Source organism: Lampris incognitus, chromosome 20 (genome assembly GCF_029633865.1).
Source record: "Lampris incognitus isolate fLamInc1 chromosome 20, fLamInc1.hap2, whole genome shotgun sequence".
In the NCBI taxonomy this organism is placed as follows: Eukaryota; Metazoa; Chordata; class Actinopteri; order Lampriformes; family Lampridae; genus Lampris; species Lampris incognitus.
In genome coordinates this window covers 13,193,426-13,336,558 of record NC_079230.1, presented here as the reverse complement: position 1 = coordinate 13,336,558, position 143,133 = coordinate 13,193,426, and the positions used below count along the sequence as shown (strand labels likewise).

The following is a 143,133-nucleotide window of genomic DNA, read 5'->3' as shown; positions in this document are numbered from 1 at the left end:
GGATGGGTTAAATGCAAAGAATGAATTTCATTTTATGTATGTACAATGACAAATAAAGTGTATTCTATAGGTGAGGGGAGTCAATTCTCACCCCACACGGTCATATATTGATGCTGTTGATGAAGTATTGATGTATGATGCACAAGGTATCCTTCGGTGTATCCTGAACCTAACCAGAGGTGTAAAACTAGGTCCAGAAAGTTAACATCCTAACCGTGTATTTGCTCCACCCATTCACTAAACCAGCGAGGTAGAGGCAACTAGTTAGGGAAATCAGCTGGTTTAGTACATGGCCGGGGCAAATACAAATTTAGGACTTTTACTTGTTGGACGTGGTTTTTATACTCCTGAACTTTACCGATACCTAACCCAACCACTACATAACTTTAATCCTAACCGATATTTAACTTTAACCCCAAACTTACCCCCCCTTTTTCTCCCAAATTATACTTGGCCAATTACCCCACTCTTCCGAGCCTTCCTGGTCGCTGATCCACCCCCTCTGCCGATCCAGGAAGGGCTGCAGACTACCACATGCTTTCTCCAACACATGTGGAGTTACCAGCCGCTTTTCATCTGACAGTGAGGAGTTTAGCCAGGGGGACGTAGCGCGTGGGAGGATCACACTATTCCCCCCAGTTCCCCCTCCCCCCTGAACAGGTGCCCCAACTGATCAGAGGAAGCACTGGTGCAGCAACCAGGACACATACCCACATCCAGCTTCCCACCCACAGACACGGCCAACTGTGTCTGTAGGGACGCCCAACCAAGCCGGAGGTAACACGGGGATTCGAACCAGAGATCCCCGTGTTGACAGGCAACGGAATAGACCGCTCTCTACCCGGGTGCCCTTTAACCCCAAACTTAACCATTACCTAACCCAGGGGTGGGCAATCTTATCTAGAAAGTGCCGGTGTGGGCGCAGGTTTTTGTTCCAACCAAGCAGTTACACACCTGATCTCACTAGTCAACCAGAAGAGTCTTTGCTCTTTGAACAAAAACCTGCACCCACACCAGCACTTTCTGGATAAGATTGCCCACCCCTGACCTAACCTGTATATTATTAACATTCAAAAATCAGGGTGGAAGTTTAATATTGGAGTCTGCGGAACTTCCCTGTGTATCATACAGACGTAGGAGGGTAGCGTGACCTATATCAGTGCTTTGTCACTAGCTCCAGTATATGATACCATAGGATGAGAATGCGTTGTAGAGGGAGTTGGATTCATGGGAAGAGCAGTCAGAGGAGCATTGGAAAGCACACACACACACACACAAACACCCATCTCCCCCCGTTACACACATACTGACTCTTTCTTTTTGTGGGCCCCACAGAGCCTCTGGGAGATGGGGGGCCGAACTACCTTGGCTCAAAACAGGAAGTAAGGCTCAAAGTGGAGGATACCATTTTGCCCCGCCTGGGGGTTAGAGTGGTTTTAAACTTCACATTTCACATACTGTGGATGCGGAAAGTGGTCGTTGGCCTTGCTGGTGCTTGGACGTAAGCATTTGTCTGTAGATGGAGGACCTGAGTCATTAATGCTTGACATGAGGTCATGACCTCTCCGCCATGATAGAGAGAGAGGGGAACGAACATGGCGTTCACAGGTGGGAGTGGGGGGGAGGGGAGTTTAGTTGCGACATCACGTTACGATGCGGGAAGATGGGGAGAGATAACCGGTCGGAGTAACAGAGAAGGGAGGAGAGAGAAAGAGACGTATAGAGATTGCTGGAAACGGTAAGGCAAAAACGAATCCCTCCCTGTCTGGTTCATTTTGAACCTTGTCGCAAGTTTATAAATCCTCCCACGTGGTCGATTTTGCCTGATGACGAGGCTTATTTTAGCTTCTTAAAAACAAAACATGGACTTTGTATACTATGCTCTTATGAGTGACTCGGCAGTTGTTTGTCAAAGAGAGGTGTGGTCAGCAGGATGAGCTATATCGAGGGTATACACACACACATTGAGAATGCGTTGTTGCGAGAGCAGTCATTAGGTCAACACAGTCACATTCCAGGACACAGCCCATGGACTGGTCCCCTCCCTGTGTAATCTCTAGTAAACTACTGGAGCCTTAAAACGGAAGAAAAAAAATGCATCATCCATACAGTCGGTCTGCTTTAGTCATTCATTTACTCTGTTTCTCTCGGTCCCCCTCCCCCCCTTCTGTCTGTTACTGTCCTTCTGACTAACGGTATCCTCCTTTCCAGCCTCCGCCTCCCTTCCCCATTCTCTCTCTCTCTCTCTCTCTCTCTCTCTTACTCTCTCTATCCCCGTCTCTGTCGCTCTCTCTCTCTCTGTGTCCCTCTCTCTCTCTTGCGCTCTCTCTGTCGATATGTGAATCAGTTCTGTGACGTAAAAGTCTTTATTGGACAGGCTATTTTGAAGGAGTGACTTTGTTCCCATTGTTAAAAAGATGTCATGTTAAAACTAAACTTGTTTTACAATTTAAAAAATGGAAGATGACCTCTTTTTTGGATGTGTTAAGGTAAAGGAGTGACTTGATATTGTCAAAAGATGTGTCATTGTTAGTTTGTTTTCCTGTTTAATTAAGAGCTGTTTTAAATTCAAAATCTCCCTCTCCCACACACCCGCTTTCTCTCCCTGTTCCCATTCCATCCATCCATCCATTATCTGAACCACTTATCCTGCTCTCAGGGTGGCGGGGATGCTGAAGCCTATCCCAGCAGTCATTGGGCGGCAGGCGGGGAGACACCCTGGACAGGCCGCCAGGCCATCACAGGGCTGACACACACACACACACACACACACACACACACACACACACACACACACACACACACACACACACACACACACACACATCTAGGGACAATTTAGTACGGCCAATTCACCTGACTTGCATGTCTTTGGACTGTGGGAGGAAACCAGAGCCCCTGGAGGAAACCCACGCAGACACGGGGAGAACATGCAAACTCCACACAGAGGATGACCCGGGATGACCCACCAAGGTTGGACTACCCCAGGGCTCGAACCCAGGACCTTGCTGTGAGGCGACCACGTTAACCACTGCGCCACCGTGTTGCCCCTGTTCCGAATTCTCTCAACCCAGATCTTATCAGTGGCAGCTACGGACTATTTTCATGCACTTTTCTGATGAGGGTTACTTGGGTCTAGCGCAGAGGGGATGTGTCTACATGGGGTTTCATTCTGTATCTATCCTGGTACTCGGTGCTCATGATGTGCAGAGAGTGATGTGGACTTTATTATGTGGATCGACCATTTATGGCGTCACCTCTAATATCTCTTGTGCAATTCAAATTCAATTTGCTTTATTGGCATAATAACAAAATACAGTATTGCCAAAGCATTGTAAAGATAACAAATGTTAAGAAATACTATATACTAGGGGTGCAACAGTCCAGTTAGCCCACGGTTCGGTTCGTATCTCGGTTTTGGTACATGTGCCATGTCCTTCTTGTTGACAGTCCTCAGACTTTGGTCCAGTAAGGCAGAGTAGATGGCAGCCTGCTGCTCTACATATCGTTCTAACATATCATATATTGTATTCCACCTAGTTGTGACATTGTGGATTAACTTGTGTTTAGGTAAGTCTAACATCTCTTGTTTCTTAGTCAGTGTAGTGGTGGCTGTGGGGCTTTTGTGGAAAAAAGTGACAACTCTCCTGACTTTCCCAAGGAGGCGGGACACCCTGGTTTACAGTGTGAGCAAAGCAGCCTATCTGTGGTCCCAGTCCCTCAGTTTCTTTGATCGCGTTGACAATATTTGATGCGTTATCTGTGGTGACTGGAATGCTGCTCACATTTGGCCTCTCCAACTTCCATTCAGTCACTGCATCTCTCAATTTGTCTGCCAAGTGAGCGCTTGTATGACTTTCATACAGGGGACGAGTTTGCAGGACTGCGCTCTTCATTTCCCAATTCAACATATAGTGGACCGTCACGGTGAGGAAACTCGTTGTTGCGCGAGACGTCCAACTATCGGTGGTCAGTGCGAGGCATCAGGTGTTTTAGCCAAATCGTCTTCAATGCCTTCATAGATGGCAGGAATTATATTGTTGGTGAAATAAGTTCGGGAGGCGCAGACCAAGCGTATGCATTAGCTGACGAAAGCCCACATCTCCAACCACCGAAAAGGGCTGCATGTCTTTAGCAATGAACACCCCCACTGCACGGGTTATTTTTTTGTGTTTCTCTAAGTTGGTGCTATAGGTTTGTTGGAAAGCATCTCCGATAGACAGTTGTTTTTTCACTGGTGCGGTTACCTGTGCGTCTGTCCTGCTTCCAGAGAGCGAGACATCTGGGTGGTGACGGCGGAGATGCTGGTTCATATTGGAAGGGTTTCCACTTGCGTACGGGACATGGGTCAAGCAATGCTTCCAGCACACAGTGTTATTTCTGTCCACTGTTTTGTCTCCTTCATCGTTGTATTAAACAGCAAACCCGAAATGTCCCCACACCACAGATTTGTATGAAGACGGTGCTTCGTCAAACTTTTCTCTCTCTACTCCTCCACTCGCCATGACTTTTTTTTCTGCTTCTGTGAGCTACCGTCGTTACAAGGGGGGGGTGGGGGGCTAACAGTGATTGGATATTTACTCGTGGGGCGGGGTTTTCTGCAGCAGGCCGTCTCAGCCTGCCTGCACACAGGCACACAGTGAAAAATCCATTCTCCGGCAGTAAGAAACACCTGTCAACTATTCACGCACATTTTAACTGCAAAACCGAAAACCCACGGTCCATAAGGGCGGATTGAACCGTACAGGGCGGAGTACGGTTCGGTTTTAAACCAAAAACCGTTGCAAGCCTACTATATACAGACAGTTATACATGAAAGTGTAAATATATACATACAGGAAGAAGACAATGATGTATACATATAAAAAAACATAAGTAAAAAGGATATAACTTAAAACTGAGGCCTGATGTAGCTCAGCAGGTCATTCTGGTTCCCTCATGTGGTGTCAGGCAGAGATAAACTGTCCTGCGAGATCACAACTTTCTTTCATTTCCCCCAGTATCATTTTTAGTTTTTCGTTATCTGATTTAATAAAATGTAGGTGTTTATTGCTGAATGAAATTTTGTTTCCTGATAAGTTGAAATTTTAGGCACTGGGTGGGGAAGTGCTGCTCTGTCTCTACAGCATTTCCTCCACTCTGTTGGCAGAGTCGCTCCTCTTTTGGCAGCCATGTTTTCTTAAATCTGGCTGTTTCTATGGCCAGGCTAAGGGCACTCAGTCTGTACTGTGTTAACATGTGTCTGTGTTTAACATCAGTCACTGTGGTCAGGTAGGTTGCCACAGTGTACTGTCTTTTTAGGGCCAGATAGCATTGCGTTTTACTTTATTAAAATCATCTGTAAGAACACATTGCTAACACAACACTGCATCAGGGCACCACTGATGATGTCAGTGTTTGGCCCCCGGTAAAGGGAGAGCGGGTGGTAAGACCAGACATGATAGGAGGGGAAAAAAGTCTTGCGAAAAATGAGATGACCTAATATTAAATGGAACAAGCGGAAGGAGTGGGTTAAGAGGCAGCCTTTAGGGTGTCTTTTTTCTTGTTCTGTCTGGAATTGTCAGTCTTGCTGTTGCTTGCAGTGTAGCCTCGAACTAGACTTCTGCACAGCTGTTTGGCAGATTAAGTATTCCTGTTGCAACATGAGGGTCTGCCTGGTTAAAGGAACGATTGGGTGCAATACATGTACTGAATTGCAACATCAACCTGAAATTTATATGGTCACCTTTTCAGTGGAAGCCACTTTTTTTGTTTTCTCGCTTTTTGTTCATCTCGTTTTTGTTTTCTCAGTAGCGTGTCTTGTTCCACTACTTTTGAAACCATTTGACATAATTCAAAATAACTTGTTTCAGATAGGAACTGTATATCAAACTTGGTAAACATTTTTATTAAATGCCCGTTCATGAAAGATCACATAAACATATGCACAAACAAGAGAAGGGGAGAATCAACAGGGAGTGGTCAGTATAAAAAGCAAATATTCTTATAAAAATTTTTTAAAAAAAACGTACCCAACATGTTTTCATTACATCTTTGTACAAATCAGTGCTTAAAGTGTAAAAAAGATAAGTGCAGATACTCTCCTTGTTGACATTTTAGAGTTCATACAGGGGCACCCTGGAGTATTCAGTCTGGATAAAAGATACAAAGAAGAAACTCACCTTCGCTGATGTTAGTAGCATGTACTTTTTAGATAAAATATGATGAATTTTAATTGTATATATCATCAATAAGTTGTAAGTAATGACCAAAATATTAATTTGCCATGGTACAGTTTCTCAGGTTTGTAAGTGTATTAATGTCTAATGCTTGATCCAAAAAAACTTTTTTTTTTGGATGAGTTCTTCATCTCTGAGGTTTAATCCAGCCACTGGGAATGAACCCAGCCACTGGGAATGTACAAGCCAGTGCATTAGTGCCAGTCCCAAGCCCAGATAAATGGCGAGAGTTGCATCAGGAAGGGCATCCAGCATAAAATCTTAGCCAAATGAGATATACGGATCATAAATCAGATTTTCATACCGGATCAGTCAAGTCCTGGGTTACCAATGACCACAACCAGTACTGTTGCCCAGCGGGGTGCTGGTGGAAACTATACAACTGTTGGGCAAAGGAGAAGGAGAGGGAGGGCATGCCCAGAGGCAGTGGGAGAGGAGGAAGGGTAGGAGTGTGGAGGTGAGAGTCGGAACTTTGAATGTTGGCACTATGACTGGTAAAGGGACAGAGCTGGCTGATATGATGGAGAGAAAGGTAGATGGCTTTGGCATTCAATAAGAGCAAGCGAGTGAAGACAGAGCCAAGGATCAAATGGTGAAAGATGAAGAAGGAAGACTGCAGTGTGGCATTCAGGGAGTAGCTAAGACAGGCACTGGGTGGTAGTGAAGTGTTGCCAGATGGCAGGGCAACTATTGCAGAACTAGTGAGGGAGACAGCTAGGAAGGTACTTGGTGTGCCATCTGGACAGAGGAAGGAAGACAAGAAGACCTGGTGGTGGAATGAGGAAGTACAGGAAAGTATACAGAGGAAGAGGTTGGCGAAGAAGAAGTGGGATAGTCAGAGAGATGAAGAAAGTAGACAAGTATACAAGAAGATGTGACATAAGGCGAAGGGAGAAGCGACGAAGACAAAGGAAAAGGCATATGGCAAGTTGTATGTGAGGTTGGACACTAAGGAAGGAGAAAAGGACTTGTACCAATTGGCTAGACAGGGGCCAAGCTGGGAAGGATGCAGCAGGTTAAGGTGATGAAGGATAGAGATGGAAATGTGCTGACAAATGAGAAACGTGTGTTGAGAAGGTAGAAGGAGTACTTTCAGTGGCTGATGAATGAAGAAAATGAGAGAGAGAAGGTTTGATGATGTGGGGATGGTGAATCAAGAAGTGTGCTGACTTAGCGAGGATGAAGTGAGGACAGCTATGAAGAGGTTGAAGAAAGGAAAGCTAATTGGTCCTGATAACATACCTGTAGAGGCATGGAGGTGTTTGTGTCAGATGGCAGTGGAGTTTTTAAGAAGAGAGGTGATGATTAGTGAGCAGCCGTATGGTTTCATGCCAGGAAAGAGCACTACAGATGCAATGTTAGCTATGAGAGGGTTGATGGAGAAGTATTGTTATGGACTAGTCGGGTCTAGGGGTTAAACTCGCAACACTAGTCCTAACCTGGAGCGTGTAGAAAAGATGGAAACGAGGAAAAAAAACAAGAAGGGGGACTGATTTCCAAGACGAGAGAAATAGCGGAGGTGGGCTAGCTTACCAAGGTAGCAGGCTAGCAGTTAACAGGTCCCTCCGACAAGGCCTCGGCCGCTTGGGTCTCAGCTTCCATAAGAGGTGGACACCGTCTTGGTAGTTTAGTTCAGTTAGGCTGATGGTGGATGGATCCTCAAAAATAATAAACGAGACTTGGTTTTCTTCAAAGTCCTTCAAAGCTGGAATGGTGTGAACCTGCACCGCGTTCTCAAAGTGGCGCACCCTGAGGCAACCTCCCGCCATTAACAAACTCCAGGAGATGCAAGCACCTCATGGTGACGTCCTCTTATATACCCTGCTTAACTACACCTCCAATCATTTCTCGAAGAAAACCAGTCCAAATAAGTAGGAAAAGAAGAGGGAAAAAGGCAGCTATAACCCCTATCACTTCTAACATTCACTCCCCCCCCCTTACAATAACAAAAAAACCATCTGGTTTCAACCTAAACTGTTTTTTTTTCTTTTGTTTTATCCTTTTTATATTATTTTCTCATTTCCTAAAACAACAACAAGACTATGTACAGCTAATGGAAATTGGCCGATCCGCTGACCGGTTGACTAGGTGATGAGGAGCACCCGGCGGATACCCGAATGCAGAGCCAAAGCAAGGGCTAGACACAGGAGGCAACAAAACAAAACCACACGGACACAGCCGTGGCCGTAACACCCCCACCCATAAAAACAAGCCCCTACAGGCTTGCTAACAAAAACCCCACACGAACCAAAAAAAACTGACAATGTGCTACATAACATGACAGTAACATGTGACCAAACAAAACGGTGGACCACCTCAGCAACAACAATGGATCACCACAAGTAGCTCCGCTGAATCCAAAAGGCCACCCAAAAATGGCCAGCACCTTCCCACCAACACCTACAAAGTGGCCCTCAACCACAACAAGTTACTGACAAGACAACACAAAGTAGCACACACAACATGGTCACTGTGGCGACCCACGCCAAATAACGTACCTGCGCTCGACCCGCAGGTGAACCAGCTACAACTCGTGACCACACAAAACACAAAGCACACAGTCACAACACAAGGTGTGCTAGCATGGACCAGCTGGTGGAGGAGGCATGGTGGAGGTTGAGAGCGCAGCGCCCCCCGCACTCACAGCTCTAGAGGTCTACCGTCCGCAACTTCCTTCCCGTCTCTCTGCCACTCTGCTCGTTCATGTACGTGATCTTTTAGGTGTAACACTGAAATCGGGGTCTCCACAATCGCTGGCTTTTTCGTCTCTGGAGTGACGTCTACCTCACAATACTGAGCTACTGAAGGCAAATCTTCCTTTTTTAAGCTTACGCAACTCCTTGCGCCCAAAAATCACTCCCACAAAACTCATCAACATTGAACGTTGCCACGGTTATCGTTATCAAACTCTCTCGAAAGGTAGGCTAACCAAAAGAGACAAGACTCACAAAATTACCTCTAAGGTATCTATTACCAAATAGCCTTACCGACAAAGCATATAACCTTCAACAAGAGGTAGCTCATAAATCGAAATATTCCCAGAAATAGAACAGATCGCACACGGAGCGCTCACGACGTTACTCGAAAACCCAAACCCGATACGCTGCAGTACACACCAGCAAAACACCCGCCACCATTAGCCCAGTAGCCATCAGCTAACAAGCCAAGCCAACCCTTTATCAAACCGTAGACATATATACCCCCGTTTCTAACCTCAACACACACGACAAATGCATTCACTAACTTCCCTCCTAGCTAGCTTAGTTTTACATACATACGCAACCATCTGTTTTAAGTGAGGAGTTAGCACCGTGCAGCTATTCTGCACGTAGCTGTATGCTCGTGGCCTACTTCTAAGCCCAGCAACACGCGGCTTTTCCCGAGCGGAATCCTCCTCAGTTGTGCCTCTTCTCTCAAACAGAAGGCTTGGCTGTAACTCGCTACTGCCGTCTAATCGCTAACCGGTTTTATCAAACATTAATATGCATTTAATCTCGAAATAAATCGCGGACGAGCGCCCCAAATTATGTTACGGACTAGTCGGGTCTAGGGGTCAAGGGTTAAACTCGCAACACTAGTCCTAACCTGGAGTGTGTAGAAAAGATGGAAACGAGGGGGGATTGGGAACAAGAAGGAGGACTGATTTCCAAGACGAGAGAAATGGCGGAGGTGGGCTAGTTTACCGAGGTAGCAGGCTAGCAGTTAGCAGGTCCCTCCGACAAGGCCTCGGCCGCGTGGGTCTCAGCTTCCATAAGCGGCGGACTCCGTGTTGGTAGTTTAGTTCAGTTCAGTTGATGGTGGATGGATCCTCAAAAATACTAAACGAGACTTGGTTTTCTTCAAAGGTAGAACGATGCGAACCTGCGCATCCTGAGACGGGTAGGCGACCTCCCGCCATTAACGAACTCCAGGGGACGCACGCGCCTCACGGTGACGTCCTTTTATATACGCCGCTTAACCACACCTCCAATCATTTCTCGAAGAAAACCAGTCCGAATAAGTAAGAAAAGAAGAGGGCAGCTATAACCCCTATCGCCTCTAACCAGGCGCGGATATACGGGGTGGCAAGGGGTGGCAGATGCCACCTCTGGGACACAGTCTTGCCACCCCTGTTGCCACCCCATTTATAAATCAGATAATGTGTTTTTAAAGTATATTTTATGTACATGCATGGTGAAGGTCAATGAGACCCGCACCAAATTCATCTCAAACAGAAGTCGCCGATTTAGAATGCCCCTCCCCCTCACAGGCGCGGATCTACAGGGTGGCAAAGGGGTGGCAGCTGCCACCTCTGGGACACAGTCTTGCCACCCCTTTGCCACCCTAGGAAAAAAAATCTCTAGATCCACCACTGCTTCTAACAGTCTAGAGAAGGCCAGAAGGTGTTGTGTCCCTGGGGATTTAGAGAAAGCATATGACAGGGTGAACATGTTTTTGAAATAATAATGTAGAAGATGTGCCACTATTCATTTTCTTAAAGGAGGATGCAGACTTGGAAAGACAATAATTCTCAAGAGAGAACTACTGACAAGGAAGGAAGCACTGAGCAGTGCTGCTCGTGACTTTTTCCATATGGACAGGACCGAGGTGTGTGTGTGCGTGTGTGTGTGTGTGGGGGGGGGGGCCCTGTGATGGCCTGGTGGCCTGCCCAGGGTGTCTCCCCGCGTGCCGCCCAATTACTCCTGGGATAGGCTCCAGCATCCGGCAACCCTGCAAGCTGGATAAGCGGTTTGGATAATGGATGGATGGATGGATGACAGGGTGCCAAGAGAGGTGCATGGTGTGGTATTGTATGAGGAAGTCGGGAGTGGCAGTGAAGTATGTAAGAGTGGTGCAGGATATGTATAAGAGTAGTGTGATGGTAGTGATGTGTGCGGTAGGAAAGACAGATGGGTTCAAGGTGCAGGGGGGATTATATCTATGATCAGCTCTGAGCCCGTTCTTGTTTGCAATAGTGACAGACAGGTTGACAGACGAGATCAGGCAGGAGTCTTTGTGGACTATGACATCCGCGGATGACATTGTGATCTGTAGCGAGAGTAGCGAGCAGGTTGAGGAGATCCTGGAGAGGTGGAGGTATGCACTGGCAAGAAGAGGAATGAAAGTCAGTAGGAGCTTCTTTTAAATCTCGTCTTAAAGCTTTTCTTTTTAAGAAAGCTTTTACAAATGTTTGATATTTGTTTTTATTTCTTTATACCGTTTTTATTTTTAATCTTACTTTTGTAATTGTTTTAATTAATTAACAATTTGCTCTCTTCCCTTTTGCTCTTATTCTATGGTGTTATCTATTAGGGCTTAATATTTTAAATCGCTTACGATGTTGTTGTTTTTGTATGTCATTTTTAACTTTTTTTTTATCCTGTTCTGTGAAGCACTTCATAACCCTGTTTCAAAAAAAATCTATACAACTAAAGTTTATTATTGTGAAGAGTGTCAGAGGTGATTTTCGGCAGAAGGGCACCAGCAAGAGTGGAAGGGAAGAAACCTTCCCCCAAGATGGCAGTGAGACCAGCTATGTTGTATGGTTTGGAGATGGTAGCACTGACAAAAAGACAGGAGGTGGAGCTGGAGGTGGCAGCGTTGAAGATGCTAAGATTTTCGTTGGGAGTGACGAAGAAATGGTATATGAGGAATGAGTATATTAGAGGGACCGCTCAGGTCAGACGGTTTGGAGACAAAGCAAGAGAGGCAAGATTGAGATGGTTTGGACATGTGCAGAGGAGCGATGCTGGGTATACTGAGAGAAGGATGCCGAAACTGGAGCTGCCAGGCAAGAGGGAAAGAGGAAGACAAAAGAGGATGTTTATAGATGTGGTGAGGGAGGCCATGCAGGTGGCTGGCATGACAGAGTAAGATGCAGAGGACAGGAAGAGATGGAAACGGATGATCTGCTGTCGCGACCTCTAATGGGAGCAGCCAAAAGAAGAGGAAGAATAAGGAAAAGAAGAACTTCATCTCTGACGTACCATGATATTTCCTGTTCAGTGCATGTTGATGAAAATGTTTTAATACAGTTTGTAGAAACATTTGGACAAAGCGAAGCAAAAACAAAGGTACATTGACTTAAATGTAGTAAAAATGACAATATTCAAGCTAGATACTGTCTTGGGCAATGCCCGATGATTGCCCACATACGAGACAGTTCAGAGCAAAAGGTTAGTGGCCCATTTGACCAATACCTCTTTAAGTATTCAGCATTGACCATAGGATAGTTCAGGCAGTAAACTCTTTTAAGATCAATGATCAATTTACACAGTCTCATCAGCAGCTTAAGCCCATTTCAGTTTCCAAGATTTAAAACACTGCATCTCAGAGACTGATGTATGATCAAGTCCTCTGATCCCATTCTCGGCCAAAAGAAGGTTCAAGTGTGGAGCGGTTGATTTTGGGCAGGACTGCACAGCTCACAGCTTTTTCAAATGACAGTAATGGTGGGTCGAGTCCATTTTTGCTTTGCGTGTGACTCTTATTTCAAATCTTAGAAGTGAATGTGTTCCAGTTGTGAAAAATCACTGGCAAACTTGGAGCTGGGGTACACAGGCGTAGCCCCCTGGAGTTTAACCTCGTGAGCGACAAACCTGCTCGGTCTGCTGTCCTTTATTATTTAAGGTTACCGTTCTTTACGTTCAAGTTGGTGCTAGTGTTAGTGGCAGAGTCTGGATCTCTCTCCTTCAGCATTAAGCCGTCTGTGTTTTTGTCTTTGTCTCGACTGTTCTGGCTGCTCTGACGTCCCTTCTTTGTCCCGGAGTCCAACGCCGTGCCCTCGAACAGCCGGGCCATAAACGCCAGCCCATCCTGACGGATGTAAGACCTCCCGGCAAAGACGTAGAGGACCGGATTGGCGGAGCTGCTGATGAAGGCCAGGGAGGAGGTGATAGCACGCCATGTCTGCCAGACGAGTTCCAGACTGGTGGAGGAAAAATGTATGTAATTTATCTATGTATTTCTGAGATTTATCATTATGCATTTTACTCATTTCAGAACACTGTGCAAGTAAAATGGGTTTTTTTTGCTTATTTTATTTTTAAATGTATGAAAGTTCACATTGAAGGAGTTCTGCACTTTAATGGGTGCTATAAACCTCAAGTGTGGGGAAAGCATATTGTAATTGCAAACAAGTGAACAATAACTACAAACTTCAAACAAGATTCTAAAATGTGTATGGTAGTAAATTCCCGGCGTTCTTTTGAGTGCAGCAAACTTTTATCAAGATTAGTGGACTGGTACCACTTGAATCTACAGAAGAGACTTTAGGAAACAAAACAACAACATAAAAAATTGCTTTTCTTTTCAAAATGTTTCTTATCTAAAAGGGGAATAATGTGGATATCTGACATGATATGTAAAATATGTATGTGGCAGATCACTTAACCTACCTTGCTTTTATTTTGGAACCTTCTGGGCACAAGGCTGCTGCAACCTATATACAATCAATTGTAGATTAAAATGATGGTAATAATAATAATGATAATAATGACAATAATAATAGCAAAAAAAACCTCATAAAGCACCATGTAATGTGTTTTCTATGAGAGCTAATTAAAAGTGAGGGGAAAGTTAATGATCAATTGGAAAACATTGTGTGTGTGTGTGTGTGTGTGTGTGTGTGTGTGTGCGCGTGTGTGTGTGTGTAAAAAGGGGAATATGAACCCCGGTAAGAGCCAAGAGCATGTAGGTTCTGTATGCATATTTGAGTGTGCTGGTGGAAGGTGAGGGCAGGATACAGACCCGGTTTAGGGTGAGGAAGGTGGGCTTAGTGTGTATGAAAAGAAACATAATAGGTGTCTTTTCATACACATGTACTACAAACGTCATCAATACAGGGACAAGGGGAATACCCAAAAGACTACACCTATAGCCTTTTGAGCAGTCACATGTTTTTGCTGATGCAGTTATTCCTCTTTTCTTTTCTTTTGTTCATTTTGATTGTTCCATAGCTTGTTCAGTGTGTTGTTGGTGAAAACATAGGATATGGCATGCCTCTTACCTTCACCATGTTGATGATATGGTAGGGCAACCAAAAGAGGCAGAAAGTCACCACGATGGCAAGGATGAGTTTCTCGCTGAAGATCCGACGGCGGAACTTAGTCTGTCGGATGCGGCGCCAGATGCAGATGTAGCTGCCGACGATCACCCCGTAGGGAATCACAAATCCTAACACCAGCTCCAGCGTGTAGCACACTACCACCTTTGCAAAATGTAAGAAGCAGTGCCTTTACTGTGATGACAAAAGGCTGTTAAATCGTCAAGGCAGCAACAGACGCCGAGATGCGTTATCTATTATTGGTGGTTTTGAAGCAAAGAGTGTGGTCAAGAATGAACAACCCTGATCATTGTTAGTGAACAGTGGCCTACAGGCTGAATATGAATCTAACCAACTTTATAATCACTTTTTCAAGCATTTATCGTTGACAAATGTCTGTTTGAAAGGTAGTATCCCTAGTAGCATGTAGGGCTAAATGGCTATTTTGCTCTCAGAGATATCGGACATTTCACTCTCCAAGTGACTGATGGAGCAAAGTTATTAACAAATTGGATTCCTCGACCGACAAAACATTCGGGTAAAGCCCCTCCAGAGATATTGAATGATGAGCACAACAATGGTACATAATTGACAGGACAGTCAGGGCACTCCCCATCACTGACAATATAATCAGGTCTGTTTACAACACACTGATAAATACCGGTAGTAAGACATTCACTCACATGGCTCCACAGCTTGTGGAAGGGCTCGCACACCAGGCGGCTTCTGTCATTCGGAAAAGGTAACAGTCTCTCCTCCCTAAAGATGACTGCAGGCACAGAAGCGGCGAGCACCAGAACCCACACGCCCAGCAGCACCCGCAACACAATCCTCCGGCCAGTGATGGCGCTGACACGCTGCGGCCACATCACCGCCACCAGCCTGTGGAGGCTCATCAACATGATGAGCTGTATGGAGGCATACATGTTGGCCAGGCAAAGGTAGAACAGGACCTTGCACATTACATTCCCAAACACCCATGCCTTCCGCACCAAGTAGATGATGAAGAATGGAGTCAGAGCCATCAGAAAGCCATCGGCACAGGCAAGGTTTAGGATGAGAAGGGTGGTGACGGACCGCTTGCGAGCACGTGTCAGAATGGTCCAAATGATGAAGAAGTTGCCAGGGACGCCTAGGAGGAATACAAGACTCAGGATGAGAGCCCCCACTGCTGTGGAGGCCGTGTTAGTCATAATGCTCTCGAGAGGCATGGAGGTGCTTAATAAGCCAGGGGAGGAGATGATGGATGGAGGCAGGGAGGTGACTTGGGCTACAGAGCAGTTGCAGAGGGGTTGGAGACCTTTGTTGAGTGGCGTATTTGGCATAAAGGAAGCGCTTCCATTTTTCTGGGCCATTATAGTTACCTGCCAAAGAGAGAATATTCATTTTGATCAGTGATGTCAATGATTGTGTTTTTGTGTGTGTTTTAGAAGTGGGTCTATTTTCCATCTCTATTATCAAGTCATCTGTCTTCATTTGACATACTTTTTTTTCAAACTGTTTATTTGGGAAGGGACAACGCACATTAATCAATATTCGAACAAATGTAAATGTACCTGAGTTAGCTAAGAGGCTAGTGTCCAGCGGCAGTCCCTTTGCCTGATGTTTGTTAATGTGTTATATTAATGTCACAGTGTACTGCAGAGGAAGATTCTGTTTGACCCCTCTGTTTGGGCTGTAGTGTTCGCAGGCTAGTGTGGCACCCATGAAGCTAATAGGGGTTAGGGCTCAAGTACTGTCTCTCAAAAAAAGACTGTTTGATATGTATGGCAACAGAAGGTGTCTGGGCCTTTCAGCTGGGGGGGGGGGGCAGCGGTGTTCTGCAGAATCAGGATCTATTCAACAAGTAAATCCTCACATTACCAGGACTTTGCTCAATAAAACCCTTAAACATAGTGCTTTGGCAATAACTCAATGCATTAATTTTGATATCTCACACATCAAGGAATTGTGTATAGCCTAGGCGGGCTGTAACATGAATAATAAAAGGCAGACCAGAGGAGAAAAAAATTAAGCAAAAAATTAAAAAATAAAACAAAAAATTCTCCGAGCTGAGAAAATGCAGTAAATTTATATATATATAGCGTTTTTTTCCTTTTTCTGAAACCGTCAATGATGTTGATAAATGTGCTCAACTAATGAGTTGAATATCAATATATATATATATATATCCATCCATTGTCTTAACTTCTTATCCTGCTCTCAGGGTTGCGGGGATGGTGGAATCTAGTCCAGCAGTCATTGGGCGGCAGGTGGGGAGACACCCTGGACAGGCCACCAGGCCATCACAGGGCCGACACACACACACACACCCATTCATTCCAAGGAACAATTTAGTACCGCCAGTTCACCTGACCTACATGTCTTTGAACTGTGGGAGGAAACCGGAACCCCCATATATATATATAGAGAGAGAGAGAGAGAGAGAGAGAGAGAGAGAGAGAGAGAGAGAGAGAGAGAGAGAGAGAGAGACATTAAAGGTCCGTATGGACTAGAGGGGGTCATAGGACTGGGACTTAGGTAGATAATTCAGGTGTTGCTATCCCAAGTGGCGATACAAGGCCAGAAGACCTGAGTCTGCTGATCATCAGGCGTTCTTCAAAGACTCAGTGCCAAGGAGGAAGGAAGAGTTCTGCAGGCTACAAAAAGTTGTTCTTTGTACTGAATGGCGGCCTGTCCAGGGTGTCTCCCCGTCTGCCACCCGATGACTGCTGGAATAGGCTCCAGCATCCCCGCAATCCTGAGAGCAGGGTAAGCAGTTCAGATGATGGATGGATGGAGATATATATATATAGATGTAAGAAAAAATTATATAACATAATATAATAAATTTATATAATATAATATTCCGCTCCTTATTTGTTTAGCACTTTTATCAACACCATTGACGGTTTCCGGAGAAAAAAACGCTATATATATATATAAACTTAGCACAAAAAGTAAGGAAATGTGTGTTTGGTAGATTATTTCTTTGTTGTAACAAGGCTTTTTGGCAATAAATCTTATATCAGGCAGCTGATTGTCAGCACCTGGGGCACCAGAAGCTCAAAACAAGAGTCAATAGCAACAGCAAAATAAGCTGTTTGGCATTGGCAGAGAAGATTTGGCAAATTTTTCATGGGCGCAACCCACATACTCAGCTCTGCTGCTCATCCCACAAATGCACGTTCCTTACAAATGTGGCGCCATTTAAAAGGGAAATAAACAGGCTTTCCAATAGCTTGAGCCTCCCATGCGCTACATCCCCCTGGCGAAACTCCTCACTGTCAGGTGAAAAGAAGTGGCTGGCGACTCCACATGTATCGGAGGAAGCATGTGATAGTCTGCAGCCCTCCCCGGATTGACAGAGGGGGTGGAGCAGCGACCGGGACGGCTTGGAAAACAGGGTAATTGGCCAAGTACAATTGGGGAGAAAAGGGGAAAAAGATCCCCCCCCCCCAAAAAAAAAGAAGATGGGATTGGGACTAATTTGAGTTCAAATTGTGCATGTTGTTTTGGATTCTTTAAGAATATATCTATGACTAAATATCTGAATGCATTTACTTACTGGGTATACATGTGTTGTAAAGTTTGTATCATGAGAAATTATTTTTTGGGAATGAGGTGTTTAGCTTCTGACTTCTAGACTACGTATGAAATAACAAATTCACCTTTTATAGCCATCCTAACATGTAATCGTATAGATTGTTTATTTGAACTACAAGCATATTTTATGGGAACCGGTAGTCTACACTACAAGGCTGTTATTTTGGGTGCCATATTTAAACGTTTGTGCACTGCGTTGGTACTCAGCTAACAGCCTATCACGGACCAGTTTTCCCTCAGAACAATGGTGTGAGTGGGCTGTATGGTGCAAGTGTAACAGGTTTAAACTGAGACTCTTAATTCCTCAACAACGAGACCAGACATGAGTAGAGGGGAACGGCGAGGGTGCTGACATTTGATTTAAAAGTTGAGAAATCCTTGACAAGGTCATATTCCTTCTCTCTGCCTGTCTGTCTATCTATCTCCGCACTAGGTTATCGTCACTTAATGGTTAAAAAGGAGGCTGTCAGCTATCAATAACACATTAACGGCCGAACGGCTGAACTGAAAAGAGAATTTAGGCTCATGCTCTTTTTCAGACTACAGACTTTTTTCATAATGCCAAATCATGTCAGTTGTCAGTTTTCATATTGTTTATCAGCGATTGGTTCAAAAATGGGACACAGCGTGCCATTACTAGCGCAACATAACTAAACTCCTACTCAGCCAAACACACCTTGAAGCCTTCAGACACAAAATATGCAATGTACACACCCACACGCATGAAAACATTTGCTTCTGTTACTCTCTCTCTCTCTCTCTCTCTCTCTCTCTCTCTGCCTTTCTGCTGTGCCAACCAAACCTGTTTGATCTTCCATGTTTTTCACCCACTTTCATAGATTCATAGAGACTGTGCTATGATTTAGTGGCGTGATAAGTCAGGTAAGTCAGCAGCCGTGATTGGGATGAGACAGACGGAGAGAGAGCGAGAAAATGAAAGCTGTGGCTACATGGGCATTGTTTACAGAAAGCCAGTCCCACCAAATTGGGTCTCGTCAAACCAGCGCACCAGCGCTGTCATGTGTTGAGCAGCGGCCTCACAATGAGAAACAAACATCTGCTGCGCTCAATGGAGCAAGCACGGAGCCCAAGGTGATTTCTTTTTTCTTTTGCCCACAACTGGTTATACAATAGCTGACTACAGAGGATGCCATTCGTGTCACCCTGTCGTTGTCACCTTGATTTTTTCCTCTTCTCCTTTTGAGGTGAGATACTTTTTTAAGCACCTTTATGTTTTAATTTATCCTAGCCTGGGACTCTTTCACCAATTTGACTTTTGTTTTATGGTTTTTTTTTCTTATCACACATTAACTCTCTTGTTTATGCAAATCAAATCAAATCAATACAACAGACTACAGCAATCTTGCTCACTCACGTCTGTCAAGCGATCCCACTGGCCTAACTGACCCTGTCATGTAAAGCATTATTTATCAGGATTAATTACGATTGCAGAGGAGTAAACTGTGAAATAGGGCTTCCTTGAGAATAACAAACAAACAGAATGACAGAATGTGTCACAGAGTTGTCAGTGAGGACAGGAAACTCACCAAATCATCCAAATAATATGGGGGGAGAAACAACAAGGACACCGAGAGTATGACAGGAGAACTGGATGAAAAGACGGTGTTGATGTTATCCTTTCTTGCCCCAGGTTTCAGTCTTTGGTCTCTCCACGTGTCTCCTGTCTCCCTGTCTGAACCACCACCACCTCGCTGGTTTGTCACTCCTGCTGAGACATGGAGCACTGACGCGCATGGAGGGCGTGTCCATGTCATGTGACTTGATCTGGCTCTGCCCTGTCAGTCAACATCCCCACGCCTTGACCATACCTGAGTAATTACACGCGCTGGATGGCCCACACGTACTAATTAACTTATGTTCATCATGTAAACAAACACCACAGCTTCGCCCACTCCTATGTAGAGAAAGGACCCATAGATCTGTGAAGCCACTCCCTCATGCCCTGTAGTGGAACGGGGGGGGGGGGGGGGTTCCCCGAGCCGGATCTCTCCAGTTACAAAGGGGAGGGGGGGCACCTTGCCTCCAATCTGCCTGACTAAACATGGACTTTTGTGGTTTAATTGAAAATTTTCAATAAAGTTTGTGTGTCTTGATTGTGGCAAAAAACAAAAAGTCGGAGTCAGACTCAGACCACGTCTGTGTCCTCTGCAGAGCACAGACAAGCCCCCAGCACTGCCAAGGGGTTCTCAGCTTACGCAACAAACAGCACCAGTGGGAGCACTGTGGCCTTGTTGTGAATAAAACGGTGAATAAGTTAATATTAATAAGTTAGTTAAAATATGCTTATGTTTAACAAACATATATGAGAAATCCCTGCTGTATCATTTCATGATAGACTTTTATTTTGAAGTGCACCTCTGCCTACTACTTCCTGTTTGATTAGCGCCTTGAGTGATTTCTGACGATGCGGCCTGGTGGCCTGTCCAGGGTGTCTCCCCGCCTGCCGCCCAATGACTGCTGGGATAGGATCCAGCATCCCCCGACCCGAATTTGGATAATGGATGGATGGACAGTTAGAGGAGAAAAAAATTAAGAAGTTAAAATAGTTTAGTTAAGGTTTGTAGAACGAACCCAATAGCGACAACACAAGACAAAGTAAAGCACCAACCTGGCAGGACTCGTAGAGGAGAGCCGGCCGGGCCTGGACAGAAGGGGGAGGCGCTTCAGGCGGAACTTGAGAATAGCTTCTTAAAAATGGGAAAACGTAAACTGCCCCCTTAATCCGAAAAGGAAAAAACGTAAACTGCTCCTTTAAAGTCCGAAAGGGAAAAAACGTAAACTGCTCCTTTAAAGTCCGAAAGGGAAAAAAACACAAACTGCTCCTTTAAAGTCCGAAAGGGAAAAAAAACACAAACTGCTCCTTTAAGGTAGAAGTCCAACCGAGTAATAAGATCCACAGTGAGAGAGGAGAAATTAGAATATCAAAAACTTGATCTCAACTAGAAAATCACGATGGGAAAATCCAATGGGGAAAACACAAAGAGAGTTCTTCTCCGAACAAGCTCTCAAGGAGAACTGACACAAGGGAATAATCAAACAAGCAAAAACACGGAGAATACTACAATCTGTACTCCACCGGGAGACACAGAAATGTCACAAAACTCGAGACGAAGAATTTACTCACGGGACTGTTCAGGACGAACTCGCGACGAGTTCTGGAAAGCAAACAAACTTATACTAGAGTGGTTAACGAGTAGGTAGGCTGCAGGTGTTTCAGACGCGCCCTTCCCCCGCTCTCATTGCTGGTTGCCAGGTTGGTCAACAGACCGAGCCCTAACAGTACCCCCCCCTCTACGGGAGCCACCAGGCGACCTGCCAGGCTTGTCAGGGTGACGGCGATAGAACTCAGCGAGCAGACCAGGGTCCATGATGAGCTGGCGGGATACCCAGCTTCGTTCCTCCACCCCATAGCCCTCCCAGTCAACCAAATACTGGAACCCCCGTCCCCTGCGTCGGACGTCCATCAGCCGACGGACCTTCCACTGTGGATGCCCATCCACAATCTCAGGGGGAGGCGGAGCTGGGGCCGGAGGCATAAGGGGGCTCTCGGAGACAGGCTTTACTCGGGACACATGAAAAACCGGATGGATCTTCATGGAGGCCGGGAGCTTAAGACGCACAACTGCAGGACTGGGTACTTCCTGGATCTCGAAGGGTCCAACGAACTGGGGATTCAGCTTCTTGGCAGAGGACTGAAGGGGGAGATCCTTGGTGGACAGCCAGACTCTCTGTCCGGGTTGGTAAGCTGGTGCTGTGGATCGGCGACGGTTAGCTCCTCGTCTGGCACGTTCCGTAGCACGGAGCAGCGCAGCCCTGGTGATCTCCCAGACACGACGACAGCGGTCCAGATGAGTCTGCACGGAGGGAACCTCCACTTCGGACTCCTGTGCAGAGAAGACGGGCGGCTGGTAACCCAGGGATGCCTCAAAGGGCGAGAGGCCGGTGGCGGAGCTGACCAGGGAGTTGACCGCATACTCGACCCAGGGGAGAAACTGACTCCAGGAGGTTGGCTTCTTGGCAGCGACGCAACGGAGAGCAGATTCCACACTCTGGTTCATCCTCTCAGTCTGTCCGTTAGTCTGCGGATGATATCCCGACGAAAGGCTGACCGAGGCGCCCAACCCCTTGCAGAAAGCACGCCACACACGGGAAACAAACTGGGGCCCTCTGTCTGACACAATGTCCTTGGGAAGTCCATGCAAACGGAAGACGTGGCTCATCAGGAGGTCAGCGGTTTCTGAAGCAGAAGGAAGCTTAGGCAAAGCCACCAGGTGAACACCCTTGCTGAAGCGATCCACCACCGTCAGGATCACTGTGTTGCCCTGAGACGGAGGAAGTCCAGAGACAAAATCCAACGCCACATGGGACCAGGGCCGACTGGGAATAGGAAGGGGCTGCAGCAGACCAGCCGGTGCCTGGTGAGAGGCCTTGCTGCGGGCACAGATGGTGCAGGCCATGACGAACTCCTTGACGTCCCTCCTCATAGTGGGCCACCAGAACCGTCGAGCTATGAAAGTGAAAGTGCGGTGGACTCCAGGGTGGCAAGCGAGCTGACTGGTGTGGCCCCATTTGAGGACCCGAGACCTCACTGAGTCCGGAACAAACAGTCGGCGAGGCGGCACGTTGCTCGGGGCTGGACTGGAGCGCAAGGCGCGCTTGACCACCGTTTCAAGGCCCCAGGTCACCACGCCAACGACCTTGGTCTCAGGGAGGACGGGACTTGGCTCCACCGTTACAGGTTCCTTAAGGTGTTGACGAGACAGAGCATCTGCCTTGGTGTTGCGGGAGCCAGGACGATAAGTCAGTGTGAAGTCGAACCGACTGAGGAAACTGGCCCACCGTGCCTGCCGACCATTGAGACGTTTGGTTGCCCGGATGAACGTCAGGTTCTTATGATCAGTCCAGATGGTAAATGGATGCTCTGCCCCCTCCAGCCAATGGCGCCATTCCTCAAGTGCAGCCACTACAGCGAGAAGCTCCCGATTACCAACATCGTAGTTCTCCTCGGCGGGAAGGAACCGGCGGGAGAAGAACGCGCAAGGATGAACCTTCTGGTCGGTCTCTGATCGTTGGGAGAGCACAGCCCCCAATCCGGTGTCCGAAGCGTCCACCTCAACTATGAACTGCCTCTTGGGATCGGGATGGAGTAGGACGGGGGCACTGGTGAACCTCTCCTTGAGCGACAGAAATGCAGAGCGAGCAGCTGGGGACCAGACGAACGGCTGAGAGGGGGAGGTTAGACGGGTGAGGGGTTCTGCTACAGAGCTGTAGTTTCGGACGAACCTCCTGTAAAAGTTCGCGAACCCGAGAAAGCTCTGCAGTTCCTTACGTGACTTAGGATCCGGCCATTCCACCACCGCTTTGATCTTGCGAGGATCAGCTCGAGTCTTGCCTCCCTCCACGATAAAACCTAAGTAGTCCACTGACTCAGAATGGAACAGGCATTTCTCAGCCTTGACGAACAGCCGGTTACGAAGGAGGCGTTCGAGAACCTGCCGCACGTGCTGGACATGCTCCTCGAGGGACCTGGAGAAGATGAGGATGTCATCAAGGTAGACGACAACGAATTGGTCGAGCATGTCGCGAAGGATGTCATTCATGAGTGCCTGGAACACCGCCGGGGCGTTGGTGAGGCCGAACGGCATTACCAGGTACTCATAATGACCACGGGGAGTCTTAAAGGCTGTCTTCCACTCGTCCCCTTTCCGGATCCGAACGAGATGGTAGGCGTTCCGGAGATCCAGCTTAGTGAAGACAGTCGCCTGGGTCAGGGGTTCGAGGGTGGAGCTCATCAGAGGCAGGGGGTATTTATTCTTGATGGTGATGTCGTTGAGTTGGCGATAATCAATGCAGGGTCGGAGACCACCATCCTTCTTCTTAACGAAAAAGAAACCAGCTGCCACCTGGGAGGATGAGGGTCGGATGAGCCCTGCCGCCAACGATTCTGAAATGTAATCGTCCATAGCAGCCTTCTCGGGAATGGAAAGGCTGTAAAGACGACTGCTAGGGAGAGAGGCCCCAGGACGGAGGTTGATAGTACAATCATATGGCCGATGCGGAGGGAGAGACTGAGCCCGCGTCTTGCTGAAGACCTCCCCGAGATCATGATACTCGGGAGGAACAGAGGAAAGATCGGGAGGAGGGGCAATCGGAACAGTCTGGACTGCTGGACCAGGTGCGGCCTGAAGACACCGGGCGTGACAGGAGGAGCTCCACTCCAAAATGTTACCAGACGACCAAGCAATGTGTGGCTCATGCTGAGCCAACCAGGGACGCCCCAAGATCACAGGAACTAAGGGAGACTGGATGACGAAGAACTGAAGGCTCTCCACATGGTTTCCAGCAATAGTGAGAGACACGGGACAGGACTGTCGGGTAACACTGGCCAGGCGGCGCTCATCCAGAGCAAAGGCCTCTATTGGCCTCTCCAATTCCTCACATGGAATGTTAGCTTGAGCAGCAAACGTAGAGTCCAAGAAACACCCATCAGCTCCCGAATCGATGAGTGCGCCTACAGTGAGCCGCTGGTCTGCCCAAGCCAGGGTAACGCTCACAAGATGGTTAGCCGGAGCAGGATGGCGGGAACAGGAAAGACGGCTCACTAGGATCTCCCGGGGTCCCAGTGAGCCTAATCTTTTGGCCGCGTAGGACACTCGCTGATCCGGTGTCCCTTAAGACCGCAGTAAAGACAGAGACCTGCCTTGAACCGGGCCTCACGTTCAGCGGGAGTCAGTCGTGTACGCCCAAGCTGCATAGGTTCCTCCTCTGTCACTGTCTGGGAGGAGGAGAGGCTTGCCACAGGGGAAGTGGAGTGCGACGAAGAAGAGCCCCCTTCGGAAACTCTGGATGGCTGAGAGGTAGAAACGGTTCCCCGTAGACCTCGCTCGCGCCTTCTCTCGCGGAGACGTCCATCGATGCGGATGGCAAGGCTGATAAGGTCGTCGAGAGAGGTAGGATCCTCCCGGGTGGCTAGCTGATCCTTGACGGCATCGCTGAGGCCCCTACGGAAGGTTACCCGAAGTGACTGGTCGTTCCAGCCACTCTCAGCCGCAGCCAGCCTGAACTCGACTGAGTAGTCAGTGACACTGCCACTGCCCTGCTGGATCCTGCTCAATCGGACACCCGGATCCTGACCGTACACTGGATGATGGAATACCTTCCGAAGCTCAGCCACAAAGTCATCGTAGGAAGAGCAGAAACTGGCCCCCATGGACCAGGAAGCAGTGGCCCACTGAGCAGCGCGGCCAGTCAGCAGGTTAGTCACGTAAGCAACTCTTGCAGCATCTGTGGTGAACCCCCTGGAATGGTGGGCGAAGACAAGCTCACACTGCATGATGAACGTGGCACAGGTCTCAAAGTTGCCATCAAAAGGCTTGGGATTGGAGATACTGGGCTCCCGGAAATCCGAAACATAAACGGTAGGATTGTCTAAGGCAACGGCTGCGGGCACTGCTGGAGGAGGGGCGGCCGGAACTGGTGGGACAGCTGGCTGGATGGTGATAGCCGCTGTGAGAGTTTGCAACTGCTTAAGAACCTCCTCTTGTTGGCTCGCGAGCGCCGCTTGCTGGGCCGAAAGAGAATCCACCGAAGCCTGGAGGGGTTGCACCTGAGCCCGGAGGCCCTGCATGGCAACAGCGGCCTCTTGTAGTTGCTGGCCGTGGGAGGCTATAAGCTGAATCTGCTTATAGAGAGCAGCCTGGACAGGATTGGCGTCTAGGTTGTCTGGGTTCATAGTGAGGGCGAGTTCGTACTGTTAAGGTTTGTAGAACGAACCCAATAGCGACAACACAAGACAAAGTAAAGCACCAACCTGGCAGGACTCGTAGAGGAGAGCCGGCCGGGCCTGGACAGAAGGGGGAGGCGCTTCAGGCGGAACTTGAGAATAGCTTCTTAAAAATGGGAAAACGTAAACTGCCCCCTTAATCCGAAAAGGAAAAAACGTAAACTGCTCCTTTAAAGTCCGAAAGGGAAAAAACGTAAACTGCTCCTTTAAAGTCCGAAAGGGAAAAAAACACAAACTGCTCCTTTAAAGTCCGAAAGGGAAAAAAAACACAAACTGCTCCTTTAAGGTAGAAGTCCAACCGAGTAATAAGATCCACAGTGAGAGAGGAGAAATTAGAATATCAAAAACTTGATCTCAACTAGAAAATCACGATGGGAAAATCCAATGGGGAAAACACAAAGAGAGTTCTTCTCCGAACAAGCTCTCAAGGAGAACTGACACAAGGGAATAATCAAACAAGCAAAAACACGGAGAATACTACAATCTGTACTCCACCGGGAGACACAGAAATGTCACAAAACTCGAGACGAAGAATTTACTCACGGGACTGTTCAGGACGAACTCGCGACGAGTTCTGGAAAGCAAACAAACTTATACTAGAGTGGTTAACGAGTAGGTAGGCTGCAGGTGTTTCAGACGCGCCCTTCCCCCGCTCTCATTGCTGGTTGCCAGGTTGGTCAACAGACCGAGCCCTAACAAGTTTGTGTTAAAACCTTGTTTTTAATTGCAACTGAAGAGTGAGTAAAGTGCTTTTGACCGTTCAACATTGTCGACGGCTCTGCGCTGGGGGAGCGCGGGGGCTCATGGGACTGTTAATGTTTGGGTTGTAATTGCTATTTTTGTGTTCAAACGCTGTGTGCATGTTTTGATTGTTGTTGTTTGGATGTTTCGCCCGGACTGTGTAGACGAGGCTGTGTAGGGAGGCTTCAACAAGTCGACTTGAGTTTCAGAGAGCGAGACCCTTGGATGCTGCCCACGAAGGGCAGGTACTCAGAATTATTAGTTCGGTATCACCATGAAAAGTTCATGCATTTTGGAGTAAGGGATACACTAGTTCAGATAAGAGACACATTGGATTCTAAGGGGCAGGCTGCTGGTTGTCTAGTCTGTAAAAGATTTAAGGTGCAGTCAGCTCAGCAAGTTACTGCACCCTTACCAAGAGACAGTATCACTGAAGCACCACCGTTTGAAGTTACAGGAGTAGACTTTGCAGGGCCATTGCATGTAAAAGCAGATGGCCAGTCAAAAAAGGCATATATTGTGCTTTTCACATGTGCCATTACCAGAGCAGTGCATTTAGAGTTAGTGTCGCATCAGACAACTGAGAACTTTCTTTTGGCATTAAAGAGATTCATTGCGAGAAAAGGGCTTTGTAAAGTTATCTACTGAGACAACGCGAAGATATTCAAAAGAGCAGACCGGTATTTAAGAGAACTGTGGAAATCCATTGAGGAGACAAAGCTCACAGAGTTTTTTTTTACTGAAAAGAATAAAGTGGAAATTTATTGCAGAGCCAGCAATGTGGTGGGGCGGTATCTGGGAGAGGCTTGTTAGATCAGTTAAAATGTGCTTAAAAAAGGTCTTAGGTAAAGCCTTGCTGAACTTTGAGGCGTTGACTACCATGCTTACTGCGGTGGAGGCAGTGCTAAATTCCAGGCCCCTCTTGTATGTGCACTCTGATGCTGACAAACCTCAGCCAATCACACCCACTCACTTTCCAGTAGAGAACAGACTGACATCTCTCCCAACAAAGACTGCGATACAGGAGACTCAGTCAACCAAACTTAACAGGGAGAAGATGGTCGGCAGGTGGAAGTACAGAGACTTCTGAACAGCCTGTGGAACTGCTGGCATAAGGACTATCTAATGGACTTAAAATCCACTCACAAATGTGAGACCCCTACACCCACTATGCTAAAGGTGGGAGATGTTCTCATTGGAGAGGATAGTACGCCATGCCAAACCTGGAAATTAGGGAAGGTTGGAGAGCTGTTTCCTGGGTGTGATGGACTTATTCGTTCATGCACTGTTTGTACTTCTACAGGAAGTGTTTTGAGACGACCTGTTTAACTGATTTATCCTTGAGAGATAGTTGAATAGAGATGAGGGGTTATAACTGTTTAACAATGAACTGTTATTCATTGGGTGGGGGGATGTGGTGATTTAAAATGGGGAATAAGTTAATATATGGTTATTTTTAACAAGAATATTTACATGAGAAATACCCGCTGTATTATTATTTCATGATGCAGACTTTTATTTTGAAGTGCATCTCTGCCAGAATAGTACTTCCTGTTTGATTAGCGGCACCTTGAGTAAGTGATTTCTGACGATGAGGTTAAAGAAGAAAAAATTAAGAAGTTTGAAGAGTTTGTGTTAAAACCTTGTTTTTATTTGAAACTGAAGAGTCAGTAAAGTGCTTTTGGAACATTCAACACTTGCTCATGCAGTTATTAATATCTTCCACTACAGGCCTGTTGGTATTGTCATTGATTCCACCCTCTTAGTGACCCACTAATCGGGCCCCCGCCACTCTGAGTCGATGTGGCTGCCGGGAGCTTTAAAAGCTAGCAGCCTTTCTGCTGTATTTCTTTTTTCACTCCCTGTTTTTCGTAACAATAAAAGTGTAAATTAAAAAAAAAATCCTGAGTCCTTGCTGCAGCGGCCTGGGTTAGAATCCGGCCTGGGCCCTTTGCTGCATGTCATCTCATCTCTCTCTCCCCTGCCTTTCCTGTCTGTCTCTACTGTCACTTAAATCAGTTTAGAACATTGTCAATGTTCGAGTTTGCCGTGTTTGAAGGTGTTGGAGTTGTAGGATAGTGGACATTTTGGACACTGGACATTTCATTTAGGTTACAATGCATTCCATGTCATTTTTGCTGGATTGGATTCAAATTTACAGCCACTAGATGAAAACATCATTGGTAAATTGTTTCATTGTGGCAGACACTAGGGGCTATGCCTCTCACCCAGCAGGACTGTGAGCTGGGGGCGTGGTTTATGTTCCCGGGCTTGCGGGTGCAGGGTTGTTCCTGCTGTAGTTTGGTTTTGGAGCTGAGGAATAAACATCAAACTCGCTTTCGTCTCCTGTGTTTTTCCTCATCCTGCCACATCATATTCATTATTTGTGATGACATAGGCTTGTCATTGAGGCTGGATTAATACCCTCAGGGGCCCCTAGGCACTGAAGCTACCCAGTGCTGAATATTCTGTGTTAAAAAACTGAAAGTTTCACATATACAAAACAAGCCTATTCTGCATGTAACCTCACAGGATTGCCTCTTGTTTGTTGGTGATCAACAAGTTGTGGGGGTCCTACCTGTATCTCAGCCCTTTATGCTGCAGCCGACACTGTATCGTGGCCCTTATGTTCATCCATGGTGCACAAATAGCAGATACACTGTTGGTCTGTACGACAGCACACCTCCATCAGCTTGTCATGACTGGAGCACATCTTCTCCTGCAGTCGGGCCGTGGCAGAGACCAGCTTGTGCTTCTTCAGCACAGGATCAGTGTAGTGAGGCTGGAGGTGAGTGGAGCAGATGGAGGCCAAGCACGTTGAACAGGTCATAATGGCTTTGTGAGGTCGAGTCCCTGTGCAGAAATCACAGGCCACATCTGTGGGGCCAGCGTAGGACACATCTGCAGAAGGAGAGGCCTGCTGGTTCCCTGTTGTCTTCGCATTCTCCACAATCTGAAATATTAATATCCTGTCTTAAAGGAATTATCTGCTGTGGTCATGATAAAATGTACTACTATTACAATCACTACTTATAATTATAATAATGATAACAAAGAAAATGTCATCGTAAATATCACCACACTGTTGATGTTAGGTTAGAATGAAGTGAAGAACAAAACAGAGAAACATTTCAGTAATAAGTAAGATATGGGTAAACAGTAATATGAAAATAGCTTAGAGAACAAATATGAAAATGAAAAATGAAAGCCAATGTATTTCACATTGGCTTTCACGAGGACAACATGCAAACTCCACACAGAATGGACCCAGGGGCGTAGCCAGGACTTTTTTTACTCGGGGGGCCAGCTGGGGCCAGCCATTTAATTAGGGTGGCACTTTTCAAAACTACTATTTAGTATCCTAGCTTCCAAGTGCTTGTCAGAGTGCCTGTGCTTGAGTGTCGCGCTGTGTCCCAAGCTGATACTACACTGAACATTCCATGCAGCTCAGTGGGTGGTCCCTTAAAAATAGCCCATTGGGCTCATAACTTTAGTGGCAAAGGACAAGACTTAATAATAATAGGCTAATAATAATAATGCATGTGTTTCAGCTTCCATTTGACTGTTTTTGTGCAGGCGTTTTTTTTACCCACTCGGGACAGGGGGCGGGAGGGCCAGTGGGGGGGCTGTGCTCTGACCAATGGGGGCCATGGCCCCCCCTGGCCCCCACGTGACCACGCCCCTGAACGGACCTGACATAGCCTGGGGTTCGAACCCAGGACCTTCTTGCTGTGAGGCAACAGTGCTAACCACTGAGCCACCATATATTCAAAATATAAGTAAAAACTAGAAGAACCCCGCTACAATGTAGCGGTTTGGTTATCCACCCGTCTAAATCTCCCTCCTCTTCATCCTGCCAGCTAACCGCCTTCCCCCTGCCCCTAAACCCCCCCCCACTCCAACTCCCTCCCCCCAAATGCTCAGAATCATCTGAAATGCAGAGAAAAGTGGTTTACCCCCCCACTCCAACTCCCTCCCCCCAAATGCTCAGAATCATCTGAAATGCAGAGAAAAGTGGTTTTTAGCCATTTTTAGAAAATGCATATTTTGCATAATTATGCATAATTATTATATTTGAATTTTCTGCTATTTTTCTGGTACTCTCTGGAACAATACCTACCACCTCCAAAAAAAATTAGGATCATAAGTGCATTTTTGCAAAAATGCATATATTTTGCATGCCAAAACATTTCTAAGTCCCAGAAATTTTTTTTATATGGGTGAAAAAATCAAAGATGCTCAGAATCATCTGAAATGCAGAGAAAAGTGGTTTTTAGCCATTTTTAGAAAAATGAATATTTTGCATATTTATGCATAATTATGCATAATTTTAATTTTCTGGGATTTTTCCCTTACTCTCTGAGACAATACCTACCACCTCCAAAAAGAATTAGGATCATAAGTGCTTTAGTTTTCGGTCCCGCTATCTACACTACCACCACACACACACACCAACACCACACACACACACACATTCCGAAAATATATGAGTAGATTAGTTAAAAGAATAATGACAGAGGGATTTAAAGCTTCATTTGGGATTGTACTGCTGGGATAACCAAACACAGCTAGTCCAACACCGCAATAATAGTATTACGTTTCAATGAATTGAAGCTACAAACTACTAAAACGTGACTAGGAGTATTTCTTTTGCCAGCAGCACAATAACTGCCATGTCTGCCTCTTATAAATGACTTTTCTCTTCCTATCGGTCTCACCTGAGCCAGCACGTTGTTCTTCACAAGGGCAGGCCTCGGGCTGAAGATCTGTCTGCACTGAGGACAGCTGCACACTCCCTTCTCTTCATCCATGTCCCAGCGGCTCTCTATACAGTCTCTACAGTAACTGTGCCCACAGAGAAGAGTGACTGGCTGGTTGAAGAGGTCCAGACACACTGAACAACACAACTGATCTCTGTCCAGCAACAATCCCTGCTCCTGCTGCTCAGCCATTTTACTGACAGCCTCTCTCACACTGACAGAAAAGAGCAGACAACAGTTTCGTTTTCTCTGAAAAGATGTTGGACACTAAATGGGAGGGAAATCCTCGTTCTGTCCAGACGGAGGAGCTTTACAGGGAGAATTGAGGCAAGAGGGGACAGAGTTAAAAAGTCCATCACCGAGAAAAATTGGCTTTATATACACATTCTCGACAAAAACAACAAAAAAACTCGAGCACAACATTTCTAATTCAGCGTGTATATTGATGTCAGCATATAAAATTAATGTACATTCAATAAGGAAGTACAGTCCACAGTACTGGAAACACGACAGACGTCTTGCTGTTACTGGGACATATTAACACATCAATGAAGCCACTAATACAAACTTACACACATGTTCACCTGCAAAACGTGTACATGGAAGCACACAGGTGAGCAACAACTACTTCTGTCTCTCTCTCTCTGTCACATAGACACACACACACTGCATAAAACATAGCTTTTATTTACACGTTATCAGGAACAAAACACCAGTGTATTTAACATTACAGAGAAACGATCAATAAACAGGAATCTGACTCGCATATTTTTAAAGTCCTACACATCATAAACATTTCTCTAAAACACACAATCATAACTTGAATCCAGTAAATTCGACACCTGAACCTGAAGGGGATTTCAGAGAGAAGGAGAGAGAAGGGGGTACCTAATAGCAGGGTGAAGTCTTTCAACACCTCATCTGATCCATCGAGGTTTGTCCTGTTCTGATGTGGATGTTTTCATTCAGTGTCTATCTATTAAATATGAACCACACACAATCTTCCATTTGGATGTTTACACACCATGTTTTTAGCTCCTGTCTGTCTAAAACAGATTCTACTGGTCTGAATAACAACAAACAAGTCGATAAATATCATTCATTTAATGTATACTCCTTTTATACTTTTTTGTTTTCAAACTGTTACCTGACAATAATGAAAAGAAAACACCATCCTCATTACAAAATGTGGTGCACGGTGAAGAAGTTACAATATTGATCATCAGTAGTTTGATTTCCTTCACCTTGCTCTTCCATAACAACCCAAATCTTTTACTAAGACTAAAAAAGGTCTTTAAAACTGGCTTTATTTATCAATCTGTGTATGTGGGTGCTGAATGAACCTCCCTTCACTCTCATTCTGATCAAACCACATCCATCAGTTGCTGCTTTTTAGCACCCACGTTGTCCCCCTGGATAAGAACTGAGATTCTTTTGAGACAGACAAAGAAATTAAACTGGTGAAAGAAACCCGTCCACCAAACACGTCTTCCTCTGAGGACAGCTCTGGCCTTTCAACTCCTGAACTATTTCCAACCATATATTTCAAACACAGAACAAATCATGACACATAATCAAAATCTTCCCTACCATAACTTCATCACCTCTGTAGCCATTCCATTATTCCTCAGCCCAAGTCCAGGATAGAGAGGCTGAGTGAAAGAGGTGTTGACTTTGTGGAGGAGGGTTGTTGTGTCAGAGATGCCGTAGAAAGACAAAACACCTGCCTTGGGATACAGGAACACTCCTACTCTGGAGGTGGAAGGACCTGACACCTCTGTTTCTACACCATTGTGTATGAAGCAGTAATGACCCGCAGAGCACCTTAAACTCCAGGACTTGTCATTAAAACCAAACATTGAGTCACGTGATGATCTTTCGATGTCTTTGTATGACACTGCTATATCAACCTCACCACTTAATGTCACCTCCCAATAACAGCGTCCAGATAAGCCCTCCTGGCACAGCACTTGGCAATAGTCCATGAACCTGTCTGAATGAGGAGGATAATAGAAGCCTCTGCCTGTCCGTGTCACCCTCCTGTTCTCCTCTGACAGGGATAGAAGTTGATGGACAGAGTTCACATCCAGCGTGACAGGACGACAATCTGATAGAAATGAAATACTAATATCAACCTGCTGTCATTTACTTAATAATTGTTGTATTTGTATGTTCCAGTATTTTGCTTACACAGTAAACAGTCTTCTCTGGTCTTTGGTTCTGGCGGCAGTAAGACATCTACAGCAGACACTGCAATGAAACGTACAACAAATACAACACGTTTATAAACTAAACGAGACTGCAAGTGTATAGGGAGGATTTTCTGTATGTTTCTGTGTGTTTTTCTCTACACTGGATATTCCTTTCAGCTACCTGTAGATGAAATCCTGGGCCATGTGTCCTTCATGATATCGTCTAGTTTGTCTCTGAGGTCAGACACAGCATCAGTCACATCGCTGAAGTAAGGCAGAGGATGGACAACAATGCTCTGTGATTCCAGAGAACCAGCCAGGACGGAGAGAGACTTGAATTTCTGGGGTGAGAGAAAGAGAGACAGAGAAAGAGAAAGAGAGACAGAGAAAATCAGAGGGACAAAAAAGAACAAATATCAACGCACTGATAAAATTATCAAACCCAATTTAATTGAAGCCAGTTCCTCTGGGTGACAATCTTTTCTGTCTGGAGAACTGCCCTGTTTCATGTTTTCCAGTAAAATAAGGTTTAAGTTAAATTCTGTCTGCAACACACAACACCTCATCTAATACATCTTTCACAAAACCGTCTCCATCTGGCTGTGTGGGTCAATGAGCTGACTAGGACACCAAGTACAGATTGTGGCTCATCACCTTTACTACAAATCCTTTCCCATCTTTCCTGAAACTCTCCACAGACCAACAAGAAATAGAAGAAGAGGTATATTTGTACCAAGAATCACTATTATTTCATGAAAGATAAATGTCCCAGACAAACCATCGGCATCGCCAGCCATACTAAAAACATAACATGTGTGAATGTCCGATAGTCTTCATAACATAACAGCCTGTCAAAATAAATGCAGGTCTCTAAACTAACTCTGTGTGTGCCCACGCATGCTGCACATGTGTTTGAGGGTCTGATGTACAGTGCTGAGTCATGTGACACAAGTTAAAGCAGGAAGAGATGTGTAGAGGAGAAATGGCAGATCATGCAGTAAAAAAAACAAAAAAAATTTGTAACCTTTTTGGATTTTTCCAAAAGGGAAGGGAGGGTAAGAATTGCCTGTTGGTCTATGACATGAATCAACTGGCAGAGAGAGGGAGGAGAGAGGGAGCAGCAGATGACGGAGAGGTGAAAAGTGCAACAGTACACTGAGGAACTGTATCTGAATTCCACTAAACTGTTATCATAAATACGTTTAACCTTTTTCCCTCTAGTCTGGTACTGTAGCATGTCAATAAATGTTTAATGATAGCAGTTGTGAAGTATTCTGCTTCTACTTAATACTAATGCTAATTACTAACAACTACTAATATTTTTATCATCAAGCCATCCTGCCATTATCCAAACCGCTTATCTTGCTGTCAGGGCTGCGGGGATGCTGGAGCCTATCCCAGCAGTCAGAACATAATTAATGTGGGGAGTAAACAACAGTTTTTGAGGTACACATTTCCATTTTTCAATAATTAAAACATGTACGTTGAATGTACATAAGGTGCCAGGATACATAAAAAAGCATCAAAATCGAGGTTGCTTGTCAAAACATTTCTGTGGGAGGATCCCCGGACCCCCCTAAGGAAGTCTGGGATGAGCCCTGAATGTCCTCAAATCCTGGAAACGCCCCTGCAGACAGTTTAATATTAGCTTTTTCGAGTAGCGCTCAGTTTCCACCACCCTGAAAAGGAGAATCTGTGGCACCTGAATGAAATGGATTTGGTCTTCAGTGTGTGACAGCTGCTCCAGCTCAGTACTGCACCTCCTCCACTCTTCTATCTCCTCCTCCAGCTGCAGAAGAAGTTCTTCAGCCTGACTGACTGCAGTCTTCTCCTGGGCTCTGATGAGCTCCTTCACCTCACTGTGCCCCCTCTCAATAGAGGCCATCAGCTCAGTGAAGATCCTCTCACTGTCCTCCAATGCGGTCTGTGCAGAGCTCTGTCAGTAGAAAGATACAAACACCTGCCTGGTAAAGAACCTGCATTTCATTTAAGAAGAAAGGCCAGATGGATCTTATATGTACACGTGACTAATATGAACTTCTATTCCAGTCCTTTCTTTCACCTCTGATACATTTTAACTGTATTTGTATCACATTTTATTTAAATTGATAGTTACAAATCCCTTAGCAAATAAACAAACAATGACAAAAAGACAGCCAAACAAAAAGGGTGACATAGGGTGAAAGGAGAAAACATGTTGCAAAACACCTTGTGCAAGCATTTTGTTCAAATAGGGACTCTCCCCTTACAACAGAATATATCTGTTCCATCATCTCTGCCAGCCCTCGTTAGGAGATAGGCCAACAAGGTCATTTGTCAGTTTACCAGACAAACAATAGCACACACTTTAGTCCATTTTCTTCACCTTCAGATCCTCCACAGCCTGTCTCAGCATCTCAATCTCCTTCTCTCTCTCCTGGATTCTCTGCTGGGCTTTCTGACGACTAACATCCAGCTGTTTCTGGAAGAAAATGTATCAAAATATTGCAGCTGTGCAAAGGGGGAAGAAAGAGGAAAAACTTTCGCTGTTAATCAGTAGTTTTTAGGATAACACAGGGAGCCTCGGCTTTTAGATGTGCTGAATATTCTGTGTTAAGAAACTGAAGGTTTCACATATACAAACCAAGCCTGTTCTGCATGTAACCTCACAGGACTACCTCTTGTTTGTTGGTGATTAACAAGTTGTTGGGGTCCTACCTGTATTTCAGCCCTTTCTGCTGCAGCCGACACTGTATCGTGGCCTTTATGTTCATCCATGGTGCACAGATAGCAGATACACTGCTGGTCTGTACGACAGTACACCTCCATCAGCTTGTCATGACTGGAGCACATCTTCTCCTGCAGTCGGGCCGTGGCAGAGACCAGCTTGTGCTTCTTCAGCACAGGAACAGTGTAGTGAGGCTGGAGGTGAGTGGAACAAAAGGATGCCAGGCACATTGAACAGGTCATAAGTGCTTTGCGGAGTCGAGTCCCTGTGCAGAAATCACAGGCCACATCTGTGGGGCCAGCGTAGGACACATCTGCAGAGGGAGAGGCCTGCTGGTTCCCTGTTGTCTTCACATTCTCCACAATCTGAAATATTAATATCCCGTCTTAAAGGAATTATCTGCTGTGGTCATGATAAAATGTACTACTACTATGATCACTACTTATAATTATAATAATGATAAGAAAATGTCATCGTAAACATCACTACAGTGCTGATGGTAGAATGAAGTGAAGAACAAAACAGAGAAACATTTTAGTAATCAGTAAGATATGGGTAAACAGTAATATAAGGAGTGAAATAGCTTAGAGAACAAATATGAAAATGAGAAATTAAAGCCAATTTATTTCACATTGTATTTTCACAACGAGTTTGTTCTGTGTATTTAAGCCATCCCATTGTATAGGAGCAGTGGGCAGCTGCAGAGCCCGGCGACCAAGTCCAGTTCTTCTTTCCATCACCTTGGTCAGGGGCACAGACAGGAGTATTGACCCTAACATGCATGTCTTTTTAATGGTGGGAGAAAACCCACGCAGACACGAGGAGAACATGCAAACTCCACACAGAAAGGACCCGAGACAGCCCGGGGTTCGAACCCAGGACCTTCTTGCTGTGAGGCAACAGTGCTAACCACGGAGCCCCCATATATTCAAAATATAAGTAAAAATGAGTTAAAAGAGTAATGACAGAAAGATTTAAAGCTTCATTTGGGATTGAACTGCTGGGATAACCAAAAACAGCTAGTCCAACACCGCAATAATAGTATCATGTTTCAATGAATTGAAGCTACAAACTACTAAAACGTGACTAGGAGTATTTCTTTTGCCAGCAGCACAATAACTGCCATGTCTGCCTCTGATAAATGACTTTTCTCTTCCTATCGGTCTCACCTGAGCCAGCACGTTGTTCTTCACAAGGGCAGGCCTCGGGCTGAAGATCTGTCTGCACTGAGGACAGCTGCACACTCCCTTCTCTTCATCCGTGTCCCAGCGGCTCTCTATACAGTCTTTACAGTAACTGTGTCCACAGAGAAGAGTGACTGGCTGGTTGAAGAGGTCCAGACACACTGAACAACACAACTGATCTCTGTCCAGCAACAATCCCTGCTCCTGCTGCTCAGCCATTTTACTGACAGCCTCTCTCACACTGACAGAAAAGAGCAGACAACAGTTTCGTTTTCTCTGAAAAGACGTTGGCAGCTGAATGGGAGGGACTTCCTTGTTCTGTCCAGAGGGAGGAGCTTTAGAGGGAGAACAGAGGCATGCAGGGGACAGAGTTAAAAAGTCCATCACCTACAAAAATGTTGCTTATATAAACATTCCTAACAAACAAACAAAAAAAAAGGTCATCGGTGCCTGTTGAGGTGGCAACCTAAGAACCCGCTAGTGGACACCAGCAGTGAGGGAAGCTGTCAGGCTGAAGAAGGAGGCCTTTCAGGCTTGGTTGGTCCAGGGGTCTCCTGAAGCAGCAGACAGGTACTGGGAGGCCAGAAGGGCTGAGGCTTTGGCGGTCAAGGAAGCAAAAACTTGGGCATGGGAGGAGTTCGGCGAGGCTATGGAGGAGGACTTTTGGTTGGCCTCAAGGAAGTTCTGGCAAACCATCAGGTGATTCAGGAAGGAGAAGCAGGGCTTGACTCAGGCTGTGTTCAGCCGGGGATGGGAACTGCTGACCTGGACTGGGGCTGTTGTCGGGTGGTGGAAAGAACACTTTGAGGAGCTCCTGAACCCGGCTAACAAATCCTCAGTAGAGGAGGTAGAGTCTGAAGACTCATGGGAAGAGGTCTCTGAGGTAGTTAAGAAGATCCTTGGTGGCAACGCACTGGGTGTGGTTGAGATTTGCCCTGAGATGCTGAAGGCTCTGGACATTGTTGGCTGTCTTGACTGAAATGCCTCTTCAGTGTTGCGTGGAGGTCGGGGACAGTACCTGTGGAGTGGCAGACTGGGGTGGTGGTTCCCATATTTAAAAAGAGGGACCAGAGGGTGTGCTACAATTATCAGTGCATCACACTGCTCAGCCTCCCTGGGAAAGTCTACTCTAGGGTGCTGGAAAGGAGGCTGCGACCAATTGTCAAACGTCGGATCCAGGAAGAACAATTCAGATTCTGTCCTGGCCGTGGAACAACGGACCAACTCTTTACCCTTGCGGAAGTGCTGAGGGAGACATGGGAGTTTGACCAGCCAGTCCACATATGCTTTGTGGACTTGGAGAAGGCTTATGACCATGTACCCTGGGGCACTCTGTGGGGGGTATTGTGGGAGTATGGGGTACCGGGGCAGTTGCTACAAGCCATCCGGTCCTTGTATAACCAAAGTGAGAGCTGTGTCCGCATTCTTGGCACAAAGTCGAACATGTTTTCGGTGGGTGTTGGACTCCGCCAAGGTTGTCCCTCGTCTCCAATTCTGTTTGTGATATTCATAGACAGGATCTCAAGGCGTAGCCAAGGTGAGGAGTGTGTCCGTTTTTGGAACCTCAGAATATCATCTCTGTTCTTCGCAAATGATGTGGCTTTGTCGGCTTCATCAGAATGTGACTTCCAGCGCGCACTGGGGCAGTTTGCAGCTGAGTTTGAAATGGCCGGGATGAACGTCAGCACCTCGAAGAGTGAGGCCATGGTTCTCTGCCGGAAAATGGTGGATTGCTCCCTCCGGGTTGGGGATGAGTTGAAGCCTCAAGTGAAGGAGTTCAAGTATCTCGAGGTCTTGTTCACGTGAGGGTAGGATGGAGTGGCAGATTGACAGGTGGATCGGTGCAGCATCCGCACTGATGCGGACGTTGGTTGTACCGGACCATTGTGGTAAAGAGGGAGCTGAGCCGGAAGGCAAAGCTTTCAATTTACCAGTCAATCTTCGTTTGAACCCTCACCTATGGGCATAAGATTTGGGTAGTGACCAAAAGAGTGAGATCGCAGAAACAAGTGACTGAAATATGTTTCCTCCGTAGGGTGTCTGGGCTCAGCCTTAAGAGATAGGGTGAGGAGCGCAGACATGTGGAGGGAGCTTGGAATAGAGCCGCTGGTCCTTCGTGCCCAAAGGAGCCAGTTGAGGTGGTTCGGGCATCTGATTAGGATACCTCCTGGGTGCCTTTCTTTGGAGGTTTTCTGGGCACATCCAACTGGGATGAGACCCCACGGTAGACCCAGAACTCGCTGGAGGGACTATATGTCCAATCTGGCCTGGAAACGCATTGGGATCCCCCAGGAGGAACTGGAGGGCATTGCTGGGGAGAGGCACATCTGGAGTGCCCTACTTAGCTTGCTGCCACCACGACCCGACCCCGGATAAATGGCTGATGATGAATGAATGAAAGAGTGGGAACTCAATAACAACAGAGGCATAAAAAACATTTTCGTACACTATGATTTTTTTCACATCTTCGCTATTGTATATCCTGCTGGTCCCAGGCCAGTAAGCCTGTTCTGAATCCAAATAAGATTCTTTTTAAACAAGCCTTAAACATTTTGATAGGACATCATCAAATCATCCTCATTGTAACATATTGTCCAAACACAGCCTCTTAAGTGTTGAAAAGCTAATTCTGTTTTCAGATGTTACGACATAGTTAGTCTATCATCTTGTAACTATCATCTTGTAAACCTTCCCTTTAACTCTTGCTGGTACCCTTCTGTCGCAAATCACTCCTGACACTCTTCTCCACCCACTCCACCTTGCCTGCCCTCTCTTCTTCACCTCTCTTCCACACTCCCCTTTACTTTGAACAGTTGACCCCAAGTATTTAAACTCATTCACCTTTGCCACCTGTACTCCTTGCATCCTCACCAATTCACTCTCCTCTCTCTCATTCACGCATATGTATTCCATCTTGCTCTACTGACTTTCATTCCTCTTCTCTCCAGTGCATACCTCCACTTCTCCTGGCTCTCCTCAACCTGCACCCTACTCTTGCTACAGATCACAATGTCATCCACGAATATCATAGTCCACAGAGACTCCTGCCTGATCTCATCTGTCAACCTGTCCATCATCATTGCAAACAAGGACTCGGAGCCGATCCTTGATGTAATCACACCTCCACCTTGAACCCATCTGTCATTCCAACCGCACACCTCACCATTGTCACACTTCCCTCATGCATATCGTGCACCACTCTTACATACTTCTCCGCCACTCGCAACTTCCTCATACAAAACCACACCTCCTCCCTCAGCACCCTTTCATATGCTTTCTCTAAATCCACAAAGACACAGTGTAATTCCTTCTGACCTTCTCTATATTTCTCCATCAACACTCAAAGCAAACATCGCATCTGTAGTGCTCTTCCATGACATACAACCATACTGCTGCCCGCTAATCATCCCCTCCTCTCTTAACCTAGCTTCTCTTACTCTTTCCCATATCTTCATGCTGTGGTTGATCTACTTCATACCTCTGTAGATACTCCAGCTCTGCACACCACCCTTATTCTTGGAAATCGGTACCAGTACACTTCTTCTCCACTCCTCAGGTATCCTCTCACTTTCCAGTTCTAGTTAAAAACTCCACTGCCATCTCCCCTAAACATGGTCCTTGTTCAATAATAATAGTAATTAAAAAAAAGTTAAAATGGTTATAGTATCTTTTGGCTCATGATAACACGTTTTGTTACAAAATACCCTCATTCATGTTTGAACAAGTGGTTGGAATTGAATTACTTTTACAATGTGATTTTGAACTTTCTAAATTGCCCTTCAAATTTTTCATTTTCACCAGGAGGTTCTTTGTTACTGGAAATTGGTATATGATCATTATTTTTCTGCCCATGACATACCACTGTGGAATAACAGTTTTATTGGGTTTAGAAAGAAGTCAATGTTTTATAACAGTGGGATGGATGAAGGCACCCAGTCCCTGCTCTATAGTCTTGATGATGGAGGAAATGTTCTGGGTTACAGTTAACTTTTTCACAATTATGACTTTATTTTTTTCACATTTGGATTACAAGATTGGTAATAAGCCATTCCTTTACCTTTTATTTTACAAGTCAAGGGTGTCATGCTGTAAACACATTCTACTGGTTTAAATAAATATACTGTGAATTGATAGATAATATTCATGTATTGTATACTTGTTTCACTTTATAGTGCTATTTTCAAATTGTTATCTGACGAAATGAAGAAAAATAAACATCCTATTTACACAGTCGTGCACGATGAGGAAGTTACAATAAATGTTGATCAACAGTAGTTTGATTTCCTTCTCCTTTCTCTTCCATAACAACCAACATCTTTTACTAACACTAAAAAAGATGGACTTGTTTTTTAAACTGGCTTTATTTATAAATCTGTGTACATAGGTGCTGAATTAATCTTTGATCAAACCACATCCATCAGTTGCTGCTTTTTAGCACCCAATTTGTCCCCCTGGATAAGAACTGGGATTCCTTTGAAAACGAGACAAAGAAATGAAACTGATGACAGAAACCCGTTCACTAAACACGTCTTCCTCTGAGAAGAGCTCTGCTCTTTCAACTTGTGAACTATTTCCAGTCATATATTTCAAACACAGAACAAATCATGACACATAATCAAGATCTTCCCTACCATAACTTCATCACCTCTGCAACCATTCCTTTATTCCTCAGCCGAAGTCCAGGATAGACAAGCTGAGTAAAAGAGGTGTTGACTTTGTGGAGGAGGGTTGTTGTGTCAGAGATTGTGTAGAAACACAGAACACCTGCCTTGTGATCCAGGAACACTCCTACTCTGGAGGAGAAAGGACCTGGCACCTCCGTTTCTACACCATTGTGCCTGAACCAGTAACAACCCTCAGAGCACCTTAAACTCCAGGACTTGCCATTAAAACCAAATCGTGAGTCACATGATGCTCTCTTGATATCTTTGTATGACACTGCTATATGAACCTCACCACTTAATGTCACCTCCCAATAACAGCGTCCAGATAAGCCCTCCTTGCACAGCACTTGGCAATAGCTAGTAAACCTGTCTGTATGAGGAGGATAATTCAAGCCTCCTGATGTCCATGTCACCTTCCTGTTCTCCTCTGACAGGGAGAGATATTGATAGGCAGAGTTCACATCCAGTGTGACAGGACGACAATCTGAAAGAAGAAGTATTAATGTCAACCTACTGTCATTTACTTAATAATTGTTGTATTTGTATGTTCCAGTATTTTGCTTACACAGTAAACAGTCTTCTCTGGTCTTTGGTTCTGGTGACAGTAAGACATCTACAGCAGACACTGCAACGAAACGTACAACAAATACAACACGTTTATAAACTGAATGGGACTGCAAGTGTATAGGGAGGATTTTCTGTGTGTTTCTGTGTGTTTTTCTCTACACTGGATATTCCTTTCAGCTACCTGTAGATGAAATCCTGGGCCATGTGTCCTTCATGATATCGTCTAGTTTGTCTCTGAGGTCAGACACAGCATCAGTCACATCTCTGAAGTAACGCAGAGGACGGACAACAATGCTCTGTGATTCCAGAGAACCAGCCGGGACGGAGAGAGACTTGAATTTCTGGGGTGAGAGAAAGAGAGACGGAGAAAGATAGAGAGGGACAAAAAAGAAAGAATACCAAAGCATTGATAAAAAGATCAAAACCAATTTAATTGAAGCCAGTTCCTCTGAGTTACAATCTTTTCTGTCTGGAGAACTGCCCTGTTTCATGTTTTCCTCTAAAATAAGGTTTATTTCAAATTCGGTGTCTCCAACACACAACGCCTCATCAAACACGTCTTTCACAAAACCCTCTCCATTGGCTGTGTGGGTCAGTGAGCTGACTAGGACACCAAGTACAGATTGAGGCTCATAACCTTTACTACAAATCCTTTCCCATCTTTCCTGAAACTCTCCACAGACCAACAACAAACAGAAGAAGAGTTACATTTGTACATAAAATCACTATTATTTCATGAAAGATAAATGTCCCAGACAACTAAGATTAGCTTGATTGAGTGGCACTCGGGTTCCACCACCGTGAAAAGGAGAATCTGTGGCACCTGAATGAAATGGATGGGGTCTTCAGTGTGTGACAGCTGCTCCAGCTTAGTATTGCTCCCCTTCCACTTTTCTATCTCCTCCTCCAGCTGCAGAAGAAGTTCTTCAGCCTGACTGACTGCAGTCTTCTCCTGGGCTCTGATGAGCTCCTTCACCTCACTGCGCCTCCTCTCAATGGAGGCCATCAGCTCAGTGAAGATCCTCTCACTGTCCTCCAATGCGGTCTGTGCAGAGCTCTGTCAGTAGAAAGATACAAACACCTGCCTGGTAAAGAACCTGCATTTCATTTAAGAAGAAAGGCCAGATGGATCTTAAATGTACACGTGACTAATATGAACTTCTATTCCAGTCCTTTCTTTCACGTCTGATACATTTAAACTGTATTTGTATCACACTTTATTTAAATTGATAGTTACAAATCCCTTAGCAAATAAACAAACAATGACAAAAAGACAGCAAAACAAAAAGGGTGAGATAGGGTGAAAGGAGAAAACATGTGGCAGAACACTTTGTGCAAATATTTTGTTCAAATAGGGACTCTCCCCATACAACAGAATATATCTGTTCCATCATCTCTGCCAGCCCTCGTTAGGAGAGAGGCCAACATGGTCATTTGTCAGTTTACCAGACAAACAATAGCACACACTTTAGTCCATTTTCTTCACCTTCAGATCCTCCACAGCCTGTCTCAGCATCTCAATCTCCTTTTCTCTCTCCTGGATTCTCTGCTGGGCTTTCTGACGACTAACATCCAGCTGTTTCTGGAAGAAAATGTATCAAAATATTGCAGCTGTGCAAAGGCGGAAGAAAGAGGAAAAACTTTCGCTGTTAATCAGTAGTTTTTAAGATAACACAGGGAGCCTCGGCTTTTAGATGTACTGAATATTCTGTGTTAAGAAACTTAAGGTTTCACATATACAAACCAAGCCTGTTCTGCATGTAACCTCACAGGACTACCTCTTGTTTGTTGGTGATCAACAAGTTGTGGGGGTCCTACCTGTATCTCAGCCCTTTCTGCTGCAGCCGACACTGTATCGTGGCCTTTATGTTCATCCATGGTGCACAGATAGCAGATACACTGCTGGTCTGTACGACAGTACACCTCCATCAGCTTGTTATGACTGGAGCACATCTTCTCCTGCAGTTGGGCCGTGGCAGAGACCAGCTTGTGCTCCTTCAGCACAGGAACAGTGTAGTGAGGCTGGAGGTGAGTGGAGCAGAGGGAGGCCAGGCACGTTGAACAGGTCATACTGGCTTTGTGGGGTCGAGTCCCTGTGCAGAAATCACAGGCCACATCTGTGGGGCCAGCGTAGGACACATCTGCAGAGGGGGAAGCCTGCTGGTTCTCCGTTGTCTTCACATTCTCCACAATCTGAAATATTAATATCCTGTCTTAAAAGGAATTATCTGCTGTGGTCATGATAAAATGTACTACTACTACGATCACTACTTATCATTATAATAATGATAACAAAGAAAATGTCATCGTAAACATCACTACACTGTTGATGGTAGAATGAAGTGAAGTACAAAAAAGAGAAACATTTTAGTAATAAGTAAGATATGGGTAAACAGTAACATAAGGAGTGAAATAGCATAGAGAATAAATATGAAAAGGAAAAAATTAAAGCCAATTTATTTCACATTGTATTTTCACAACGAGTTTGTTCTCTGTATTTAAGCCATCCTATTGTATAGGAGCAGTGGGCAGCTGCAGTGCCCGGTGACCAAGTCCAGTTCTTCTTTCCATCACCTTGGTCAGGGGCACAGGCAGGAGTATTGACCCTAACATGCATGTCTTTTTGATGGTGGGAGAAAACCCACGCAGACGCGAGAACATGAAAACTCCACACAGAAAGGACCTGAGACAGCCTGGGGTTCGAACCCAGGACCTTCTTGCTGTGAGGCAACAGTGCTAACCACTGAGTCCTCATATATTCAAATATAAGTAAAAATTAGTTAAAAGAGTAATGACAGAGGGATTTAGAGCTTCATTTTGGGATTGTACTCCTGGAATATCCAAACACAGCTAGTCCAACACCGCAATAATAGTATTATGTTTCAATGAATTGAAGCTACAAACTACTAAAACGTGACTAGGAGTATTTCTTTTGCCAGCAGCACAATAACTGCCATGTCTGCCTCTGATAAATGACTTTTCTCTTCCTATCGGTCTCACCTGAGCCAGCACATTGTTCTTCACAAGGGCAGGCCTCGGACTGGTCTGTCTGCACTGAGGACAGCTGTACACTCCCTTCTCTTCATCCGTGTCCCAGTGGCTCTCTATACAGTCTCTACAGTAACTGTGTCCACAGAGAAGAGTGACTGGCTGGTTGAAGAGGTCCAGACACACTGAACAACACAACTGATCTCTGTCCAGCAACAATCCCTGCTCCTGCTGCTCAGCCATTTTACTGACAGCCTCTCTCACACTGACAGAAAAGAGCAGACAACAGTTTCGTTTTCTCTGAAAAGATGTTGGACACTAAATGGGAGTGACTTCCTTGTTCCATCCATAGGGAGGAGCTTTACAGGGAGAACAGAGTCAAGCAGGGGACAAAGTTAAAAAGTCCATCACCGAAAAAAATTGGCTTTACATACACATTCTCGACAAAAACAACAAAAACTCGAGCACAACATTTCTAATTCAACGTGTATACAGATGTAAGCATATAAAATTAAAGTACATTCAATAAGGAAGTACAGTCCACAGTACTGGAAACAGAACAGACGTCTTGCTGCTAATAGGACATATTAAAACATCAGTGAAGCCAGTAATACAAACTTACACACATGTTCACCTGCAAAACATGTACATGGAAGCACACAGGTGAGCAACAACTACTTCTGTCTCTCTCTCTGTCTGTCACATAGACACACACACTCTGCATAAAACATAGCTTTTATTTACACGTTATCAGGAACAAAGCACCAGTTTATTTAACATTACAGAGAAACCATCAATAAACAGGAATCTGACTCGCATATTTTTAAAGTCATAGACATCATAAACATTCATCTAAAACACACAATCATAAATTGAATCCAGGAAATTCTACACCTGAACCTGAAGGGGATTTCAGAGAGGAGAGAGAAGGGGGTAATAATAGCAGGGTGAAGTCTTTTAACACCTAATCTGATCCATCGAGGTTTTTCTGATGTGGATGTTATCATTCAGCATCTATCTATTAAATATGAACCACAGACAATCTTCCATTTGGATGTTTTTCAGGACCTGTCTGTCTAAAACAGATTCTACTGGTTTGAATAGCAACAAACAAGCTGTGAGTCGATAAATATCATTCATTTAATGTATACTCCTTTTATACTTTTTTATTTTCAAACTGTTACCAGACAATAATGAACAGAAAACACCATCCTCATTACAAAATGTGGTGCACGATGAAGAAGTTACAATATTGATCATCAGTAGTTTGATTTCCTTCGCCTTGCTCTTCCATAACGACCAACATCTTTTACTAAGACTAAAAAAGGTCTTTAAACCTGGCTTTATTTATCAATCTGTGATGACACAGGTTGATAGCAAGCATGGGACAAAGTTAAAATTTACATCACCAACAAAAATGTTATTTATATACACATTCTTGACAAAAACAATTCAAACAAGACTTTTCTAATTCAACATCTTTACTGGTATAAGCATATAAAATTAAAGTACATTTAATAAGTAAGTATAGCCCACAGTACTGGAAACATGACAGACATATTGCTGTTTCTGGGACAATGTAACACATCAATGAAACCACTAATCACCCTGTCGACCCACTATCCGCATGGATGAGCATTGGGGTAGGGTGCAATGTAGGCCGGGTGGCAGGGACTGGGGCATGCCCACTTCTGGCATCGCTGACTGGTCCTTGGGATGTGGAATGTCACCTCTCTGGTGTAAAGTAGCCTGAGCTGATGCGGGAGGTGGAGCGGTACCAATGACATATAGTTGGGCTCACCTCCACACATAGCATCGGCTTTGGTACTAAATTCCTGAAGAGGGGCTGGACTCTTTGCTTTTCCGGAGTTGGCCATGTTGGAGTTCTCCCTGGGGAATGAGAGGGTCGCCTCTATACAACTGCGAGTCCCTGGGGTTAAGGCTCTGACTGTTGTGTGTGCTTATGCACTGAATAGCAGTTTGGTGTATCCGGCCTTCTTGGAGTCTTTTGGTGGTATCCTGGATAGAGTTCTGCCTGGGGACTCTGTAGTTCTGCTGGGGAACTTCAACGCTCATGTGGGCAATGATGGAGAAACCTGGAGGGGCGTGATTGGGAGGAATGGCCTCCTCAATCTGAACCTGAGCTGTGCCTTTTTATCGGACCTCTGTGCGAATCATGGATTGGCCATAACAAACAGCATGTTTGAACATAAGGTAGTTCATAAGTGTACTTGGTACCAGAACACCTTGGGCTGAAGATCAATAATAGACTTTGTGGTCGTATCATCAGATCTGCGGCTGTATGTTTTGGACACTCGGGTGAAGAGAGGAGCAGCACTGTCAACTAACTGATCACCACCTGGTGGTGAGTTGGATCAGATGGCTGCCGGACACCTGGCAAACCCAAAACGTGTAGTGAGGGTGAACTGGGAACATCTGGCAGAGGCCGCTGTCCATGAGGTCTTCAACTTCCACCTCTGGAAGATGTTCTTGTGTATCCCAAGGGAGGCTGGGGACATGGAGCCTGAGTGGGCCATGTTCAAATCCTCTATTGCAGATGTGGCAAGTAGGAGCTGTGGTCATTACGTCATTGGTGCCTGTTGAGGTGGCAACCTAAGAACCCGCTGGTAGACACCAGCAGTGAGGGAAGCTGTCAGGCTGAAGAAGGAGGCCTTTTGAGCTTGGTTGGTCCAGGGGTCTCCTGAAGCAGCAGACAGGTACTGGGAGGCCAGAAGGGCTGAGGCTTTGGCGGTCAAGGAAGCAAAAACTTGGGCATGGGAGGAGTTCAGCGAGGCTATGGAGGAGGACTTTCGGTTGGCCTCAAGGAAGTTCTGGCAAACCATCAGGCGATTCAGGAAGGAGAAGCAGGGCTTGACTCAGGCTGTGTTCAGCCAGGGATGGAAACTGCTGACCTAGACTGGGGCTGTTGTCGGGTGGTGGAAAGAACACTTTGAGGAGCTCCTGAACCTGGCTAACACATCCTCAGTAGAGGAGGTAGAGTCTGAAGACTCATGGGAAGAGGTCTCTGAGGTAGTTAAGAAGATCCTTGGTGGCAACGCACTGGGTGTGGTTGAGATTTGCCCTGAGATGCTGAAGGCTCTGGACATTGTTGGCTGTCTTGACTGAAATGCCTCTTCAGTGTTGCGTGGAGGTCGGGAACAGTACCTGTGGAGTGGCAGACTGGGGTGGTTGTTCCCATATTTAAAAAGGCGGACCAGAGGGTGTGCTACAAATATCAGGGCATCACACTGTTCAGCCTCCCTGAGAAAGTCTACTCTAGGGTGCTGGAAAGGAGGCTCCGACCAATTGTCAAACCTCGGATCCAGGAAGAACAATTCAGATTCTGTCCTGGCCGTGGAACAACGGACCAACTCTTTACCCTTGCGGAAGTGCTGAGGGAGACATGGGAGTTTGACCAGCCAGTCCACATATGCTTTGTGGACTTGGAGAAGACTTATGACCATGTACCCTGGGGCACTCTGTGGGGGGTATTGTGGGAGTATGGGGTACCGGGGCAGTTGCTACAAGCCATCCGGTCCTTGTGTAACCAAAGTGAGAGCTGTGTCCGCATTCTTGGCACAAAGTCGAACATGTTTTCGGTGGGTGTTGGACTCCGCCAAGGTTGTCCCTTGTCTCCAATTCTGTTTGTGATATTCATAGACAGGATCTCAAGGTGTAGCCAAGGTGAGGAGTGTGTCCGTTTTTGGAACCTCAGAATATCATCTCTGTTCTTCGCAAATGATGTGGCTTTGTTGGCTTCATCAGAACGTGACTTCCAGCGCGCACTAGGGCAGTTTGCAGCTGAGTTTGAAATGGCCGGGATGAACGTCAGCACCTCGAAGAGTGAGGCCATGGTTCTCCGCCGGAAAATGGTGGATTGCTCCCTCCGGGGTTGGGGATGAGTTGAAGCCTCAAGTGAAGGAGTTCAAGTATCTCGAGGTCTTGGTCACGTGAGGGTAGGATGGAGGGGGAAATTGACAGGCGGATTGGTGCAGCATCAGCATTAATGCAGACGTTCGTTGTACCGGACCATTGCAGTAAAGAGGGAGCTGAGCCAGAAGGCGAAGCTTTCAATTTACCAGTCAATCTTCGTTCGAACCCTCACCTATGGGCATAAGATTTGGGTAGTGACCAAAAGAGTGAGATCGCAGAAACAAGCAACTGAAATGAGTTTCCTCCGTAGGGTGTCTGGGCTCAGCCTTAAGAGATAGGGTGAGGAGCGCAGACATGTGGAGGGAGCTTGGAATAGAGCCGCTGGTCCTTCGTGCCCAAAGGAGCCAGTTGAGGTGGTTCGGGCATCTGATTAGGATAAGTCCTGGGCGCCTTTCTTTGGGGGTTTTCTGGGCACATCCAACTGGGATGAGACCCCGCGGTAGACCCAGAACTCGCTGGAGGGACTATATGTCCAATCTGGCCTGGAAACGCCTTAGGATCCCCCATGACGAACTGGAGGGCGTTGCTGGGAAGAGGCACATCTGGAGTGCCCTACTTAGCTTGCTGCCACCACGACCCGACCCCGGATAAATGGCTGATGATGAATGAATGAAAGAATGGGAACTCACTAACAACAGAAGCATAAAAAACATTTTCGTACACTATGATTTTTTTCACATCTTCGCTATTGTATATCCTGCTGGTCCCAGGCCAGTAAGCCTGTTCTGAAACCAAATAAGATTCTTTTTAAACAAGCCTTAAACATTTTGATAGGACATCATCAAATCATCCTCATTGTAACATATTGTCCAAACACAGCCTCTTACGTGTTGAAAAGCTAATTCTGTTTTCAGAAGTTATGACATAGTTAGTCTATCATCTTGTAACTATCATCTTATAAACCTTCCCTTTAACTCTTGCTGGTACCCTTCTGTCGCAAATCACTCCTGACACTCTTCTCCACCCACTCCACCTTGCCTGCCCTCTCTTCTTCACCTCTCTTCCACACTCCCCTTTACTTTGAACAGTTGACCCCAAGTATTTAAACTCATCCACCTTTGCCACCTGTACTCCTTGCATCCTCACCAATTCACTCTCCTCTCTCTCATTCACGCATATGCTCTACTGACTTTCATTCCTCTTCTCTCCAGTGCATACCTCCACCTCTCCAGGCTCTCCTCAACCTGCACCTTACTGTTGCTACAGATCACGATGTCATCCACGAATATCATTGTCCACGGAGACTCCTGCCTGATCTCATCTGTCAACCTGTCCATCATCATTGCAAAAAAAAAAAGGACTCAGAGCTGACCCTTGCTGTAATCACACCTCCACCTTGAACCCATCTGTCATTCCAACCGCACACCTCACCATTGTCACACTTCCCTCATGCATATCATGCACCACTCTTACATACTTCTCCGCCACTCGCAACTTCCTCATACAAAACCACACCTCCTCCCTCAGCACCCTTTCATATGCTTTCTCTAAATCCACAAAGACACAGTGTAATTCCTTCTGACCTTCTCTATATTTCTCCATCAACACTCAAAGCAAACATCGCATCTGTAGTGCTCTTCCATGACATACAACCATACTGCTGCCCGCTAATCATCCCCTCCTCTCTTAACCTAGCTTCTCTTACTCTTTCCCATATCTTCATGCTGTGGTTGATCTACTTCATACCTCTGTAGATACTCCAGCTCTGCACACCACCCTTATTCTTGGAAATCGGTACCAGTACACTTCTTCTCCACTCCTCAGGTATCCTCTCACTTTCCAGTTCTAGTTAAAAACTCCACTGCCATCTCTCCTAAACATGGTCCTTGTTCAATAATAATAGTAATTAAAAAAAAAGTTAAAATGGTTATAGTATCTTTTGGCTCATGATAACACGTTTTGTTACAAAATACCCTCGTTCATGTTTGAACAAGTGGTTGGAATTGAATTACTTTTACAATGTGATTTTGAACTTTCTAAATTGCCCTTCAAATTTTTCATTTTCACCAGGAGGTTCTTTGTTACTGGAAATTGGTATATGATCATTATTTTTCTGCCCATGACATACCACTGTGGAATAACAGTTTTATTGGGTTTAGAAGGAAGTCAATGTTTTATAACAGTGGGATGAATGAAGGCATCCAGTCCCTGCTCTATAGTCTTGATGATGGAGGAAATGTTCTGGGTTACAGTTAACTTTTTCACAATTATGACTTTATTTTTTTCACATTTGGATTACAAGATTGGTAATAAGCCATTCCTTTACCTTTTATTTTACAAGTCAAGGGTGTCATGCTGTAAACACATTCTACTGGTTTAAATAAATATACTGTGAATTGATAGATAATATTCATGTATTGTATACTTGTTTCACTTTATAGTGCTATTTTCAAATTGTTATCTGACGAAATGAAGAAAAATAAACATCCTATTTACACAGTCGTGCACGATGAGGAAGTTACAATAAATGTTGATCAACAGTAGTTTGATTTCCTTCTCCTTTCTCTTCCATAACAACCAACATCTTTTACTAACACTAAAAAAGATGGACTTGTTTTTTAAACTGGCTTCATTTATAAATCTGTGTACATAGGTGCTGAATTAATCTTTGATCAAACCACATCCATCAGTTGCTGCTTTTTAGCACCCAATTTGTCCCCCTGGATAAGAACTGGGATTCCTTTGAAAACGAGACAAAGAAATGAAACTGGTGAAAGAAACCCATTCACTAAACACGTCTTCCTCTGAGGACAGCTCTGCTCTTACACTATTTCCAATCCTATATTTCAAACACAGAACAAATCATGACACATAATCAAGATCTTCCCTACCATAACTTCATCAGCTCTGCAACCATTCCATTATTCCTCAGCCAAAGTCCAGGATAGACAGGCTGAGTGAAAGAGGTATTGACTTTGTGGAGGAGGGTTGTTGTGTCAGAGATGCTGTAGAAAGACAAAACACCTGCCTTGTGATCCAGGAACACTCCTACTCTGGAGGAGAAAGGACCTGGCACCTCCGTTTCTACACCATTGTGCCTGAACCAGTAACAACCCTCAGAGCACCTTAAACTCCAGGACTTGCCATTAAAACCAAATCGTGAGTCACATGATGCTCTCTTGATATCTTTGTATGACACTGCTATATGAACACAACCACTTAATGTCACCTCCCAATAACAGCGTCCAGATAAGCCCTCCTTGCACAGCACTTGGCAATAGCTAGTAAACCTGTCTGTATGAGGAGGATAATTCAAGCCTCCTGATGTCCATGTCACCTTCCTGTTCTCCTCTGACAGGGAGAGATATTGATAGGCAGAGTTCACATCCAGTGTGACAGGACGACAATCTGAAAGAAGAAGTATTAATGTCAACCTACTGTCATTTACTTAATAATTGTTGTATTTGTATGTTCCAGTATTTTGCTTACACAGTAAACAGTCTTCTCTGGTCTTTGGTTCTGGTGGCAGTAAGACATCTACAGCAGACACTGCAACGAAAAGTACAACAAATACAACACGTTTATAAACTAAATGGGACTGCAAGTGTATAGGGAGGATTTTCTGTGTGTTTCTGTGTGTTTTTCTCTACACTGGATATTCCTTTCAGCTACCTGTAGATGAAATCCTAGGCCATGTGTCCTTCATGATATCGTCTAGTTTGTCTCTGAGGTCAGACACAGCATCAGTCACATCTCTGAAGTAACGCAGAGGACGGACAACAATGCTCTGTGATTCCAGAGAACCAGCCAGGACGGAGAGAGACTTGAATTTCTGGGGTGAGAGAAAGAGAGACGGAGAAAGTCAGAGAGGGTCAAAAAAGAACAAATACCAAAGCATTGATAAAAAGATCAAACCCAATTTAATTGAAGCCAGTTCCTCTGAGTGACAATCTTTTCTGTCTGGAGAACTGCCCTGTTTCATGTTTTCCTCTAAAATAAGGTTTATTTCAAATTCGGTGTCTCCAACACACAACGCCTCATCAAACACGTCTTTCACAAAACCCTCTCCATTGGCTATGTGGGTCAATGAGCTGACTAGGACACCAAGTACAGATTGAGGCTCATAACCTTTACTACAAATCCTTCCCCATCTTTCCTGAAACTCTCCACAGACCAACAACAAACAGAAGAAGAGTTACATTTGCACACAAAATCACTATTATTTCATGAAAGATAAATGTCCCAGACAACTAAGATTAGCTTGATTGAGCGGCGCTCGGTTTCCACCACCGTGAAAAGGAGAATCTGTGGCACCTGAATGAAATGGATTTGGTCTTCAGTGTGTGACAGCTGCTCCAGCTCAGTACTGCTCCTCCTCCACTCTTCTATCTCCTCCTCCAGCTGCAGAAGAAGTTCTTCAGCATGACTGACTGCAGTCTTCTCCTGGGCTCTGATGAGCTCCTTTGCCTCACTGCGCCTCCTCTCAATGGAGGCCATCAGCTCAGTGAAGATCCTCTCACTGTCCTCCAATGCGGTCTGTGCAGAGCTCTGTCAGTAGAAAGATACAAACACCTGCCTGGTAAAGAACCTGCATTTCATTTAAGAAGAAAGGCCAGATGGATCTTATATGTACACGTGACTAATATGAACTTCTATTCCAGTCCTTTCTTTCACCTCTGATACATTTAAACTGTATTTGTATCACATTTTATTTAAATTGATAGTTACAAATCCCTTAGCAAATAAACAAACAATGACAAAAAGACAGCAAAACAAAAAGGGTGAGATAGGGTGAAAGGAGAAAACATGTTGCAAAACACCTTGTGCAAGCATTTTGTTCAAATAGGGACTCTCCCCTTACAACAGAATATATCTGTTCCATCATCTCTGCCAGCCCTCGTTAGGAGAGAGGCCAACATGGTCATTTGTCAGTTTACCAGACAAACAATAGAATACACTTTAGTCCATTTTCTTCACCTTCAGATCCTCCACAGCCTGTCTCAGCTTCTTAATCTCCTTTTCTCTCTCCTGGATTCTCTGCTGGGCTTTCTGACAACTAATATCCAGCTGTTTCTGGGGGGGGGAAAGTACCAAAATATTGCAGCTTAGTGAAGGGGGGAAAAGAGGGAAGCATTTCTGTGTGAATCAGTAGTTTTTAAGATAACACAGGGAGCCTCGGCTTTTAGATGTGCTGAATATTCTGTGCTAAGGAACTGAAGGTTTTCCATGTACAAACCAAGCTTATTCTGCATGTAACCTCACAGGACTGCCTCTTGTTTGTTATTGATTAACAAGTTGTGGGGGTTCTACCTGTTTCTCAACCCTTTCTGCTGCAGCCAACACTGTATCATGGCCTTTATGTTCATCCATGGTGCACAGATAGCAGATACACTGCTGGTCTGTACGACAGTACACCTCCATCAGCTTGTCATGACTGGAGCACATCTTCTCCTGCAGTCGGGCCGTGGCAGAGACCAGCTTGTGCTTCTTCAGCACAGGAACAGTGTAGTGAGGCTGGAGGTGAGTGGAGCAGATGGAGGCCAAGCACGTTGAACAGGTCATAAGGGCTTTTTGGGGTCGAGTCCCTGTGCAGAAATCACAGGCCACATCTGTGGGGCCAGCATAGGACACATCTGCAGAGGGAGAGGCCTGCTGGTTCCCTGTTGTCTTTAGATTCTCCACAATCTGAAATATTCATATCCTGTCTTAAAGGAATTATCTGCTGTGGTCATGATCAAATATACAACTACAACAATCACTACTTATGAGTATCATAGCTACAACAAAGAAAATGTCATTTTCACCATCATTACAATGTTGATAATGTTAGGTTAGAATGAAGTGAGGAACAACACAGACAAACATTTCAGTAATAAACAAGATATGAGAAAACTGAGTAATATAAGAATAGGAGTAAAATAGTGTAGAGAAAAAAATATTCAAAATATATGTAAAAATGCATTAAAAGAGGGATGAAATCAAAAGAATAGCCCAAGATTCTAACATTTCTTTTGGGATTTCACTCCCGGAATAACAGAACTGAAAGCTAGTCCAACACCTCACTAACAATAATATTACATTTCAATGAAGCTACAAACTTCTAAAATGTGACTAGGAGTATTTCTTTTGCCAGCAGAACAATAACTGCCACATCTGCCTCTTAAAAATGACTTTCCTCTTCCTATTGGTCTCACCTGAGCCAGCATGTTGTTCCTCACAAGGGCAGGTCTCGGGCTGAAGTTCTGTCTGCACTGAGGACAGCTGTACACCCCCCTCTCTTCATCCTTGTCCCAACAGCTCTCTATACAGTCTCTACAGTAACTGTGTCCACAGTAAAGAGTAACTACTGGCTGATTGAGGAGGTCCAGACAGATTGAACAGCACAACTGATCTCTGTCCAACAATCCCTGCTCCTGCTGCTCAGCCATTTAACTGACAGCCTCTCTCACACTGACAGAAAAGAGCAGACAACAGTTTCGTTTTCTCTGAAAAGATGTTGGAGACTGAATGGGAGGAACTTCCTTGTTCTGTCCAGAAGGAGGAGCTTTCCAGGGAGAACAGAGGCAAGCAGGGGACAGAGTTAAGAAGTCCATCAACAACAAAAACACAAGGCAGGGCAATATTATTTATACAGGACATTTCAGCATCATGGCAGTTCAAGGTGCTTTACATACCACATAAAAGTAATTGAACAAAGGCAACATAAGGCAATAAAAAGACATTTAAAAACAAATAAAAGAGTAAAAGTTACAGTGCAATATAAGATGATTATGAAATGCTTCCAAGTTTTAGTCAATCATACACAAACAGAAAAGTCTTGGGTCTTATATTTAAAAGAACAGAGTTGCAAGCAGACCTGCTGCTTTCTGGTAGGTTGTTCCAGGTGTGTGGTGCATAAAAACTGAAAGCTGTCTCTACACTCTGCATGTTTAGTTTTGACTTTGGGGACAGAAAGCAGGCCTGTCCCAGATGATCTGAGAGATCTGGATGGTTCACAGTGTAGTAGAAGATCAGAAATGTATTTTGGTTGTAAACCATTCAGTGTTTTATAAATCAAGAGCAGAGTTTCGAAATCAATTCTTTGACAGTTAGGAAGCCAGTGTAATGACCTTAGAACTGGAGTGACATGATCCTCTTTTTTGGTCTTAGTAAGGACTCGAACAGCAGCATTCTCAATCAGCTGCAGCAGTTTGAGGTGTTTTTTAAAGAGACCTGTAAAGACATTGTTACAGTAGTCGAGTTTATTGCTTTTTCACATGTTTATTCAGGAAGAAAAAAAAGTCAAACGGGAACTACAAGCAGACGCTAGAGGACAGTACAGCGCATTAGCGACACCCATTGTCAAATTACTGTATTACAAACACTCCCACTAAATTTTACAATGGCATTAAGGCACTTCACACTGAATTATATTACTAAGAGCCGTGCTCTCCTTCACAAATAATGTCAAGATAATAAATCTTTAAACTGGAAAAACTTGCAAGATTCATTTTCTTACTCCTTTTACCTGGCTTACAGCTTTCTTACCATTTTCAACAGAAAAACAGTGCCTATTACAGTACACAAAATTACATAGGGAAAAGCCCAATATCTCTCCTAAGATATTCAAACTTCTGTTTAGTCAGTGGCTTGGTCAAAATATCTGCCTTCATGTCATTTGTTGGGCAATATTGCAGTTCTATTTGCCCATTCTGCACACATTCACGGATGTAGTGGTAGCTAATGTCTATGTGTTTAGTCCTTCAGTGATCCACTGGATTCTTTGCGATTGCAATGGCTCCTTGGTTGTCCTCCAGGACCACTGTGGGCGTAGCATCCATTCCGAGATCATTCAGTAATCGTCTCAGCCAGGTACCCTCTTGAGCAGCTTGACTGAATGCGACATACTCAGCTTCTGCTGTTGAAAGTGCAACTGTTGCCCGTTTCTTGCTGAGCCAGCTCACTGCTCCTCCACTCAGTAAGAATAATGTAACGTGCATGGATAAGAAGACACGCTGGCTCGCAGGTCTGACCCTTTAGTCGAGCGGTTAGCGATGTCTCCTGCGGTGCGGGCGACACGGGTTCGCTTCCCGGCCGCGGCAGTTCCTGTGGTTGCGTTGTCCCCCGAATTCGCTACAATATGTTGCCGGTTGCTGAACGGCGGTCATCCTGATCACCGGCCCAGTCAGCATCTGAGAAGCCAATCAAAGTTCCAGAATCTGACCACTCATACTTGAGAGCAAGGTTCACTGTACCTTTCAAGCATCGAAGTACTCACCGCAGGGTGAGTCTGACCCTTTAGTCTAGCGGTTAGCGATGTGTCCTGCGGTGCGGGCGATACGGGTTCGCTTCCCGGCCGCGGCAGTTCCTGTGGTTGCGTTGTCCCCCGAATTCGCTACATTGGTGTCAGAAGTGGGATGGAGCGACCGTAAGGCCATCGGAAGCGTAGGCGCCCTGAGGCGTGAAGGAGCTGATATGCTTAAGCGCGGGGACGCGCTTCCCGAAGGAGGGGGTAGTGTAACGTGCATGGATAAGAAGACACGCTGGCCGCTGGCTCGCGGGTCTGACCCTTTAGTCGAGCGGTTAGCGATGTCTCCTGCGGTGCGGGCGATACGAGTTCGTTTCCCGGCCCCGGCAGTTCCTGTGGTTGCGTTGTCCCCCGAATTCGCTACAATACTATGGCAGTCGAGGAAGACAAGTATGCAGATACGAATCAGACGCTTACAGGTCAGTTTTCACCCAAAAAGAATGTCCAGTATCAAGTCTACATATTCAGAAAAGTAGTTCAGCAACCAGGAGTACATTTGGATAGCTGCCACACCAGGCTTCGCATGCTAGCAAAGAACTGTGAGTTTACAAATATAGATTCTGAAATTAAAGTGTAGCACCTCTATTCTGAATTAGAAAGGATAGCTATACATCAATTTCCTAGGCTCTGAGTAGTGTGGTTGACAAGACTCACAAGGAGACGTCGCTTTTATAACAGAACAGCTGGCAGGTTTATTGCACAATCTCTGCTCCACACCATTCACAATAATGTTTTCTTTTGTAACTGAAAATACCCCAAAATAAAATAGAGCTCTGTGTTTTAGGAAAAATAACAATGAAAATAAATTGTCTTTTGGTTTGTCTTTTAAAATAAAGTTGAGAGTCAATCTACCCGGGTAGTAACACAAAACACCTCTAGGTGTTCCTTATCTGGAATCCAGTATCCGATATCTTGATGCAGCAGATCAGTTCAGTCACTCCGCAGGATGGAACCGACACTGCTGGGACAGGCTCGCTATCGAAGTCGATATGGTATGGATCCAAACCAAATCCAGGGTAAAGACAAAACCAATCAGAGAGTACATCATGTGACCAACACTACACCCAGTGAAAGTAAAAAGCCAGGTTCATCTCGCAGCGATGATGAATATGTGTTCGTAGTAAACAGACACTGCAAAACTACCACAGACCAACATTAAGATAAACAACCTCAGTGTGCCAGTATGGACAGACCAGGGGCCCACAGTGAACATCATCAGTGAAGCAACATTCAACAAAATAAAGTCACGCCCACAACTCAAGCCAACTGTGAAGAAAATCTATCCCTATTGCTCCAAAATCTCTCTCCCTGTTGTTGGTGCATTCAAAGGAAATGCGGAAAAAGGAAATAAACCTTCTCAAGGCATGTCCTATGTGATTCAAGGGGACAGTTTCTCCATACTAAGCTACGACACATCTATGGAGCTAGGACTGATCAAGATAGTGACCTCCTTGTCACCCACACCAACCAGCAGGACAGTTGCAGACAAGCATGTCAACAGCTACCCAGAGCTGTTTGATTGAATCAGCCAGCTGAAAGACTTCCAAGTTAAGCTCCATATCAACCCCAATGTCCAACCCATATGTCAACCGCACAGGTGTGTGCCATTTCACATAAGGCAGAAAGTGGAATATGAACTGCGAAAGTTGGAAGCGGATGACATAACTGAGACAGTGTCAGGTCCCATGTCATGGGTCTCTCCCATCGTCACACCCCCGAAACCAAAAGACCCAGACAGTGAGAATCTGCGTGGACATGCGTCAAGCAAACACTGCCATCGAATGTGAACATCACATTACACCCACCATGGATGATGTTATTCATGAACTTTTGTGTCCTGACCCCACAGTGGTGGAATGAACTCCCCACTGATGTCAGTACAGCGGAGTCGCTTGCCCATCTTTCGGCGCAGGTTGAAAACTCACCTCTTCAAGAACTACTACCCTGTTACTTGCTCTTAGCACTTATTGTATTCACTCATTTAAAAAAAAACAACTCTTTCTTGTGCTTTTACTTTAGCCCTGTTTTGCTCTTAGATGCTTGTTTAGAGAGAAGATGCACTTATGACCTCTGATGACTAGTATGTCTCCTGATTTCCTACATTAAATGCACTTATTGTAAGTCGCTTTGGATAAAAGCGTGGGCTAAATGACTGTAATGTAATGTAATGAACCGAATGGAGCCACTGTGTTTTCTAAGCTGGATCTGACAGCAGGGTACCACCAGCTACAGCTCCATCCTGACAGCAGGTATATAACCACGTTCACCACCCACCTTGGTTTCAGGCGATATAAACGCCTGAACTTCGGTATGTCATCAGCTGCAGAGGTGTTTCAGAACACAATCTGCCAGAAGCACTGCCAGAAGCACTGGCTGTTGTCTGGAGCTGCAAGCATTTCCACTTATACATCTACGGACATCCATTCACACTAGTGACTGATGACAAGGCACTTGAGATTATCTGGAACAATCCTAGATCAAAACCACCTGCCAGAATTGAGAGATGGGGACTGAGGCTTCAGCCATACAACTACAAAGTGGAGTATAGAAAAGGAGCTGAAAATCCTGCCGACTACATGGGCCGTCATCCCATAGCCATACAGACAGGTGACAGCACACGGGCAGCAAAAGTAGCAGAGGAATATGTCAATTTCATGACACATCACGCTACACCCAAAGCAGTGACTCTCACAGAGATTAAAGAGGAGACTGTGAAAGACCCGATTCTACAAAAGGTCAGTGCTCATATCAGAAACAATACATGGTACAAGGTCACACATGGCACACAACACAATGCCATTCTGAAGCAGTTCAAACAAATTAGCAGTGAACTAACAGTGTCACCCACAGATGATATCATATTAAGAGGCACGAGAATCATCATCCCCACAGCCCTACAGAACAGAGTCCTGCAGCTCGCCCACGAGGGACACCAGGGCATTGTTAAGACAAAAACACTCCTCAGGACAAAAGTTTGGTTTCCAAACATGGACCAGCAAGCAAAAGCTACAGTCAGAAACTGTATAGCATGCCAGGTGAACACACCAGTCACACACCAGAGTGTGTGACTGGTGTGCAGATGTCTGAAACTCACTGCCGATATCTGAGTTACCAGAAGCCCCCTGGCATAGCACAAGTGCAGACTTCTATGGACCTCTCCCCACTGGAGAGTATGTACTTGTCATTGTGGATGAATACAAATGGGATCCAGTAGTTGAGGCTGTTAAGTCAACTACAGCTAACACAGTCATACCAGTTATAGACTAAGTATTCTCCATGTTTGGAATTTCCAGAGTGCCCAAAACAGACAATGGCCCTCCATTTAACGATAACCAGTTTGCAAACTACCTTGGGTTTCACCACCACAAAATCACACCCCAGTGGCCCCAGGCTAATACCACTGCAGAATGTTTTATGCGCACACTAAGCAAGACCATCCATGTTGCAGGAACACAAGGCATACCATGGAAGCAGCATCTCAACATCTTCCTTCAAGCGTATCGTTCCACACCACACAGCACCACACATGCTTCACCAGCAGAGCTTCTGTTCCAACGGCAGATCTACACAAAGATTCCCACAGTCAACCATGCCACTTCTAACAGCTCGGATCATGGAATCCATGCAAAAGATTGAGAGGCTAAAGTTAAAGATGACAGCTTATGCTGACACACATCGTCACACAACACCAAGTACTCTAACCCCAGAAGACACCGTGCTCCACCGCCAGCCTAAGCACAACAAGCTCACCACACCCTACAACAGTGAACCATACACTGTGTCCAAGATCAAAGGCTCGATGGTCGCAGCAACAAAGGATGGACACTCCATCACAAGGAACTCATCCTTTTTCAAGAAAATCCCTACTCCAGAGCATTCCACCAGAGCCAGATGACGATAGTGATGAGACTGTTGTCAACACACCACTTCCAAGATATCCTGTTCAGCACAACAGAAGTCCTCCTCCCTACCTCCGTGAGTATGAGTAGTCTCACGAACCAATATGGACTGTTATGGACTGAGGAATTATTCTATCACATGGACTGACAATGTTGTCATTTGAGACTGTTTACAAACAAAGAGTATTGTTCCATGGACTGTTCTATACAAGCAAGCTTAAAGCACAACGTAAAAGGACTGTTTTGGTTGCACTATAGAAATTGACTTCAGTTGTTGTTAAATCCACTGATATGATGCAATTAACCCTCTTTTTTTCCAAAATGTAAGTATGTATCTGTAATCGATCTTTCCATTATTTTATAAACATGAAAAGTAAGAGCTACTGGTTTATAATTTGAAATCTTGGGTGGACCCCTCCGAGAATCACCACCTTAACGTGGTGGAGGGGTTTGGGTGTCCCGTGACCCTGGGAGCTGTGTTGTCGGGGGCAATAGTAGGGTCTCCCAAGGCAAATTGGTTCCAGGGGAGGGGCCAGACTAAGAGGGTTTCCCAAGAAACCCAATGAATTTACAACAGCAGAGCCACAGCACCTCGCCCGGAATAGGGAAACCGGCGCCCCCTCCTGGAGCCAGACCTGGGTAGGGAGCTTGCTGTTGAAAGTCTGGTGGTTGAGTCAGCCCGAAAAAACAACATGGAGCCACCACCCATGGGAATGAGCATTGGGGTACGGTGCAATACAGGCCGGGCGTGAGGCAAAGGTGGGAACTGGGGCGTGCCAACTTCCGGCATCGCAGACCGGTCCTTGGGGTGTGGAATGTCACTTCTCTGGCAGGGAAGGAGCCTGAGTTGGTGCAGGAGTTGGAGTGGTACTAACTAGATATAGTTGGGCTCACCTTCACACATAGCATGGGCTCTGGTACCAAATTCCTGGAGAGGGGCTGGACTCTTTACTTTTCCAGAGTTGGAGGGTGTTGCTGGGGAGAGGGATGTCTGGAATGCCCTACTTAGCTTAGTACCACTGTGACCCAACCCCAGAGAAGTGGCTGATGATGAGATGAGATGAGATGAGATGAGATGAGATGAGAATCTTGGTTGGATACTTTCCTGGCTTCAGGATAGTATTCATTATTGCCTCTTTCCAAATCTCATGTATTATCGTTGTCATAGGTGCTTCTGTGAAATATTAAGATTAGTTTAAATGCCAATTTCATTTCAAAATCATTGGGTCCAATAGGAAATACAGGCATATTAGATAACTCATAATAACATGCAATGAAAAAAAATATATAACAGTACAATTATTAAGAGAGATTTAGGGAAAAAAAACTTTTAATACATAGCAGTACAAGCTTGTTTCGTGCATCACGCACTTATCAGCTGTTTGTACTGCTATGTATTAAAAGGGTTTTTATCCCCTACATCTGTCTTAATATTCCGCTCCTCATTTGTTGAACACTTTTATCAACACCATTGATGGTTTCCGAGAAAAAAAACGCTAACAGTACAATTATGCATTTTTAGTTCATTTTATTATACGTTTATTTTATCCTAAAAACATTTAATAATAATAATTCCATTTATATAGCACCTTTCTAAAACGTTACAAAGTGCTTAACAAAAAAAACAAAAAAATACAGATAAAAACTGAAAAGGCAGGAATAAGAGTAAGATCAAATAAGAGTAAAATTCAAAACAGTAAAAATAAAAACAAATATCAAACATTTGTAAAAGCTTTCATAAAAAGAAAAGTTATAAGATGAGAATTAAAAGACTTAGTTCGTCTTAGCTCAGCAGGAAGAGCGCTCCGTAGTGTGGGGGCTCTAACAGCAAAAGCCCGATCACCCTTTGTAACCAACCGAGACCTGGGAATAACTAGCAGGGTTCCCTCTGCAGACCTTAATGGTTGAGGGGGGGACATACCAAGTCAATAAATCACAAATGTATAAAGGAGCAATACCATTTAAAGCCTTAAACGTGAGCAGTAAAATTTTTAAATCGATTCGGTTTGGTTATAAAGGTATTGCAGGCTTATTAGATATTTCAAAATAGGTGATATTTTTTTATATTGAGTTTGAGAACCCTCACGACAAATAAAAATAGAAAAAATAAATGCAACCTACTTTTTAAAACCCTGGTGAAATACATCACTTTTCAAACAGTTCAAGAGTTACCCGTATTGCTGGTTAAATTTAATGAGGTAAATTTTTCACATAGTTTAGGAATTACCTTTCTGGATGATTCCAGGCTGTTTGCTGATGGTATTTAAACTTATGTTCTTAGAGTCCCTAAGGGTGTGCCTCAAGATTCTGTCTTAGGATCACTTCTATTTACCTTTCATATTAACAATGTCTGTTCAACATTAATACACTGGAAAACAAAAGCAGTCCAACACCACTTGTAATATCTGCAATGCGAGCATGTCGCAAGGCAGTAGTAACAGAGCTGCGTTCAAGACTACCAATTTGATACGGCACTTAAAGAATAAACACTTGACAGAATGCAGTGATTTCACGCAGGTAACTCGGGCAAAGGCTGTGACTGACTGTGCAGGTAAAAGTTTAAGCTATTACACTACTGTGAAGTGGAGTTGTGATTATATTATTCATTCTGAGTGTTCTGGTTTTACTACAATGCTGCTGCGCTAAGTGGAATTGATAAGAGCTATTCATAAAGACAACTTTTAGTTTGTTTACTTGGTTATTTTCTTAAAAAAACCCCAAATGAAAACCAATGATGTGCACTTGTGATAAGAACCATAAAAAAATTATTTTTAGTTTTAGCTTAGATGCAGGCATTTTTTTTCTTAATGCGTTGCAGAGCTATTCAGTTGTGAACGTTAATGTACTTCAAGTGTGCACTGTGCAACTGTATTATCTAGGAAAACACAAGTATCAGATTGGGATTTGGTATCAGCAGATACTCGATATTAATTACTCGGATCGGGATCTAGGGCAGAAAAACTTGGATTGGGACATGCCTATAATTATGTAAATTATGTAAAGGATCATTCACGGCAAGTGGAGTGGATTATCCCACTTGTGCCATGGTCACTTAACAAATAATTAAAATAAAAGCATTCAGTTATTTTTTTTGTAGTTTGGACCCGGAATTAAAAGGTTATGTAGCAAATGTGCTAACGCTGAATGTTCACTGCGCTAGCTACTGACACAGCGTGTTGCCATGGTTACATAGCAAATTTGTGGCCAGTGTATGAATTTGGAAGTGATCAAACTTTCGCCAAAGTACATGTTTTATACGGTTTTAATACGGGCCCTGCAGCCAATCAGAAACCAGCTTTCTCCGTGACCATGGTATAAAGAGATATTTTACTGACCAGCATTTGTAATTAATGCATCAACAAATCTGAGGTGCGATTTTGTCTTGTTACAAATGGAGCACAGAAATACAAAAGAACTTCATCCAATCAAATGTTGAGTAAAAACAAAAAGAAAGCAAAGCAAATTAAACTGTCGACTGGTGAGAGGTTTGGGCCTTCGAAACATTTGAGCATAGAGGCCATGTCAGTGTTGCTTGATCCTGGCAAAGGAAGGCAATTACAGATCTGGAATTAACGTTGTGTTTGAGCCAGTTTGAAATGTAAATGTCTCATTCAATGTCTTTTTTTTTTTTTTTTCACTGAGAAAAATGAGAAGTGAGCTTTTACAATTTGGAACACATACACACACACACACACACACACACACACACATATATATATATATATATATATATATATATATATATATATATATATATATATATATATATATATATATATATGAGGGGCCTTGAGGGACATTATTCAGAATTAACTCGTTCTTATACTATACTGAAACCCCCCCCCCCCCACACACACACACACACACCTCAACCTCTTCCCCCTCCTCATTTTTTCCATTAGGTATAACATTTTGATGACACCACCGCATACCCTCTTGCTCCTTATCTTCACTTACAGCAAGACGATAAAACTGGATTCAACTTTAACTTTCTCTCAAATGTCTGCAAGCTGTAATATTAACACAGGAATGAAAGTAACAAAACTCACGTCATTGGGACCTGCAAGAACAACAAGACAACAAAGAAGTTAGAGGACATGACAAACACAGTGCGGTTTTCGCAAATTTGAGCTGGGGAGCACCTTAACAAATGTTGGTGGGATATGCCCCCCCCCACCCCACGATTCCAATATTGTATGGTTAGGATCTACAGTTGTGCCTCATACTTTTTATTTTTCCCTTGTAAAAATGTCATGCAGCACCTCATCTACACATACATACACCTAAGTACCACTGTATTTTCATCTCAAGGTTTTTTCATGCGAGCAACCTATCAGTTTAAAATTCCTTTTGTGTATCAACACATTTGGCACATAAAACTGATTCTGGCACTACAAAACAATCTTTAGAAGTGGCCATAAGGTAGCCACTGGAATCGGGTAGTTTCCCTCTGCTCAGGCTCATATCGATAAATACCATAAAGACACGAGTGACTTACTTTCTGTTGGTTCCTCCTCGATGATGACTGTGAGAAGGGAAAAGTGTGGATACGTTTAAGAACAGATGTAGAAATAAAAAAAATAAAAAGACACAATATGTAAACATAAATCCACCCAACTGGTTCTTCAAATAATGTCTTCTATACATTGCTGCACAATATCTACACAATACCTTATTCGAATGCTTAACCGTTTAGCCTCCTTGATAACAAAAGGGTACAACACAGAATCTAACATTTCTGTGGTTAGACGTACATTTGGAAATCACATCAATGCTGCACAGGATTCAAAATTGGATTTCGCTGTGTTTGTTGTAATATTTCTAAAGTAATCATTCTCTATCAACAGTTCAACAAGAGAGCATCCCTACCTGTGAAATTCCAATGTTCCCCTAAAAAAAAAAATGGGAGAGAAAATGTCGGTAACATTGTATACCCAACAGGTATGAGACATAAACATACCACGAGGAGTCATATGAGAGAGATTTTGGCAGAGTCACCAAGTAAACTCTGCACTGATGCTGCAAGCAAACAAATTCACCGCACATTAAACATCTGAGTGACAGATGTAGCCCACATGTCCCGCTGGTGCTAGAGACAAAATTGGGTACCTCACCACGACGAGCATCCCCCGTTTATCTCACATTCCTGTTGCTTTCTGGTGAACACCATCTCATAAAGCAGAATTAAGGTAAAAATAATTTCGCATTTAAAAAAATAAAAATAAAATTAAGATATGACTTACCGCGCCTGGATATCTTGATTGGAGCTGAAAATTCAAATAACATCATATGACATTATGGTCCAGCAAAGGTGACCAACGATGTATCGTTTGAGATCATCAGCATCATAATGCAAACAAAAATACTATCAAATTCGTGACAGTAGCTGTCATTTTATATTCCCCCTTCTCTCTGCCCTTTATTATCTACACTAGTTACACAGTACTATGTGGTCGATGTGGACTATTAGCAAAACGTTACACCCTAAAAGTTCACAATAGTCTTAGGAAAGGTGAATAAAAACCATCTGCAATTAAACAGGAGAATTAACAATGGCCCATCGGTATGCAAAACCCACCAGTATGCAACATACTCAGGTACCCCCGTCTTTGAGTTAGCACGTGTAAACACCATTTTCAGCTGAACCTAAACAAGCTCTGATCCCAGCTGTGAGGATCCTGGATAAGACTCCTGGGATAAGATGATAGTAACCGGGATACAGTGGCATACTGACACTGTATCTCTTCAACTCTCATTTTTCATGAGCTGTGAAGGCACCACGTGGAAGTATTGTGGGTAAAATATGGCCAAAAAAAGCCACACAAGGGTGTCCGGGTAGCATGGCGGTCTATTACATTGCCTACCAACACGGGGATCGCTGGTTCGAATCCCTGTTACCTCTGGCTTGGTCGGGCGTCCCGACAGACACAATTGGCCGTGTCTGCGGGCGGGAAGCCAGATGTGGGTATGTGTCCTGGTCGCTGCACTAGCGCCTCCTCTGGTTGGTCAAGGCGCCTGTTCGGGGGGAGGGGGAACTGGGGGGAATAGCATGATCCTCCCATGTGCTACGTCCCCCTGGTGAAACTCCTCACTGTCAGGTGAAAAGAAGCAGCTGGCGACTGACTCCACATGTATTGGAGGAGGCATGTGGTAGTCTGCAGCCCTCCCCGGATCGGCAGAGTGGGCGGAGCAGCGACCGGGACAGCTCGGAAGAGTGGGGTAATTGGCTGGATACAATTGGGGAGAAAAAGGGAGAACCCCCCCCCCCCAAAAAAAGCCATATAAGCTATGGAGATGCATGATCGTCCCACATCTGGAATAACTGAATTGGAAGCGATGTCGTAAAGCTGCATATCGATTTAAAAACTTTCAGTGTTAAGCTGTCAAGAGATTTCAGAAGAGAGAGACATTTTGGCATTGTATATTTACAACGGATTTGTTCTCTGCATTTAACCCACCCTATTGTATAGGAGCAGTGGGCAGCCGCAGCACCCAGGGACCAACTCCAGTTCTTTCTACTGCCTTGCTCAGACAGACAGCAGTATTAACCCTAACATGCATGTCTTTTTGATGGTGGGAGGAAATAGGAGCACCCGGAGGAAACCCATGCAGAGACGAGGAGAACATGCAAACTCCACACAAAAAGGACCTGGGATGGCCTGGGGTTCGAACCCAGGACCATCTTGCTGTGAGGCAACAGTGCTAACCACTGGGCCACCGTGCTGCCCATTATTCTAAAGACAATTTAATTCAAACTGTGGTGATTCATAAAAATATTGCCAGTTTTTCCATTTATCACCACTTTATACTATGCATAATTCATCAATGAAAATACAAAACTGCCTTATGTCTTTTAAAGCGAGTCTAAAAAGGGATGCAGAAACAAAAATTACCTGAGAAATCAAGCGATCACACAATATAAAGACAGCTTAATGAAAATGCACTTATGTAATGAGAAAGAGGGGGACATGAACATCTTTTCACATGAATCTTGTCATTTCTTCCCATTTGTCATTTACCTCGGTACATTTTTATTTACTGGTGTTTACTCAGTTTAATTCTTTCTATTTCTTCTCCTAGTTTCTTCCTCTACTTCCCAAGTTGTATTTCACATCTTAATAGTCCCACATACCTTGAGCTGGGACTCGAACCTTAAAATACACTGCTACTTTAGGACATGCATGCTCCTTTTTTGTGTGTGTGTGTGTGTGTGTGTGTGGGGGGGGGGGTTGGATTTTTCCTCCTTTATCTCCCCAATTGTATCTGGCCAATTCTTCCGAGCCATCCCGGTCGCTGCTCCACCCCCTCTACTGATCTAGGGAGGGCTGCAGTCTACAACATGTCTCCTCCCATACATGTGGAGTCACCCACTGCTTCTTTTCACCGGACAGTGAGGAGTTCCGCCAGGGGAGCGTAGCGCGTGGGAGGATCACGCTATTGCCCCCAGTCCCCCCCCCCAAAAAACAGGCGCCCCGACTGACCAGAGGTGGTGCTAGTGCAGCGACCAGGACACACACCCACATAAGGCTTCTCACCCGCAGACACGGCCAATTGTGTCTGCAGGGATGCCTGACCAAACCAGAGGTAACACGAGGATTTGAACCAGCGATCCCTGTGTTGGTAGACAACTGAATAGACCGCCACATCACCCACATGCCCCCAGAACATCTGTGCTTCAAATTCAGCTTTTTAATATCTTTCAAACTTTTGGAGATATTTGGTTTAATTGAAAATTATTTTGCCATAGGAAAGCCTCGTGGAGTCGTGCGCCCTTAGCTATAGTGGGTGAAAACTTGACTAATGGTGCTTCGTTACGCAAACATCACATCATCTTCCATCTCTTACTAGCTATTGTGAATACTGGTTAACTTCCATTTTAAATCGATCTTTCTACTGAGACTGTGTCACAGTAGCGATGCAGCAGGAGCAATAAATTCTCTCTTTGGATTCATCTTGTTTTCTTCTCATTTTTCTTTCCAAGCAATCAGTGGTTGTCATCTTTTTTCCAGCTAGCTATTTTTCTTTTCATCTTTCAATTATAGTAATCCAATTTAAATTCTGACACTTGAATTACTACTGCAGCTGCTTATGTACTAACACCAGTTCTAAAAGGTATCTACTGCACTCTTGCTGCTCTGATAACATGTAATGCTCAGGGTCATTCTCAGGAGAATCACACCACAAGTTGAGCAGAATCTTGCTGAAGAACAAGCTCGTTTCAGGTCTGGAAAAAGCACAACCGAGCAAATCTTCAGTTTGAGGGTTCTTTGTGAGAAATCTATAGAACATCAACGTGAAGTCCATCACAACTTTGTTGATTTCAAGAACGCATTCGACAGGGTGTGGCAACAGGCTCTAAGGAAAATCATGAGAAATCATAACATCAATGAACACCTTGTCCAAGTTATTGAAGCTCTTTATAAAGGTTTGAAAAGTGCAGTGCTAATGGACAGCACACTCAGCGACTGGTTCACTACAACAGGAGTGAGACAAGGTTGTTTCCTGTCACCATGCCTTTTCAATGTATTCCTTGAAGAGATCGTCACCAACGCTATGGAGGGTTTTGAACCAACTCTCACAATCGATGGAAGAAAAATCACCAACCTTCGCTTTGCAGATGACATAGATCTAATCGCAAGCAACAGGGAAGAACTAGCTGAAATAATCAGAAGACTAGACAAGGCGGCTAAGGACATGGGTATGTTGATAAGTACTCAAAAAAGCAAAATCATGACAACAAAACATCACCCGAGGAGGGAGACTGAAGAGCAGAACACGGAAGTCATTGTTGGCAGTGAAAAACTTGAAGAAGTCACGTCTTTCAAATATCTCGGATCTGTGATTAATGAAGACGGAAGATCGGAAAAAGAAATTAGGGGCAGAATCACCATCGCAACAAGCGCAATGACCAAGCTCAACATGATCTCAAAAGATAAAAACCTTGGAATGAAGTCAAAAATGCAACTGCTCCGCACCATCATAATGGCAACTCTTATATACGGTGCAGAATCCTGGACCCCGACAAAAGCTATGGAGAAAAAAATACAAGCCTTTGAACTTAAGAGCATATAGAAGAATGCTGCAAATCCCATACACAGCACACATCACCAACATTGAAGTGCTGAACAGAGTTAAGGAAACTATTGGTCACCATGATAGTTCACTGACAATGGTAAAAAAAAGGTTTGGGCATGTTTGCCGAACGGAAAGGGCACTTGCAAAGGACATCCTGCAAGGCCTGGTAGGAGGGACTAGGAAGAGAGGGAGACCGAGAAAAACCTGGGTAAACAACATCGGAGAATGGCTACAGATGAGTGTACTGGAGGTGGGGAGAGCTGCGATTGATAGGGAACGGTGGAAGAGACTTGTTGAGACATCAGCTGTGCAGCCTGTGCTCCTACGACCTCCATAGGTTACGCAACTGATAATGATGATGATGATATCTGTTATCTGTTACACTGGACACACTAAACTGTGCACACTATAATGTACACTACCGTTCAAAAGTTTGGGATCACCCAAACAATTTTGTGTTTTCCATGAAAAGTCACACTTATTCACCACCATATGTTGTGAAATGAATAGAAAATAGAGTCAAGACATTGACAAGGTTAGAAATAATGATTTGTATTTGAAATAAGATTTTTTTTACATCAAACTTTGCTTTCGTCAAAGAATCCTCCATTTGCAGCAATTACAGCATTGCAGACCTTTGGCATTCTAGCTGTTAATTTGTTGAGGTAATATGGAGAAATTGCACCCCACGCTTCCAGAAGCAGCTCCCACAAGTTGGATTGGTTGGATGGGCACTTCTTTGAGCAGATTGAGCTTCTGGAGCATCACATTTGTGGGGTCAATTAAACGCTCAAAATGGCCAGAAAAAGAGAACTTTCATCTGAAACTCGACAGTCTATTCTTGTTCTTAGAAATGAAGGCTATTCCATGCGAGAAATTGCTAAGAAATTGAAGATTTCCTACACCGGTGTGTACTACTCCCTTCAGAGGACAGCACAAACAGGCTCTAACCAGAGTAGAAAAAGAAGTGGGAGGCCGCGTTGCACAACTGAGCAAGAAGATAAGTACATTAGAGTCTCTAGTTTGAGAAACAGACGCCTCACAGGTCCCCAACTGGCATCTTCATTAAATAGTACCTGTTAGAGCCTGTTTGTGCTGTCCTCTGAAGGGAGTAGTACACACTGGTGTAGGAAATCTTCAATTTCTTAGCAATTTCTCGCATGGAATAGCCTTCATTTCTAAGAACAAGAATAGACTATCGAGTTTCAGATGAAAGTTCTCTTTTTCTGGCCATTTTGAGCGTTTAATTGACCCCACAAATGTGATGCTCCAGAAACTCAATCTGCTCAAAGAAGTGCCCATCCAACCAATCCAACTTGTGGGAGCTGCTTCTGGAAGCGTGGGGTGCAATTTCTCCAGATTACCTCAACAAATTAACAGCTAGAATGCCAAAGGTCTGCAATGCTGTAATTGCTGCAAATGGAGGATTCTTTGACGAAAGCAAAGTTTGATGTAAAAAAAAATCTTATTTCAAATACAAATCATTATTTCTAACCTTGTCAATGTCTTGACTCTATTTTCTATTCATTTCACAACATATGGTGGTGAATAAGTGTGACTTTTCATGGAAAACACGAAATTGTTTGGGTGATCCCAAACTTTTGAACGGTAGTGTACATACAATGTGTAATACTCCGTTTACAGTTTTACTCCATTTGCATTTACTCATTCCCAATCCCATACCTTTATCTTCTTTTTATATACATTTGCACTACTGTATGGGTTCATGTACTGTAGAAATACTGTACATTATTCATTACATACTGTATATGCATATGTATTGACATTCCATATTACCTCTGTACACTCATATACATTACACCTTTCACTTAAATGTACTATTTTTCACTTTCTGGTTAGATGCCAAACCCCATTTCATCGTTTTAGTACTTGTACTCTGTGCAGTGACAGAGTTTAATCTAATCTAATCTAATGGAGATTGTTACATTTCTCAGTCCTCTCAGAAGATTTGAATTCTTGAGTAAATAAAAGTTAAAGACACAGTGTGCTTACCTGTCATGCTTATGCTCACACACCCTGCAGGAATTTACCCAAAAAGAGAAATAGGTTATCAATGCACACTATTAGTGCATGTGTTTAATCTACTGTCATACATTATAACTGCTTTTGTGGTGTGTAAGGTTTCATCTACTGTCACACACTACATATGGTGATGAAATGTATTAACGATTACGCTCAATTAGTGTGCCTTAACTTCCATCTATCCATCCATTATCCAAGCCGCTTACCCGAATTCGGGTCACGGGGATGCTGGAGCCTATCCCAGCAGTCATTGGGCAGCAGGCAGGGAGACACCCTGGACAGGCTGCCAGGTCATCACATGACTGACACACACACATATGCACACATTCACACCTAGGGACAATTTAGTACAGCTGATTCACCTGACCTACATGTCTTTGGCCTGTGGAAGGAAACCAGAGCACCCGGAGGAAACCCACACAGACACGGGAAGAACATGCAAACTCCACACATATGACGATCCGGGATGACCGCCAAGGTTGGACTACCCCGGGGCTCGAACCCAGGACCTTCTTGCTGTGAGGTGACCGCGCTAACCACTGCGCCACCGTGCCTTAACTTGTACTGTTAATGCTTCGTCTACAGCTGTGTAACGTCCAGTTACATGGCGTACTGTCCCAAATCAGCTTGTCCCATATAGCTGAAATAGCTTGTACTGTGGCAACAGCAAAAAACTGTCTCTCTCGCTCTCATCTTTTCTCTTTCTACTACTCAGAAAACAGGCAATACTCACTCCTCTCAGATAGAGGTAACATGGCTGTGATGTGAGCAAAATATAATTTGATAAGTCATATTTCAAAGTATACCATTGCAAATTCTCTCTCTCTCACCACACACACACACACACACAAAGAAAAAGCATGTTCTCTTACTTCTTCGGCTCGGTTTTCTCAATGTTGACATGCTACTCTGCAAATCTGCCCCTGTAACACAACCATAGTCATTTTATATAAATAACAACCCTCACACACACATGCACACGCACACACGTGTTATCCCTATGAGTTATGAGTGATGTTACCCTAGTTGAATATGCTTTGGCATATGCTGGCAAATCGCACATTCAAATAAAACAAATGAACAGGGTATTTTGTCAAAATCACACAGCCAAACAGAACATGATGAGGATTTGGACATTCGTGAAGTTTTGGCATTTCAACTAAGAATCAGTCAATCAGTAATCGGCAACGTGGAAATTATTATGATCATGATATTCACACGGAATTGAAAACAATATCAATACAAGTATATGTCACGATTTCTGTTACATATGAAAAATACAATATTTAAGAGCCCAACTGGATTTTATTACATTGAGTTGTTTGGTAAGTACAATATCAAACCAAAACTAGTTCTCAAATAATACCCCCTTAAATATATTTCAGACTTCGTGTCTTCATCCATGCTCAGTAACACAGGTAACAAAATCCCATAAAGTTGAATCAGTTCATCTGGACACAACATTTATTGACAGATATGTGTCATCACTCATCTAAGTGACCTCTTCAGTCTAAACTGACTGCAGGTATCCCCACCCTTATAAACAATACAGTGGCATAATGACCGAAACCAACAACCAGTTTCATATGCAAATTACCGTGACCATTAACAATGGCCATGAGTACTATTCACAGAGGATTTGGGAATGGTTGCAATCACAGCATTGTAAGATGCTGACAGATGTGCGCTTACCCCCCCCCCCGCCCCGCCCTCAGTTAAGGGATGGTTGTTCCCTCTTCACATAGATGGTCTCTTTGACTCCCTGTTCAAACCAGCGTTCCTCCCTATCAAGGATGTGCACATCCTCATCCCTGAAAGAGTGGCCACTGGCCTGTAGGTGGGTGTAGACTGTGGAGTCCTGGCCTGACATGTGTTAGCTCTCCTGTGTTTTGCCATCCTCTTGGCCAGTGTCTGTTTGGTTTCCTGATTTACAAGTCACAGCAATCCTCCTGGCACTTAACAGCGTACACGATATTGCTCTGTTTGTGCCAGAAAACCTGATCCTTGGGGTGGATCGACTTCTGGTACAGAGTGTTTTGGGGTTTGAAAGCAACTGAGACGCGGTATTTGGAAAATACGTGTCTCAACTGTTCCGCCACTCCCGCCACATATGGAATCACCACTGGTTTACGCTTAGACAGCTGTTGTCCTTCTCCTCTCTTCAATTGGCTGGTGCACTGTTTGGGCGTCTTCCTGGCTTTGACAAACACCCAGTTAGGATAACCACACTTAACCAGGACCTGTTCAATGTGGGATTTCTCCCCTTCCCCGACTGCTGTGTCGGTGGGGACGTTGCCAGCTCGGTGGTACAGTGCCCTAATTACTCCTAGTTTGTGCTCCAGTGGATGATGGGAGTCAAACCTTAAGTACTGATCAGTATGTGTTGGTTTATGGTAAACATCAACAATCAAATGTCCCCCAACATCAATTGCAATTTCACAGTCTAAGAAACTAACCTGTCATTTTTCACATCCTCCCTGGTGAACTTGATGTGGTTGTCCACAGAGTTAATGTGATCAGTGAAATGTGGTACATCCTGAGATTTCAACCCAGGTGTCATCCACAAATCTGAACCAATGGCTAGGTGGTGTCCCTGGATAGAACATCAGAGCCCTCTTTTCCGCTTTCCACATGGTCATGGCAATTTGCATATTAAACCGATCATTGGTTTAGGTCGCACTGTATTGTTTATAAGGGTGGGGATACCTGTAGTCAGTTTAGACTCAAGAGGTCACTTAGACAAGTGATGAAACGTCAAAAAAAAAAGTGTCCAGATGAACTGATTTAACTTTCCATGATATTTCAGACCTCATTTTGTAAGGAATTTTTGGTGAAATATTCTCTATCATTGGTTTTGTAAAAAAAAAAAGAAGGTCTATCTCCAAATCTCATCCAAATACAATACTGTTGACAGATGATAAAGGATAATATTCAATTATTGCCCAATATTATAATCAATCAATCAATCAATCAATCAATCAATCAATCAATCAATCAATCAATAAACCACTTGGGCTGTGCACCCAAACTGTGCATACCTATAGGGAGGCTTTTGCTCCTGCGCAGTGGAACTGGAATGATATGAGAAGCATCAGGTGAAGTCATTGAGTAATGAGGTAGCATACATCATATCTATTTTCAGTATCTGAATGATAGATCCTTCATTCCATTGCTCCTAAGACAAAACATCCATAAAAACAATCACACTGGAAAATAAGTACAAAAATTGCTTATTTCGTCAGTTTGCCATCAGGACTAGGGGGCGTAAGATTCCAGGCGTGCTCTTAATAAGAGCTGTGAGGTGAGGGCAAGCAGATGCTACACACCCGGAGTGATGTTTTCTCCATTTACTTATAATGAAAGAAAGACCATTCCATTCTGGAAAAGATTTACGTGATGTTTATGTACATTAAGGACAGATTGCACATATTGTTACCTTGTATTTTTCCCTTTTTATTTTTCTTCGTTATACTAAATCACTTTGCATATTTTTGTCTTTGATTGCTTTATCTTGAATTCCATTGTTGGGGACAACCACAAGCAGCAGTTGCGTTGCTCTGGCTCTAGTGTGTGCATCCGTGTGTGCATCAAATTACAAACTAACTTGAAACTAGAAATAATTTCAGAGGGGAAATGAATCAGGATTTGTTGGCAGAACTTACTGAGTAGATGTGGTTTTGTTGGGTCTGGAGCTGAACCTGTTGAGAATCAGAATCAGGTTTATTGGCCATGTAGGTTCGCACATACATGGGATTTGACTCCGGTTTCATGGCTCTCTCAGTGTACTTAACATAAAATAACAACACTACAACACAACAATCTTCAGATATATACACAATGATTGACTATATACAAGTGAAATAAGAGATGATAAAGTGCAGCGGTTCAGAGAATATATCAGAGATGCTGAAAGAGATGTTAGCAGATTACTTACATACATGCCTGAGGTAGATCGACATGACAGAGCATACAAGTACACACACAATGTGCGGCACAGTACATACATAATGATTGGATTTATTTGACCGTGTTAAGTGTCCATTTGAATGACGGCCCGTGGAAAAAAACTGCTTTCATATCTGGTTGTTTTGGTGTACAGTGCTCTGTAGCGCCTGCCAGAGGGGATGAGTTGGAACAGGTTGTGACCAGGGCGTGGTGGGTCTGCAGTGATGCTGCCTGCCCATTTCCTGAGCCTGGAGTGTATAAGACCTGAACGGAGGGCAGGTTGTCACCGAGGATTTTCTCTGCAGACCTAACTGTCCGTTGTAGTCTGTCCCTGAGGAGCGGCTAAAATCCATGGACAGGGCAGCGGGCTGTAGCTTTCTTTCAACTTTCTTCATCCAGACAACACATTTTCCATACCACTTTGTTGTATATTCCATCATTTGGGGCCACTTTTAACTCAATGTTGGGTGCTGACATAGCAGCAAGGCTTAATCAGCGTTCGATTTTAAACAATAACACCCGGTGGCGGACTCCCAACCTGCCAACTGTGAAACAGTGGTGAGGAGCAGCCAGGCACACCAAAACACCAGCCCAAATGGGGTGGAGTGCTAGTCATCTGATGGGCGAACAATTCAGTGGTCGAATGTGTCCAAAAATATTTACAGTCTGTCTACTTTTCCCTAACCTTTCTCATCAGTGACTTAGCGGGAGACATGTTAAGAATTAAGAACGCGTCTAGGACGTCCAGGTAGTGTAGTGGTCTATTCTGTTGCCTACCAACACGGGGATCTCTGGTTCGAATCCCCGCGTTGCCTCCGGCTTGGTTGGGCATCGCTACAGACACAATTGGCCGTGTCTGCGGGTGGGAAGCCGGATGTGGGTATGTGTCCTGGTCACTCCACTAGCGCCTCATCTGGTTGGTCAGGGCGCCAGTTCAGGGGGGAGGGGGAACTAGGGGGAATAGCCTGATCCTCCCACACGCAACGTCCCCCTGGCGAAACTCCTCACTGTCAGGTGAAAAGAAGCAGTTGGCGACCCCACTTGTATCGGAAGAGGCAAGTGGTAGTCTGCAGTCCTCCCCGCATCGGCAGAGGGGGTGGAGCAGCGACAGGGGCAGCTTGGAAGAGTGGGATAATTGGCAAAGTACAACTGGGGAGAAAAGGGGGGAAAATCCCTCCCCCCCAAGAAATAGGCATGACCATTACCTAGTTATATGTACTATTCATAGTACACATGGTCATGTGTACTATTCACAGAGGATTTGCGAATGTTTGCTATCGCAGCATTGTAAGACATCAGGGAAACTAAACAGACGCTGGCCAAGAGGATGGCACAACACAGGAGAGCTAACACGTCAGGCCAGGACTCCACAGTCTACACCCACCTACAGGCCAGTGGCCACTCTTTCAAGGATGAGGATGTGCACATCCTTGATAGGGAGGAACACTGGTTTGAACGGGGAGTCAAAGAGGCCATCTATGTGAAGAGTGAACGACCATCCCTGAACCGAGTGGTGGGCCTAAGAGTACATCTGTCACCATCTTACAGTGATGTGATTGCAAACATTCCCAAATCCTCTGTGAATAGTACACATCATTAAAACGTTAGTTAATTGTCACACCTATTTGCATATGAAACTTGTCGCTGGTTTCGGTTGTTATGCCACTGTATTGTTTATAAGGGTGGGGATACCTGCTGTCAGTTGAGACTGAGTCATTTATGCCCCTTTTCCACTGCATGGTACTGGCTCCACTTGACTCTACTCTATTCAACTCTACTTGCTTTACTTTTTTGGGATTTTGGTTTCCACCACAGATAAGATATTATTTATATTTAAATAAATATAAATAAATATACATATATTTATATTTTATTTCATTTATTTATTTACAGTGGTATTTTCATGTCACCTTTTAGCATCGGCTCAGCTCACTTGGAACCTCAACGGAGGTGGTACCAAAAAAAGTACCTGGTACCAGGTACTATCCCTAACTTCTGCCCAATGGAAAATCAAAAACAGCGAGTAGAGTTGAGTTGAGTCAAGCTGGTACCATGCGGTGGAAAAAGGGCATTAGATGAGCGATGAAACGTTTCTCTCAATAAACGTTGTCTCCGGGTAGCGTAGCGGTCTATTCCGTTACCTACCAACACAGGGATCTCCGGTTCGAATCCCCGTGTTACCTCCGGGTTGGTCGGGCGTCTCTACAGACACAACTGACTGTGTCTACGGGAAGGGAAGCCGGATGTGGGTATGTGTCCTGGTTGCTGCACTAGTGCCTCCTCTGGTCGATCGGGGCGCCTGTTCAGGGGGGAGGGGGAACTAGGGGGGAATAGCATGATCCTCCCACGCGCTACATCCCCCTGGCGAAACTCCTCACTGTCAGGTGAAAAGAAGCGGCTGGCGATTCCACATGTATGGGAGGAGACACGTGGTAGTCTGCAGCCCTCCCCGGATCGTCAGAGGGGGTGGAGCAGTGCTTGGGATAGCTCAGAAGAATGGGGTAATTGGCCGGATACAATTGGGGAGAAAAATCTCAATAAATAAAAAAACATTGTGCCCAGATGAACTGATTCAGACTGCATGTAGTTGCTCTAATCGCCCCGAAAGGTGGGAACGAGCACACTGGGGGCATTTGAACTCAATCAAAAGTGCACCACTCTAGCAAGCTGAAGCGCAGAGTAGCGCTTTTTTTCAAAGCAGCAGGTTTTTTTCTGCTGCTCAGGTTTTCTTTTACAGGTGATATAAATGTACAAAACGTTGGTGATAAGAATCAACCGTATAAGACTCCACATGATCGATTAAGAATAAGAATATATTATGAATGCTCATGTACAGTGTACTTACATACACACAAACGTAACTGCACATATTTATAACTATATGCACTCCTTCATGCCACAAAACCTACATACCTATGGCATTTTGTTCACCGTGCTCTTCTTCCTCTTCTGAAACCACGTCTGTAACTAAATTCAGTTGACGTCAGCATTCATACCAGGCATTAATATACTTTCAATTCAAATAGTAAATAGATTTCTAGATACTCATTTTAAATGCTAAATATTTTTCCGGATATTCAGTTTGACTACAGATGACTCTAGCTGGCTGTGGTAGTTTCATCGAGGTGTTAATTTCTGGCTCGTCATTCACATAATCCCTTTACTCGTTCTTATAAAAAAAAAGCATCAACTGTGAACCCTCCTACCTGGGGTCGTGTTCTGATTTTCCTGAACAAGGTCTGGAAAAAAAAACAGGGAGGAGAGAAAAGCTTGTCATTTACAGAAGAAACAACCAAGCAGCATCTAAAGCGATAGCAACGGTTTACGGTCTGTTGTCCTGCATCTATCCTGCATGCCTGCTCTCTATCAATGGCTGTGAACTGTACATCTTGCCACCTGAACAAAACCAACAGCATTCAACAGCTTGAAAACAAAACCGGGGAAAAATAACATGTCCTAACACACTTCTGAGGGGAGGAGGGACATTAGCACTGAGCTGTTCAGGGGACATCGGCTTGTTCCATTCAGATCAGTGAAGCAGGAAGAGGAAACACTTGTACTTACAGACGAGTTCAGCCTGGTTTTCCTCTGCAAGGAAAAGAAAGAGGACACAGGAGGTGATGAGGGTAGCATTGCAGCCAAGAGGGAAACTAAGAAAGCAGCGCTCTGAATAACAGTCCTGACAATCAATTAAATAAACTCACAAATTGACAATTGTGTTACAGTTTTATTACACACACATAATGTGTGTATATTCATTCATTATCCAAACCGCTTATCCTGCACTCCGGGCTGCTGGAGCCTATGCCAGCAGTCATTGGGCGGCAGGTGGGGAGACACCCTGGAAAGGCCACCAGGCCATCACTCTCTCACACACTCTCTCACTCTCACACTCACACACACACACACACACACACACACAACACACATTCATATTTAGGGACAATTTAGTACAGCCAATTTACCTGACCTACATGTCTTTCGACTGTGGGAAGAAACCGGAGCGCCCGGAGGAAACCCACACAGACACGGGGAGAACATGCAAACTCCACACAGACGACGACCCGGGACAACCCCCAAGGTTGAACTACCCCGGGGCTTCAACTCAAGACCAAGTTTTTTCCTACATCTATCTTATACACACACACACACACACACACACACACACACACACACACACACACACACACACACACACACACACACACTCTCTCAGATGATACAGCTATTGTGGTGTATCAGGAACAGGCAGGAAAGGGAGTACAGGGGCCTGACAAAGGTCTTTAGCAACTGCAGCGATAAGAACTGCCTCCTACTTAACACCTTCAAGACCAAGGAGATGGTGATGGACTTTTACAGGTCTAGGCCCCCCTCTTACGCTAGTCAGCATTTGAGGGGTGGGCATTGAGGTGGTGCAGACTTACAAATACTTAGGTGTGCATCTGGACAACAAGCTGGACTGGTCCTCGAACACAGATGCCCTCTACCAAAAGGTGCAGAGCCGGCTGTTTTTCTTAAGAACCGTTATGTCCTTTGACGTCTGCAGCAATATGCTGCACATGTTTTACCAGTCAGCGGTGGCAAGTGTCCTCTTTTACGCTGCGGTCTGCTGGGGAAGCAACATGACAGACAATGATACTAGGCAGCTGGACAAGCTGGTGAAAAAGGCTAGCTCAGGGCTTGGCAGGAGGTTGGACTCACTGGGGACTGTGGTGGAAAGATACACACGGAGTAAGGTGCAGGCCATCCTGGACAATGTCAGTCATCCCCTCCACAACAGCCTGACAGGCCAGAGAAGCAGCTGCAGCGGACGGCTTATCTCGCTGCCCTGCAGGACTGAATGGTTCAGGAGATCCTTTCTCCCAAAAGCCATCAGGCTTTACAACACATCAGCCAATGGCAGGGGCTCATGACCTGGGCTGCTGGTTGCCCCCTCTCTGTTCTGTTCTCAACCACTCGCACCCACTGAACTTTGTGCAATAATACTTCCAAGGACTATGTGGCTCTTTTATTGGAACCTTCTATTTAATTATTAATTTATGACTCTTTGCTTTTAAGTAATTTTGTTTTTAGCCCTGTGCATGCTTCATTGTCTTATTCTATTGTGTATTGTTTGTACATTACATTACATTACAGTCATTTAGCTGACGCTTTTATCCAAAGCGACTTACAATAAGTGCATCATTTAGCGTAGGTAATCAGGAGAATTACTAGTCATCAGAGGTCATAAGTGCATCTTCTCTCTAAACAAGCATCTAAGAGCAAAACCAGTGCTAAAGTAAAAGCGCAAGAAAGAGATTTTTTTTTAAATGAGTGAATACAATAAGTGCTATGAGCAAGTAACAGGGTAGTAGTTCTTCAAGAGGTGAGTTTTCAACCTGCACCGAAAAATGGGCAGCGACTCCGCTGTCCTGACATCAGTGGGGAGTTCATTCAACCACTGTGGGGCCAGGACAGAAAAGAGCTGTGACCGGGTTGATCGGCAGCAGGGGCCTCTGAGCGACGGGGCAACCAGGCGTCCCGAGGCAGCAGAGCAAAGTGGTCGGATGGGGGTGTAGGGCTTGACCATGGCCTGGAGATAGGAAGGAGCTGTTTCTTTCACTGCCCTGTGGGCTAGCACCAGAGTCTTAAACTGGATGTGAGCAGCTACTGGGAGCCAGTGTAGGGACATGAGAAGGGGAGTTGTGTGGGAGAACTTAGGGCAGTTGAACACCAGATGAGCTGCAGCTTTGTGAACAAGCTCCAGAAATCTGATGGCCAACGCCGGGGCGCCAGCAAGGAGGGAGTTGCCGCAGTCCAGCCAGGGGAGATGACCAGAGCTTGGATGAGCACCTGTGCCATCTCGTCGGTGAGAAATGGGCGAATCCTCCTGATGTTATAGAGGAGAAATCTGCAGGAGCGAGCAACCGATGCAACGTTTGCAGCAAATGACAATTGGTCATCCAGAATCACACCCAGATTCCTCGCAATCCCGAGTTGGCATCGCCACGGTGTTGTCAATGGTGATGGCCAGGTCTCGGTGTGGGCAACCTTCCCCCTGGAGGAACATCAGCTCTGTCTTGTCCAGACTGAGCTTCAGGTGGTGTGTCACCATCCACTCCGAGAAGCCAGTCAAGCATGCAGCAATGCGTGTCTCTACTTGTGTGTGAGAGGGTGGGAAGGACAAGATCAGCTGGGTGTCATCAGCATAACTATTCTAAGAGAAGTAATGCGAGCGAATAACAGAACCCAGGGATGTCGTGTACAGGGAGAGCAGGACAGGACCCAGAACCGAACCTTGTGGAACGCCTGTAGTCAGTCTGCGAGGCTCCGATACAGATCCCCTCCATGTCACTTGGTAGAAGCGACCCGTCAGGTAGGATGCAAACATTGAGAGGTGAAAAGAAGCAGTTGGCGACCCCACATGTATTGGAAGAGGCATGTGGTAGTCTGCAGCCTACCACATGCTTGTCATGTTTGTCTCGCTCCTCATTTATTGTCAGAGTGGAATTAAAACATTGACACTACAGAAAGTATTCATGATTTGGACATTCTCCTAGCAGTAGAAAGCACCTAAAGGTACTTCTGTTTGCATGCAAATAGGATTGTACCTTCAAAACACCGTGTTGATGTGCTTGTGCCTTTAGCAGACATATCCCCACTGAGCCTAATCCCTAGTCGGTGCAAGATGAATTGGCAATCAGTTAGTTTGCAACTGAACTTCTCTCCAGCCCCTCCCTCCACTGTGAGGACAAAGGTTAGGCTCACCTGGCGGCCAGCCCGCCAGGAAGTGAGACATTTCAGTAGGCCTTCCTAACACAGGGGCTTCCAGACCCTTATGATCTTTATGATCAATCCAGCCTAACAGTCTGCTACTATTGTGTGTGTACATTTACCAAATTATTGTTCAGCAAAGACAGCAATCACCTCACCCATTTCCATTATCTCGTTGCTCCCTAAAAAGAAAAAGACAAAAGAGAATGAAAAAAAACCCAACAACATGAATGTAATATACAAGTATACAACAAAACAGAGGATGAACTATGTGTAACTGCTAGTGTTTCTGGAAATTAATTATTTGGTTCATAACTGATAACAGAGAGAAGCTGGAAACACAGTATTTGTTTCACACACACACACACACACACACACACACACACACACACACACACACACACACACACACACACACACACACACACACACACACTTACTTTCTCTCATGGTGATGGTAACAGCAGGTGATCCTGTTAGAAAACAAATTAACATTGTAAATGTGACACAGTGTGACAGAAAATTAGCTTCTATACAATTAAAGATGAAGAATAAAACCTTATTACCCTTATGATGTCACTGCTTCAACAACAAAAAAACCCAGTTCCTCACTTTGACTCTGCTTTTTCCTGTCTCTCACACAAGCACAGACAGACAGACAGACAAACAGACTTGAGACAGACAGACAGGAACAGACAGAGACACATACAGAGACAGACAGACACACACACACAGATAGACAGACAGGCAGGCAGGCAGGCAGGCAGGCAGGCAGACAGAGAGACACACACAGATAGACAGACAGAGAGGCAGGCAGGCAGACAGAGATGGAGAGACAGAGACAGACAGGGACAGACAGAGACAGACAGGGACATAGAAAGACAGACAGACAGAGACAGACACACACACACAAACACACAGAGACAGACAGACAGACCAACAGACAGAGACAGACAGACACAGAGTAGGGCTGTTTTATATGACAATACAGTATATCGCATGACAATAGAACATGTCTATCGTTTCATATTAAGCTCTACCGTTTATTTCATTGTGTCGCAAATCACACTCTTTATGGCAATAGTTTTCATCATTTGGACGACCCTTTCCGCTCTTTGCACAGCACGGACGCAGGCAGGAAATTTGCATGAAGGCAATGCAAATAAACATGGAGGACAGTGAATGTAACGCAGAATGGGGTAATTCCGAACAGAAGGACTCCGACCAGCCAGGGCAAAATGAGGACCTTGTACCTAAAAGAGGGGCTACTTCTATTATATGGACGTGGTTTGGGTATTAAAAGTCTGGCACAGACCAGAAAACCGTACTTCGCAAAATATGCCACATGCCGGTCCCCACAACAGACTCAAACAACACTAGTCTCTTTTGCGTAGTTTTACCACCTACGCAAGCAAGAATCATGTCAAACAGTACGGAGAGAGTCTACAGATCAGCGCCTCAAAAGCACAGTCGAGTGCTCAAAACAAATCCCAGACTCAGACGTTGCGAGAGGCTTTTGCCCGCGGCACACCATAAGTCAAAGAATCACAAAGATGAAAGGAGATGACTGCCATAGCAACTTACATCTGCAAAGACATGGCCCCAATTTACAGGGTTGAGAAACGGGGGTTGTGTGAGTTGGTGTGAAGTCTCGACCCAAGTTAAGGGGAGCAAAACACAAGTGTTTCCTACTTGAAACCAGTCCTCCATCTCTTCAATAACCAGGTACTCAAGCCTCAGGATGACGACACTCAGCTCACCAAGACCATCAAAGAAGGCATTCTAAACTACTTAAGTGAAAAGTATGATAACCAGACCACCGCGGAGCTGCTTGACATGGTTTCGCTTGTTGACCCTCGTTCAAAACCACATACATTAAAGAAGAGAGGGTGGACTACATGAAGGCAAGAGCTACTGCACAACTGGATAGCCTGGTGGCTGAATAGGCAGAGGCAGCCCCCCTTCCATTAGCTGCAGAGGTTCCTGCTAAGATGCAAAAGAAGACTTTGAGCTGCTACTTTAAAAAAAAAAAAGCAGCAAAGCAAAACCAAACGGCCCCGCAGTCAAGCAGAGAGTACTTTGAGAAGGAGCTCAACCTCTATCTCCAAACCGTGGAGGCTGGTCCAGAGACAAACCCACTGGAATGGTGGAGGGAGCATGAGGCACATTTCCCACTACTAGTGGCCAAGCTAGCAACAAAATATTTGTGCATTCCTGCCACATGTGCCCCATCAGAGCGGGCATTCAGTACAAGTGGAAACATTGTGACATGTAGGAGGTCGTCACTTAAACCAGAAAGAGTTGACCAGCTTGTATTCCTGGCTCTCAACCTGTAAAACTAACTCCCTGAGATTCGGCAACACAAAGCAAAAATTTAAACATTTTGAAGCATTGTTGCCAAATATCTATTTTGCTTGTGGCACTTTGCTTGTTTTCATATAACACTATAATACAAACTTGAAGGAATGTTTTGTTTACTTGTTATATTTTATACATTTATATTGTGAGCCTTATTTTGGCTCACAATATAAATACATAAATCAGTACGCCGGTGGACAAGACTATACCGGATCGGCCGAGGACCGCATTAACAATGGCTGTGACCTCACAGGGTCCTGATGAAAACTGTAAAAATCTGCTGTGGCGACCACTGAAAAACAGGGAAAAAGCTGAAAGAAGAAGAATATTGTCAGCCATATTTTCAGGAATCAGGAACAATTTATTGTCATCTCATTCATGTACTTGCATACACAAACGAGACAAAAATTCATTTCTTCCAGCCCACAGCAGTGCAACACAAATGACAAAAACACACATCCAAAACCTCCCAAAAACGACACCATCAGAAACTTACAAAACCAGAGAGAACAAAGAAAAAAACATACACACACACACACACACACAAACACACACACACACACACACACACAAACAGTCAACAGTCAACAACACTGTCCATTCAGTAAATTTGCAACACAAATTAAAAATTTTCACTGTCCAAGAGAACGAACGCCGGCCAGGACGACTGTCGGACCTGCCGGTCTGTATGGTCTAGCAGTTAGCTTAGCCTGCCCGGCTTCCGTATCCTGTCAGACCGCCCTCGGTGTTTCCTCTTAGGGCACAGTTCCGGTCAGGACTGTGGTCTTTGGGCCCACAGGACGCAGCAGACCAAGCTCCCTCATCCTATCCAGCGCTAGCTGTCCCAGACAGATACCTTCGACACACCTCCCCCGCACTCCACACAATGACACAAACACAGACAAAAACATTGCGCAATTGACGCCAGGCGCCGCCAGACCGCCCTCGGTGTTATCGGAACTGTCGTTCTGCATGGGCTAGCAGTTAGCTCAGCCTGCGCCACTCTCCCAGCCATCACACGAAATCGACGATCAGACATAAATCCTCGTAAAAGTTATTCACACGATGACACCAACACAGATGTAGACATGGACAAAGACACTGCATAGTCGGCACTGGGTGAGGCCGCCACAAACGTGAGTCCATACCGCCATCTTCCCACACAAAATAATCTTCAGTGCTGCTGAAAGTGTTCCATGTTTACATGTAGTATTTTTTTACACAAATATTTGTGTGGCCTGTATGATGGCCTGGCGGCCTGTCCAGGGTGTCTCCCTGCCTGCCGCCCAGTGACTGCCGGAATAGGCTCCAGCATCCCCGTGACCATGAGAGCAGGATAAGCGGTTCAGATCGATGGAAGGATGCATTTACTTTTGTTTGCTGCTACAATTCAAACAGTTCTACTGTTAAGGAGTATGATGGGTTTTACATTTTTGACCATATTTACATTTTAGGCCTATATTTATTTTGTTTGCAACTATAGTTGAAAAGTGTTTTCTATTTACCTTTTTATATTTCATACATTAATATTTTATATTTTGTTACATGCTTAATTGAAAATTTGTGCAAAGGTTCCAAATAAAAGGAAAAAAATCATCAAATGTGAGTAAGTACCTTTTATTTGTCGAGTATATAATTCAAAATGTAATAAGAAATATGCCTTTCCATGTGGTCATTTCATATAAACTATTTATTCACTGAATTTACAGAAAATGTGCTAGCTCGTGATATGTATCGTTATTGTGATATGAATGACCTATATCGTGCTAACACAGAACAACACAGACAGAGTCAGACAGACACACAGACAGAGACAGATACACAGACAAACAGACAGACAGACAGAGACACACAGACAGACAGAAACAGATACAGACAGACAGACAGACAGACAGACAGACAGACAGACAGAGATAGACGGACAGACAGACACAGAAACACACAGACAGACAGACAGAAACTTGTAGGTACACAGAACACTTTTCATAGTGGGAAACCAAAGTAAAAAGATTAACTTACTGTTACTAGTTTGTTGAGATTTCCAATACCAGAGAAGTACAGCTCCAATAACCACTAATATCAGCACCAGACAGCACACCACAACTGGTATGACTACTGGTTCCGTTCTGCGTGGCTCAAAGTAAGATTCTAAAGATGGCATAAATTGTGAGTGTCAGTACCAAGTCAGTCAAACACATGCACTTATGAAATGGAAAAAAAAAACACCCAAGTTCCCTTCTCCAAATCAAAATAAAAACGATCATTATGTCGCTAGCCCCAATTTATCTTAACTGTTTCAGCACTGTAGTGCAGCAGCTGGTAGATGCAAACAAACATCAAATTAAGACAACACAAATGCAAATCTAAAAGCATAAGCAAATTTCAAAACACAAACACAAAATTGAAAAGCTAGCGATAAGGGCCACAGGGTGATAGAATAATATTTCCATTGTGTTTTAACAGCATGTTTTCTTTTTTTTTCCCGCCCTTTTTTCTCCCCAATTGTACCTGGTCAATGGCCCGACTCTGCTCCACCCACCCCTGCCGATCCAGGGAGGGCTGCAGACTACCACATGCTTCCTCCGATACATGTGGAATCGCCAGACACTTTTCACCTGACAGTGAGGAATTTTACCAGGGGGACCTAGTGCGTGGGAGGATCACCCTATTCCCCCCAGTTCCCCCTGCCCCCAAACAAGCGCCCCGACTGACCAGAGGAGGCACTAGTGCAGTGACCAGGACACATACCCACATCCGGCTTCCCACCCGCAGACACGGCCAATTGTGTCTGTAGGGACGCCTGACCAAGCCGGAGGTAACACAGAGATTCGAACCGGTGATCCCCGTGTTGGTAGGCAACGGAATAGACCGCTACATTACCCGGATGCAACAACATGTTTTCTTAACATTGTGATTTACAGTCGCTTTGCTGGTTGTTTGCAGTTGCTTTACCCCTTTGTTTTTGCTTGTTTCTTATGGATTGTTGCGTTTTCATTTTCTCAAACGGGCAAAGCAATGCCAGCAACACCCCTTCCATTACCTGTGAGTTGAATCTGTTCTTCTAATGTGTAGTTGATATGCTGCAGCTGAATTCTGCAAGTGAAGGGACCAGCCCTGGGCGCTGTCAAATTTCCTTGGATGTTGTAGCAGGAGTCAGAGTGTGTTGAGTTGATGGTGGGGCCAGCTGAGAGGAAGTTTCCCTCCCCATCCAACCAAGACATCACAGGCTCTGGGTACAAGTCTTTTGCCTCACACATCAAGACAATCTGCCCATCTTCTGACTTGATGATGGTCAGTACTGGCTGTGACGTGGCGCCTATAGGGGAAAGAGAGCAAAAAGAGGAAAGAAGAGAGAGCGTGCACAAAAAAAAAAATAGTCAAGATACATCTTATACACAGCAGAAGAGCCTTTCAAGAAAATGCCTTCAAAAATCTTCTCATACCATCGGTTGAATCCTGCTGGAACATTTCTCACGAATGAGAAATGTGCTTTTTTTGCATTGCTATGCTCCTTTAAATTGAAGCACTTTGATTTTAGTTTTTTTTTTTATGAATAAAGTGTTATAAGCCACCTATAGCGAAACTTTAATTTTCACTGTTATTTCTCCTCATCCCTCTCTGAAGGAATAAAAGGTAGCCCATGGAAAGACAGCTGAATTTATCATTTTGAGCAAATACTGACTTCTCTGCCTTATGAAGCAAAAAAAAAAAAAAATTACAAAAATGACTTATGTGCATCTCTGCAAAAAGTAGACCTGTCGGGGTTAGCCTACACATAGACAGGATTGAAATCTGAGGATGTGATTTTAAAGCACCATTAAGTGATTTCTGACTGTTTGATGTCAAACAGTAGTGTTACAAAGACTCCTAAACAAAAAATCGCAGCTAAGCTGCTCCTCACCCCTCCCTTCCTGTTTCTACAGTGGCCCAAATATAACAAACAATGTGCTTGCGATCCATCTTTCAGCTGGATATTGCTCAAAGAGGATTCAAAAGTGATGCTGATGTTGCTCCATTTCTTCTGGATGTGTAAGTAAACAGTTGACTGCTAACATGTCAGCCTAAGAACTTACTAACGCTGATATTTCTTTTTTATCCCATTTGCTTCCTTTCCTCTCTGCGAGCCTCTACCTCCAGGGATGGGCACCATGATCCAGAAAGGGCCGGTGTGGGTGCAGGTCTTTGTTCTAACCAAGCAGTTACACACCTAAGTCTATAAATCAAGGTCCTTAGCAAAGACTATTGATTGATTAATAGAATCAGGTGTGTAACTGCTTGATTGGAACAAAGAACTGCGCTCACACCGGCCCTTTCTGGATCATGTTGCCCATCCCTGCGGCCTAGACTGTGTTCTCAACTCGTGAGTTATAAGCGCCTTATCCATAGTTTTATAGGGGAGTGTCTCATGACAGACGGACTCAATCACAGAAGGAGGTACGCTTTGTCGCACAAGAGAAACCAAACAAATCGGCTAAAATTTAAAGTGAACTGCGGCGTTGATTCTCAGTGTGATCGGCAGTACTAGCAATCCTTTCTCATTACAGAGTCATCTGCTTCAATGTTGATATCAAAAAACTTGCTTGATGCAGTTTTAAATATAAGTGCCACTAATCATTTGACAGTCTAATCAGAGGCGGTCCATATCTGACAACCAACAATCTGTAGGCCTGTGAATGTTTTGGATTAATCTGGGGAGACATTGCTGAAAACATCCAATCGGTTTTCCAGCCAAATCTCTACTGGAAAAAATTCACACATTAATTACACAGTAATTCTTCTTCTTCTCCTTTCGGCTTTTTCCCTGTTTCCCAGGGGTCGCCACAGCGGAATCGACAGTTTCCACCGGTACCCTGTGAGGGCACAACACCGATGGCGGTCTTGTCAATCCGCATAATGATCTGGTAAAATTTTACATCAGATGCCCTTCCTGACACAACCACTAACCCTATGGACGTAATTACACAGTAATTAATGTGTGAAAACTAGAGCTGCGGGCGTCCGGGTGGCGTAGCGGTCTATTCCGTTGCCTAACAACGCGGGGATCGCCAGTTCAAATCCCCGTGTTACCTCTGGCTTGGTCGGGCGTCCCTACAGACACAATTGGCCGTGTCTGCAGGTGGGAAGCTGGCTGTGGGTATGTGTCCTGGTCGCTGCACTAGCGCCTCCTCTGGTTGGTCAGGGCACCTGTTCAAGGGGGAGGGGGAACTGGGGGGAATAGCGTGATCCTCCCATGCGCTACGTCCCCCTGGTGAAACTCCTTGTAGAACCTGATAATGTAATAAATCCCCGATAATGTAATAACCCTGATAATGTAATAAAAAATGCACTTGAGGCCATTGAAGATGCAATAAAACCTGATAATGTAATAACTTCCTGATAATGTAATAAAGTGCATTTCCCGATAATGTAATAAACTTTTTACCGATAATGTAATAAAGTATTACATTAACAGGGGGTTATTACATGATCAGGTTAGCCTTCATTTTACAGGTCCTGATAATGTCATAATTCCCCAATATTGTAATAATTTAACAGCAGACCACCTATTAATGCGTTCAAGTGGTGATACTGTGTTGGCAACTCTAGCTCCAGAGCTCTAGCGCCACCAACAGGTCAAAGTTATTGGGAAATGCACTTTATTACATTATCAGGAAGTTATTACATTATCAGGTTTTATTGCATTTTCAATGGACTCAAGAGCCGATTTTTATTACATTATCGGGTTATTACATTATTGGGAATTTATTACATTATCAGGTTCTACACTCCTGTCAGGTGAAAAGAAGCGGCTGGCATTCCACATGTATCGGAGGAGGCATGTGGTAGTCTGCAGCCCTCCCCAGATCGGCAGAGCGGGTGGAACAGCAACCGGGATGGCTCAGAGGAATGGGGTGATTGGCCAGATACAATTGGGAAGAAACAGGGGGGGAAAAAAACCAGAGCTGCAAAATAAATCAACATCAGGCAGCAACAGAAAAACAATTTGGTGTCGTTGAAGAGGACCATTCCTTTAAAGCGTAATATAAATTATCTTGGCTGACTACATCCAGCCTAGATAGTTTCATTAAAGGCATATCTACACCTAAAAATATGATTTAGGGTTTAAGTAGGGGACAATCCACGACAAGGTAGGATCTTAACACACGATGTGGAGTCCACATCTTGTTGTGGGTTAACTTTTACTTAACTATACTTTGAAACCTGCATGTGGTAGACAATTGTAATTGTATTCCCTAAATGATGAGAACTTTTATGAAGTTTGCATTAGGATTTTAGCACACAGAGGAAAAGCGTCATAAAAAGCAACACAATTTATAAGCTTACCAACGAGGAGCTGAATCAACGTGTGACTCTCCAGAGACGGAGCAAAGCACTTGTACAGCCCCTGGTCAGCGAGAGTCGCTTTGGACAGCCTCAGAGAGAGATTCCCGTTAGGCAGCTCCTCTGCGAACAGCGACGTCCTAAACTTATACGATGGGTTTTTATGACCGAAAATCTCGCGTCCATCTTGAAGGATGTGAACATATGTTGGGGCAAGGTCCGGCCGTGACCACTCCACTGTCATCCTGGCGGCATCAAGGGTTGGCTGCAGTCGGCACGGCAGGACCACCTCCTGACCGGTTAATGCGACCACCGGCTGGGCTGTTCCAATGACTTGGTGGTCTTCTGTGTGTGTGTGGGGGGGGGGGTATGGTTAATATTACATGATAATCATAGGAAACTTTTAAACATAATGTGGTACAAGCAAGAGGCTTAATATTAATAGGTCTACTCATCAATGATGGTGTATTCGAATGTAAATTAAAATAACTGAAAGGTTGCAAAAGACAAAAAATAGACCATTTTCAGCATACTATTAACAAGGCCTACAGTTAAGGTCAAAATTATTAGCCCCCGAGGAACTATGGAACATTTCCCTTAAATTCTGCCCAGTGTTTGCATCATTCATAAAACTTTACATAGTAAAACATTCATCAGTGTTTTACTATGTAAAGTTTTACATAGTAAAACAGGGCCCCTATTTAGTACATTTTGGAATGTAAAATAAATCTTCAGGTTTGCTTTATACCAAATGTAGGGAAAATTGAGGTGGTCAAAATTATTAGCCCTCATGTGATTTTTTTTTGCTTTCAAAACACATCTGACCCATCAATCAGCTTTCAAACCACACCTGAGCAACCAATCAGCATTACTTAAGGGACTCCAATGAACAGAGCTAGCAACATTTGAACACCTGAGTGAGAGGGACTACTCTTAAATTCTTGGTAAGAAGTAATTTCATCATGCCAAAAAGTAAAGAAATCAGTCTGGAACTCGGAAAGAAGATAGCGGATGCTCAGCTTAAGGGGGAAGGCTATACTGCCATTCCCAAGCGTTTCACAGTGTCTAGAACGGCTGTATGTTGTACCACTGCAAAGCACAAGGAGACAAAATCTGTTAGAAACAAATCTGGATGTGGTCGAAAGTGCAAGATTTCAAAAACTTTGGAGAGGGAAATAGTCAGAGATGTCAACAACAATCCCCGGATCTCTGCCAAGATGATTGTTGCTGAACTGGCCTCTACTGGACTTGATGTTTCAAGAAAGACTGTTGTGAGAGCTCTTCATCGTGGCAGGCTTCAAGGTCATCGTCCAAGAAAAACTCCATTGCTCACACTGCGGCACATCAAAGCCAGACTGAAGTTTGCCCGTGAACATCTGAAACATGGGCATGAGTTTTGGAAGTCTATCCTTTGGTCTGATGAGACTAAACTTGAGCAGTTTGGGCACATGGATGTTGCTTTTGTTTGGCGAAGGAAGAGAGAGGCTTTCAACCCTAAAAACACAGTTGCCACAGTTAAACATGGTGGTGGGAGCATAATGCTGTGGGGCTGTTCTGCTGCTTCAGGCACAAGGAACCTTGTTCGGGTGCATGGGGTCATAAAGAAAGAAGATTATGTTGACATTTTGAAGGATAATGTAAAGAAGGATAATTTTGAAGGATAATGTAAAATGCTGTCAGTCTAGCTTTAGGTCGCTGCTGGGTCTTCCAGCAAACCAATGACCCAAAGCATACATCCAAGTTGGTCCAAAACTTTTGGAAGGACACCAAAATCAAGGTCCTGGAGTGGCCCTCTCAGAGCCCAGATCTCAATCTCAATGAGAATCTGTGGGGGGAGCGCAAGGTTAATGTCCATGCTCGAAAATCACGCAATTTGGGTGAGCTGGAACAACTTGCCATGGAAGAATGGGCTGAAATCCCTCAAGAGACATCCAAACAGTGCACCAGCCAATCGAAGAGAGAAGGACAACAGCTGTCTAGGTGTAAACCAGTGGTTATTCCGTACGTGGTGGGAGTGTCGGAAGAGTTGAGACATGTATTTTCCAAACACCGCGTCTCAGTTGCTTTCAAACCCCAAAACACGCTGTGCCAGAAATTGGTCCACCCCAAGGATCGGGTCCCCTGGCACAAACAGCAATATAGTGTACGCTGTTAAGTGCCAGGATGACTGCTGTAACTTGTACATTGGGGAAACCAAACAGACGCTGGGCCCTCTTATGTGCTGGGGCACAACACAGAAGAGCTAACGTGTCAGGCCAGGACCCCACAGTCTACACCCACAAGCCAGTGGCCACGCTTTCAAGGTCAAGGATGAAGACGGGCCTTGACAGGGAGGAACGCTGGTTTGAACAGGGAGTCAAAGAGGCCATCTATGTGACGAAGGAACAACCATCCCTGAACCAGGAGGGGGGGGGGGCTAAGAGTACATCTGTTGCCATTTCACAATGCTGTGATTTCAAACATTCCCCAATCCTCTGCACATGGCCATTGAAACTCTAGTTAATGGCCACGTCTATTTGCATACGAAACCAATTGTTGTTTTCGGTCGTTATGCCACTGTACTGTTTATGTTACTCAGTCTGCATACTTCCACCTACGCAATATTAAACGTCCTCGGCCGTCACTTACACCTAAAAGCACAGCCATACTCACTCACACCCTGGTTACATCCCCTATTGCAATGTTTCTCAACCCAGTCCTCAAGGAACCCCTATCCTGCAGATTTCCATTGTAACCCTGCATAGGTAGCCCTGCTTGTACTTACTCGACCAATCATCTCGCAGCACTTAATTATGCAAGGTGTGCAACACCTGACAAAATTCATTGCTGATTGGTTGAATAACTACAAACAGGTACCTATTCAGGGTTGCAAAGAAAATATGCAGGATAGGGGTTCCTTGAGGACAGGGTTGAGAAACACTGCCCTATTGACTACTGCAATTCTATCCTCTTTGGTCTTCCCCTCAAGTGTCCTCATAAACTTCGACTGGTCCAGAATTCAGCTGCCCGTCTCATCACCAGAACTCCTTCCACAGATCACATCACTCCTGTTCTTCAGCAACTCCATCGGCTCCCTGTTAAATACCGTATTGACTTCAAGATCCTGCTCCTCACCTTTAAGGCCCTTAATAACTTAGCTCCTTCATATCTTTCTGAACTCCTTCATAGCCACACGCCCTCCCGCACTCTCAGATCCTCTTCTGCTCTCCAACTCCCGACACCATCGGCCCGCTTGACTACCATGGGGACTAGAGCCTTCAGTCGTTCTGTCCCCCGCCTATGGACCTCTCTCCCACAAGACATCCGCAACACTGACTCTCTTTCAACCTTCACATCCCATCTCAAAACGCACCTTCTCAACCTGGCATATTCAGCCTGATCCACGCTTCACAGAGTTTGGTGCAGATGATGATTTTATACTCATCTGCTGTATTAACTTTTATCGTCCACCCTGCTTTGTTTTGATTTTATGCTGTCTGATACGGTGATGCTTGTTTTTTTTTTTTTTTCCTGTCCTCTGTAAGGTGTCCTTGAGTGCTCTGAAAGGCGCCCACAAATAAAATGTGGGGACACATGCAGTCAGCTGAGACTGAAGAGGTCACTTAGACGAGGGACGAAACGTTTCTCTCAATAAACGTTGCGTCCAGATCACGAACCGATTAATCTTTCTGTGGTTGTGGCCAAACGCTATGGTCGAATTCATTATTGTATTCACAACTGCGATTCGATCGGGTCGGGGGGGAATTTCCAAACTTTCCAAAGAATTTCCAAACTTCCCAACGCGAACACAAGCGGGTTTCCGACCTACCTGTAGGCGATCCGACTCCGCCGCTGATGTGACCGCAACTCCACAACGTGAGCAGGCACAAGGGAAAATGCATCCCCGTGGGTACTGGTACGGATTCTTGCCGCTGGACTTCACAGCACAACGTGGGTCAGTTCATAACAACCAAATCTACGCGACGGATTTGGGAGGCCTACGTCACACGAGTCCTTTCCCGTCCCGTCCCATTTCGCGTTTGTTTACCGGTTGGATCAAATCGCCTATTTATTCTCGCTGTAAGAATATCAGTAAAAAAAAAAAAAAAAAGAACTCAATAAAAGTGAGCGCATTTCCTGATTCTAACCGGTTGATGGGTAATGGCTATAGGACAGTCACGCTTCGCCGGAAGTGATCTCACCGGGCTGGACCCGACTGCGTTACTATGGAAACTTCAAACGCGTTCCCTCTCATGCAAGGCTAGTTAGCAAAACACTCCCATTACTAGCAAACAGTCAGAAATAACGTTAACGTTACTGGTAACACTAACAATGGAGAGCAACGCTGGTTACTCCCAGCGTTTCAATTCATATTGCTCATTTTGCTCATTTGAGTCTAATCTTAGACAGTATGAAGTTGACACCACATCAAAGTTCATAGTCCAAAGGAAGGCCATGGGTTATTTTCCCAACCCTTAGACCTCTCATGATTTATCGCTTATAGAATTTATGTGAATTGTTATTTTAGATATTTTAAGAAGATACATTCAGTTTTGACAACTGCGTTGGATCACATTTTATATTCGTTGATATTTGACAGTGTTCTATTGAGTGATTTACTTTTCACGTTGTTTTCAGGCTTGTTTGATGATTTTATTATAAAGTATTTATCGGCTAATGTTTAGCATATTTTAACCTCCAATTCACCGCAGGCACCGCAGATGCTGAAGGTTTCATGAATGGGAAATAGGCTGAGTAGTGTTGCCTCCTTCAGTGATAGTCAGCTGACATAGGTTATCATAAAAAGTTAAAGAATTCCACTAATAGGCACATGAAAGCTTTCCCAAATACCCCCTGCTATTCCACTAAGTACACCTAGCTTAAGTTGTGTTAGCTATCCGTTTTTTAAACCATTAAAATAAATATGTTATAGCTAACAATTATGTGGCGTCTTTCCTGTTCGTTTTCGCCTAACGTTAGCTAGCTAGCTAAAATTAGCCCCGAGCTAACCTCGTCTATGGAGATTAACATTGCAAATCATCGCTAGCTAGCATATGCTAACGTTAGGCGAGCGGTCAAATAAAAGTATTGTGTTATGTTTCAGGTACATGCTGGATACTGTAGTGGGTTAAGGCATATGTATTCAGTGGTTATTTCGAGTTGACAACGTTAAATATCTGCTTAAATTTGGGTGGAAAAAGTTATATTAGCTAGCAGTTCTATTAGCTAGCCAGCCTACGTTAGTGTGTTGTTATGTCCGATAGCCATCACCGGTCCAGCCCGGTGAGATCACTTCCGGCGAAGCGTGACTGTCCGATAGCCATTACCTTGGTTCGACGCCGCCCCCCACTGGGCAAGGGTTGTAATTGACAACCAAAGGACGTTGTCTTTTTTAATGACACTACAACCTGAATTTACGGGTCAGCAGATTAAACGCAACAGCAAACCACTGTCATCATCGTCTCAATCAAATCGTGAACTTTATTGAATGAAAACACAACATCGTCTAATGGATCCGTAATCCGCAGTACAAGCCTATATAATAAATGGCATTAATCGCTGTACAAAATATTGTCTAGAAAGGCGCTATATAAATGTAATGTTGTTATTGTTATTAACAATCTTCTGCTTAATACAGCCAAAACCCAAGAACTCATTATTGACTTTCCGGTGCATTCCGAATCCCAAAACAACCCATACGAATGAAACGGAGAGCCCATCACCACCACCACCGACTCTTTAAAACATACATCAGCAATCACCTGAAGTGGGAAATTAACACCCAACACGTCGATGCAAAAGCCCAGCAACGACTTGACTTTCTTGGGCAGTTTAAAAAAAATACCGGATCAAACATCAGCTGCTCGTTGTGTTTGACTCAGCCGAGTCCATCGTCACGTCTTCTGTCACAGTATGACGGTGCGGCGGCACGGACAGTCAACAAGGCGTCCAAAATCACAGGCAACCCGCTCCCCTCAGCTGAAGGTCTACTAACCGGACTGTAAAGCGAGAAAAGTAGATCATTCCGCCCCCCCCCCCCCCCCACACCACACACACACACACACACACACATCCTGCTCATCGCCTCTTCCAGCTCCTTCCCTCAGGGCGGCGCTACAGGTCACTGTCCACTAAGACTAAACGCTTCACAAAGCCCCCCCCCCCCCCGCCCAAGCCATCAGGCCTCTGAATTCCTCCCTATAGTCCCCCCCCCCTCACACACCATTGGCATAAATACCACCATTCACCTGTTATGCCTGATATGTTTATTTCTGTTTGTTGTGTGACTGTATTGTGCGTGATAATATGTGGAGTGTCCGTGTAGTATGTCTTGTGCTGCAGTTTGGTGTGTACCAAAACCAGATTCCACCGGGCCTTGGTCGTGTGGCTAATCAAACAATCTAACCTAATCTAATCTAATTACCTAGAAAATGACCTAGGCTAATACTTGTCCTGTTAATCTCTCTTAAAGAAAGTGAAAAGATGTGCCAGAGGGACGGGCGGGTCAGGCCACTGCACTTGTTTTCAGTGTTGTTCCTCTTTGTTTGCAGTAAAGTTTCAGGGGGGGGGGGGGAAATATCTAAACAAGGAAGGCTGATCGAATCCCCGTGTTACCTCCGGCTCGGTCAGGCGTCCCTACAGACACCGTGTCTGCGGGCGGGAAGCCAGATGTGGGTATGTGTCCAGGTCGCTACACTAGCGCCTCCTCTGGTCGGCCGGGGCGCCTGCTCGGGGGTAGGGGGATAGCGTGATCCTCCCACGCTCTACGTTCTCCCCCCTGGCGAAACTCCTCACTGCCAGGTGAAAAGAAGTGGCCAATGTTGTTAGCAACAAATAACAATTTTAACACTGGAAATAAAATCTGACCTCATTGGTGCAAAAATTAGATTTTCAAACGCGACTGGATCCAATGCACTGAAGTTGCATGTACTAAATGTACTTAAGTTAAATTATTCAAAGTGGAGATTAAGGTTTAACGCAGCATTTTGGATTGGTGCATGTATGTGTGTGTGTGTGTGGGGGGGTATGCTTGTGTAAGTGACTGAGCACACTGCGTGTGCAAACCAAACAGGAAATGTGTGGCGCTACTCTCAGGTTGTCATGTAGGACACCACCTCATAGCAGTCAGTAAGTTCATTTGCCAGCCGGTCAGCCGGTCCACAGCCATCCAGCGAGCCTCACTGCAGGACAAGATGGGATTTACGTCAGTCTGCATCAAGGCCCGTGAGTTGCTGCTTAAACTCAATACAGCTGCTTTGACTTCAGCTCATATTCAGCCTCCATTTATAAATTGTGGATTGATGGAGCCAGTTGTCTTTAATGGTGGGAGACCTTTGCTTTTGTCTCGTTTTAGTTTTTCGCACAGCTTCACAATAGTTTGAGGCAAAAGCTGTTGTTAACCCTCCCACAAGCTCAGTAAAACAAAGAGCGGGGCAAAGAGACCGACTGATTTTAAGAGAGTTTGGGTGAAGCGAGACACATTTCGCATTTTGTCTGAGTCACACAGAAAGAGAACAAGACAGGAAAAGAGAGCAGAGCAAAAGGGGAGCCGTCTCAGCGTGGGGATGTCAGATTGAGAACACACCTCGGCTGTCCAGTTTTTTTTTTTAATTCAACGAATAACCTTATGTATGCTATGTCTCTTGCTTTCTCCTCGCAGTGCTGGGTTTACTGACCTGTTCTGGACCTGTTCTGGCCAACGGTTTGTTCAGTTTCATTTGCACTCTTCTGATTCAGTGGTCGCTCCCTGTAGGCCAACGTGAGGCCGCTGGTGATGTGAAGATTTGTCAGTCTGTATGCACACCCTGGAGAGGGTGTGCATGATGCTTCACGTTTTTCTCTGGACCCCGTGGTAAATTATTTCTTGCTTTATACCATATCACCCGGTAATAAAGTATAAAGCGAGAGGTAATTTACTACCGGGTAATTTGCAAAACTGTGGGTCTGTGGGGGGAATTTGGGGAATGGTTTGGATGAACCTAAGTAAAATACAAACATTACTCAGTTCAAAATATTTGTATTTTTTAGAGGAATAGGGATGAGGAAGAGCTGTGATAACCGTTTAAATTTTATGTTATTGCTTATGGCATGAAACAGGCTCTTACTGTCTATTAAAGAATTACTTGAATCACTGGATTATATATATATATATATATATATATATATATATATATATATATATATATATATATATATATATATATATATATATGCACATACATTGTGTGTATCGTCTATCTTCACAGCCACTCTGAGGGTAAGTCCTGAAAGATCTCAGTTCTTCAAATACCACCCCATCTCTCTGACCTGCGAGGAGCAGAACAACTCCACAGCATGGCAAGTGAAGAGGAGGACCACCAGTGGATCCAATGGAACCTGCAACTTGGACTGGGGAGCCTTAACAGGTGTTAAATGAGACAGATGAACAGACAGACAGACAGACAGACAGACAGACAGAAAGACAACTACAGACAGCTCGAGTGACAGACAGACATATGTACAGGTTACCAGACAGACATAAAGACACTACTGTGTGATAAGGCATTCAATAGAAACCTTCTTCTTCTTCTTCTTTTGACTGCTTCTGTTAGGGATCGCCACAGCAGATCACCTGTTTCCATCTCTTTCGGTCCTCTGCATCTTCCTCTGTCTCGCAAGCCACCAGCATGTCCTCCCTCACCACATCCATATTGGCCTTCCTCTTTTCCTCTTCCCTGGCAGCTCCATATTCAGCATCTGTCCTCCACACATGTCAAAGCCACCTCAATCTTGCCTCTCTTGCTTTGTCTCCAAACTGTCCAACCTGAGCTGTCCCTCTAATATACTCCTTCCTAATCCTGTCCTTCTTCGTCACTCCCAGTGAAAACCTTCAACTCTGCCACCTCCAGCTCCACTTCCTGTCTTTTCATCAGTGCCACTGTCTCCAAACCATATAACATAGCTGGTCTCACTACCATCTTGTAAACCTTCCCTTTAACTCTTGCTGGTACCCTTCTGTCACAAATAACTCCTGACACTCTTCTCCACCCACTCCACCCTGCCTGCACTCTCTTCACCTCTCTTCTGCACTCCCCGTTACTTTGAACAGTTGACCCCAAGTATTTAAACTCATCCACCTTCGTCACCTCCACTCCTTGCATCCTGACCATTCCACTGCCCTGCCTCTCATTCACGCATAGGTATTCCGTCTTGCTCCTACTTACTTTCATTCCTCTTCTCTCCAGTGCATACCTCCACCTCTCCAGGCTCTCCTCAACCTGCACCCTACTCTCTCTACAGATCAGTGTCATCCGCGAACATCATCGTCCATGGAGATTCCTGCCTGATCTTGACCGTCAACCTGTCCATCACCATTGCAAACAAGAGAAGGCTCAGAGCCGATCCTTGGTGTAATGTCACCCCCGCCTTGAACCCATCCATCATTCCAACCATCACTCTGCCCTCATACATATCCTGCACCACATCCTTCATACTTCTCTGCAACTCCCCACTTCCTCATACAATACCACACCTCCTCTGTCAGCACCCTGTCATATGCTTTTTCTAAATCTACAAAGACACCATGTAACTCCTTCTGGCCTTTTCTATACTTCTCAATCAACATTCTCAAAGCAAACATCACATCTGTGGTGCTCTTCCACGGCATGAAACTATACTACTGCTTGCTAATCGTCACCTCTCCTCTTAACCTAGCTTCTATTACTCTTTCCCATATCTTCATGCTGTGGCTGAACTGCTTTATACCTCTGTAGTTGCTACAGTTCTGCACATCGCCCTTATTCTTGAAAATCAGTACCAGTATGCTGCTTCTCCACTCCTCAGGTATCCTCTCACTTTCCAAAGTTGTGTTAAACAATCTAGTTAAAAACCCCACTGCCATCTCTCCTAAATACCTCCATGCCTCCACAGGTATGTCATCAGGACCAACTGCCTTTCCACTCTTCATTCTCTTCATAACTGCCCTCACTTCCTCCTTACTAATCCACCGCACTTCCTGGTTCACTCAAGGAATTTAACAGAAATAAACCTCTCTATTTCATCTGGTTCTGTCTCAGGGCTCTCCTGCATAATTAAAGTCCCCTATCCCTGGGATAATGGACTTTACTGGTGTGAGTCGGATTTTGGAGAGTTGACCCCTTCCATCAACATCACAGTGGCTGGTAAATTCAATAGTCTGAATGATTGTTATATCTATAACTGTAAAAATATACATTACATTACATTCATTTAGCCAACGCTTTTATCCAAAGTGACTTACCATAAGTGAATTTAACGTATATATATTATACAAATATAGACATGTCACGAATCAGGAACACGTTGTCATTTCATTTCATGTACGCAAGTACATGAAATGAAATGACATATAATTTCCCGCAGCCGACAGCAGTGCAACACGAAGACCAAAACACATATCCAAAAACTATAAGAACTACAAGAACACACATATCCAAACTAACACATATATCCAAACTAAACAAAAAAAATCAATGTCCAAGGGAAAGAACGCCAGCCAGGATGACTGTCAAAACGGCCAGTCTGCATGAGCTAGCAGTTAGCTTAGCCTGCCCCTTTTCCGCATCCCATCAGACTGCCCTCGGTGTTTCCTCTTCGGGTGCAGCTCCAGGCAGGGGCCATGGTCCTTGGGCCCACCATACACAGCAGACCAGGCTCCCTCAGCCGATCCAATGCCAGCTGTCCCAGCCAGTCACCCTTGACACACCTCCCCGCACTCCACACGACGACACCAAAAACACCACAGTCAATGCCAGACGAGGCCGCTACCAGACCGCACTCGGTGTTATTGGAGCTGCCGGTCTGCATGAGCTAGCAGCCTTCCCTGTTTCCGTATCCTGCCAGACAGCCCTCGGTGTTACCTCCCCGGGCACAGCTCTGGGCAGGGATGCAGTCCCTAGGCCCACAGGACGAAGCAGCTCTCCCAGCCATCAATCAAAGACAAAACTTAGACACAGATGTGGACAAAATGTGTGTGTAGTTACTCAAAAAATTGTTAAGCATATTCAGTGGCCAAAGCCTGAATGAAAAAACAAGCAATAGAATACAGCGGACTCAGAAAGAGTCAAAGTTGCCAAATTACGCTTGCAAAACTCAAGTCGCTCCTATCAAGTTTTTTTTTCTCCCCAAGAAGTGTGTTGAAGAACCTTCTCCACAAGGATACCGGGACTAAACTCGAAAGCTTTTGGAGAGTGTAGGTGAACACCACTGCAGGGGATGCAAATGTGAGTTAGCTGCACATTTTGGATGGGGACACGGGAATAATAATAATTAAAAAAAGTCCCTGTAATAAAACACACTTTCCTGTATCCATACTTCTTTTGTGAGGAAATACTTTGCCAACAGGATATATAATAATCTTGATAATTACCTTAATAAATGAGATTTGAAGGATGTGATGAAGGAAATGTCACAGGTTCAGAAAAATAAGAGCCCACGTATGAATATTGTGAAATTCATCTGGAAAAACTGGCAAACACAAAACAAAAACTCTATTGACTGAATGATGACTATTACAAGTATAAGTGATGAATAGATACATTTAAGACCGGGTCCTCTTATATGCCAAGCACAAGAGCACAACAAATCCATCATCCAAACATTTTCTTCATAGATGGCCCTGTGATCATGGAGAGTCCTCTTCTTCCTGTGACAGAGGGAGACAATGTGACACTGCGCTGCAGAACCAAGGCCGCGCTCTCCAACCTCTCAGCCGATTTCTATAAAGACGGGTTCTTTATTAGGACAGAGTCTACAGGAAAGATGACCATCCACATTGCCTCCAAGTCTGATGAAGGCCTCTACAAGTGCAACATCTCTGAACTTGGAGAGTCACCAGAGAGCTGGCTGGCCGTGAGAGGTGAGAGTTAAACCTACACAGCAACAGCAGTGGCACAAAACCGTCAGCAGGATCTGCAGTGTGATCTGGCTGCTAGTGAAGCAGAGCCTCTTGGTTGTCATTCCAGAGGATTACTTATTACACTGTTTGCACCAAGCCCCAAAATCCAAAGTAATCAAACACAACAACATAGTAGAACTCGTAGAGGGTTTTCTTTTCAAACTCATACTCCATGGATTAGCACTCTTGAGTCTTTCTGGATTTTTCAAGAGGGTCCTACTGCAGACGTCCCGTGTGGGGACCTCATTTCTGCATATGAGCGTTGGGGTTAGGCTGTGTTTTCAGTACAATGCCCAGTAAAATGCCCGGTTACTAATATTGATTGTATTTTTCATTATTTTGTTAATGTAATGATATAATATTGATTTGATTCATAAAATTTACAGTAAGCAAACATCCATCCATCAATCCAATATATCCAAGCCGCTTATCCTAATTAGGGTGGCGGGGATGCTGGAGCCTATCCCAGCAGTCATTGGGTGGCATTTCCCCCATTTCTCTCCCAAATTGTATCCGGCCAATTGACCCTTCGCTAAGCCCCGCCCCCCTTGGTTACTGTTGCTACGCATGGCAAGCTATCGTCCGTCCGCGAAATTTAAACATGGCGTTTACTGCCATGTCAGTGACAGATATTCCAGGTGAATTGACATCCAATTCCTGGAAAAGCAAGGAGATATCAGAGAGAAGTAGACAGAAAAGCTTGCAATATGCATTTGAAAACTACATCCATGATATAATTTGTCAGTGTGTGAATGAAGGGGAAATTAAAATCGAGGCTAAAGCCTACAGGTCCTAATATAAGACCCAGGCACCCCACGTCTTAACTATTCACGTTAAGGACAAGGAGATAAATTAACAACAATGCTCGTGCACAGCAGGGTAAGACGATATAGATAGTTGTATTTTAAGTTGTATTTTAAGCTGACATTTAGTTATGAGTCCATATAGCCTACTAGCTAGCTTTCAGATCTAGCTAACATTAGGCTATGTTTTAGCTAGCCAGGCTAGCCAGCCGGATCAGGGGAGCTCACATGCACTTTCCCGTTTGTTTAAAGTGCACCAGGATATTGCTCACACATCGTGGGCTTGATCCATACACTGGATCTTATAAAGGCAAGAACAGAAGAGTCAGCTAAGTCCTGCACAAGTTTGCCACAACAATGGCACAAACCAAGAGGTGGTAAAATAAAGACTGTGCCCGTATCATTGGTGGTGGTCGCAAAGGCTAGACAGGATCGAAAGCGGAGACCAGTTGACTGTCACGTTAGCAAACCTAGCTAGCTGGGCTAGCTAACGTTAGCGAGCTTACCTTGGAGCAAACAACTGTGGTTTTGTTTATCCTCGATGGATTCAGCTGTGAGTGAGATCTTCCTCACGGTTTGATCCACATTCGACATTTTTCCTCTTGTGTTTTACGCTTAGGAAAAGCCCAAAATACGACCCCACCCTCCAAACTTTTAGGATATCTGCTGTCTGATTTGCAGGTACCGTAAGCACACCGCTTCGGCATTTCCTCGATAGCTTGCCAGGCCTCCCCTGCTTAGTAACGGTTACTAACGTAGGATTGGACAGTGACTGTTCTAGGGCGGGGCTTAGCGAAGGGTCAATTACCCTACCGTTCCGAGCCGATCTCTGCTCCACCCCCTCTGCCGATCCGGGGAGGGCTGCAGACTATCACATGCTTCCTCCAATACACGTGGAGTCACCAGATGCTTCTTTTCACCTGACAGTGAGGAGTTTCGCAGCATATGGGAGGATCACACTATATTCCCCCAGTCCCCCTTTCCCCCGATCAGGCGCTAGTGCAGCGACCAGGACACATACCCGTATCCAGCTTCCCACCCGCAGACGCCCGACCAAGCTAGAGGTAACACGGGGATCGCTGGTTTGAATCCCCGTCTTGGTAGGCAACGGAATAGACCGCTACACTACGCGGGCCCCCCACCCCATAAGCAAACGTCTTTGTCATTTATGGGTCAAGCATAAGTACAACGTTAACAGATGTATGATAACAATGCTATAAAGAATTAAATTTAAGGCAATACCACCCTATATGAACCTTCATTTGTCTTTTATTTGTCTTTTATTTAAAACTACAATATTGTTCGAATAGTATAATACAGTGCGCTAGCATTAAGTTTTAAGTGGGTTGGAAATTTCTATATCCATCAGCTATAATTGCAACTTAGTGCTTGCAGCGAGTTCTATGCAATAGGTTGTTTGCATGTGACGTCACGAACTACAGATGGAGGGCAGGAAGTGATTTTCTACAGAGGAAGCACTATCACAAACTTTCGAAATGCCTATGTTTGGCGTCATTAACTGAGAAACCACAAGGAGTTTTTATTGAGTACCAAAAGTTGTTGTGCATAGGGGGGGGGGGCAAGAAATTGACTGAACACGCCGGAAAAAATGGCTTGCGAACCGTCGTCTGCGGTCGGGATGAGCGGAGTCGGATAACGCACGTGTGTGCAGTGACCACTCCGCCAAAAAAAATCACTCTTCATACCATAACGATCATGTCCAACATATCTTACTTTCTGTTGATACCTTTCTCTCATAATATCGTCTAAACTAGCACAGTTCGGGCTAAACATCACGTGGGCTAAACTAGCTCCATCTCGTCCATTCTGCTTTTCACTTCCTGCCCTCCATCTGAATCTCGGGCGTCATCAGAATCACGTGACTGCAAACGAGCTTAATTCCATTGGAAATAGTTTTTTTTTTACAGTCCTACAAAATCTATTTTTACTTTTTTCCAACTGACAGCAAAAATTGCTACATCTTCCCTTGGTTTGGCTGTTGGGTTGACCTGCTTCAAACTAACCTGGTTCATATTTCAGTCAGAAATTGTTTTTGGAGTTTATGAAACAGTGGGAGTGAATGGAAAGCGAGAAAAAACCCCAGCAAAAATAGCTGTTTTTCATCCAATGCGCATGCAGTAGAGAGGGTCCCCACACAGGACATCTGTAGCACGCAAATGCACAGCCACTACATCTCCAGAACTGACTGTATGTAAAAAAGAAACCCAAATAAACACAACTCCATCAGTCATTTGCTGAAACAAACTGTGGGCAGATGGCTTCAAGATCATCAGTAAGCTCAAGTTTGTCCTGACTGACAGGGCATGCTGCTCCGAGCACCTGCCGCCCCAAAGACAGCTTTTACCCGCAGGTGGTCAGAATAATGAACAGTAGGCTCCTTACCAAACTTTCATTGATATTGTAGCGAATTCGGGGGGCAGTCCGGGAACCCGTGTCTCCCACTCCGCAAGTGACAACGTTAACCAGTCGACTAAAGGGGTCAGACCCTCTAGTCAAGGACCAACGTGTCTATCTATCCATGCACGTTACACAACCCCCCTCCTTCGGGAAGCGCGTCCTTCAGCATATCAGCTCCCTCACGCCTCTGGGCGCACGCGCTTCCGATGACCTCACGGTCTCACCATCCCACTTCTGACACCAATGTAGCGATTTCGGGGGCAGTCCGGAGACCGTCGCCACAGCCGGGACGCGAACCCGTGTCTCCCACTCCGCAAGCGACAACGTTAACCAGTCGACTAGTCAAGGACCAGCACGTCTACTTATCCATGCACGTTACAAAATATTATTTCGTGGGATTTCCTGTCTGTTACTTATTGTTTTTTGTTATCATTTATTATTTCCTTGTATATAGTTTTAAGGGCTGAGGGAGCCAGGGCACATGTATTTCGTTGTATTTGAAGGTACATGGTACTTTTAATACGCACACCAATCAGCCAAAACATTAAAACTACCTACCTAATATTGTGTAGGTCCCTCCCCCCTTGTGCCACCAGAACAGCTCTGACCCTTCGAGGCATGGACAAGACCTCTGAAGGTGTCCTCTGGTATCTGGTACCAAGACGTTAGCAGCATATGGAGAGACTGACTTGCCCTTTCTGCGCACATTTAACATTGGCAGTTTGAATCGTAACCGGAAATAGACGTGGTTTTATGAATCAAAGCTATTGGCTACTGTCTTCCTGGGTGTTTGCGTGGGCGGGGCTCGGTACCGCTCGTCACTTGCCGAAGAAAAAATGGTGGTAAGGCTGCGTCACGGCAGCGCAATACAACTTGGCGAATAATATGTTCGATGATACAAATAACTTAGATCGATAGATCGATAGATTGATAGATAGCAATACGTCGCAGCAAGATCGATAATAAAGGCTCAGCAAAATAGCACAAACTCGAGCCAAGTAGCTAGCAAGTGTCACAGTAACATGTTTTGGCTAATCGGTGTATAAAGCAATTTTTTAACAGTGATTTTGAAACATTCTCCATTTTCATCATAGCTTTACCCCGCTTATAGCTGAACTCAGTGATGAGAGTATCTGCCTCTTTTCAAATGCCTCGTTTTGGTCTTCCTAGATCTAAATTAAACTCGAACTCTGCCCCCAGCCCTGGCTCCGTCTCCAGCTCCCCACCTGTCTGTCTCCAGGGTGATGTGCCATCTGTTAGTGGGCACTCCTTACCTGCTGGCAACCATCATACTGCGCCTCACATACCGTGACAGGGCTAGAGGTAAACAACTCTGTAAACATGTGTTCTCAAATGCAAACACACACACACACACACAGTATACATACATATTGTATATAAACACAGTCAGTAGTACATACGCAGATGTTGGTGTCAATATTTCATCATGAAACCTTTTAAATGGGCTAGCAGTAGGAGCCCTAATTGCATCTACAATAGTGTGTGCGTGTGTGTGTCTGTTTGGTTGAGGAACCAGGATGTCCTGCAGCAAGTGGCTGGAGACAAAGAATGGAGAATACATACATGAATGTATATACCTTGGCAAATACGTGTCTAAAACACCATTTCTATGTCCAAGACAAAAACAGGGTTTCTAGAACAAGCACCACAATGCAATTATAGGAAGCAAAATAACAATTTTACACACACACACATGTATATATATATATATATATATATATATATACACATATACATATATATACACATATACATATATACATATACATTTTGATATACATATAATAAATTAAACTTACATAGCGCTTTTCTAACACTCAAAGTCGCTTATATATATGCTAGAAGAACCCCGCTACAATGTAGCGGTTTGGTTATCCACCCGTCTAAATCTCCCTCCTCTTCATCCTGCCAGCTAACCTCCTTCCCCCTGCCCCTAAACCCCCCCCCCACTCCAACTCTCCCCCCAAATGCTCAGAATCATCTGAAATGCCGAGAAAAGTGGTTTACCCCCCCCCCCCCCACTCCAACTCCCTCCCCCCAAAATGTAGCGGTTTGATTATCCACCCATCTAAATCTCCCTCCTCTTCATCCTGCCAGCTAACCGCCTTCCCCCTGCCCCTAAACCCCCCCACTCCAACTCCCTACCCCCCAATGCTCAGAATCATCTGAAATGCCGATAAAAGTGGTTTTTAGCCATTTTTAGAAAAATGCATATTTTGCATATTTATGCATCATTATGCATAATTTTAATTTTCTGGGATTTTCCCTTACTCTCTGAGACAATACCTACCACCTCCAAAAAGAATTAGGATCATAAGTGCTTTAGTTTTCGGTCCAGCTATCTACACTAACTAACACACACACACACACTAACACCACACACACACACATTACGAAAATATATGAGTAGATAGAGAGAGAGAGAGAGAGAGAGAGAGAGAGAGAGAGAGAGAGAGAGAGAGAGAGAGTAAATGTACTATTTTGCATCTTATAATTACATTGTGTTCTTTGAATCAGAAATTCTGTTATCCTGTTAAATTCAAGCAGGAGTAAGATATAAATTTGCCCTGATACACACTTTCCACGTATGTACTGTGTGTACTTATTCTTGCTGCAGGGCATCCTGGTGGCTCAACCAAATGGTTGCCCAACCTATTGGCTCAGTGTCGTCTATTATGTCACTACATAAATACAGGACAGGAATATATGGAAATAAATACATGCAACTGCAAATATTCCTCAGCGTTGTTTACTCCCTTCTTCATCCCGCAGCGTATTCTGACGAAGAGAGGAGGAAGAGGAAACTGGAAGATGTCATTGTGGAGTCTGATATCTAAACAAGGCAGAGCTCATTTTGCCTGCAAACTACTGAATGCATGAAGATGCAGGATTTCTCAGCCCTCAGACCTAACAGTTCCAGTTTGCACTCTGAAATGATCACAGGAGCAGTCCCTAAATACAGAACTGAAGACGAGGGTCATGTGAAAGGATTTTTAAAAGTGGAAATGATACCGTCTGTGAATGTTCTCATTCATCCAGGTCATGGTTATCCAAAGTTGTTGAATCAAGCGCAGCTGGACTTGGTCTAGTCAGAAAGGCACGAACTGAGGAAGCCTCTTGGATGAGAGGCGAAACGTCTTCACGGATATATACCAAGTCCAGTTGCACTTGTTTCAACTCCTTTGGATATGGAAATGATACCATTTCATTGAAACTAAACTCTCAACCTGGCTGGTACTGACGAAAATAACCATTACTTGGTTAAAACTTAATATTTGAGTTGCCCTTAAAAAAAATTTTCTCCGGAGAGTTGGTATTGAGTAGGTACTTGTATTTTTGTTTTTCTATTTAGCTTCGATTTTCATGCAATGTCAAAATGCTTTGCTCTTTTAGTACCGAGACTCATTTTAATGAGGTGTGTTATGAATAAAATTAAGTGTTTACTTTTCTGTGCTATTTGCTATAGTGTCTATGCGGTACATCACAATTTTCTGTAAAAAAAAAAAAGAAAGAAGAAGAAGAAATGTGGTGGAAGCACTGTTCTGTTCTGTGTTTAACAAAAAGAGAGCGACAGAGACAGATGAGAGAGAGAGATCATTACTGATGATGATGCACCTTTCTCATAAGGGGCAGGAAATAAGAGTATCCTGGAGAGGAAACTTCACCGAGGTGCAGATGTAACCTTTCAGGCGTGAAGACAACGCTGTGGTTTGGCTTACATGTAAAGCGTTAACGTGTAGATCTGGGTCACCACAGACGCTAACACGTGCTCCGCTGACCTCTTGAAAGTGCAGCCAATGAGCTTACAGCGTGACATAACTGGACGGAAACAGCGGTAAATCAGAGTTACATTCAGGAAACAGGGCCAAAGGTTAGCGTGGGAGGCCGAAGAAATAAAGTGAGAATTGGTGCTACAGTATAATTTCTACATTTTTTTCTTCGTTTATTTATTATCTATTTCTGTTCTTTTGCTTCTGTGATCATGTTACTACTAGGTTGTGCTACTACAATGCTCATTGTATGCAGGCCACTCCGGTGAGACAACGTCCGTCATGTTTGTCATGTGAAACAGCCCTTCGAAGGTGGTGGAGGGGAAGTGACCGGAGTCTGTGGTTTCGGGGGGCATGTGCTAGACTAGCTTCTCATGTAGCTCATTTTTTGGGCGGCACGGTGGCACAGTGGTCAGAGCTGTCGCCTCACAGCAAGAAGGTCCTAGGTTCGAACCACGGGGTTGTCCAACCTCGGGGGAGTCATCCCAGGTCCTTTCTGTGTGGAGTTTGCCTGTTCTCCCCGTGTCTGCGTGGGTTTTCTCCGGGTGCTCCGGTTTCCCCCACCATCAAAAAGACATGCATGTTAGGGTTAACACTCATGTCTGTGCCCTTGACCGAGGCATGGCGAGACGAACTGGAGGTGGTCCCCGGGTGCTGCACGGCGGCTGCCCACTGCTCAGCTAGGATGAGTTAAATGCAGAGGAAAAATTTCCCCACGGGGATCAATAAAGCAAATAATAATGATTAGAAGAAAAAAATGTAATGCCAGCTGGTGACAATTTAGGATTGCCAGATTTCCAGTTTGACCTAACTGGACAACATCCATGTGTTCGCTTATGTGTGTCACTATCGATTTCTATGATCATAATTAATCATCCTTTATTACCATTATTTTGTCTATTTTCTTGTTAAACAGAACATTCTGAGATCGAATGCAGAATATCTACCAGGGGTGGGGGGCAATCTTGTCCAGAAAGGGCCGGTGTGGGTGCAGGTTTTTGTTCCAGCCAAGCAGTTACACACCTGAGCCCACTAATCAACCAGTAGAGTCTTTGCTGAGGAACTTGATTAGGGGACACAAGTGTGTAACTGATTGGTTGGAACGAAAACCTGCACCCACACCGACCCTTTCTGGATAAGACTACCCACCCCTGATAGGTATATAAATGTATACATAGTAGTTCTTAGTTTCATTATCAATATTTATATCCTCTGTTACGTGGCAATTAAATGCCATGGCTTATCGTTTTCTTGTTACTTTGCTTTGCTTGTCTGAAAAAGTCGTGTTTAACTTCACCCTCCTCAAGCTATTTGGATCTTGTCATGGTTTTGTGGTCTGGGTTTCCAAGGCTCACCTGTTCCCCGTTCCCTGATTGGCTCCCCAGCAGTTATATATTCCCTATTCCCCTATGTTTGGCCGGGTGCTTCATGCCGTCTTTTCTATTTGTCCGCTCGGGATTTCCCTCCTACCAATTTCACTCCTACCTAAAACGACCACCGGCGGTCAGAATGACGGCCGGTTTTTAAACTCTACATTCTGTCAAGATAAATACCCGACTGAGATATTAATGCATTGCATATGTTAGTATGTCTGTTAGGAAACGACTGAAACCAAAATTAACATTTTAACAACTATAATACAAATTTTAAACAATTTAAACTTCAGAGAGACGTGGTCGAACACGGAATAGCAAAATTGAAAAAGTGAAAATATTTCCTGATAAACAACTGAAAAGAAATATTGCCAATCTAACAAATGTAATAAGGCCTATAAAACGTGAAATAGACAAAAAGAACTGAAAATAACCATTGAAACAGTCCCAAACAACGACCGGAACTTAAAAACTACTAGAACGACCATGGGCCGTCAAAATGACCGCCCACTGTTTTTAAACTCTTATTTTCTGTCAAGATAAATACCCGATTGAGATATTAACGCATTGAATATGTCAGTATGTCTGTTAAGAAGCGACTGACACCAAAAGTAACATTTTAACAACTTTAATACTATTTTTCAAACAATTTCAACTCGCCGCTGTCCAACGTCGCACCAGCTGGGCGGTAGTCGCGGTGCGTCTGAAACGGGGGCTGGAACCAGACATGTCGGCCATGACTAAAACTCAAGTCGAGGCTGTTACTCTGCACTGGACACCGCTAGTGTGTTTCTAGGGCAGAACAATAAACCTCGCGAAGGAAATGACGCGACCAACACACGTCACTGCACAGTCACGCGCAAATTACGTGCCGTCATTTTGACCGGTCATGGTCGTTTTAGGTAGATCTTACAACTTCTTCTGTGCAATTGGTCCAAAACTAATTTTAATGCAAATATGTGCAAATTTAGGACCATTAAGTTATTGGCATGTCTGTATCTTTTCCTTTTTTTTTCACGAACTTATTAAAACTTTGAAAACCCAAAACGGTCAAAATGACCGGCGTGGTCGTTCTAAAAGCATTGCTCTATCCTAGCCTGTCTGCGCTTGGGTCCTCAGTTCCTGCTCCCGGCGTGACAGATCTGGAGCAAATGTTCCTTTGGTTTTTCCAGAATAGCTGTCATCTAGCTGAGCCTGGAGAGGATTTAATTTTATATTTTCTTCGCCAGATAAAGCAGGCTTGCTCCAAGTAGTAGCTCAAACTGCTTTTGTTTCCTCAGACAAGAGCAGGTTTTAAGAATCTTCTGCGGCAATCCGTCTCAAATAACACTTGAACCGCTCCCATCTTTTAATGTCGGACATATTTACTCGTTCAACTCATTTAGTAATGTTTTGATTTTACTGTAGATATACCTATTAAGTAGGCTGTAAAACTTAATGTTCCATGTCTATTCCGTTGCCTACCAACACGGGGATCGCCGGATCAAATCTCCGTGTTGCCTCCGGCTTGGTCGGGCGTCCCTGTAGACACAATTGGCCGTGTCTGAGGGTGGGAAGCCGGATGTGGGTTTGTGTCCTGGTCGCCGCACTAGCGCCTCCTCTGGTCGGTCGGGGCGCATTCGGGCGGGAGGGGGAAACTGGGGGGAATAGCGTGATCCTCCCACGCGCTACGTCCCCCCGGCGAAACTCCTCACTGTCAGGTGAAAATAAGTGGCTGGCGACTCCACACGTATCGGAGGAGGCATGTGGTAGTCTGCAGCTCTCCCGGATCGGCAGAGGAGGGGGAGCAGCAACCGAGACGGCTCGGAAGAGTAGAGTGATTGGCCGGATACAATTGGGGAGAAAAGGCGGGGGGGGGGGGGGAGAGAAAAACAATGTTTCGTTCCTGCCTTGGCACTCAGGCCCATCCAATCAGAGGGCTTCCTTTTTGCTGGCTCATCCAGCGAACAGCTGTCAATGAATACGTGACAAGGCGAATCCAGGCCGAACCACTGCCCCCCCCCACCCCCCCACCCACAGACGCATTCATGTGACGAACACAAGCCGACTCCGGCCTCCTCCCGAAGACAGCGTTGCCAATTATTGCTGCTTCATCGAGTCCGTCCATAGTCGGATGAAGTTCCTTTTTTTCCTACATTTTAATTTGTTATGATTCCCGTCCCTGCACGTGCCAGTACTTGGGCAGGTTACACATAACAACCCCTTAAAAACTATAGTGAAATGGCTGTCACATTAATTATAAATACAACCTTTCACATTTATCCCATTAATTTTCTACACATCATGGTATAAAAAGAAGGGGCCTGTGTTATTTAAGGTTTTTAACATTTATTGTGTAGTCTGTTTAATAAACTGAGCCCCTGGACAGAACAACAATAGGAATCTATGTTAGCCTGGCTAACGTTTACATAACAGATATGGCTACAACCTAGCCTTCTGCTGCCACAACTTTTAACATGACAAAATAAATGATGCAAAATGTATACACAGACTACAGCAGACAGCATTCAGATATTGGTACAACACTGGCATAATAAAAACATCAATGGAAATATATATCTGTTTGGGTGTGTCATAATATTTCAGGGTGAATAGTCTAGCAATTTCAATACATTTCTACATAAACTTCTGTATCAGCTCAAAACATGTTCAACATGTTCATGTTAGTTTGTCTTCTGTCAAGGAACTTTATTTGTAGACCAGGAACTCTGTCCAGAAAATTATTAAAATAAAAAAAAAGGGGGGGAAACTGCAGTAGTTATTATTGCAACTTCCAGACCCTCCACTTCATAGAGCAGCTCTACTGTCTCATTTGCTTAATTTGTTTAATCACTTAAACAAAAGCAGAGGAAGAATGATTCCAGCGTCCTGGCATATTTTTCTGGATAGATATTTGTGCTTTAATAAAAAATCTGTTGCAGCTGAGTGATAACCAGCTGACAAAACAAGGAAAACAACTGATTTGTGAGAGAGTCTCGACTACCCTGTGTGAAAGAGATAAGATCAACGGTGAGACCCCATTTCTCCAACATGATGCCATTCCCCTTTTCACCACTAGTAACCACTAAAATATGATGCCAAAAGGCCCCATTTTCCTTTAATCTACAGCACTGCTGGGATAAACAGGCTGCAAGTACTGCTCTTGCACAAAGCAAAATCTGGAATCAAAGCCATATCCCTTTCCTTAAGTTTGAGGGAGTGATTTGAGTATGATGGTTTCAACAGAAAATATTCGACCCCATACCTAAACAAGCTTCACGTATAGTAGCAGATTCACTACAGGTGTGTGCTCCACCAATAAGACTTGTTTGTAACCACAAGTCCAATTCAGGTACATTTCACCTCCGGCCAGTAGCTTGTCTTTTCTACTCCTGCAGCCAGCTTCACAGATAATTCATTTTTAATGGTCAATTTGATCTGGCTGGTAACATGGAGTAGTGTCTGGTGAATAACTAGAATCTGGTAAATTTGATTAGTGGAGAAACTTTTTGCCCTGCTCATAATGAGTTTCCCAATAATGAGAACCATTTACTGATTTTTTTGGGGGGGGGGGGCAAAAATGGAAGGTTTACAACCATAAATGAACACTACAAGGTGTAGACTAAAACTACTGTAACTAAGCTATCAAAATAAAAGGGTCTGAAATATTTAATGTCAGAAATTAAAATATTTTGTATTTCTGAGTACGTTTTTTGCCTATGTTGAGAAACGTAACGATCAATTTAACACCAGAGGGATCTGTTATGGGATGAGGCCTTAGCCAAATGGGAATCATGTTTCGCTTATCAGACCTGGGTCAAACAGCATTTCCAACTTTGGATAGTTTCAATCTAACTTAGTGCCAGATGGTTTGGGATTGCATATGCTCATATCATGGGTGCCATAAAGCTTAACTAGTGACACATTCCAAAGTCAGATAAGAATTCTTTTTTTGACTACCCATGTACCCGGCACTATCAAAAACAAAGGCTAGAAATAGTTTGCAAATAGTGTGAGCCAGGGCTGTTTTCTTAATGCAAATATCAAATATCTGTCCAACACAAATTTCCACTCTGGTCCCTAACAAGCCAGCGTCTGTTATTTACAAAAAAACCAACAACAAAACACTAAAATAGACAACTCCTCTCCTCTTGGAAGAAGCCAACAAAGTGCCATTGTAATTGTAATTGTTCTAATGTCGCTTTCCCCTCGCTCACTCCATCTAACTGGTCAAAAATTGATAATAGGAGCAACAGGGGTGTGCTGGTCCCAAATTCAACCCTCAGTTGAATGGTCCCCATGAAAACAAGGCAAGGGCCACCTTGGACTAAGTCTCTGAAACCGAAGCAGAGGTCATCTGTGTTAAACAGGTCCAACACTTTAGAAAGTCCATGTAGAGCCACTCCCATTTTGCCTCTGTTAATCAGTCAGGTTATTTGAGAAAGCCCAAGAGAATCATCCTGGGGTTAGCTTTGCTCAATACGAAAAGACCTGGAAAGGCAGAGCAAATCACTGATCAGCAATAAAGTACAATGTCCCATGTTAGGGTCAACACACAGCCATCCATTTCATACTGGTCAGTTCGGGTTGGCAGGGTGGACAAAGTACTTGGTCCAGTAAGGACACCTGGAAAAAAAAGAGGCCACCCACTTTGTGGCTGTCAGGTCAACAGAGCCAACCTCAATTCCGGCTTCAATTTAATCACCCCAGTCAACCAATAGTTGGGTTTTGCTGGGGGGATCAAGTGCTTGTCTTCAAAAATAGTAAAACCCAATCCTTGCTGAGGCCTCTGCCATTTTGGCTCTGATGCTCTGTACTAGTCAGGTACATCAATGCAGAGTTTAGGCGGGGGGACAAAGTACTTCCCGGGGCTCTGTGTGATGACCACGCCTGTCTTCTTGTGGAACATGGGTGCGATCTTTGGTGCTGGCTCAGGGACTGGCAGGTCCTCAGGGGCCTCGGGGTCCTCGCTATGCTGGAGGTCATAAGAAACATTGCCATACTCTCGCAGAAAGGGGAGGAGCTCCAGCAGGAAGTGGCAGAAGTCTTTACGGATGCCAAACCACCCTAGAGGAAGGTCAAGGAAGAATTGAAAGTGTGACAGAGGGGTCTACAACTGTGGATCTATAAATTTTGCACTTGTAGAGCACAGCTGATATTGAGAGATATATGATAAAGTATTGCAAGGCCCAAAAAGCGAAAATATTCAGACAAAGCTCAACTTATATGATCTACCAGTGACATTTAAATTTTCCTGAAGTATAATGAGTCTAGTAAATATCAGCAGGGGTTGCTGAATTGTATGGACTGAAACAAAGTAAATGTGGAAGGTGGAAGTCTTTAGCTCATAGACAAACAGCTGCTGATTTGCATATGTGAATGGGCTCCGAGTCATTCATCGTAAAAGACCAAGAAAACAGCAGCCAACTCTTCACTGGGAATAAGCTTTAAGGTACCAGTGAAATAGCAGTTCACCCATACTACTCTAGATGGAGCTGCTCAATGGTCACAAGTGGATGTCAATGGTTTGGGCAGTTGCAGTAAAAATGCATTTACAACAATGATAAATAAGTGGAGCAATGCAAAATAAGGGCCACTTCAGCAGACCTTCCCAGGATAAACGACGACTTTGGACAACAAAAATCTACTCACATTGATTCCCCCCTTTTTGGCCGAAGGTGGTAGCCATGAGGGTGAGGAGGGACAGCCAGAGAGGAACAAACACACATACATAGCTGAGATTATTATGGCCATCCAACTTGTGCACCAGAAGGATCTGAGGAGACCGAGACAGAAAGAGAGGGGTTTTAGATTTGTCCAAGTTTGTGTGTCAAAATCTCTCACATACAAATGTGCATGATGGGATGGGAGCAAACATTTCAAGTATCTTAAAAAAATTTTTTTAAAAAATCACTCACATCTAAACATGTTGACAGTTAAGTGCAAAAGAAAATGCTATTTATGCATATTGTGCAACTACATGTCAAGTGTACATTGTTGACAAAGGTAAGACTGACCCCTGACAGTCAGAGCCAACATCTAAGATCCCTTTAGCAAGGCAATCAACCCCTTCCTGTTTGGTCACCGACTGTAGCCAACATCTAAGAGCGCTTTAGCAAGGCAATCAACCCCTTCCTGTTTGGTCACCGACTGTAGCCAACATCTAAGAGCGCTTTAGCAAGGCAATCAACCCCTTCCTGTTTGGTCACCGACTGTAGCCAACATCTAAGAGCGCTTTAGCAAGGCAATCAACCCCTTCCTGTTTGGTCACCGACTGTGTACATGCACATAAAAATCCAAACTTATTCTGGACACAAGTATCCAGCTTTTAAGCCGGTGTAATGTTTTGTTGTGCAGGCTGGATTTGAGATGGGGAGAAGGGAGGCATCATGATAGTCTGTGAGGGACTGTGAGCGATGAGGGACAACGTTTCTGTTACAGGGGAGTCATAAAAGGGCCCAAGCTCACAGTAAGTTCACAACAAACAATGCCAAATTTTAGCACATCGCAAATCAATGAAAAGTGAATGAAACGAGGCGTTCTTGAAGTGAACATATGGAACTTAACAGGAACTACAATCAAGTCCTTCAGTCCCCAAATGACTGAGAGGGAGCCGTGCCGATTGGTCCACTACAAGCGAAATCATTTGCTCATGGTGAACATTTTTCAACACAAACGAGCAACCATTTCCCTTATTTTGCATGTCTTGGTGGAAAACATCTACTTGTTGTGCCACAGTGCCCATACAAATACACTTTGATTTGACTTTGCAACACAGTGATAATCAATGAAGGGTGAATACTTTGGCAGCCACTGTAGATTGTATATTTTACATTTTTCTCTTCACATAAAGTCTGGAGCTATCAAGGGTCCTTTGTTGAGTTTGGTGGTTTATTCAAATGTTTGTCTAAATGTCCCCATTGTTACTATTACATGGAAGGAATAACTATTAAGAAGCTATAACACCATTTCAGAAACAGCAAGAACTCACCTCAAAGGTGAGTAGGGGAACCACAATGGTCATCCAGCTGATCGCCATGGTAATGTGAGTGCGGCGTTGCTCAGCAATGATGTCAATGGAACGCAGGAACAGGACGGACCAGATAATGTAATAAAGGACGACTAGGCACAGGAAGGACATGAGGATCCACAAGGGGACACACACCACCTGCAGCAAACACACATGCACGCACACATACACACACAAAGATACAGATATACGGCCAAAACACAAGACACAAAAACAAACAAAGAAAAAAAAGAACATTTATCAAATTTTCCACACACAAAAAAAAAGACGACTCTGTGTCAGAACGGGGTGTGGACCAGCTGTCCTGAGTTAGTCTAACTCACCCAGGACAGATAAATTAGTTCCACACACTGATCGTTTTTACACAGAGATCCCGCAATACTGCCGTAACGAAGACTCGTCGGCTTTGTTCTTTTACAATGAACCAAACAAAGGCAGCATAATCCCACCCCGGTGTGTGATTTTATATGGCATGCTGGTTTTCCGGAAGCAGAGGTGGCACGATGTACAACACAACAGTGTCGACTGTCCCGTCCTGCCAGCTGGCCCTTTTACACAGACGTTGATTTGGCTTTGTGACTACCTCCGCTGCCGGCTTAACATCGGAACAATGACCCCTCCACTCCATGTTTGTACCTTTTACACAGAACAGCAAGGCGGTTTAATGGTGCAGCATTCCCGCCTTGAAAAGGCTGTGTAAAAAGCCTCAATGACACACCAGAGCCAGTGAGAGAGCTGAAGGCTGTGGGAACAGCCCCTCAGATTTGTCTACCCAGAGAAAAGACACAATAAATATTAATCAACATTCGTTTTTATTTCTTTTTAACATGTTTTGTGCTGCTGGGTGCGACACCGATGCTTCTGATGGGGATGGAGAACGCTGGCCGGCCGGGTCTTGGTCGGATATGGGCTGTTGTCCTTCTGTGACTGGTAAGCACCTTGCTCATTGGGGGGAGGAGCGGCAGAGTTACATCTTCCCCGAGCAGTCGCCAGGTCTGTGTCTCTTTCACTTGCTGGAGCCCCTGTATGGGCCACCACTGTAGCAAATCTGCTCAACAGCTGGTGCTCCCCGGTACAGAGACATGGACACAAATGGTCAGTGAGGGTACGACAACCCATTTATGAAGACCAAGTCTTAATAAATAATAATAATTAAAAAAAAAACACCAGAGTTAAAACCATGTTAAGACTTTAAAACAAACATTCATTGAGGGCATTTTCACACCTATAGTCCATTTGTTTGGGTCTGAATCCGCGAATGAGTTGCTACTTTGTTGCATTTTCCCTTTGGTTCGGTTTAGTGGCAAAATTTCAAGCAAACCAAAATGTATCACCAAAAGCCACGTGGGAGCTGTCACTCTGTTCATTGGCCAGAAATCTTGTGGGGTTGGAGGGTGGGGAAAGGAGTTTGTTTTTCTTCCAGGAGAGTCATCCAAATTGGACCATCGGCAGAATTGGCATTCGTTCATAAATGTGATCATCCTTTGGGCTATATACCAAAAATAAAATATTTGAGCAGAATGGCACATTTGAATGCACTTCAAGGCCACATCTAGAGAACAATGTGTTGCTTCGCGTTACATGAGGAAGACGTGCTGCCTTCAACTGGCAATTCTGTGTTGACAAAGCTCATCCTCAGCTCATAATGCACAGTGCAGCTGGAGACGGGCGTTGGTTTAATCCAAAAAATGTGCAATGCATCCTTCAGTTGGGTGGGATCTAGGTCGGCTCATGTTCATACCTCAAACAAACCGTACGAGAGTTTGTTTGTAACCGGATCAAGACCGCCTCTTTAACAAAGTCTCGATCCGGTTGTTTTGGTCCATACCTGCCCAAATGAACCGCACCAAGGTGTAAATCACTCCAGGGTTTAATTAAAACAGACTAAACAGCTCAGGTGTGAAAGCACCCTAAAAGTCTTTTTGGTGGGGAGAGAGCCCTGTGGGTCCGTCCCCACAACCTTCAGCTCACTCTCTGGTACTAAAGCATTTTCGTTTGGCGTGTGGAACCAGCTGGTCCACACCCCACTCTACCCCAGACACATTTGAAGAATGCTGAGAATGGAGCAAGGGGTAGTGTGTGTGAGCATTTTGCTGACAAAGAGTTAGTGTTGCCTTCTCTAATGTACACTGTTTCATTTTTGTTAGTCAACCATAACAACAGCTCACAACTGGTACACTAAAATAATGACAACACATCGACAACAAGGCTCCTGTGTGCGTATCAGTTGACACATCATCATTCCTTATGCATGCGGTCGTACACTTCCAAGGCCTGTTCTTCCAGTCAACTTTCCATCAAATCCAGACGCTGTTTTACACAACACCAAGGAAAACATGAGAATGTGAATAAAAAACAATTGCAAGCGCAGGAATGTGGTTATTTTGAGGTGATTTGAGTGCCACAGAACTGATAAGCAAGATCCAAAAAAATCCCAGCTCGTGTGAGAAACAATGAGAATACCTTCCCTTTATCATTTCATCTCACACCATTTATGATCGACTGTGTGTGTGTGTGTGTGTGTGTGTTTAAGATTCAAGAGTTTTATTTGTCACGTATACACAAGCAGAAGTCCCGAGTGCAGTGAAATGAAAAAAGGTACGAGCTCAGAGATATGTGCGTGTGTGTGTGTGTCTAACCAGCCAAGGCCAATTGATGATCTTGTCCAACCTCAGGGCAATGAAGATGAACTGGAGAATGTTGACTGAACACAGCACCTCCAGCTGAGGAGGAAGAGAGAGATGGGCATATGTAGGTGGGGGCAAAGAGGGACAGTGAGGATTGGATATATAGTAATATATGATTTATTCTTACTCAGATCCATTCAAAAATAAATATGTTTCTTGCTTCATTTTGAATTTGGAGAGGACATGGAATTTAGAATTTATTACTTACTGTATAATTTATTATTTACTTTACCAGAAGATCACAATACTTTTGATAAACGCGGAAAAGTGGTATTTCTTTTGCCATTGTAAACTTGGAACTAGCAAACTCATCTGATGAAATGATGACACATATGAGGCGTTCATTCCTCCTGATGGAATCTCACTTGAGAGAATTGCTGTAAGGTTACTTCGAGTAATCTTACCCACCTATCTCAAGGGAGTGGCTACATCACACATATTTTAACTCTCCAACCACAGCTGAAATTCTCCCATATTTGATAAAAGTTAAAATAAGTGATCATTAATTCCCTTTGGAAATTTGGCAGTCAGATGATCTAAGATCTCTAACCCTAGTCCAATTGCAGGGAGACATCTATTCTCCACAAACGTAACTGAATACAAGTCTGAATCCAGCCCCTTACCTCAAGGGAACGGTCATGCCTGAACCCCCATACACAGGCTGCCACGGAGACGGGTGACACAAAAAAGAGGGGCATGAAGACAAGCAGCCAGAAGTAGCTACCCCTTTCCACTCGGTCGCACACCAACACCTCAAACATGAGCAGCAGGACATGGAGACCCACTGCGATCAGCATGGCCTTAAACTCCACGCAGGTCTCACCCTCAGCCCTGCCAGGGGAGTGAGGAGAACGTTCAAACTGAAGCATACAGTGTATTTGTTCTTCACTGTTCTCCAATTCTGATGATGTGAATAACTATGATAGGGGGAACACGGTTTACATGCTGGTGTAATGGGTAGAGCTCTGTTATAAGCTTAATGTGCCGTATCTGATTGTCAGCCATGCAACTTTGCTCCTTCTTCAAACTCATTATTTCGTATTTAGCTGTTAAGATTTAAAAATGCTACCATTTTTGTGTCATTTTTTCCAGGGAATGTCCCAAGTAGGGATACACCGATATCACTTCATCACTGCTGACAACAAATCCAAGTATGAATCATTAAGTTTTGACCGATACTGAGTACCAATCCGATCCATTACTTTTGCTGAACAGTGTAGACTTAGACCATTCGTTTGGCCAATAACTGAATTTGATAGATGGGGGGGGGGGGGGCGCACTATGAAAGAATTACAGGCTTCCATATGCGAAAATGCAGCGAATCAGGCCATTTAGTTTTTTACTCATGACATGTTACTCATGGCTTTTGGTACCGGATTTGACACCAATACTCCATTTTAGCCTAGTATTGTCCCAATGCTAGACAAATAAAGTTGACTTGACTTGATACCACTCAGTGTATCCCTAGTTCTGACTAGGGCTGTCACGATCATGAAATTTTAGTCGACGATTAATTGTCATACAAATAATCACGATTAACGATTTGTCATTTTGTTTATGTCAGATTTTTGTCTATTTACTAATTTTATGTCAGATGGTTCAATATCTAAATTGCTTTGACTCCTGTAATAACTCCAAAGAGGATACTGATAGAATAAAATAGAATGATTTGCAATCAACTTAGCCTCTTGCAACTAAGAATGAATAAATCAAAGAATGTTGCTATAGCAATGAGCAGTATTTCTTGCAACTACCAATGGTTTAGCTGAAGGTTCTATGTTATGACAGTTTTCCCTTTTAAAACAAGGCATTCTTTAGGTGCATTCCAACTAAAACCAAGAATAAAGATTAACTTAAAAAAAAACCTGTTTCATTTGACTCGCAGAGTCGAATGTAACAATGTAGCGAATTCAGGGGCAGCTCGGGAACCACTGCAGCCAGGACGCGAACCCAGCCCTCCCGCACCACGGGTGACTACGTTAACCAGTCGACTAAAGGGTCCGACCCGTTAGCCAAGGGCTAGTGAGTCTATATATCCGTGCACGTTACACTATCCCCCTCCTTTGGGAAGCATGTCTCCATGTTTCAGCATATCAGCTCCCTCACGCCTCTAGGTGCACGCGCTTCCGATGGCCTCACGGTCTCACCATCCCACTTCTGACCCCAATGTCGTGATTTCGGGGGGCAGCCAGAGGTAAGAGTTAGGCTTTCTTATAAGCTACAAGTAAAAAACGGGTACATCATCAAAATACTCAGGCTGATTTAATCTTATTTTGTCTTTACAAGTTCGGCGAATTGGGTGGGGTAATGGATCTGTAGATGTTTTTTTAAATTTGTGGTATTAGCGCTTTTGACCGCCATCTTTTTGCTGCAAGTCCGGCAATTCGCCTCCTCCAAGTTATTGGGCCCTCCTTTGTAATTTGGCTTAAAAGCAAAATGTGCCCACAGTGGTGCTGTGGGATTTGGCTTTGCAACTATGTCCATGATGTTAATGTCAACAGATGCTTGTCGAAATGCAGTCATCGAATATTACAGAATAAGCGTCACAAGATAAACAGTTTGTTGGCGCCATTTTTTTTTTTGGCACTAATTCTCCATTCATGTGCCAGGGGCGTAACAAGATGATGTCATTAAAAGAGTGCCAGTCAAACAACAAATAGTGGAAAACTGTGGAAATATGAAATTTCTGCTAGTTTCATCCAGCAGTTTTTATATAAATGAATGGAAATGATTCTAACAATTACGCAAAATGATCGTGGTCAGGTCAAATGTGCCATTAAACCATCGCAGAAGGAGCGCAACAAGACGACGTCATTAAAAGAACGACAGTCAAACAACAAACGACAGAAAACAGCGTGGAAATAGTGATGGAAATATGACATTTCTGTTAGTTTCATCCAGATGTTTTCATACAAATGAATGAAAACGATTCTAATGATTATGCAAAATCATCGCGGTCAGGTCAAATAATTGCGCTCAGGCGATTATGTAATAATTTTGACAGCCCTAGTTCTGACCCAAACCATTAAAATGAGACAACAAAAAAGTGTCTATGATCTGATTATTAATCGATTAGCCAGTCTTACATGTCCCAGCAAAACAAAGTATCATTTATCAGCATATGAATCTTCAGGATTGTGGCTTTAATCTGTCAGTGCTCAAACCATTGAGCTACACAAGGAATGGAACCTTTAACACTGGCAGTGAGAACGCAATGCCCTTGTCAACAGCGCTCCACATACCAATTCAAAAGTAACCATTTACCTGTATTGGGGGTTGTGTGCCCAGACTCCTGTGCCCACCGAGGCCCCGATGATGACCAGAAGCTTCCAGAGCCATATTGGGGTGAACACTGCCCAGTAATTCCACTGGATGATGCCATCCAGCCTCAGTGACAGTAGCACAGAGAACAGCAATAGACAGGAGTAGATCAGAAACTTACTGCAATGGACAGTGAGTGAGAGACAGAATATGTGAGAGAGAAAGAGAAAGAGAAAGAGAGAGAGAGAATGAATTTATTCATATCACTACTTGATAAGTTGCTTTTAAAACTATCAAATGGGGGAAAGGAGTATATAGACTTTTTAAAACACTGCTGATAAGTGCTTTACAAAAACGTTGATAAAACAAACGATAGCATTAACTGCACAATATAAACAAAACAAAAAACATTTAAAGATAATGTGTAGCGAGATCCAGGAAAACGAACACAGCAATATAGGTAGGAAGCAGACCATTTCGGTTGAACGTGTACCACAACACTGAAGGAAGCTGAAATCAGTTTGGAGCTTAAAGCAACAGAACAGAAAAGGGAAGGGAAGGACGGACTCATTGAAGACTAAAATACTGAGACTGCTGTAGAGCAGAAGAGTGAAAGTGGGATGCTAACGTTCGGACAGAATGCGAGATGACATTAAATAGAACTGGCAAAATAAGTGGAGAAATGAACAACAGCGACTCTAAATCTTAATAATACTGGGAGAAGACAATGTAAGGGTTGAAAATGAACAGGACAGCGTATGGGTGAACAGAAACTTGCTTTCGCAGCGCTAGTGCTAACGTTAGCTATAAACTCAATATTCTAACCTGCTCCTACAGCTGATAAAAGGTAACACGCGGGAACAGGTGTGTTCCCAATATGTGTGACCCAACATTAATAATGAATATCACAGAACATGCAATGAGACAAACTGTAAGACCTTATTAAAAGTAAGCGGTCGAAATTAGCTCGCATACATTTCACACCTTAGCCAGTTAGCTTAACGCTAGGCCTACGCAATGTTACCGTGAGCCGCTTCAAATATATTCGTTGTCTGACGTTATCTGGCAACAGATATATATATATATGTTGTGAACTTCATAAACCGAAACATCTGCTGCAGGCCAGTATTCGTGGAAACTGAGCTAGCTAACGTTATTTGGTAAACGTCGAGTTTAAAGCAAACAAGCTTGCTAACGCGTCACTTAAAACTAACATTACCTGGGATTGAAATCTTGAAAAAGTCCTCTCAGATTCATGGTGGAAAAGCGAGTCGCTTAACAGCGACTTTGCTGTCCAATTGAGTGGTTATTTAGCCGTGTGGTCGTCATCTTTTACGAGAACTTGTTTTGGGCTTTCGGCTGAATTAGATTCAACAGCGACTGGTAGCTCTTCCTCTGCTGTCTCCTGTGGCAGGATCGAGACAGAGTCACAGTTCAGGACTTCCGCTAGATACTTTTCAAAATAAAACGTGTTCCCGACGGGCGTCGCTTTGAAACGCACCGATGCCAAATGAAGTGTGTATTCAAGGAGGAATTCAATCTCGGAATCCAGAGGCTAAATCATCTGTTGATCGAGATGAAGGAGGAATTTGCAGAGGAAAATGAGGAAATTGAAACTTTTTCCTCAAAAAAGTAGTTTTCTTTCCAAGACAAATATGACAAATATTTAGGTTGTCTCTCACGGTGGCATGTGCACGATGCCAAAATGAGATCGCAAAGATTTAAACCCAACATATAAAACAGACTCTCAGGAAGATATGTACACATAATATGCCTTGATTAAAAAAAAAGAATTTAATTTAGCTGTACAATTTTCAGCCACTGGGAGTCGGACTCCATTGATTAATCGCGTAATCCATGCAAATGATATTGTACGTGAACAACTGGTGACTTCGATTTTGAAGGCATAAATGCCTGCTTAATATCTGGTACCGGTTTGTCCCTTGATGGCGCTGATCTGTAACTGCCATGGTAACTGCCCCGTCCGCACCAGAAACCCGATTTGTTCTATGCATGTGCCATGTTTTTCTACGCATGTGCCATGTTGTTATCGTTGGCTCGCGTAGGCGCAAAGCAACTGTTTATTTTGGGTTAGGTTAGCCCCGCCCCTCTATTCAGGTACTTGAAGCTAATTGGATAATCTGTATTTTTGAGGAGGAGCTGTTGGCAGGACAGACGTCATTTACCACGAGTCAGATACTGTGCGCTTCGTGCCGAGGCACAATCGTTGAATTGCCACCCTCGGTTTAGGGTGTTTTCACTCTTGGTTCGTTTCAGCCCTTTAAACGCAGTTCAGAGCGATTAGTCAGCATTTTTTTTTTGCGCATATGTGAACACTCCAAACGAACTCGGACCCCTCTGAATCGAACCGAACTCAGAGGTGGTCTGAGTTCGGTTCGATTTCTGTCCGCGAATCGGTTCGCTTAATCTGTGCGTTGTGAATACAAAGCGCTCTCGGTTCGCGTCGCCCTTTGCCGTTGTATTTTCGCCCTCTAGGCTTGCCGTAGACAGAACCGGGACGCTCGAGAAAAAAAACAAATGACACGGAGTCATGGCCGTAAGCAGCACTAGTGGACGAGGAGTAGTTTGGTCCGAGGACGAAACTGCTGCATCCATCCATCCATTGTCTTAACCGTTTATCCTGCTCTCAGGGTCGCGGGGATGCTGGAGCCTATCCCAGCAGTCACTGGGCGGCAGGCGGGGAGACACCCTGGACAGGCCGACAGGCCATCACACGGGGCCGATACACACACACACATTCATTCTCTAGGGACAATTTAGTATGGCCAATTCACCTGACTTACATGTCTTTGAACCGTGGGAGGAAACCGGAGCCCCCCGGAGGAAACCCACACAGACACGGGGAAGAACATGCAAACTCCACACAGAGGACGACCCGGGATGACCCACCAAGGTTGGACTACCCCGGGGCTCGAACCCAGGACCTTCTTGCTGTGAGGCGACCGCGCTAACCACTGCACCACCGTGCCGCAAACTACAGCGCTATTCCAGATACGGAACGAAGAACAAATCAAACGACAACTGCCGACAACGCACAGAAACGCCCAGGGTTTCCTCCGGTTTGCAGTTCATATGAAAGCGAGGGGCCTCGACAGGACCGCACTGCATTGCCGCGTCAAAGCACAAAAACTAGGTCAAAAGTACTTGACCACTAATGAGAAAAAGGTCTGAGCTCCAGACTAACTCTAGCAGTGTGAACAGAAAGAGGACTGAGGCCCCATCAGAGCTGAAGTGGACCAAAAAGAGGACTGAGTCCTCTTTCCAATGAACTGGCGATGTGAACCCAAGGAGAACTGAGTCCCTTTTCTGTTGGTCCACTTTTAAGAGGACGAGTTTGGTTCGTTTAAAGAGGACTATATGTGAAAACACGCTCAATCATAAATCATTGGTCTTATTCGTGTAAGGTCTTATACTATGGATATTTACATTTTTTTAATTTGCAAGATATAGCAAGCAGAATTGCTTTATCTGAACTGCACAAATTTAACTGAATTTAACTTCTTCTTTTTTGGTCCTTAGCCTCGGTTAGACAAAGGTGCCTAATTAACACTCCGTTTAGCATTTTGTTTTTGCTGTCTTCAATACAACATCTATTAAGGACTATATCCATTGATCTCTCAAAGCAGTCTGCTCTGGAAAGTTTTAGGCCTACTGAGCACAGATGCTCCTATTCACAATTTTGCCTGCTCCACATAGAGATTTCTCAGCTGGCCAGCAACACCTGTCATCCACTTCTCAAGATGGAGCAGCATCACTGTAGCAGTTGGGGTTGAAGCACCGTGCTCAAGTACAGCTGCTGTTAGAAGAGAGCCCTACCACCTCCTGTTAAACTACCACAACTAATCCGCAAGACAAAGGAGCCAAACCACACCGACACAGGCATCCAAACTGTAGATCAGAATCACTGCGATGTGACTTTATTTGTTGTTTCACATTCAATTATGGATTTACTTCAAAATTCGTTACTCTACATAACCACAAAACTAGAAGTGCAGAAGCTAAGGGGGGGGGGCACATGGTTTACAAATACATTATTATCAAATGAATATACATAAGTATACATATTACAAACCATTAAGCTGCTCTCATAGATCCTACACTTTGTAAGCATGGGTAATACAACAAAGTTGCATGCTCGTCTTGGGAAAGTCTACGATGACGTGCTGGAAAACATGAAGTTGGCTTTCTCTCAGAAGGCACGCAGTAAAGGTGCTATTCTAACATGAATTCTGTGACAAAAGAGAAGCAAAGCCGACAATATAAATTCCCACTCAAATCAATTCCAAGTTATCAAAGCAGAAATAACACACGTAAGGTTAGAGCAGGGTCAACTCAAACACCGACAAACCAACCTTTATGTTCCAAAGGTAAACTGCAAAGATTATATTTCAATAAGAGAAATAATACAATGATTCAAAAAAAAGTGTGAAAACAATTGTGTGTATATGGATTAATAAAGTACAATAGGAAAAAAAAGCATTAAAACATTATGGCAATATACCGCTTGTAACAGAATCTACGAGAAACCTAAAAATGGACATGTGATACAGGGAAATGCCATGAAGTGATACATCAAAACAAAAAAACAAAATAAGAATAATGTCAAGACTGAATTAACATATGAACAATATGACAAACACTTCAAATGGTTCTAGATTGCAGGTGGTGTATGTTTATTACGACCTACCTGCTTTGCCAGAGCGCTGGCGTCTTAACCATGTATGACAAGACAATACTTCTATTCAGACAATCACAGTAATTGGAAATTAATTCATTTTATTTTTATGGAACTGCCAACTTGCTTGACGCTACCGGAAATGTACTGATGCAGTGAACCCCACCCGCCTCGTCTTCCATGAGATCTAAAACTAGCAGTGGAAGCAGTTTGGAAACATAACTAGACCATGGTCAGTTCCTACTGCATGGTGGCAGCAACGTTTCTCATGCATGGCATGTTAAACAAACACAAACTGGAAAACAAAAACAAAACAGGAGGTTCAAATTTCCTGCTTGGGTCATTACTTCCACTACCACCCACTCAATGTACAATTCCAGTTCTACCTGTGAGAAAACTGAAACAAATGGAAATGTTCAGGTGGAGGTATGGTGTAGCCTTTAAAAAGCTATGCAGGACAAAAAAAGCAGATCACACCTTTCGACACAAGCCATCATCATTTCTCTTAGCACCCATTTTTATCATCATCATCATGCTATGAAGGAAGTTGGGCAGTTAGTGTTGCGGATTTCATCCATCCATTACCCAAACCGCTTATCCTGCTCAGGGTCGCGGGGATGCTGGAGCCTATCTCAGCAGTCATTGGGCGGCAGGTGGGGAGACACCCTGGACAGGCCGCCAGTCCATCACAGGGCCGAACACACACACACACACACACACACACACACACACACACACACACACACACACACACACACACACACACACACACACACACACACACACACATTCACAAATAGGGACAATTTAATACGGCCAATTCACCTGACCTACATGTCTTTGGACTGTGGGAGGAAACCCACGCAGACACAGGGAGAACATGCAAACTCCACACAGAGGACGACCCGGGACAACCCCCCAGGTTGGACAACCCCGGGGTTTGAACCCAGGACCTTCTTGCTGTGAGGTGACTGCACTAACCACTGCGGCACCGCGCCGCCCCGGAATACATCGCGTTCTAAATCATTTGGAATGGGTCAAAAAAAAGATTTGTTTTCGTGTGTGAAAACATGGTTTATCATTGTTATCTTAGGGTATTGTGAGATGGGCATCATGAGAAGCACTAACATCTGTGCTCTGTATCGATCACTGCAATCTAGAGCCGCCGCTGTAACCTGACATCTAATAGGGAGAGGGAAAAAAAAGAAGCCAAGCTACTTTATACAAGACTGACGTCTGCGGATGTCATGCACGGCATTCCTGCTTGTGATACGGTACCAAACAGTCTCTTAATGACCCCTTTCCCCCTGGACCCTCACATCCCATCTTGAATTTCTCTCTTGAACTCCACACAGACAGACAGTTCTGCGGCTCAACTCTGCCCCGCTGAGCTATCCACAACCAAGCATGGCTGTCTCGCTTCACTTCAGTTCAGAATGTGACAAAAAAGTTTACATCCAGGCCATTAAGACTTAACACCACAATCCCAAAGATTTATGTGCAATTTTTTTTTTACACTTTTTAAATCGCTGGTGCATTTTAGATTGCTAAAATAGCCAATCCGTGAACGTCCAAATCATGAGCACTTTTGTCGTCGCTCATTTTATTGGTTACTGTTGGGTAGGACTTGCTGTATGTGAAACGATACAGCATTTTGCACCACAGCAGCCAAATGCAGAGCGAAAAGGCGGGTACCAATACGTTTTAAAAAGTGAACAAAGGTTTATATGTCAGATCAAGGTCACAGAAGAGCTGTACCAATAGATACTACAACAGGACTTCTCAAAGTCCGGACCTCGGTCAACACCCGGACCGAACGCCAAGTTGATCCGGACACCTTGTGTTATGAATACAATATGTTATGAAGTGTAATACTTTCTATTTTGTGTGTATTTGCTGTCGAGTTCACGCATTACCGTTACACTGGAGAATTCGCTTTGGGGGGTGGTGCGATGCCTTTATTGCACTTACAGTAACGCAACAAGTGTAGCTGTCGGCAACTCGAGTAACGCTATCATCACTCCACCTGGTTCACTTATCTCTCCTCTTGCTCCTGTGTGTGTGTGTGTCTGTGTGTGTGTCTGTGTGTGTGTGTGGGTGTTGCAACAGAAAGCAGAAGAGAGGAGAGAAACCAATGTGACCATGAATGACAGTAATCTACCGGTATGAGTTTTCGTTAGGGTTTGAGCCAATCAGAAGCAGAGTAGGGCGGGTCTTCAAAATTACCATTTGGATCAGTGTCTCCAGCTAGCGATCACACCTTTTGTGCCTAGGGTTCAAGCAACTGATTGCAGGGAAACTATGCCATTTCTCCCACTACGCTCGAATGCATTTTGACGATCTTGACTGTCTTGAATGTATGTTGCTTAAAAGCTATGTGTGTTCACTAAATGTTATTTTGTTATCGCCAATCGTTCCGGACCTCTGACCTTGAATAAAAATCGGATGCGGACCTCTGAGTAATAAGTTTGAGAGCCCCTGTACTACAATATCAGTAGCTGAAACCCAGGTTCAACCATCTTTTTCTTAGGTGGTGGGGAGGTTGCTGACGCAACAGCACATGCAACTTTGTTTTATATTTCGAATTAATCTCTTGGATTTGGAGCGGTCAAACACCACCGCAGTCCCCACCAGGCCGTCCAATAGTGTCAGTAACTAAAACAAAAACAACAGTCTTCAGGATTGCAGCTTGTAGCTTTGAAGACAAATCACATCTTTTGTTGCTACGTAAATGAAGCCAAACGCACAACCTGACTTTTCCCTTTTAATGCCCAACCCCAACCCCACTTCCGCCCTAACCCACCCTTCTTCCTCCCCCTCAGTGCACCAGCTCCAGCTGGCTGGCAGAGAAGGGCAGCACCCCACTGACGTAGTAAGCGATGCCCAGGGAGAGGAGCGCGATGACAACCAGGAGTAGCAGGACCCTCCAGAAGCCCAGGTCCTCCACAAACTCCTGCCAGGTGGTCCGAAAGCTAGACAGGACGCCCTCGCTGCTCTGCAGGTTGGGGTTCAGCAAAGAGTGGCTCTCCATCGCACTAGGGAAAAGGAAGGCCATTAATGAAACAAAACCTGTGAGTTAGTTCAGGCAAACAATTTGAGTAGCTCTCTTGTTCAGTCAGTCAGTCAGTGAATTAGGTGCGGTCATGTCTACGATGCTGATCAACTGGTCTATTACTTAAAGGGGAATTCTGCCAATGATCTTGTGTATTTGCCATCAGTACTGATGAATAATGTAGACTACTGGAGCAATAAAGTCCTCACTGTGTACTACATTGACAGAGAAATTGGCATTCTCCTGCTCAAAGTCTTTCCCACAGCGCCAACATGTACCAGAATGCATAAACCTCTGTATTGTCATCCATGAAATCCTCTGTGCTAGTGTTGTGGACTGTCATTTACACCAGCGTTTCCCAACCCAGTCCTCAATGAACCCCTATCCTGCAGATTTACTTTGCAACCCTGAATAGGTACCTATTTGTAGTTATTCAACCAATCAGCAATGAATTATGTCAGATGTTGCACACCTTGCATAATTAAGTGCTGTGAGATGATTGGTTGAGTAAGTACAAGCAGGGCTACCTATGCAGGGTTACAATGAAAATCTGCAGGATAGGGGGTTCTTGAGGACTGGGTTGGGAAACGCTGATTTACACCATCAGAAACATAGCTTAGCCGAGAGAATGAGGATGTGTTTTTTGAACAGCTTGTTTATAGAGAACGTAAGAGTTTCAGAAACCCTGCTAGGCTGGAGATTTTCTGGCCGTTAAATGGCGTCACTATATGTCACTTGGCGGCTGGCCAAAAACTCGGTTTCACTGTCGGTCCAGAGATGCAGAAATGATCAGGAACAACTGCGGGTGTTTTCTCATGTGCTATGGCTGTTGCACACAGACAGAGATAAGGTTGAAAACTGGTGAATTTTCCCTCAAAGCCAAGCTCTACTCCTGCAGCTGCCTATAACTATCGACCCTGCCTACGTGTATCTTTTAGCTCCAACCACCTCCCCAGCATAAACCTGCAGGCTCTGCTTCCCATGGTCTCCCAGTGGAGGATTTTGCAGTCCTCACTACCTGATCATTTAAAGTGCACAACTGAGCTCTCAGGGAATCACCCAAAATAATGCAAATCACATATGCTGCATTTCAATAAAATCACTTTGAATCTTTCATGAGTAGTCTCGTTGAACTAACTGAATTCCTGGTGATGGTAATTATTTGTCATCTACCTTCTGTCTGTGGCAAAAACCAAACTAGATAACGAAATATAACTAAACGAAAATTCACCTTTATAAACAAAAACTGCACCAAGGGAGGGTTCTGTTAACAAAGGTTAATTTTTTTTGGGGGGGGGGGGTTTCCCACCTTTTTCCCCCCAATTGTACTTGGCCAATTACCCCACTTTTTCGAGCCGTCCTGGTCACTGCTCCACCCCCTCCGCCGATCCAGGGAGGGCTGCAGACTACCACATGCCCCCTCCGATACACGTGGAGTCGCCAGCTGCTTCTTTCACCTGACAGTGAGGAGTTTCGCCAGGGGGATGCAGTACATGGAAGGAATACGCTATTCGCCCCAGTTCCCCCTCCCCCCCGAACAGGCGCCCCGACCGACCAGAGGAGGCGCTAGTGCGGTGACCAGGACACATACTCACATCTGGCTTCCCAACCGCAGACATGGCCAATTGTGTCTATAGGGACGCCCGACCAAGCCAGAGGTCAACACGGGGATTCGAACCGCCGATCCCCGTGTTGGTAGGCAACGGAATAGACTGCCACGCCACCTGGATGAACAAAGGTTAACACTAGAACAACCGGGATCTCACTCCTACCAAAAACGACCATGGGGTTAAAATGACGGCCGGTTTTTAAACACTAATTTCTGTCAAGACAAATACCCAACTGTGATATTAATGCATTACATATGTCAGTATGTCTCTTAGGAAATGACTGAAACCAAAATTAATATTTTAACAACTATAAGACTATTTCTCAAACAATTTAAAATGGCTGCTTTCCAACTCCTGTAAATACTGCAACGCCTCGATGGTAGTCACGGTGCGTCTGAAACGGCATCTGTACCCAGACATGTTGGAAATAACCAAAACTCAAGTTTAGCCTGTTACTCTGCACTGGAGAACTCTAGTGTGTTTCTAGGACAGAGCAATGAACTTCGCGAAGGAAATGGTGTGACCAACACACGTCATAAATACTGACATGACGCACGCCATGACGCACAAATTACGAGCCGTCTTTTTGACGGCTAGTGATCGTTTTAGGTAGATCTTATCGTAACTTTTTTTTGGTGCGCAATTGATCTAAAACTCATTTTAATGCAAATATATGCAATTTTAGGAGCATTCAGGGAGGGGCAAGTTTGTATCTTTTTTTTTTCCTCCACAAAGTTATTAAACTTTGAAAATCCAAAACCGTCAAAATGACCAGCTTGGTTGTTCTATCGTTCATTTTGATGAACTGTAACATTATCACCTTTTTTTCCCATCAGGTTACTGCAGACATGCTTCCTTATTATTTTTGGTCAATGAAATGAACACGTTCACTACATTTATTATTTGGTTATGTCTGCCTAACTCATTTGAGGAGATGATTCTTTAGTTATTGGCTGGCAGGATAGTTAACATTGCATGGCAATCACCAAAACAAGAAAGGATGGTTTGAGGTTTTTTTGCCATTTTATCAATATGTTTCCCATTCCCATTCTTGTTGTTACTTCTATATTCACCCATTCCTCCCTTCTCCATAATCCATCCATCCATCTATCCATCTATTTATCCATCCATCCAGTCCTCTGCACTTTTACCAGAAGAAGACTCAATTTCCATCCATCCATTATCCAAACCGTTTATCTTGCTCTCAGGGTTGCCGGGATGCTGGATTCTATCCCTGCAATCATTGGGCGGCAGGCGGGGAGACACCCTGGACAGGCCGCCAGGCCATCACAGGGCCGACACACACATTCACACCTAGGGACAATTTAGTACGGCCAAGCCACCTGACCTGCATGTCTCTGGACTGTGGGAGGAAACCGGAGCACCCGGAGGAAACCCACGCAGACACAGGGAGAACACGCAAACTCCACACAGAGGATGACCCGGGATGACCTCCCAAGGTTGGACTACCCTGGGGCTTGAACCCAGGACCTTCTTGCTGTGAGGCAACCACGCTAACCACTGCGCCGCACCACCACAGACTCAATTTAATTGTCAAAATCACAAAATATAGGAATTTGTCTCAGTGACTTTAAGGATGCATCGACATCAAATAACCTCCCCTACCTCTCGCTCTCAGCCATCTGCATGGTCTCCAACTTGGAGTGTGCTCCTCGGTTAAAGCCCTTCACCTCCTGTTCCTCAAGGCCCTCCAGGAGGCGTATGGCGTCCTTGTTGACCCCACGCCTCTTTGCCAGCACCAGGGGAGTCGACCCATTGTGGTTGCTTTTACAAGAGATAGATCGACAGACAAAAAGGAGGCCAGTTCAGAAGTCAAAACAGAACTGTTTTAAGGATAAACATTTCTGTCACTTTAATGACAGTTTTACTTGCAGGCCTAAATAAAAAACCTAACGATGGATTCAATACCCATAAAGACCACCTTTTCTTGAAGATATATTCACTGATGATATCGGACATACCCGCTGAACATATCTATATATATACCTCAGGAAATGTAAAGAGCAAAATTCATATTTGCAAATAAATAATTACTGTCTTATATACACTATATGTACAAAAGTATTGGGACACACCTCTTAATCATTGAATTCAGGTGTTTCATTCAGACCCATTGCCACAGGTGTATAAAATCCAGCCACTAGCCATGCAGTCTGCATTAACAAACATTTGTGAAAGAATGGGTCGTTCTGAAGAGTTCAGTGAATTCAAATGTGGTACTGTCATAGGATGCCACCTTTGCACTAAGTCAATTCATGACATTTCTTCCCTGCTAGATATTCCACGGTAAACTGCCAGGTCTTCTCATCCAACATCAGTGCCTGACCTCACAAATGCTCTTCTGGATGAATGGGCAAAAATTCCCACAGACACACTCCAAAATCTTGTGGAAAGCCTTCCCAGAAGAGTGGAAGCTGTTATAGCTGCAAAGGGGGGACCAACTCCATATTAATGCCTATGGATTTATAATGGATGTCATAAAAGCTTCTTTATGTGTAATGGCCAGGTGTCCAAATACTTTTGTCCATATAGCGTGCGTGTGTGTGTGTGTGTGTGTGTGTGTGTGTGTGTATATATATATATATATATATGTTTCTGAATGTGGCAGAAACAAAGACATAAATCTTACAACGTGGACTAATTTCCATGAAAATGACTGACGCATACTTGCAAGCTGCCTGCTGTTCCCCATCATGTGACTCATTCTGTTATTATTTATTTGACAAAACTGATTCTACCATTCACATCTGTTCCCATACTCCCATAGTTATTAACAATTCTGCTGTGTTGCGTCTTAACTATCTAGCCCCCGCTTTCATCAGTCTACAAAGCAGCGATTAGACCATCAATTTTTTTGGATGGCGATGCCTTTTGAAACTGCTCTCGACGACGTTCATAATATCGGTCTGACTTGCAAGGCTATTATGATGGTGCATTTCTATTTATTTGTTACTTGGTTAAAATACAACCTTTAATAGTCTCAAAATGTCTCTCCTTGTCTATATTCATCTGAAATAACCCAATTTTCCCAAAGAGAACATTTAAGTCTCACCAGACCCTATCAACCCTGATTCATCATCTACCCTGCCTCTCACCAGATATCAATTTTCAGCCCATTGGATACCAGGAACTGAATGGTGTCCACATGACCGCAGAGGTGCAGTGCAGTGTTTCCCTGGTAATCCGTTGCCAGCAGGTCAGCACCAAACTTGTGCAGGAAGCGGCAGATGTCCACATTCCCACGGGCAGCAGCTAGGTGAAGGCCTGTGCGTCCGCGATTGTCACGAATGTTTGGGTCACATCCTGTCTCAAGGAGACGCTTGGCAAAGGGCAAATCACCATCGATGCAGGCCTGCAGAAGTGGAACGCTGGTCTGCGACGAGTCGTTGATAAAGACATAGGACATGTCCGAGTGGGTGTCAGAAAATTCCAGCGTACCTGGAGGAGGAGCAGAGTGGGAGTTGGGGGGTAAAAGAAGGAGATTTGGAGTTAAGCTAAATGGACCTCTATATTGACGACATCAATGTGTGTCCCTCAGAGCATACACAGACCCATTTTGTGTATGGAAAAAATGAATTAGACTTTTGGATCCTGTTTGCCAATCGCTCTTTCCATAAAATAACTTGAATAAGGTAAGGTTCATGACACATGGTGCAGCCATTAGTCTATATGTTTACACAAAGGACTTTAGCTTTTAAAAGAAATTTCGCTATCAGCAAAGTTGCATCCTTCTCCAACAGTGAGAACTGACCATGCCAAAACAAAAATATTTCTATATGCAGATACAAATCAGTTTTCACTTCTTGTAATGCTTGTTTTCATTTGCTGCAATATCTGCAATTGATACTGCCATGACAGCACATGATGTAGTAAGTAAGAACAAAGCACTGGAGGGAAGAGTTGCGAGGGACACTTGCAGATGATGACATTAAATAACGTAATAATTAAGAAAGTTCTGTAATACTAGCTTTTATAATAAACTTTTTTTCATTGCAATTTCAAGGCCTGTTAGACTTCAGCTCAACAGATTAAGAAATTCATTATTATGGCACAATTAAAATGCAAAATGCCACTGGACATAGAAGGGATTTTTTTTTTTACACTGCTATGCATTTATCCATTAAGTTGAAACATGGACCCGAAATCTGCGATGGGGGGTTTACCCATGAGGCTTTATGAGAAGGCAGTCTGTGTTAGGTATTACAGTGCTTTTCCAAAACACGGCGGAATGGTCCTGAGCACAGAAAGAAGCCATTCCAATGACATTTTCTTAAGCGGAAGGTTTGGCGTGGAATGGTTCCAAACTGCGCCCATTTCAGGCTTCTCAGCACCATTTCATAACCGTGCTGTACACGACGGCCAGATCGTGTCGATGGGATAGCTTACTGATGTTCTTATTCAATGATTGGTTTTACATTAGTAGTAAAGTTCTCTTTATCTTCAGTTTTTTTCTTTTGGAGTTTCCCTCATTCCAGTCAAGGGTCTAATGACGGGGTGTCGTAAGTTGCATTGATTGTAAAGCCCTTCAGGACTACTTTGTGATTTTGGGCTATACAAATCAATTTGACAATTGTTATTTCCTCTATCTCATTTTGGAAATGGAGCAGTTTCTAAAGGCGTAAACGATTGTCCCATTGTACTGTGTAAAAACACCAGCAAGAAGACTCAGCCAAGTGGTTAACTTCTCAGTTCTGAAGCAATTAGGGAAGTTTCGTCTTGATGCATGCTCAATACTCCCAAGTAAGGAAAGTGACTAAGTGACTTTGTCAGTCTCAGCTGACTGCAGGTACCCCAACCTTATAAATAGCACAGTTGCATCACAACCGAAACCAGCAATCGGTTTGACATGCAAGTTGCCGTGACCTTTAACTAGCATTACAATGGCCATGTGTACTATTCACTGAGGATTAAGGAATAGTTGCAATCACAGCATTGCAAAATGGTGACAGATGTACCCCCCCCCCTCCCGTTCAGGGATGGTCATTCCCTCTTCACATAGATGGCCTCTTTGAGTCCCCATTCAAACCAGTGTTCCTCCCTATCAAGGATGTGCACTTCCTCATCCTTGAAAGAGTGGTTATCCTAACTGGGCATTTGTCAATGCCAGGAAGACGCCCAAACGGTGCACCAGCCTGTCTAAGCGTAAACCAGTGGTGAAAGTATGTGCCAGGAGTGTCAAAACAGTTGAGACGCATATTTTCCAAACACCACGTCTCAGCTACTTTCCAACCCCAAAACACACTGTTCCAGAAATTGGTCCACCCCAAGGATCAGGTCCCCCAGCACAAACAGAGCAATATAGTAGTGTACGCTGTTAAGTGCCGAGAGGATTGCCGTGACTTGTACATCGGGGAAACCAAACAGATGCTGGCCATGAGGATGGCACAGCACAGAAGAGCTAACGCGTCAGGTCAGGACTCCAGTCTACACCCATCTCCAGGCCAGTGGCCACTCTTTCAAGGATGAGGATGTGCACATCCTTGATAGGGAGGAACGCTGGTTTGAACGGGGAGTCACAGAGGCCATCTATGTGAAGAGGGAACGACCATCCCTGAACCAAGGGGGGGGGCTAAGAGTACACTGTCACCATCTTACAATGCTGTGATTGCAGCTATTCCTCAATCCTATGTGAATAGCAAACATGGCCACTGAAACTCTAATGGTCACGGCAATTTGCACATCAAACCGATTGCTGGTCTCGGTTGTGACGCAGCTGTGCTGTTTATAAGGTTGGGGATACCTGCAGTCAGCTGAGACTGACGAAGTCGCTTAGATGAGTGACGAAACGTTTCTCCCACTAAACGTTGTGTCCAGATGAACTGAACTGGGATCAGGGAAGTTATTGTCTATACGAATATGATACCTGACTATGCTCTAATGAGGTCCGGGGTTGACGAAAAGCAAAGCTATCCTTTCAATGCCACGGTGAGATGGGTGACCATACTTTAATCTAAGAGCAAGGGTTTCAGCCCCATGTGGAAGGAAGCGTCCCCCGACGCTACAGCGTCTCTGAGGAAGACGCTGAACCCCATACGACTCCTTCAGCGCCCTCCTGTGGCCGACCCCACGCTGCACAGCAGAATTGCCTGCCAAAACGTATTTCTACATCTCATTTGCTCAATGGGCGATAAAACCGACGCTACAAAATACTCGTTTACAAAAAGGCTCTCTCATAGACTGCATGGGTGTGCGTATTTTGAAACGGAGTTAAATCACGACGCAGAAAGCTACACTTTTAGCTGCGACGATTTGGTATAACATTAAGACCACAATAACTGCCAGCCGGAAGGAAAAGTACGCTAAATAGATCAACTAGCTAGGTGCCCCCTTGCAAACGGCAATCGTACCCACCTGTACGTTAAGCGCAATGAAACAAATAAGCTAGGCTAACTGGTGAACCACAGTCAAAGAGGCTATGCAAGTCGGCTAGCAGCACGACGTCGACGACTCTCAAACACACAGCGATAACGGCCTAAACAGCAACTGCTGGTTTTTACCCACACCCTCTTATGAATCAGAACCGCCGTTACAGTTTCTACTACTTGTGAGTCGCATCTCTGACCTGTTAATGTGGTCCAAATAAACAGGGAAAAAATACAGCCCGCTCCCCTTCGAACTGGCTAGCGGTGTGTTGTTGTTGTGATGGTCACAAGCTACTGTAATGGTTTGACTTTTACGACATGCGCAAACTGCTTGACGGTAGCTTCTTCAGTAAATCTATAAATCACATGTTTAATCGAAAGGGACGAGTTCAAACTTCACCATATGTACTGACGTCAGCGAATTCACGGCGTCCGTCATGCAGACGCCCGCGACCCGCCCTCAACACCTCGTTTGTCAGAATTGTCCACAAAAATCTCAGGGTTGCTCAAATAAAGCGTCATTATAATCAAACGAGCCGCAAACTGATGCACATGTTGCACGTTTTGTTAATCTGTTCACGTTTTTCTACGAGGTGACGGCACAAATACTTTGCTCTCCTCTTGACGTTTAACTGAATATACCTGGATGGCTGAATATTCACTATGAACGTCCACTAACGCTTATAATGAATGTTCAGCTACCTTACTAAAAACTGACTGGTCTGATCCCTGCCAATAGTGAATGCGTCCATGCACAGGACACTTTACTGAACAAGAGTGTCAGTGAAATGTAAATGTAAATATTTGAAATTTATGTTATTACATACACATAATTACATTAATTTTCAAAAAACTGCTGTCATGATAAAATGGGCAATGCAAGTCAAATTCCTGGTATGCTATAACTTGTGATCTTCTCGTGTATTATGTACTCTTGGTCTTGCACTCAAGTGTTGTGTACTCTCGCTGACATCCATGTGTTCTTTTCTCATTAGCATTAGATCATCTTTCCCCATTGGCCTAAAGATTCTCAATAATAACATACGGAGTTGGATAACTACTTTGGTCTTCAATGTGTGAACCACATTCATTCAGTGACAGTTGCTGTGCCTCTCAAGACACAAGATAACAAAATCAATTTTATACTACAATTGTCTCAGTGTTAATGTTTTAATTTTTCCCCCCATGCACACATTGACATAAGCTCTGATGAGTCACCTCATATATGAAATACTATCCTACAACACAACAAAACAATGTATCATATTTACTGCCGTCTACAGAGGTCACACAACTGAAAGCATCCCATAGTGAGTGTACAAATATTAAGGAACAACCTCCTTCCATAAAAAAGGCGGACAGCATAAATTTGGAGAAAGGGATCATCTCTTAAATTGACTTTGGTCTTTAACAGTGTCATGTTATATAACATTTCTGCTTTCCTGAAACATGATTCGACAGGTATGTGTCATTAAGGGTTGCAGAAAAGTACAGTATGAAACAAAGTGAATGACTCAGAGCCCCTACTCCGCAGATTTCTGCAGCCAAAAACAAAGGAGCTGGGACAGCTGAGTTGTTTTTGGCCCAACTGAGGAGGCGCAAAATAGCATGTCCATTTTGATTTGTTGTTGTTGTTATTCACATTGCTAAACAACAGAGGTCAGCAATCAGATAGGTATTATGCAGTGCACTTAAACGAGGAGATCTGGATGCAGGCAAGGAAACGAGCTAAAATAGCACAGGCTCAAGATCAATAAGAAATGGATTTCACCAAAAAGTGTACGGCTCAGTACAAGGAGAATGTGCCCAATATCTTGTACACTCCGTATCGCTTCCATCATATTCACAATAACCCATTGTTGTGCAGTCTTAGAATCACTCTGCCTTGGAAATGTCGTTAGTTTCAAAACTTTATTTCATAGTGTGTGAGCACAAAAAAAATACATAACAGTATCAGACATGTCATAACCATTTCTTGCTATAGATCCTCTTTGAGGAAAATTGCATTTAATTTTTTTTGTCATCGTAGGCACTTAACAGTTATACCGCTGGCATTCAGAAAATTGATCATTGCATAAAAGGTCTTAAGTCCCCATTTCATCGGTTTGAGCAAACATGGTGTAATCCAACACAGGACAACATAAACACAAACAATGAAACTGCAGATTGT

General features: G+C 44.3%; 9 protein-coding genes across 11 annotated transcripts; 1 reads left to right on the top strand and 8 right to left on the bottom strand.

The window, feature by feature from the left end:
* Nucleotides 1-12,745: 12,745 nt before the first annotated feature.
* LOC130130397 (leukotriene B4 receptor 1-like) lies at nt 12,746-19,492 on the bottom strand. Its single transcript, XM_056300097.1, has 5 exons — nt 19,374-19,492; nt 14,925-15,605; nt 14,206-14,406; nt 13,595-13,638; nt 12,746-13,125 (listed from the first exon to the last, which is right to left on the bottom strand). Exons 2-5 carry the CDS (start codon nt 15,594-15,596, stop codon nt 12,819-12,821), a joined length of 1,224 nt encoding a protein of 407 aa, XP_056156072.1. The 5' UTR covers nt 15,597-15,605; nt 19,374-19,492; the 3' UTR covers nt 12,746-12,818.
* A 9,472-nt stretch (nt 19,493-28,964) lies between these two features.
* Nucleotides 28,965-31,323, bottom strand: LOC130130402 (E3 ubiquitin/ISG15 ligase TRIM25-like). The gene is made up of 2 exons (XM_056300102.1): nt 31,090-31,323; nt 28,965-29,324 (listed from the first exon to the last, which is right to left on the bottom strand). The coding sequence occupies exons 1-2, from the start codon at nt 31,321-31,323 to the stop codon at nt 28,965-28,967; spliced, it is 594 nt and encodes a 197-aa protein (XP_056156077.1).
* A 255-nt stretch (nt 31,324-31,578) lies between these two features.
* On the bottom strand, nt 31,579-37,466 carry LOC130130391 (tripartite motif-containing protein 16-like). Its single transcript, XM_056300091.1, has 7 exons — nt 37,200-37,466; nt 36,021-36,395; nt 35,689-35,784; nt 35,026-35,259; nt 33,505-33,664; nt 33,322-33,381; nt 31,579-33,238 (listed from the first exon to the last, which is right to left on the bottom strand). Exons 1-7 carry the CDS (start codon nt 37,431-37,433, stop codon nt 32,718-32,720), a joined length of 1,680 nt encoding a protein of 559 aa, XP_056156066.1. The 5' UTR covers nt 37,434-37,466; the 3' UTR covers nt 31,579-32,717.
* A 3,731-nt stretch (nt 37,467-41,197) lies between these two features.
* Nucleotides 41,198-45,709, bottom strand: LOC130130394 (E3 ubiquitin-protein ligase TRIM16-like). The gene is made up of 7 exons (XM_056300093.1): nt 45,446-45,709; nt 44,264-44,638; nt 43,932-44,027; nt 43,269-43,502; nt 42,627-42,786; nt 42,444-42,503; nt 41,198-42,362 (listed from the first exon to the last, which is right to left on the bottom strand). Exons 1-7 carry the CDS (start codon nt 45,674-45,676, stop codon nt 41,842-41,844), a joined length of 1,677 nt encoding a protein of 558 aa, XP_056156068.1. The 5' UTR covers nt 45,677-45,709; the 3' UTR covers nt 41,198-41,841.
* Nucleotides 45,710-51,558: 5,849 nt separating this feature from the next.
* On the bottom strand, nt 51,559-55,837 carry LOC130130392 (E3 ubiquitin-protein ligase TRIM16-like). Its single transcript, XM_056300092.1, has 7 exons — nt 55,501-55,837; nt 54,617-54,991; nt 54,284-54,379; nt 53,621-53,854; nt 52,979-53,138; nt 52,796-52,855; nt 51,559-52,714 (listed from the first exon to the last, which is right to left on the bottom strand). Exons 1-7 carry the CDS (start codon nt 55,732-55,734, stop codon nt 52,194-52,196), a joined length of 1,680 nt encoding a protein of 559 aa, XP_056156067.1. The 5' UTR covers nt 55,735-55,837; the 3' UTR covers nt 51,559-52,193.
* A 10,788-nt stretch (nt 55,838-66,625) lies between these two features.
* On the bottom strand, nt 66,626-96,045 carry LOC130130997 (CD276 antigen homolog). Its single transcript, XM_056300857.1, has 15 exons — nt 95,796-96,045; nt 91,991-92,332; nt 88,707-88,982; nt 87,686-87,814; nt 83,749-83,781; nt 83,467-83,490; nt 80,120-80,143; nt 79,762-79,794; nt 79,469-79,522; nt 76,273-76,308; nt 75,649-75,681; nt 73,483-73,533; nt 72,581-72,604; nt 66,736-66,759; nt 66,626-66,648 (listed from the first exon to the last, which is right to left on the bottom strand). The coding sequence occupies exons 1-15, from the start codon at nt 95,866-95,868 to the stop codon at nt 66,626-66,628; spliced, it is 1,179 nt and encodes a 392-aa protein (XP_056156832.1). The 5' UTR covers nt 95,869-96,045.
* A 3,058-nt stretch (nt 96,046-99,103) lies between these two features.
* On the top strand, nt 99,104-109,959 carry LOC130130996 (Fc receptor-like protein 5). The gene is made up of 6 exons (XM_056300856.1): nt 99,104-99,190; nt 99,627-99,668; nt 100,213-100,371; nt 102,022-102,126; nt 103,596-103,841; nt 109,895-109,959. Exons 1-6 carry the CDS (start codon nt 99,160-99,162, stop codon nt 109,957-109,959), a joined length of 648 nt encoding a protein of 215 aa, XP_056156831.1. The 5' UTR covers nt 99,104-99,159.
* Nucleotides 109,960-114,587: 4,628 nt separating this feature from the next.
* On the bottom strand, nt 114,588-126,580 carry tmem185 (transmembrane protein 185). Its single transcript, XM_056300270.1, has 7 exons — nt 126,442-126,580; nt 125,226-125,402; nt 122,585-122,792; nt 121,914-121,997; nt 119,236-119,412; nt 117,897-118,020; nt 114,588-117,311 (listed from the first exon to the last, which is right to left on the bottom strand). The coding sequence occupies exons 1-7, from the start codon at nt 126,477-126,479 to the stop codon at nt 117,061-117,063; spliced, it is 1,059 nt and encodes a 352-aa protein (XP_056156245.1). The 5' UTR covers nt 126,480-126,580; the 3' UTR covers nt 114,588-117,060.
* Nucleotides 126,581-132,699: 6,119 nt separating this feature from the next.
* Nucleotides 132,700-141,392, bottom strand: ankrd46b (ankyrin repeat domain 46b). Of its 3 annotated transcripts, none has more exons than XM_056300400.1 (5): nt 141,364-141,392; nt 137,697-138,039; nt 136,207-136,365; nt 134,566-134,694; nt 132,700-132,953 (listed from the first exon to the last, which is right to left on the bottom strand). In XM_056300400.1, the coding sequence occupies exons 2-5, from the start codon at nt 138,005-138,007 to the stop codon at nt 132,737-132,739; spliced, it is 816 nt and encodes a 271-aa protein (XP_056156375.1). In that variant the 5' UTR covers nt 138,008-138,039; nt 141,364-141,392; the 3' UTR covers nt 132,700-132,736. The 3 variants fall into 3 exon arrangements, with proteins under 3 accessions (XP_056156375.1, XP_056156374.1, XP_056156376.1); XM_056300399.1 differs by lacking the exon at nt 141,364-141,392 and adding an exon at nt 141,164-141,237; XM_056300401.1 differs by lacking the exons at nt 134,566-134,694; nt 141,364-141,392 and adding an exon at nt 141,164-141,237.
* Between the last annotated feature and the right edge of the window lie 1,741 nt (nt 141,393-143,133).

Coding starts and splice junctions, on each gene's coding strand:
- LOC130130397 (XM_056300097.1), bottom strand. CDS start 15,596: ATGGCCCAGAAAAATGGAAGCGCTTCCTTTATGCCAAATACGCCACTC. Junction 14,407..14,924: donor TCCACAAGCTGTGGAGCCAT/GTGAGTGAATGT, acceptor CATTTTGCAAAG/GTGGTAGTGTGCTACACGCT. Junction 13,639..14,205: donor ATATCATCAACATGGTGAAG/GTAAGAGGCATG, acceptor GATTGTATATAG/GTTGCAGCAGCCTTGTGCCC.
- LOC130130402 (XM_056300102.1), bottom strand. CDS start 31,323: ATGGCTGAGCAGCAGGAGCAGGGATTGTTGCTGGACAGAGATCAGTTG. Junction 29,325..31,089: donor AGAACAACGTGCTGGCTCAG/GTGAGACCGATA, acceptor TTAATATTTCAG/ATTGTGGAGAATGCGAAGAC.
- LOC130130391 (XM_056300091.1), bottom strand. CDS start 37,433: ATGGCTGAGCAGCAGGAGCAGGGATTGTTGCTGGACAGAGATCAGTTG. Junction 33,665..35,025: donor ACCAAATCCATTTCATTCAG/GTGCCACAGATT, acceptor CTCTCACCCCAG/AAATTCAAGTCTCTCTCCGT. Junction 33,382..33,504: donor GCCCAGGATTTCATCTACAG/GTAGCTGAAAGG, acceptor GTTTCATTGCAG/TGTCTGCTGTAGATGTCTTA.
- LOC130130394 (XM_056300093.1), bottom strand. CDS start 45,676: ATGGCTGAGCAGCAGGAGCAGGGATTGTTGCTGGACAGAGATCAGTTG. Junction 44,639..45,445: donor AGAACAATGTGCTGGCTCAG/GTGAGACCGATA, acceptor TTAATATTTCAG/ATTGTGGAGAATGTGAAGAC. Junction 42,787..43,268: donor ACCCCATCCATTTCATTCAG/GTGCCACAGATT, acceptor CTCTCACCCCAG/AAATTCAAGTCTCTCTCCGT.
- LOC130130392 (XM_056300092.1), bottom strand. CDS start 55,734: ATGGCTGAGCAGCAGGAGCAGGGATTGTTGGACAGAGATCAGTTGTGC. Junction 53,855..54,283: donor AGGCTGTGGAGGATCTGAAG/GTGAAGAAAATG, acceptor TTCTACTGACAG/AGCTCTGCACAGACCGCATT. Junction 53,139..53,620: donor ACCAAATCCATTTCATTCAG/GTGCCACAGATT, acceptor CTCTCACCCCAG/AAATTCAAGTCTCTCTCCGT.
- LOC130130997 (XM_056300857.1), bottom strand. CDS start 95,868: ATGCATTTTCCCTTGTGCCTGCTCACGTTGTGGAGTTGCGGTCACATC. Junction 72,605..73,482: donor GAGAAAACCGAGCCGAAGAA/GTAAGAGAACAT, acceptor AAATTCCTGCAG/GGTGTGTGAGCATAAGCATG. Junction 66,760..72,580: donor TGTGAGCATAAGCATGACAG/GTAAGCACACTG, acceptor TTGAATTTTCAG/CTCCAATCAAGATATCCAGG.
- LOC130130996 (XM_056300856.1), top strand. CDS start 99,160: ATGGGATTTACGTCAGTCTGCATCAAGGCCC. Junction 99,191..99,626: donor GTCAGTCTGCATCAAGGCCC/GTGAGTTGCTGC, acceptor TTCTCCTCGCAG/TGCTGGGTTTACTGACCTGT. Junction 103,842..109,894: donor GAGCTGGCTGGCCGTGAGAG/GTGAGAGTTAAA, acceptor TTCATCCCGCAG/CGTATTCTGACGAAGAGAGG.
- tmem185 (XM_056300270.1), bottom strand. CDS start 126,479: ATGAATCTGAGAGGACTTTTTCAAGATTTCAATCCCAG. Junction 122,793..125,225: donor GCACACAACCCCCAATACAG/GTAAATGGTTAC, acceptor CTCCCCTGGCAG/GGCTGAGGGTGAGACCTGCG. Junction 121,998..122,584: donor GGCATGACCGTTCCCTTGAG/GTAAGGGGCTGG, acceptor CTTCCTCCTCAG/CTGGAGGTGCTGTGTTCAGT.
- ankrd46b (XM_056300400.1), bottom strand. CDS start 138,007: ATGTCCTATGTCTTTATCAACGACTCGTCGCAGACCAGCGTTCCACTT. Junction 136,366..137,696: donor GGGCTGAAAATTGATATCTG/GTGAGAGGCAGG, acceptor CTCTTGTAAAAG/CAACCACAATGGGTCGACTC. Junction 132,954..134,565: donor CTGCGGTTGGGAAGCCAGAT/GTGAGTATGTGT, acceptor CCTTTTCCCTAG/TGCGATGGAGAGCCACTCTT.